Genomic DNA, 129,512 nt, shown 5'->3' with positions numbered 1-129,512 from the left:
AATGCAATAAAGACCAGTTTCTACCGATCTGAGACACACTAAATCTAGTGCCTCCTTAGCCATGAAAGCCAGCTGGGTGACTTTGGGTCAGTCACTCTCAGCCCAATTCGCCTCACGGGATTGTGGGGAAAATATAAGTAAGGTGTGTTGCCTACAGTAACAAATGCCTTGAGTCATTTGTAAAAACAAGGGTGGGATATAAAATAATTAGTTAAATAATCATTTCGATGCCTAAGGCGTAAATTCCGAATCCTCTCCTCCTCGGTGTAATAAAAAAATAATCAAAAAACAATTGACACAGTTTCGATTTGTCTAATGAAATAATTCCGGAAATATCTGTAATAATGAGGCTTCATTTTATGTGTGACATTTATAATGTTTCGTATTTAGGGGAAAGCACCTCCTTTTCAGAAACTTCAAACGAAAACGAAAACAGATGATAAAATGTGCTTTTCCAGCTTCCGTATCTTCTTTCCTGGGCCAACAGAGAGGAGCTCCAGGGAAAACGAGGGGGATTGGCAGAGGAACCGGTGCGTTTTCAGTTTCGTTTCTTCCTCTTTCAAGTTTTAGCTTTCAAGAGGAGGAGCTCTGAGTGGGCACTTACTTCCCCAGGCGAAGGGAAGCGGTCCCGCCGCCGCCTCCGTTTACAAGCAAGCGAGGGAAAGCGAAGCAGCTCCCGCGAAACGGATCACCATGCCCAAAATTACCTTTAATGAGAGAAGGGAGGTCGGAGAGCAATTTGTACGGTTCCTGCAGGATTCTGGCAACCAGCAAATGAACAGCAAAGTTGCCTTGAAAGCACTGTACAACCAGGAGTTCCGGAATCGGTAGGTGGTTGAATGCTTGAAAAATGGGTCTGCAGAGCACTGTGATGTGACCACTAGCTTTTTCGTAGGAGTGGGTCCCGTTTTCCTCTGAAGGGGAGTTTAAACTTATTTCTCCTTAACAGTAAGCTCGAAGGCATGAACTTCATGGGGCGCCGGCTCCGTTTTTTCGGCGTCGCTTAATTCCGGTGCTGCATCAGGTGGGCGCTCGGCGCCGTCTGGAAATGAGGTGATGAGGGGCGGAAGACCGCGATTGCTGTAGGAAGATAGGGAGCTAACAGCTTTCCATTCAGTATTAAATGCTAGCCCGGAAAACATTTTTGGTAGGCAGGAAACCTCTTGAGCAAAGTAATGAAGATCTGGGGAGGAAATAGTATGGAAGAAGAATTAAAGAAAGTGTTGTCTTTGCAGAAGATCTGGGTGGAATTAATCCAGACTGCGAAGCCCAACGGTGTTTGGTAGATTGTTTTAAACGAATAAACTGGTTTTCGAAAGTTTCTATTGGAACTAGCCATTAGATAAGCCATTTTGGGTATCCTTGGCTAGTAAACCTCTGCTTCTCGGTGACTTACAGCCATTTTGTCTGCTTTTTTTTGTTTTGTTTTTTAACAATCCAATACAACTTATCCTTAACTAACTTCCATTAAAGTAGATGGGTTTGATGATACAAAAAGACAGGTATAAGGTTCTGTGCACAGTAGATTATTAAATTTGGACAATTCCTTAGAAGGAACTTATTCCCAAAGAATTAGGCCTACTTTGAAATATGTCTCTTCCTGTTCTATATGTTCTGCTGTTGAGGGGAGACCATCCGCCTATTTTTATCTTCGTAAGATGTTAGTGAATAAACGACACGTAATTTCCATACCTTAAGTAACTTTCATGAGGAGGCTTAGTGAAGGCCTTGGTACTCTTTCAATTTGTTTGTTTGATGGGGGCTCTAATTAAAAGCATGCTCTCAATCTTTGTTTTCCCGTTCGAATTTCTATTGTAAGGAAAGAAATCTATGCGCCTTCCTTAAACCAGTTCAAAAATCATCTCTCCACAAAGAATGAAGATAGTAAAAACAATGGCAATCAAACAATCTGTGATTTGTAAAATTAGTTAACATATGAGAGACTGCAAATAGTTTTTCAAGAGCAATTATTTTAAGACTCTTGAAGAAGCTGAGGACTAAATTTTCCCTGCCATTCTGGAATGTAGAGAATTTTTTTTTTTTTTTTTTTTGAGAACTGGTAACAGGAAGAGATTCTGCCACTTACTTGTCCAGCCAGTCCCCAACTCTCCACTTATTTCATTACCATCACTTGGATTTCTACCTGTCTTTGCAACTTTCTGCACATTTTTTCCCAAAGGGAAAAAGCAAAGATTTGAAACTGAGTTTGATCTTAGTCACATCCAAAAAAATAAAGAAGGGTGCAGTCTCCATTTTGTTTATTTACTCCATTAATGAAGTAGGAACCTGTTTGCTGTAGGAGTTAAGGTGCTGATCAGAAATCAGAAGACTGTAAGTTGTAGGCTTCCTTTAGGCAGCTTGTGATGGCATTGCTGAGGTAAGCGCCCCTATTCTGTGGTATGCCTTTAATGTTTTGTATCTTGGGTCAGTCCTTTAGTTTCTCAATAACAAACTATTTCCAAAAATCTCACCAGAGAAGCTACTGCAAGCAGTCACAAGAAGCCAAGACTCATTGAAGATATGTGTGCCCAAGCCCATTCACAGAGACATATCTCAAACCTCCCCCAAGATTTATATTTATTAATTTTTTTCTGGATAATTTTAGCCTAAATGGTCTAGGCTAGGGGTACGCAACCTTGGCTCTTTTATGACTCATGGACTTTAACTCCCAGAATTCCTGAGCCAGCATAGCTGACTCAGGAATTCTGGGAGTTGAAGTCCATGAGTCATAAAAGAGCCAAGGTTGCCTACCCCGGTCTAGGCTGTCAAAATATTTTTCATCTTGATTTGGACTTGGTGTTAGATTTTTTTTACAGCTATGCAACAAGTGCACTCTCATCTACTGCTAAACAAAATAGGTTGTGTATGAAGCTCCTTAACTGCAGATCATAATCAAGGAAGCAAGATTCATAAGGCCTTTCATTAATGAAATTTAAAGTCAGGAATTAGTGGTCAGAATTCAAAATCTTAAAAATCAGTATAGGAATACAGTACTCTAGTCCTTTATTGCTGAATTTATTAAGAAGGTATTCTTGAAGCTTCTGAATTTCTTTTCCCCAGGTTGTGTTATATAATGGGCTAAGAATCTGTTTGATAAGCCAACAAGGATGTCTCTCATTTTCCAGTTGTTTGCGTCTAGCTAGCGATACTCTTAACCACAAAACAATCTCTTACAGTCTAAAACAGCAGTTGATTTAGAGCCATTAATGAATATTTACTGAGTTCGTTAATAGTAACATCATGGGCATTTTTTTTAAAAAAACATGATTTTAAAATCTTAAACCTTTTGTTACAAACAGGGCTTGATAATCATGAACACAACTTTAAATTTATTATATTTGCAATGTCAATAACAGGTCTAGTAACTTACCTCTCTGTAAACTATACAAACAGAGGTTAATAAATAGAAAACAAATACAGTACAGCCAATGAGTCATTTGCAGTATAAAATCCACTTCAGGAGAATAGAAAGCAAAATATGTATACCTAAGAAATTTGTGCATTTCTAAGATTGGAAAGCTAGGTTTATGATCCTGAAGTGGGAAAGTATTGAATTTTCTACACTGAACTTTATCAGTTCAAATATTTTTGGCTACTATAGAAGTTTGACATTTATGTAGCAAATTAAATTTTAATTGGATATGTGATTTTTTTTATAATAGGTCAAATAAAACACTGAAACTGAAATTTAAACTACAGTTAAATATGAGATACTGCAAAAAGAAAGTCAAATTGTAAACATATTCCTTTGGGTTTTGTAATTTAGTAATCCAGGTTTCTGTCTCATGTTAAATGCATTTATAAAAAAGAACATACCTGGGCGGTTGTTTTATTTTTGAAAAAATAAGGTGGGAGATTCTTATTGGAGCCACATTTGAAAGAAGGAGGCTAATACTTTCCTTCCTGTTAGAAAAATGTGCTTGCCCTTCCTCAGTTCTATAAACCCAGAACATAGCTTTTTGTTTGTGCCATGGCAGAAAGAATGGTTTGAAACTTAATTTTGCAAAATCCTGAGATTGCCAAGAATAATAACAAAACCCCTCTAAAAAAAAGGGAACTAGAACATATCCAAGAGAATTGAGCTGCTCAAAACTGTTTGTGTGCTTGTGCAGATATATACAGTCATTTTGCAATATTTATCACAGTGATGTATTCTTGTTATTACCAGGTATACTTCGAACCTTGGCCCTCTCCCTCTAAGCTGTTACTGCTGATCCTTGGATTTTATTTATTTATTTATGAGACTTATATACCGCTTTAAGTGCAAGCACTCTTCTAAGCGGTGTACACCAGTAAGCAATGTATATATATTTACATTGCCCCCAACAATCTGGGTCCTCATTTTACCTACCCTGGAAGGATGGAAGGCTGAGTCAACCTTGAGCCAGTGAGATTTGAACCGCTGACCTGCTGAACGCAGTCAGCTAAAGTGGCCTGCAGTACTGCACTCTAACTGCTGCGCCACCTCGGCTCAATGCTTATGAGTATGTGGAGTATTTGATATCCCAAAGACAATGACAGATTACAATATGTCAGGGAAATTGGCTTCACAATTAAATAGAAAATATTTGTTGCTAGAATTTAAGCATTCTAGTTGAATTTATATAGTTTTCCTTTTACAGTACTAATAAATATCAAGCAATATCAAGGTTACCTAAGCCTCTAGTATCCTTGGCTACATCCCTCTAAAAGTTTGCCATTGAATTGTGATGTTAAATGTAGTATAATACTAATAGCAGTTATTATTTGTTAAATTTCTATGCTGGCCATCTCCTTGACAAAGTGACTCAGTTATAACATAATTAAATTTAAGTGTTTTACTGCTTCCATTTACTTTTGAACTTGTCTATCCAAAGTTTGATTTTAGAAAAAAAATGGAAAAAGCTTTGCCTCCATTATTTATTCCAACCAATGTTTATTGAACAATATTCTTCATATTGATCCATATTCCTTATGTAAATCAGGATTAACTTTTTGTACCAGCTAATATTTGCAGTATCACATAATAAATTGAAGGGCTATATGAAATGCGTGTATATATCCTTTAAATTTGTTTGTATGTAACCAAAAAAGGGTCTGAAAACTAAAAGATATGAAGAATGGTTGCAGGAATTGGGTATGACTAGTCTAGAGAAAATAAGGATTAGGGGTGACATGACAGCAGTATTCCAGTATTTGAGGGGCTGCCACAAAGATGAGGGGAACAACTTATTTTCCAAAGCACCAAAAAGCAAGACAAGAAACAATGGATGGAAACTAATCAAGGAGAAAAGCAACCTGGAATTAAAGAGAAACTCTCTAACAGTGAGAATAATTAACCAGTGGAACAGCTTGCCTGCAGAAGATGTGGGTGCTTCCATCACTGGAGGTCTTTAAGAAAAGAGTGGACAGCCACTTGTCTGAAATGGTATAGGGCAGGGGTCTTCAAACTTGACCCTTTTATGACTTGTGGACTTCAACTCCCAGAATTCCTCAGCCTGGCTGAGGAATTCTGGGAGTTGAAGTCCACTAGTCATAAAAGGCCCACGTTTGAAGACCCCTGGTATAGGGTCTCCTACTTGAGCAGGGGGTTGGACTAGAAGACCTCCAATATCCCTTCCAACTTTATTCTGATTGATTGAACTACACACACATACGCACACATATAGATACACATGATAACTTTGGAAAAAAAACTATGTTGAGTTTTAACTTGCAATTCTGGGAGTTGAAGTCCACGAGTCATAAAAGAGCCAAGGTTACCTACCCCTGCACTAAGTCTTTGAGCCTCTTAAATTTATTTTATTTGTAGGCAGTGTGCTAGCCCTAAAGGAAATACAGCTTTATATTCTTTTATATTCTAAATGGCCTTCATCTCTCATTTATTTTTCTGATACTTTGTTCTGTGATTGGTTGGGTATATAGTTGGCAGGAGCAAAAAAATAGAATTGCCTGTTTGTTCAGTTATATTTCTGTATTGTATTTTTAGTATTGTGGACTGTTTCTTCTTCCTGTTGTGCCACATCCGTTATCAGACATTGGCGATCATGTTGGCCATCCTGTTTTTATCAGCAGCTGCATGAAAAAGTGCTGCTGAGTTTTGTCCAAACCAGTCCCTTAGATTTTGAAGCCACGATGTTCTTCTTCTGCCTGGACCTCGTTTGCCTTCAATCTTTCCCTGGAGGATTAAATGGAGTATGGCGTATTTTTCTGGGTGTCACATCACATGTCCGAAATGGACTCTTTAGCTTAAGAAATGGCTTCTGATCTTTCTCTTAGCAGTAAAGGATCCGAGATTGAGGAGTACCCAGAACACATAAGTGTGAGAAGGGATTTGTGTATGTGTGAGTAGTCAACTAATGCACAGGTTTAGTAGTTGAATAAAAGTTATATTCTATTGTCTGACAGAGATAATATAAAAAGACCCAACTTTTCCAGTGTGCTCTATGTGCTGAGGATGTCAAACCGTGCTTTTATCTATGGTGATTACGTGAATATTTTTCAGGTAAGAAGGTTCATTTGACTTTCTGCATCATTTTTTGATAGTTGATGTTGAACAACTGGGCTTAATGGATCCTTATGGATTCCAAGGCATTAAAATAAGGATCTTTAGATATAAGATCATCATGGAAAGAAACAAAACTAGCTTGTTGATTTATAGTCTTTTTGCAATTTATTTATACCGGTGGTAATTATAGGTAGTTACAACCACTCCTTCAGCGACTGTTCAAACTTGCAACAGCAGTGAATGAGGGGGACTTATGACCATCCTTCTAATTCTTGCTTGCAGCATCCTCATGGTTTCATGATTGTGATCCAGGTGCTCAGTTTAGGATCACAACACAGGGAGCCCTGGTCATTTGATCACAATTTCTGACATTTCCTGTGGGTCTACAACAATTCACGGTAGCCAACGTGTTATGGTCAACTCACCATGGCCAACCTTGTCACAGGACAAGAATTACATTAATATTGAAGAAATAGTGGAATTAGAATCATTAAAGAAAGGATACCAAAGGAAGGTCACAATTAAATGTGAATTTAAAAAAAGTTTTAATTATTTTAAATAATTGAATTGTTGAATTATCCTGAAGCGAGTTGTCCTGCAGCAAGTTGACATGTAGAGTTGACTGTGGCGAGTTGGCTGCCGTGACTTGTCCCATTCTGATTCCCTTCCAGCTTCCCATAAGCAAAGTCATTGGGGAAACTGATAAGAAGTCAGAGTCACTTATGGTCCTCATTTAACAACCTGCATGGTCTTCACTTAACAATGGCAATCATAACTGTTGTCACTAAGCAACACATTCATACGACAGCATGCTTTATGACCACATCATTTAGGGACTCACAATTATAATCCCAATTGCTATCATAATTTGAGGACTGCCTGTAGTATTAATCTCAGTACTACTGAAATAATGATTCTGGGATGTCAAAAAAAAAAAAGTGGTAGGATTCACCTGGTGGGGTTCATCTTGGACAATTTCATGGCATAGAGTCTGGACTAGCCCTGTTTTAGCAGTTTTAGAATTGATTTATTTGTTTTTAAACCAGAGACCATACCAAAACTATTAAAATTATTGTATAGATTAAGAACCAGTTTTTTATTGAAAATATTTCTAAATGGTAAAATTTACATAATAAACTTCCCTTTGAATTTGATGAGTGTTATTATTTGTTTCAGATTAGTAGTGAACTACTTTCTGTGTATATTTTTCCAATAAGCTACAATTTGCTGGAAACCATTTTTTTATTTCTTTTTTGCTTCTCTATAGGGGAAGAAGAAACGAAAGCTTATTGATCAGTATTGGAAACCAAAAGCTGATGCTGGAGCTGAAGACGACTCTACCCAAGATAAAAACACATGTAATAATCCACTTCCCCCTGGAGCACGTGTTAAACGCAGGTATGTAATGCAAAATTGGATGGTGTAACTATGGGAGCAAAACTTAAGGAGACTTAATTTTTTATGTATTCTCAGAATGTTTTGTCCTATGTTGTAAATGAAAAGTTTAAGCCTTGGTATTATTTTCAGAAGTTTTGAATTCTAAGATTTATTTAAGTAAAGAATGCTCCAACTCTTGTAAATGCCAGAAAAAAAAACCCTATTAAGCAGAGAAAATAACAGAATTTTATTTTGTCTGGATATTTTTCTTTACATTTTTAAAGGCCAAGATGCTAATTACATCCCAAATCGTACTGCTCATTAAATGCCCAATATTTTGAGCCTCACTGCACTTCTGCTTTGGGAGGAACATATATTCATGTATGTATCTTCCATATATTTTTTTAAAAAACTATTTTTAATTGGAGAGTTTGATTGGTCATCATGATCTTTGTACACCATACGTGTGAATTTTGCATCTATGTGATATCCTTTCTTGGAACCTGTACTAGATATTTATGGAAATCTACCCTGTATTCGTATAATCATAAGCAGGGTTCCCATTTTTTTTTCCAATTTGTTTCTGATGATAATGGATTTATTCAATTTTATCTAAAAGAATCATGGAAATTTTCACAATGAGCCATCAATTGTTCTGGTCCACCCTATCTTATACTTATAGATGTTTTATAGGGGACATGCAACTTAGTACAGAAAAGCAGATTCAACCTGTTTTGTGTGGATGCTATGAAGTTACAGAAGTAAGCATTCTTTGTTGATTTTTCTATCACAGAGAAAGTCTTTGTGTACAATTCGATTTGTCCTGAGATATCATATACCTGTGCTACAGCTGACATCCCTTTTACTCCGTGTGCCCTTCTGGTGCCAGGCCAGCCCCTGTGGCCCCGGAGCAGCCATGCTGGTCGGTGGCCAGGCCAAGCAAAGCAGCAGGTGGAGTGTTGGAGGCTCGGGGAGGGAGAGTGGTGAAGTTGGTGGGTGTCCTACCATCAGCAGCCATGCTGGCTGCCCCTTCCCCTTGGAGCTGGAGAACTTGCCACACCACCGCCCAGATGCCCTCGCTTCCCCCAGGAATTGCATTTCTTTCCTTACCTGACTTCCAGCCCCATCCTGTTTCTCCTTTGCGATCTGCCGCCTAGTGCAAGGAAACAAAAGAAGTTGCGGGGGGGGGGGGGAGGAAAGGTCAATCCATTCCAACTTCACAGAATTGGAAGTTGGAATTGATTGACTGTTTTTGTCCATTGCCAATAGATGTGTAAACAATTTTTGTAACTTCTTTCCTTATCTACGATGAGCTGTGTTTCCTGCTTATGTAACCAAGTGAAACTAAGAAACCTATATATACTTGCTTGAGTGTGTATTTGGAGTTCTTCCATCCTTATGGGAGTACCCACTTTTATCCAAACCTGAATAAACGAGTCCATTTATTCTTTCTAAGTCACATGTTTATATGTCCCTTTAAATCAGGCATGTCAAACTCGCAACGTCACGTGACGTCACACAACGTATCGGGCCGGTTTTGCCATTGCCGGCAATGGAGTGGGCGCGGCTTCCACGTGACGCGTCCAGCTCGCAGGCCGGCAGTTTGACACCCCTACTTTAAATTATAGCTTTCCCCATCTCCTAGTCTCAATTTGTTATATAACAGCTCCTATCACTGTCATCTTGCTGATACCATTCCACCTTGAAGATGATGACAGTTAGATTTTTTCCTTAAAAAAATAATCCTGAAATTTAATTTTCTTAATATTTTTATTTTCTGTTCTAGAGTAGCTATTTTGGTATTATTCATATCTTCTGAAAATGTAAAACCTTTACCATGGAGCAATTAAACAGAATCCTGAATGCGTGCACATGGTATTAGAAGTTGCAGGAAATCTGATTCCTCAGTCTCTTTATTGCAGATCAAAATTTGTGGCCAGTAAGAATGATGTGAAAATTATTTCAGAGTATGATGGACCATATGGTAAAATCCGAGTCAACATTTCTCCAGACCAGTGTGTGACTATTAAAATTGAGGTGAAGAACTATGGAAAAAATGAAATTATGCTGGAAAGCTACAAACTGAGGAAACGTTGTGAATTCACCTTTGTAGTATCTAAACAATCTTTGCCTGTGAAACTGCCACCAGGTAATACATGTTTACATTTGTTGAAACCTTGCTAGAGCCCTTAAAAGAGTTGGCATGGATCACCTATTGTAAAACCATTACAGAACAATTTAAGCATTTGCAAAAAATAAATACTGCCAGAAGTCTCCTTCTGCAGCATGAGCCTTTAAAACCTAACTCAAAATGCTTAGGAATACATGCGAAAGATGCTCAGATTTGTGCCTTGATAATTGTCCAAGGGTAAGGCCTACCATTAATGCAGGGCTAACCAACTAGTGTATATTTTTTCTCCAAATATTTTCCCATAAAAATTAACAGATCTGGTGCAAAACAAAACAAAACAAGATAGAAAGCATCCATACCCAAGTCTTTCTTAACTAGAAATTTATACTGATCTTGAGACATGAAGAAAATGTTGAATGTGTACACATGAATGGGTCCTAAATTGAAGTAATGTAGTATCAGACATTCATCTAAGATTGAAGGTGGATTTAAATGGATTTATCATTAATGTTTTTTCCAGAGGAAAGTCCCAGTTAATGGTAATCTAAATTGTTTCCAAGCATTGGCTATAGATAATATGTAAACGTGGAATCATTTTCTCTAACCAACTTGCATACACTTGAAGCTGTGGCTTACTTTCAGCAGTATATTAGATTTGGGTACCATTGATTAAAAAGCAAATTATATACAAATGCCTGGAAGGAAATGGTGTTTTACCTGGATTGAGAATAGTAAATAAAATCTCATATTTTAGCTTAATCTGAACCACACTACCCAGCAATATGTCTACTATTGTGTATGACATCGTGCATCTATAATTCATGAACCATCAGAAAGAAATCCATGAGGACTAGAGAACTAATGTAGAGATTAGTTACTATCATTACTATCTGTTGAAAGTAATGGGAGATTGAATTAGAGACATGCTAATAGCTGTGTAGCAGAACTGAATAATGTCATTGTAGACTTCTAAATAACTGCATATGAAATTTATCAAAGTTTCTACAGGTCAAGGTCCATAAGAATTAAGTACTTATTTTCCAATTTGTTAGGTTTTTGAAGCACATCTGGAAACTGGGATTTGCTTAATTTCTTATTCCCCCTGAAACTAAAAGCTTTTTTATTCTGGGATATAATGTAAGTTTGGGAAGATACAATACTAGAAAGAAAGCATCTTTATCATTAATGAGATAAATATAAAAAGATTTGCTGCAAACTTTAGAGAATATATATTGTATTTACTGGAAATTCCATGTTCTTAATTTCAAATCTATTGTTAGAAAAGAGCCCTCTTCGTTGATGTTTTGTAAATGAAAAGAGGTTTCCTTGTCTTTAGGATCAGTTCATGCAATCCCAATCATGTGTCTGGTACCGGACTATGGCTTCTTCGAAGTTACCATGGAGTTTGATTTCACCAGTGAACAGACTGGGAAATTCAGCATTGGACGTTTTGTGCAGGCTGTTGCCAATTCTAAGTTAGCACAACAACTTGGTCCCTCAGAACCTTATCAGCCTTACCAAGTCAAACTACACAAACCACAGTTCAGATCTATAGAAGATGGCTTTCGACCAAACAAGTACGTGAGGATTTTCTGTTAATTTTCTCCCTTTACTCTTCCTCTGTTTTTCCTGGACATATTGTCTCAGTATCATATTTTTTCTCCAACTCCTTTTTCTGAATTTTTTTCCCTCTTGCCATATAACTATGTTTTGCTCATCGATTTTCTAATCCTTTGTTTTGGGATTTTCTTTTTTCTGTGTCTTTTCCAATTGATGCAGTTGGCTACATGGACTACCAATAGCACTTAGACTTATATATTGATGCATAGTACTTTACAGCACTCTCTGAACAGTTTAAAGTATAAGCATATTGCCCCCAACAATATGGGTCCTCATTTTGCTGACCTTGGAAGAATGGAAGGCTGAGTCAACTTTGAGCCCCTTCAGGATCAAACTCCTGGCAGTGGGCAAAGTTAGCTGGCAATACTGCATTCTATCAACCATGGTTTCATTAGCCATACTAGGACTAGCCATACCATTTTAATTTTCTATATCATTTAGCACTCTATCAGTGCTAAATAAATTTTGAGATAAAGACTGGACCCGAAAGTCATGTCATAAAGAGTGGAGCTAAACGGGATGCAGCCAAAACTATTAATTACTGTTTGTTATATTTATGAAACTTTGAGAGTTTTAATTTTTTTCATTTTTATTCTTCTAAGCCTTACTTGAAATTGCTTATTGATATCCCAGCTACACAGGAACTGGCTAAGGATATCTAGTGTGTACTAACGTAACAGCAGGAAAATATTCTGCAGTGTATGAAAATATATCAAATGATTTTTTTTTTCAAAAGTTACGCATTGATTGCTTTTTTAGTCCTATCTTGCAGCCAAGGTTAATTTGTATGCAGTGTAAACTATTTAATTATATTAAATAGTTAATCAAAATTTTATAAATTAAAATAGCAAGGATACAATTATAATAATTTATTTTCACTTAAAGAGACCAATATTTTCCCATTTGTATTATGGTAATTCTTATATGTAACTCATATGTGCAAATTAATACTGGATATTGATGGAATTAATATCTGAAGTGGTGTCGTGGAAAAACCCAATGAAAAAAACAAGAAACAGCAACACAAAGCAATACTTCTTACTTTAAGATTCAGAGGTTTATTTCAGCAATAATTTGGAACACACACATAAACATCACTTATGTTAAAAACCCATTGCAATGAAGTCCAATGACATAGCAGTTCCAATAAGGGCAGCTATTGGCCAATGGCAAATCAATCAGGTCCAGTCCCAATTTTTTATACCCTTTTCCCGTCCTAGGACTGTAGACAGATGGTCAGCAATCTTACACTTTCTGCTGAACATCTTTCCACATACTCGTGTACATTGGAACCTGCATCCATCAGCTACTTTCAGTTCCCTATTTCTTATTTTTCCAGTCCTTGTTTTCTAAATATATTTAAAGCAAGAAGCTTAGCAAAATCATAAGTAAAATAAAGTACAATTTCAAACTGCAAAATTAAGCATAGCACAGACTTTGGTTCAATACTTTTCCCATGAGGCCTGATTTAGTTCACCTGGGCCTCAACCTTGCATAGAAGAACAATAGCCAATATTTTCATTTTCCACAGTGGGGATGTGACTATTTCTCACATTTTCTTTTTTTTTTGGTAAATATTTTATTAATTTTCTAGTTTTACAATCAAATACTTAATAAACAACGTGTTGTCTGGGTCCATTAGTAATTCAGTGGTATGTTTTAACTTCTGCAGTCTAGATCCAATATTACACCATCAAATGTTTCCTCTCTTCTTCCGGTAGTACCTGTTTTCCCTCACTAGGCAAATACAATTCTTATTGTTATTAGTAAATATACAACTAAATATAAACATCTTCGTTACATTTTTCTCATCAGTAATGTCAGTTTTAGATAACTTTTCTAACTAAAACATAGCTTAATTGCATTTGCACTTAATATCCATGTATTCAATCAGTATCCTGTTTTCGCTTTTTTTTTCCATCAGTATTCAAAATGTCTCTGTTGTTTATAATTTCCAAATGAGTAATATTTGGGTAACCAAAAGCTTCCCTTATTCAAACTTTATAACATTGTTATCCTGTTTCCCTTCTCATACCTAAGTCTAATATTTTAATTACAAATCTTATCTTTCTAGTTATAGTAATACTTCTATTTCTAGTAATTATATGTTCTCTACCATATTCAAACATCTAATTAATAATATAATATCCCTTCTAGTGGATCAAAACCTCTATTTTCTTCAGTCTTACTCTAGCTTTCTTCCTTGCCAACTAACTTTCCAAGTCAGTGCATTTAAATCATCAAGTAATTTTTCCTCTCTTTTGTGTATGTTGTTTGGAATAAGAAAGACCATTTGTTTACAATATTTTTGGAAGAACGAACCCATTGATATTCATTAAACCCCCTACCTCCTTCTCCAATTCCCCACAATTCTCCTAACAGCTTTATCTTCCATTCAGTCAGTTCTTCTTCCTTTTCCTCAAATGTATTCTGAATTCTTGATTGATAAAATGTCTTTTACATTTCTGATATTATCGCTCTATCCTCTAGTTCTTCAGTTGTCTGAATCTGTCAACTGGTTCCTTCCTTTAGGTCCTCCATCTTGGGATCTGGTTGCTCTAGTTTTCCTTCTATTTTCTGTGTTGCTAGTTCTTTCTTTATAGTCATATTCTGGGTTTGTAAGTTTAGATTAGAAAATTGTTCTTTTATCTCCTTTGTATTATTTCTAGTTTCATCATCGGCTAAAGCAATAGTCTCTTGTATTGATTTCAGTGTGACAAAAAACTTTTTCTGGTCTTCAGCCATATTTTCTTGGTGATACAACAAACTGAAGTCTTTGGGGACAGGTGTTAGAGATGGGTTTTTACCATTTAAAGCTGAATATGGGACATCCATTTCATTTTTTGTAGGTGGTCTTTATAATAACAATTGTTCTTTAATCAAAGATTTGTAATCCAAAATATTCCATCGTCTCAGGTAGTGATGTGTGTTTCTCTTGCAGGGAAATAGTTCCACAATATAGCTCTGAAAGTCAGTGAATATTTATATTCGTAGTTCAAGCAGGCTGATTTCAAAGTAGTTCAGTGTCTCTGCCACACCGATAAGCAGCTCAGATGTTTTCCTCTTTCCCAGCTGCAGTCTGAAAAGTGAAAGCTTCCAAGAACAGCAATAGCCTTATCTAAATCTGGGCCCCAAGCCAAGTTTCCTTTAGGCATAACAAATTATAGTGCCATAGTTCATCACTAGATGTCATTGGCGCCTTTTTCAGTTTTTTAAATCCAAACTTAGAGGCTTTTCAAATCTCTCTCTTTTTTTTAAAGAAGTCTCAAAAAGTACTTTTAGTCCCCACATTTCGATGCCATGTAAATATATTAGTTCCAAATTAATCGTGTAGTTTTCTCTTTTCCCCCCAAGTTTCTCTTTTCCTGAGGGAATGAGGAAAAAGTTCCCCTTCCCTCTCTCATCGGGATGGTGCTTTGGGTTAATTTTTTCAGGAAGATGTCTTAGAGTCATAAAGAGAGGATAAGGTCTCACCCAGTTTCATCCATGTTGCTGATAGTTTGCTCGTTGGTGCTTATTTGCTTTGGCTGTCAGCAGCTTCTGACCGGCTACATTAATGTAGCCAGTCTTTCCCCTGCTGGTTAGGAGGGCTTTCTCAGATCAAACAGAAGGGCTGCCATTGTCCTGCAATCAAACAAGAGTTCCCTCCTTGCTTGTTGTCTCTACGGGACGACTTTTGACCCTTTCCAGGGTCCCCAGCGGGGCAAAACCGAACGTGAAAGACAGGACTCCTTCTCCCTGCCACGACATCAAACCGGAAGTCACACATTTTCCTTCTAATGGTACATTCTGATAATCTGGGATGGCCCTTATTGAATTTTTAGGTAAGGATGAACAATGTTTGAAGAGGAAACCACTTTTAACTTTTATTTTTTTTTATCTCCAATGTCCAAAGACATGGGGGAATGGCAAAGATTCAGTAACATCAGCAGAGGGCACAAAGATTTCCCCCCTATTTGGGGGAGGTAGTTTGAAGATGAAGAAAAGGATAAAATATCCATGTTTTTTTCATATTTTTGTCATCAAAATTTAGGGACACAGTTTAGGACATGTTGTAAAAACTGAGCTGTAAAAACTTAGCTGTAAAAACATAGTCCATTGATATCCATTACTATAATAGAAAGAGGAACCCACGAGTCTATTGGAAAACAGCTGGAAATTGTTTTCCTTGTTATGAATATCTCTGATTAACATCTTAAACCATGCAACTTGGTGCTTGTCTTATGTTTTTAGCACTTTGTCCATTGAATTGGAGCAGAAACCTTTGGCTCAGTACCCATACCCAAGCAATCTGAAGGATTTGATTGTAAGCTTGAATGAAGGTGGCGATGGCACCAGTGACAAGATTGCCCATCTACAGTAAGTTCCTATTAAGTAAGAAATTGTCCTTCTCTTCACTTTCCACCCACCTCTTTGTCTAAAGGAAGAGAGATCTACCCATCATGTTACTACAGCATATTGATGCAATAATTAAAGTATGCAATTATAACTAGCAAATGCTAGACAGAAACCTTGTTTGACCATGAATTCGTGGTGAGTTTAGCCCAGTTGCTATAATTCAGACCTTGTTTTTCACAGGGTTGTTCATGTTTTGAGACTACAATAAGGGAAAATGTTTATACTTGTTGGCTTGAACTCCCAGAGGAAATATGGGGTATATAAATGTAAAAAAAAAAAAGTCATGAATTTTTCTCTTTCTGCTTAATGACCACCAAGATTAATTGTGATATATCAGCCCCGCTCCACCACCAATTCTGATTGCATATAATAGGATTGGTAAGAGAAGACTTGTGTTGGAATGAATGTGTGACTTCATAAACATTTGTTCTTAAATATCATTTTTTCTTGTGTTTCCTGGTTTAGACTGGCTTAGGGATAGCTAATATGGCACTCGAGAGCAACATGTGTCTGTGAAGACAGACACCTTTGTCTATGCTATGTGGTGTGATGATAAAATGAAAAAGTTATAGTTAGGCTTGAATATTGGGCTGAAACAGAAAAGTAAAATTTACCAGAGAGAAATTTAATTCCTGCTTCTGGTGGTAAAAAAAATGAAGAGTGGGAACAGTCTGGCTTTATGGTAGGAAGGTAAAAGGAATATGGATATGAATGTAGTTGAATGTAAGCCACCAGTGTGATGCAGCTGATAAAAAGGTTAATGCCGGAAATCTTCAGAGACTGGATAACCACCTGGCTGAAATGCTTTAGCAGAACCTGCGCAAACCTGCAGGGGTTTGGGCTACATTACCTCTGAAGTGCCTTCCAACTCTTATGGAAATGAAAAAGTCATCATACTGCAAATCAAGATATTTTTAGAAAATAAAAATGGGAGGAGCTGCAAATGATACTGTGCTTGGCAACAGGTCCTTCAGTTTTTTTTTAAAAAAAAAATGAAAATGAACTAGGTGAGAGAGAGGAGGTAATGTGCGGAGGAACAAACACATCCATTCATATTTGGATACATTAATCACAGCAGCTTTTTTGTGGACAAGGATGCCCCTCTTCTTTTCATGGGAAACACTAGAAATACAGCAACAGGTAGAATTTTTGAAACACACAATTTATAACACTTCACTGGAAGTGTTATAAACTCACAATGCTCCTGTTCTCAACCCTGTTTCTTATTCAAAGCACTTCCAGTAAGGTCAGAACAGCGGCTGTTCTGAGTTTAGATTGGGTTCACGATTCAATCTCAGAATGTTTTGCAGAGTTTGAACAGCCATATGGTGAAGCACCTAGAGCTTGCTTTAAAATTCCAAATGTGGAAGAAGATTTCTTATCCAAAAAATCCCTGTGTGTTTGTATACCACCTTGTAGAAGCAAGTCCTGTAATAGATATTCATCTCTTCATTTTGATTTTATTGTTGCTAATATTTGTATACACCTCTGGGTGTTTTAGATATTTCAAATGTTGAGAAGTTTAGAAGGATTAGCATTGCTCAACAAGAGATTTTAAATAACTTAGAAACTAGTAGCTGAGCAGCCTCAAAGATAGCTGTGTGTGTTCAGACTGACCCTCTTTGAATGGCAGTCCTTTTACTATCTCTTGGAATAGCAAGAAGCTATTGGGTAGTGGGGGTCCACTTTTGTTACTGCCCAGTTTATGTCATCTTTTATTCTTGTTCATTGTGTACTGTTTTATTGTTTTTGATGTTTACTTGTCAACTGCTCAGAATCATTGGAAGCTAGCTACCAGCTCTTTTTAAATACCAGCATTGGTTTGTCTTTTGCTAGTACCATATTTTATTTTTCTTCAAATATTATGAAGTTCAGATAGCTCACTTGTCTGCATTCATGTGCAGAAAGGAGCAGCAATTATCCAGGATCATCCAAATAAAATAGGGAATATTTTAAGGCAGATATATGTTGTGGTTTTCTCTCTCTCCCCCCCCCCCAAATATTATAATAAACCCTCCCATCTCTGATGAAAAGAAAAGTGATTCCGGTAGGGGTGCGCAGATTTAATTTGATAGAATGCTACCATATACTTCCAAATTTGATAGAATGCTACCATATACTTCCAAACAGGAGCAGTCTGGAAGCCCCCTTGCAATTTGACAATTATTCTGAGAAGTTTTGTCTGCTTCTTTACTTGGAAGAGATCCAAATGGAGGTGGACATCCATCGATATGATATGCAGAATGTTAGCATGGTTAGAGACAAATACAATAAGAAACTTCTTGTTCTGAAGGTGAGTGACTTATACCTTGAGTCTAGAAGAAATCCTTATTCTGTGAATGCAGTAGAGCATAGATCAGCGGTTCTCAACCTATGGGTCGCGACCCCATTTGAGATCGATTGACCATTTTTCGGGGGTCGCCAAAGAAGGCGATCCGCCATTTTCTCCCCTCAGGGGGCGCCGCCGCGCATGTGTGCCACGCATGGGGGCGGTGCCACGCATGCGCGCTGTGCATGCGCAGAACGTTTGTGTGACGGGGTCGCCGTCACACAAACGTTGAGAGCCACTGGCATAGATGCTCAACCTCAGTTCCTTTGCTTGCCATTCTTAGTTGCTCCTGATTTGCAGAAAGACATCATATGGTAGAAATAGAGTGGTTCAGGGCGAATGGATTATACTTATACAATTATGGGTGAGTTTAGGAAGAAAAGAATAGGAACATCAAAAACAATAAAAAATAGAGAAAATACAGGATCAGTCTCCCACAAAATAAAAATCAAAGCTGCTTGTTTCAAAAAGCCTCCCACAATTTCTCTCTCTCTCTCTCTCTCTCTCTCCCTCCCTCCCTCCCCCTCCTTGCCTTCTCCACATCCTACTGCTAGCACTTTTCAAACAATTTACATTCACCTTTTCATCCCCCAAGGATCGGTACATACAAGTTAAAGTATTTCATATGGATAAAAAGATTCTTCAATTGGAGCTCAAAGCAAACATCATGGAAATGTGAAATCTAAAGTGATCAAGGTCAAAAGCAAAGGACCTGAGACCAAACTGCTCTGTTAAAATAACAGTGCACTCATTCATCAGCTTCTTACTCTAAGAAACCAGTGATGTTCCATTACAGCATAAGGGCAAAAAAATTTAAGCCCAGGGCTTGAGTCTTAGAGTTGTTGTTTTTAGTTCAATAGTTGTTTTTCTTCAGTATTAAGGGCTTTTTAGTATCTGTGCTAAAAGTATCTTATTCAAGCTAGATCTTTAAAATGGCTGCAAGCATTATGAGTGAATTAGTCTGGGTGAAGCATGATAATTGCAATACTAAATTGTACAGATAACTTTAGCTGTACAATTGTACAGATAACTAATATCAGATTGCACATGGAGTATTGTTTGTACTTACTAGCTGTTGAAAATTAAGTTTAAGTCATGTAGATGAGAATAAGGAGAAAGGAAAGAATGAGAGAGGGAAGAGAATGCTGAAACTCTAGGAGAAAAAAAATACAGCAAAAAAAATAAGAAATCAAGGGGAAACACTAGGCATATTTAAACTGTCACTCGTAATATGTTATAACTTCTAAATTCAAAATTGTGCATGAATTGTGATGAAAGAGAAGGTTAGGAATATTCCCTGCCCAATGCACCCAAATGTCACAGTGAATAAAGAAAGCAAATACATATGATTTAAATTCATTTGCTCCAGCAAAAGCAATTGTCTGTCTGTAACAAGACATTTGATTTGTTATTCAAGAGCTTCCTTACTCAGGCAGGAGGATTAAAAAGTTTGTACTTCAAATTGGTCTGATTCTTTGTTCCAGGCACCTGGTGTGGCAGAGAACCGGCCTTCTGTGTTGAGAGGTGACCATCTGTTTGTGAACTTGGTTGAAGGGCAACCAAAATACCAAGGTCCATTCTATAAAGGTTATGTCCATGCTGTGGAGTGGGACCAAGTCAAGCTGGGGTTTTCTGAAAAGTGAGTACTTCAGCTTCAGCCTATGGTTAGATTTTTTTTTTATGAGAACTGAGGTAATTGGTTTCTAATCCAGCATGGATAGTTATGTAAGGCTTTCATTTTAACTGGGAAAGGTAGGAATAGCATTTAATAGGCATAATTTAATAGAGTATGATTTAAATTATGCATATTAAATTAAAAATATTCAAAAATGACAATTTTATATTATGGGAATCTTCATTGCCTTAAACGTATTGTCTGTTGTACAGTTTAGTTGCTTGACAATTTAATATTATTGAAAATCAAGTGTACAGGAAAGTGCAGCCTTCTTCAACTTGGTATTCTGTGTTGAAACTTGAATTTCAGAATTCCCACCAGAATTCCGTCTGGTAGCAAACTGGGGGAAGGCTATAACAAGGGATTACCAAATATTATTTACAGTACTTATGTATGGAATAGAGGGATCAGCAGTTTGAGAAGTTCAGCTGTGAAGCAAATTGACTTAGATCAAGATTATTTTGAAAGATGGGTGAGGCCAAGGAAAAATGAACAAGTATGATCATGTGGAAGAAAATCATGAGGCTCCTGATTTGGGAAAGGTGGCCATAAGCAGATTGAAGGCAAACGAGGTCCAGGCAGAAGAAGAACATCATGGCTTCAAAATCTAAGGGACTGGTTTGGACAAAACTCAGCAGCATTTTTTCGTGCGGCTGCTGATAAAAACATGATCGCCAACGTCCGATAATGGATATGGCACAAGAAGAAGAAGAAGAAGAAGTGCCATAAGCAGACCAGGAAAAAAAGCCCAACAAGTTGGGAATCAAAATGATGGTGCAGATTGAGTGTTGCATGTTTAGCCTTAGGCTAGCAATGCCATGTTCTTCAATCATCCATCAGCTTCCTTTTCTTTTCCTAGATTACTAAATAAGTTTGTTGATAACATGAAGTTTGATGTGGAATTTACTTTCAATCGTCTGCCCTTACGCCTTCAGCATCGGGCTGTTACTCTTGCCCAGAAGCAGCAACTGTCCCATCTGCTCTTTCCATGCTTCTCTTACAAGAAATCACTCTTGTCTACTAATGAGGAACTCCGGTGAGTAGGGACAAGAAGGGAGGGAGAGAATGTCAATAGACAAGGGGAACACAAGAACACTGCTGAATGAACTGGTCAAATAGTCCAGCTTTTTCTTGCCACAACGACTAGCTAAATTTCTGTGGTAAGCTGAGAAAAAGCTTTTACTTATGTTCCATAGCAGATGGTTCACCAATTACAAATAGCTGATTATCTTTTTGGTAGCCTTGTGAAATTCTTTTTAAAACTCTCAGATGTTGTGGTACATCGCTAAACTTATAGGAACAATGTTTTTAGCTGAATAATGTAATAAGCAGAAATATTTGCTTTTATCCATTCTAAATATCAGCTTCATTAGATAACTCTGGATTTTAATATTTTGAATGAGGGAGAATTTGCTTTTCCTACCTACATTATTCATAGTATGAGGGTATATATTTCTCTTCCCTCCAGGCCCCAGTAACTTCTGTCTTTTTCCAAATAAAAAATGACAGAGATTTTAGGGAAATTCTAGTCCATCCTAGTCCAGCAAGGCCAGGGCAAGGGATAGATGTCTTTTTCTGTTCTATAACATTTTTTGAAGCCTGATTATTGGACTGCTATATTGTACATGGTATTTCAGCTGTGATTACTTCATAGGTTTCTGCAAATGCATTGTGATGTTGGTTGTTCTCTGTTTCTTTGTCAATATGGAATCTACCTTTTACAAAGCAGTTAGATATTGGTCGTATTTTCCATGCCATTACAACCTAAGATATTCCTAGGTTATTCTTATCTAGTCCTAAAATACAACCTAAGATACCTTTAGGTTGTAAAGTTGCTACACTTCATCATTCACTACTAGCTCTGACCCCATCAGCTTTTATATAAAACAGGAATTTTTTTGCCCCGTTATGTACCACTTCATATGAAACTTAATTTGCCCGTTGGAAAGATACTTACAATTGTCACAATTGTAAAAAATAGATGCTGACTTGCAAAACAATACAGGTAGTCCTTGCTTAACAACCTTTTTATTCAACAGCTGTTAACAACACTGAATGAATGGTACTTATACTTGTTCTTTGAAGCTATGTCTGTTGCAATGTCCGCAAGCTCATGTGATAAAAATTTGGGCATTTGGCAGCTTGCTTGCATTTATGATGGCAGAAGAATTTAAATTACTCCATCCCCTCCCCCTCCCCCCCCATTCCTGCCATTTTGGCTACCCTACATTCCAACCATTCCTGCTGCACCCAGCTGACCTTCCTCAACTTCCTCCCATCTGCTGACAAGGCACAGCCAGCCTGGCTCCAACCCTTAATTAGCCAGCTGCCACATGAGGCCTTCTCCCTAAGTTCACACCTAGCCTGCTCAAAGTTGCATGAGGTCTTCTGAAGCTTCACAAGAAGGCTGGGCATGGCCTCCGGACTGAAAGCCAACAGCTACCCTACCCCCAGAAGGGTCAGGCTGGGCATGCCTTGTCAGCAGTGGGAGGAAGAGGATAGTGGGCAGGTGTGAGTGGCAGAATGCAAAACAACTTATGCACACTTCTGCCCCTGGCAGCAGCCATTTCTGGCTTGGCTGGCTAACATTGCACAGCAGCAGCCATTTCCTGCTGGCCAACCTGCCTGCTTGTAAGGTGCCTGGACCTGACAACTTGTACTGGCTTTCCTAATGATTTTGCTTGTTCAAAGCTGGCAGGAAGTTTTGAGGAGGTCCTTGCATAACAATCCTTGATTCTCACTTAACCACAGTGATGGAACTGCTATCACTAAGCAATGTAAGTCACATGACATTGCAATTTATAACTGCATTGGTTAGTGATGGAAATTCCATCCCAATTATCATAATTAACAGAGGCCTACCTGTAAATAAGATTAATCAGATGTAGTTTTGCTCTTTGGCCTAGGCTTTGTTTTATTTTCTTTCTTTTCTCTGTCTATACCCTCCAGCCTGTATAATTCTAACCTGAGCAAGAATGCGGAGCAAAAGGAAGCTGTCCGACAGGTGGTGGCAGGGACTTCCAGACCAGCCCCATATCTTATATTTGGGCCTCCAGGTACTGGCAAGACAGTCACTATGGTGGAGGCCATTAAGCAGGTGAATACACTTTTGTCACAGATCTAATTATAATAAAAGTGTGAAATGGACTGGGGAGAAGCAAAGAAGTCTTGCTTACAACCTTGATGAATATGTTCCTAAACCAAGAATCTTGTGGAGATGCAGTTCTATTTTGCACCATCCTTAAGGAGCTTCCTGCAAAGCTTGAAGTATAAATAAAAAGTATTCTTTTTTTTCTCAATTAAAAAGGCTCTTATTTGTGCTGTTGTCCTTCTCAGGTTCTGCAATGCATTGAAGGTGCCCATGTGCTTGCTTGTGCTCCTTCCAACAGTGCCTCAGATCTGCTCTGCCAGCACCTCATGAAACATTTGAATAGTAGGAACATCTACAGGATGAATGCTAGCAGTAGGGATTACCATACAATCCCTGAGGAGATCAAGGTGTTTTCTAATTCTCTCTCTCTGAGCGAAGCATTCTGTTCTGGCTAAGATCTGCTAGGCTAATAGCTGGTAACATTCCCATATGTCTACCATCTAAAATTTTGGGCTGATAAACTTAAAAAGAATAGATCTCCATTCTTGGGTGTTATTTAACGCCTGCTTTTGTTTTTAGCCTGTGTGTAACTGGGATAAGGTACAGAATTGCCCTATATTTCCAAGAAAGGAAAAACTGCAAAGCTACCAGGTCATTATCACCACGCTAGTGACAGCGGGAAGGTAAGCCATATGTAAATAACTACTGAAGATGGGGGAGGGAATAAATTATGAAATTATTATGGTGAGGCATAATGATTTGGAAAATGTTAGTCACTTGAAAAACATTGTCATTAGAAAATAAAATTTGATTTGTTTTTTTCAAAAATTGCATTCACTTTTGGGAGATGAAAAGTATAATTAGCTAAGAAGGGGGAAAATTAACTTTTTATAGCCACCAAGTCTTCTCAGCACATATTTTTAAAGAAATGATTCACTGATCTCTGAAATTTTCAAACACAAGAATTAAGTGATTAGCATGGGTAAATATTCACCAGATGTTGTACAGATTCCACCACCCCCAACAAGTATATTAGAAATTATAGTTTACCAATTCTGGAGAAAGACTGTTTTTAGGGCATTATTTCACATAGTTACAAATTTCTGCTGAAATACCAAAAAATGGGCAGATTTGTGACATTTTCTTGGTTGCTGTGTGACAGGCAACAGATCCAAAGGCAGACAGTTAAGAGCATTATGTTAGTATTCCCAATTCCAGGAAAGGGCATGAACCAAGATAATGGATCTATACTTGGTTTGCTTACTGGAATGTTAGGCAAAAAGTAAAGCATTAGCCATTCTGATACAAATAATAAGTTTCAAGGGTGTGACAGGCTAAAAACAGGCTAAATTAAAAATTTTGCTTAACTACAAGAGGTTAAGATCTTGGGTAGTAATGGTTAAGATGCTAGATTCATCCTAGAAAGACACAAGTTCGAGTTTATTCATGTCAGGAATTTCACTGGGGGTGACTTTTGATCCTATCATTGTCTCTTAGCTTAATGTTCTCTAGAGCAATGTTTCTCAACCTCAACTACTTTATGATGTATAGATTTCAACTCCCAGAATTCCCTGGTTGGCATGCTGACCAGGGAATTCTGTGAGTTGAAATCCACAGATCTTAAAGTTGCTAAGGTTGACAAACACGGGTTTCTTTTTGTGGAGAAAAATACTGGAGGAGTATTGCAACCAAGAAAATCTCACAAACCTTCCTGGAAGAGATGCAGTATATAAATTTAATAAAATAAGTAATATTAGACTACCCTTCCTCAGTGTGGTTGCTGCAAGAGGATCAAGGATCAGAGTTCTCTGAGTTCTTGGCCACATGACAGGTGGGAAAGAAATGAATATTTCCTTGAAGTCTTTAGGTAAAAGATGCCTAAATTAGCTTAAAGGGTAGATAAGGAGTTGGTGAGATTTTGTTTATTTTTATACAGAGAATTTTCATATCACTTAGGGGGAAAGGCCATTTGAACACATGGAAGAAGAGACATAGGGTAATAGTGTTTTCTTGGAAGCAGAATATTTCTGTATGTGTTCAGAGATTTTATGTACCTCTTAATTAGATTGGCTTCAGCTGAGTTCCCTCAGGGACATTTTTCTCATGTCTTTATTGATGAGAGCGGCCATGCTGTGGAACCAGAGAGCTTAATTGCCATTTCAGGTGAGGAATGATTTTTCTGTAGCTTTTTTCCCCTTTCTCTTCTACACAAGACTAGCATGTTGATTTCCAGTAGGACAGAATGGAAATGATCCATTTCTTTGCTCTGGTTCTTGTCAACTAACTCACACTTCCCCAGCCTGGCATTTGCCAGAGGGATTGGGCGTGTGGTTCCAGAACTTCCAGTAGTTTCAGTGTTTTGGGGGGAGATAGAGTCCTGGGGAAGTTTGAGGAAGCCCATTTCTAGATATTTTAATATTTTGCTGTTGAAGATACAGAATGTTTTGAATGGCAATTGTGTGTTTATATAAAGCCTTCCAGTAGCATTTAGCATCTTACTAACAACTAACAACTAGCAGTTGTGGAACTAATCAGTTCTAGGTTTAATACATTGCTGTGATATGGAAATAGGCATAATCTTTGCCTATTGTTGAACAATCCACAAGGGGAAATTTTGTGAAGCAGGCTTCTAGGACAGGCCCTTCCCACTTGTGCTAACAGAGGACGTTTGTTACAGATCCCATCCGTCAAGGAACTCTACTGGTGGGATTCAGGAAAAGAGCCTTTTCTGCTATGGCACCATCCCTTTGGAACATTCTTGCCCCCTGGAGTGAGGTCTGCCCCCACCCTCCTGTCCTTCTGTAAGAGCTTGAAGACCTGGCTCTGCTGGTTGGCCTGGAGAGCCAATAGGGCAGCATCACAGCGGAGGCAGCTATTAGACTAATAACAGATCCCACTCCCCCCCTCTATGCATCTTGTTTCCTCCCAGCCCATTTTTTAATTCATATTAATGTATTCTCATTATTTTTATAGTTTCTTTGTTTTCCTATCGTTATATTTACACTTTTAATAATTTTATGTTCTACCATTGTAAGCTGCCTAGAGTAGCCCCACAGCAAGATGGGCAGCAAATAAATTTAATAATAAAAAACCCCTAGGTATTCTTACTGTAGATATTTCTGCTGCATGTTGAAAGGCTATTTGTTTGCTTAGTTCTTTTAGTTATCCTCTTTCTAACTTTTTATAAGTGCTAATACTTAATACTTGTTTTCTCATTTTTAATGTTGCTTGATCTTATTCCATGCACATGTTTCAATAGAAATGGTTTTTATATTTAAGTGAGCAACAGAGAAAACTTTGTAGAAAAAATTAGAAGAAAACGCTAACAAAGCAAATAGGTGTCTATCTCTCTTTCAGAAATTCTTGCCATGATGGACCCAAAGACAAATGTCAGTGGAGGTCAGCTGGTTTTGGCAGGGGATCCTCAGCAACTGGGACCGATTTTGAGGTCTCCTCTGGCTATTGAACATGGCTTGGGCAAGTAAAAGGAAGTCATATTTTAATATTGTACCAATTTATATGGTGCAAAATACCTAAGGGTGCAGAAAAAAAATGTAAAGAAATGTAAAGCCATTGAACTCTTACGTGAGCATTATATAATCATAGTGCTGGTGATGTCTGTTTCAAAATAACTCTGGGTGACTCTTATCTTCCCTGAATCCCACTTCAGTTTGTCTTTAGACTTAGTTAATGATGTCTCTGAAGGGGTTGTTTCATTGAAAACGAGCAATGATGAAGTCTTCTTAAGAAATTCTACCTCTGTAGCTTGTTTCAAATATATCCACAAAATGCTCCAAGGATGTATGTTATATGTTGGTTGAAATAATAGGAGTATTCTATTGTATTGATTAGAGTACTGTTTAGAGAGGTAGTTATCTTCTTGTTTCTGTTTCTAGCGGTAACCAGCATATAGGATTTTTCTCTAGATTGGATTGTTGTACTTCTCCAAGAAAGGGAAGTTGTGGAGGGACAACTGTCTCAATTTGTCAACACCTATGAGGCATTTTTGCTTTTGTAGGGCTTTCTTTGCTGGAGCGGCTGATGCGGTACAATCCATTATACCAAAAGACAAATGAGAAATACAACCCACAATTTGTCACTATGCTGCTGCGCAATTACAGGTACATTCCATGCTCTAACTTCAGGTTAAAATCAAGAGTAGGTTTTGCTTTGCCACCAATCCCTCAGTGACATTGGCTGAATGAGTGGAATTTCTATTTGCGAAATTTCTCCAATGATAGTTTACAATAATAATTGCACCCGATGGGCTGAGAGTTTCTTTTTAAAGGAAAAACTACATGTAAAGAGAGGATTGTGCAAATGACACACTGATATATATATATATATACAGAAAGTTTTTCAGACAGACAGGTCTGATTGATTGCATCTTGGTATTTTGACTGCTATACTGCAGTTCTACTGCCTAACATGTAGACTGCCCAGGTTTGAATCCCATAAAGGGTGTGGCTAGCTGATGAGGATAAATGAATCCAAAATAGCTATACTAGTCTCCCACTTAAATCTTTAACTCTTGTCAGCAAAAAGAAATCTGAATTCGTAATGTATCACAGTTGCGACTTGAGCCTGCTTAACGCCCCTAGTTGGGGGACTGCAAAGCAAAAGAGATTATAAAAAGTAGAACTGCAGTATAGCATTCAAAATACCAAGGTGCAATCAATCAGACCTGTCTGTCTGAAAAACTTGCTGTATATACTCCCTGACAAAGAGGGGAGGAGAGCCTGTGACCTGGTGGTTAATATAACTGCCTAACATGTAGACTGCCCAGATTCGAATCCCATAAAGGGTGTGGCTAGCTGATGAAGATAAATGAATCCGAAATAGCTATACTAGTCTCCCACTTAAATCTTTAACTCTTGTCAGCAAAAAGAAATCTGTATGTGTGTGTGTGTGTGTGTATCTCTGGCTGGGAAGGTCACAAATGATAATCACATGACTCCGGGAATCTGCCACTATTGTAAATACATGCCAGTTGCCAAGTACCCAAATTGTGATCATGTGATTGTGGGGATGCTACAATGGTTCTAAATGTGAGGACTGTCATAAGTAACTTTTCTCAGTGTCATAATATTGAATGATCATTAAACAAAGGACTACTTGTAATAATATAAGTACATGGGAGACTAGTAGCAGCTTTTATAAAATTTCCTGTTCATCCTAAATCACAGAGCTTGATCTATCCTGTATGCCTAACTTAGCTACTGAATTCAGTTCAGATAGTACTGTGATATTAAATCAGAAATTAACCAGACTTGAGTTCAGGTATAACGAGGTAAATAAGATCAGCATATTGTGAAAATGGAACGGGTACAACTTCAGTTGATTTATTTATGTGTGTCGTCCAAACTCAGCGAGGCAGAAGTATAAGCGCCTTAGAAAGAGTGCAGCTTTTTAGAACATACGGAAAAGCCACTGTGCATTCCATGTACAAAGTTCTCTCCTGTACTTTGCTCAATCTTCTCCACAGATACGCTTATGAAGAAAGGCCTGCTTTTCCAGTTTTGTAAAGGGAGGTTATCTCTGATAGACTTGACCATGCTGTTTAGAAAGTCTGGAGTAGCACAAGAACAGGCAACTAGGGCCTTCAGGTTCTAATATGTGGTAGGAGATAAAGAAAACATCAAACTTTTTCTTGTAAGCTATTTCAAGTTTGCTTAGATGCTAAAAATTCAGTCTTCAATTCCAGGTCTCATGAAGCCATCCTCGAATTCTCCAATAAAAAATTCTATGATGGTAAGCTCCTGAAGTGTGGTGATCAACTAATTACTCATTCCTACTGTGATTGGACAGAACTGCCCAAGCCGGTGAGGACCTATATACATTGAGCAGGATCATATCTGCATAATCACATACATGTATTGTGAAATACTTACTTTTTTTTTCTACGTTTCTTGCAGAAATTTCCCATCATCTTCCATGGGGTCTGTGGTGAAGACCAGCGAGAAGCGAGGAGCCCTTCATTTTTTAATACTGCTGAGATTGCTGTGTTGATGTATTATCTCAGGAAACTTCTTCTGGAAAATCAGGGCAAAAAAGGACAAACTAAAATTCCTCCCAAAGAGATTGGTGTCATCTCCCCATACAGAAAGCAGGTGAGATCTTCCTCTAGTTTTAGGTAAGTAAACTAGACTCTTTTCTTTCAGTACTTGTAAACTCGTGGTTTCTTCACATGGTCAAAATGTCCTCTGTCTGATATAACTAGACATTTCCTCAACTGCTTCTATGCCTGTGATTTTTCAGGAGGATGCAATCTGTAACATAGGTGAACTACAGTTTACAGCATGGTATCAAAAATGCATCAGACAGTTATTCCAGACATGGGATTTGTTTTGACAATTTGCAACTATCCTACATTAGGCCGTATGTTCTCCATATGTATGCTTTGAATAATATTATAGTGCCATATAACAATATGCATTAGATATTTTTGTACTTTTGATACTATAGTTTTAAAGGAGTTATATTTCAGTATTGCAGGAAAAATGCTTAGATGTTTATGGACTGGAAGTTTTGTAGTTTGTTTTGTACTTCCTTTATTCCCAGCATATACTGTAACTCTGAAAAAGAAAGCATTGCCTAGACATGTATATACTTAAGATAAAGGGGAAAAGGTATGCGTTCCACATCTGCAATCTGCATTAAATTAAAAAATCAGCATTACAAAGATTTCATCTCTGCTGAAGACTAATAATCGAACTAAGGTCTTATGATACACTAATTTCTCTTTCTACTTAGGTAGAGAAGATAAGACAAGCCATAAATTTAGAATTAAAGTCCCTGATGAATATCAAGGATCTAAAGGTGAGACCTGGACCAAAGGAGCCTTGATTATTTACTCTTATGTCCTATAGCTCAAAGCTACATTGGTATGACCAGGTAGGACCTAATATGCTGCAATTGGATTTTTATCTTTAGAAAAAAAGAATCCCTCAGTTACTAAGAACCAACAATCATACCACTCTTTAGTGTAATTTTAATGTACATACTTGTGTTAAAATTTAGAAACCAAGATGAACAGATATGAACAATGAAAATATAGCAGAACTTTGGGAAAGGTGGATTTATTGTAACAGTGTACTAAAGGATTCTTCACATCTTCCCTGTCTGCATCTCCCCAGGGTAGTTCTCACTTAACTATAGTAATTAAGACGAAATTCAGTCACTAAGTGACAGAGTTCTTTAGTCTGATGCCATGTGACTGTGCTAACTTAACAATGGCAGTTGTGGCCATCCCAGTTTCTGTCATTAAGTGAATCCCACACAATCACAGCTTTCCATTGTCAGGTGATTGCCATTTGCAATCTCTTGCAAGCTTCTTGTTGGAAAATGGCAGTGAAAATCAAAAATGGTGATGACATAATTGCAGGATGCTGTGACATCTTAATTGCAAGCTAGTTGCCAGGTGCCCAAATTGTGATCATGTAACTGCAAGTTGGTTAGAACATCTAGAACCCATTATGTAGCCATCATGGTTAGAACATCTAGAACCCATTATAAGTCCCTCTCATTCATTACCATTAAGCGAGATGTAATTCAATAAAGACTACTTGTATGCTTTACAGTATGGGAAACCCTGATATAATGAAAGGAAAAAGCTCCCTGCTAAGCCTATTTATCACTTTGGAGTTCCGTAACTCCTGTATACTAGCTAGAATTCTTTTACATTTCTGCATCTCAGGTGGGCTCTGTGGAAGAATTCCAGGGTCAGGAGCGGCGTGTGGTGCTCATTTCAACAGTACGCAGCAGCAGCAATTACTTCGGAATAGATGAAGAGTTCAACCTTGGTTTCCTCAATAATCCCAAGGTATCACATCGATATGCGACATGCTGTAATTTTTAGTACATCCGGGGCTGATTGGCTTTTTTATGGGACCAAAACAAACCAGAAATATATCCTCCCAAATGGCTCTTCCTTTTTAGGGGCCATTAGAGAAGCTACTGTATAACAAAATGTAATTTATTTTGTGCTTTGTATGTCCCTTGACTTGTCTAGTAAATTTATTGTTTATAACTTAACATGTGTGAATCAAGCCATTTCTGATTATTTAAGAAACCTTGGATAAATAATCCATAAGTTAGTATATAATGTGTATATTTCACACATCTCTATATCATTTCTATAGCCCCCCTTTGGCCTGGAAATATAGGAAGAATTCCAGGAAAGGATTATTAACATTATGTTCCCTGTTCTGATGCTCCAAAGCCAGTTATAAGGCTGTAAAGACTTCTGTAAATCTAATAGCTCTTTTAGATCAAGACTCTATATGCTTTACATAGGAATTTCATCAGTTGAAATTTTTACAACTTTCTTTAAACACCTTTATTTTACAAGCAATATCTTATCAAAGCATTTTAGAACAAAAGCTAATATAGCCTGAAGCCTGCATTGCTCTGCAAAGTGGGAGCTTCTTAACTCTGCTGTACCACCAGGTGGTGATCCTTAGTTAAATTCTAGACTCCTTTTTGTTCTCTTTGTCTTGATTCACAGCAACTATATGGGTAAGTCCCTGCAATATTCTTATCAACAGTTTTAGAAGTTTTAGATAGACCTCAAATTACAAACATAATTGAGACCAGGATCTTTGGTAATTGAGCAAAGCAGTCATTAAGCGAGATATCATTTGACTGCTTCACTCAGTAACCACAATCTTGGCTCTCCCAGATGTGATCATTAAGAGGAGGGTGGCCCTGGGTGGCCTGGTATAAGCTGCAGGGCCCACTTGTGCCCGTGGATTGGAAGGCCTCGGCTGGCTACAGGCCCTCTGACATGTGGGTTCCTGCTGCAACCCTGGATGCCCTGGCCTGCTCCAAGCCTGGAAGAACTTGATTGATTTCAGAGTTCACCAGTGTGAGGAAACCAGCTGCAGACAAGGAGGCCCAGCCCTTCTCCACACCGCACCACACCTGGGGTGACTTTGACTGGTCACCAAGCCCAGCAGTGCATGTAAATTGCTCCACTTACCTTTGTGTTTTTCTGCAGCTGCTGACAGGCACTCTTTCTACAGTGGCCACCTTGCACCATTCTATAAGTGGGCACCATTCTTGTGATCGTTCAGAAGGCCCTTTTCCAAATTGTGCATGCTGAATGACATAAATGGCCCCTGCTTGCAGAATGGCATGAGGTGGCCTCTGTAGAAAAGCATGCTTCACATTGGTTAGGTGTGCCTGTAACCAGCTGCAGAAAAACACAAAGATAAGTGGAACAGTTTATATGCGCTGCTCAGCCCTGTGACAGGCCAAGACATCCCAGGCATGGTGACTTGGGGAGCAGGCTTAGGCTTCCAGGACTATGCCAGCTTTGCATATACTGGTGGGACAGGTAGGTGACAGAGATGGGGGAGGAAAGATAGGCAGGTGGGGGCAGTTGAAGTGCACCTATGGTTAGTAGTAAGAGCAAATGGACTGCCAAATGCCCAAATTTTCATCATGTGACCATAGGGGTACAATGGCCATAATGTACACAAGTCATAAGTCCCTTTGTTTGTTTTGTTCAGACTATTGTAACTTCATTGTTTGGTTGTTGAACAGTTGTTAAATGAGGACTGCCTGTGGTTTGCTTTTGCCAACTTCCCAGGGCTGAGAGCACAACTGGCCCAAAGTCACCCTGTTTGCTTTGTGCCAAATTTGGGACTAAAACTTTGTTTTCCCCATTCTTAGTCCAGTTTCTTAATCACTGAACCAAGGATATGCAAGCATCACCAATTAGGGACTGAAATCTCTGTTTGTAGTAGTGTTGTGCTAGATAAAGGTTATTTCTTAGAACATCTAGAAGATTCAGTTAGGAGATGGAAGTTAAGGAAGCTTTTTTAATGTCAATTATGAAATCTATATCTCATACTTGAATGTAGGGAGTATGTAGAATTCATTTCCGGTTATCTAAGTTATTAACATTTTCTCTATATTACTCCTCTTTTTCATTTTCAGCGTCTGAATGTGTCCCTTACAAGAGCTAAGGCACTCTTGATCATTGTAGGCAACCCAATTACACTAAGCAAGGATCCATACTGGAATGAGTAAGTGTTGGCCTTCTTAATCCTCATGTCTTTACCCAGCTAGCAAAATTATTTTTCCTCCTGCGGTGAAATCAGAGGCACAACTGAAGAAGTAGTGCTAGAGATTCTTTGAGATTTTCAGATAAAGAATTGCTAAGTTACAGTACCTGGTGCTACATGAAAACTTGTGACATGAAAGTGCTACATAGCTGTATTGAAAGGCTTATTCGCCATTTGCGATCTCATATAGTTGACTTGTGACTGCCTCAGTGACCCTGCCATTTCTGTAAGTGGTTCGCAAGAGTGTGAGTAGATACTCTGTCTAAGTGCAAATATATTCTGTTTTCCCATTCCAAATTCTGATCTGCCTTAATTCATTAATACTTCAACTATGTCCACAGGTTTCTTGAATACTGCAAAGCCAACAAAGCTTGGGCAGGATATAAACACAGTGGAGTCGAGGATGAGTTGCCAATAGAAGAGTTAAGTTCTCTCAACATAAATGATCAGGCAGCAGGTAAGGAAAGAGCTGCAGTGTTGAAAGCAACCATTAATTGTTAGTCATTCTTTGGATGTTTGGAAGAGAGCCAATTTAATACTTTTGCTCTCAGAGCAGTGGACTTGGGGGATGAGAAGGGAGAGTCAGTCTTCAAATTAAGGAAAAATGGGACTAAGCCTTACAACCTTAAGTTAAGGAAGCCAAAAGCAAGAATTAGGAAATATTCTCTTTCCCGTGAAATAAGCATTTAACAGTCCTCTTAAATGCAGAACAAATTGCAACAATGTTAGATCATGAGTCAATGTTCTAATTCCACAGTTGCTACTCAATTGTACAATAATTATAACCAAGCCCCTTTGAGGTGTCCAGTATGTGTGAAGCAAGAATTTTTGTGGTATTAACCTCGGGAAGAATGAACTCTGAAAAAAATCATACCAACTTTTTTGTTTGCAAAATGGGAGGGTGGGGACCGATTAGAGATTAGAGTTGGCAATTGCGCCCCTGCTGTGTGGTATAAGGGAGGGAATATTTTTGTTAGCCCTAGAGTTATCTTTGCTCGGAAGCCCAGAACACTGGCTGAATGATGATTTTTCAACTTCCCTGTTGGCTGGTGATAGCATTGATGGCTCATAGGTTGGCATGATTTGATTTGAATTGGCTGGTGATCTGCAGGCTGGAAGAGGAGGCTTTCATGACTTGCTTCAAGTGTTTTAGAGGAATGGGGAATTGGAATGTCATTGTTTAAGGGTTGAGGTTCTTTTATAAACATTCCATAAACTGAAAACTGATTTACAGTCAAAATCCACCTTACTTGCAGTCTTAACTGTTCTGCATAGCAGCTTTACGCATCTTGGAGAATAAGAGTGAAGTGGTGGGATTCAAATATGTGAACAACCGGTTATCTGTGTGGATGCCACTTCCGGAAGTCCTTTCTGGGCCTGGGCAACAAAAAATTAGCTACCGGTTCTGCTGAAGTGGTGGGAACCAGCTGAATCCCACCACTGAGCGCACCCCTTTAAATGTTCAGAAAAGCTGCTTGGTGAGCACAAGGATAGCTAGCAGATTGCCTTCTCGTTTCTGTGTGCCTCCTTGACTCTTCATCTCATTATCTTCTTTGCAGATAACTGCTTACAAGACAGTTACATCCAGCAGCAAGTGGAGCCACAATGGAGATACGAACATTGAGACAAGTGCTGTCTTAAACGTGATTGGGTGAACTCTTCATTCTTGAACATTTCTGCAGAACTGACAGTGTAGACAAGCAGCCATTTTTTATTTGATCTCCATACCTATTTCTCAGGAGTAAATATTGGACTTCCCAAAATTCTGTGTTTAAAAAATTAATAATGCAATAGAAAATCAATAGAAATTCATATGTGGTTACCAATAATGATTTAATTAAGCAGGCATTCATTTTTATTCTGTATTCTTCATGAGTGCCTGTACATTTGTAATGCTGAGAACAAGTGCATATGGGCACATGTAGGGTAGGGCTGAGGAACGGTAATTGAAAGATTTTTGATATTTCAAAGAATGATTAGATTTCAGTATCAAGAGTTAAGTAAAGATTATGAAAAACTTTGGGGAAGGGATAGGATGTGGAAATGAGAAACGTATCAAACCTTGTTGTTTTCATGACTATCAGATTTTATCATGTTTTGTACTAAATTTATTAAAATGTATAAGATTTAATTAAATGCATCATGATTCTGTATTAGTTATAAAATTCTCTTGCTTCATTTCTCCCCTGGGGGGGGAGAATAGCAAGGGACAGGAGGTTTTAAAAATATTTTTCTGCTTATGTCGTGTTGCAATATTGTATTGAGGGGAAAGAATTTCCCAGCCAGTATCATATGCAGCATGACAGATATTCAGCTCCTCTGAGGACCCAGCCTGAATTAGTCAGAACCACAATATGGGAGAAGGAGGACTTATTTTTCTCCCTTATTATCAGAGTGCTGAAATGGGATTTTTATCTACTTCTGGTTAGCCAAGTTATAATAATAGTAGTAAAGTTGGAAGGGACCTTGGAGATCACCTAGTCCACGGGTCGGCAACCCGCGGCTCCGGAGCCGCATGCGGCTCTTTGAGCCACCTCCTACGGCTCCGGAGCCTTCTCCGCCATTTTCATAGAGAGAGAGACAGACAGAGACAGAGAGGCACTTGTGCTTCCCTTCTCTCTATCTCTCTCTCTCTCACACACATGCAGATTTGCCCCTTGCTCCCGATTGGCCCTGCAGCTGGATGCCCTGCCCCCTGGTGGCCAGGAAGGGCCTTTCGGGGGCTGGCCCAGTCCGAGGTGCATGTGGCCAGAGAGCCGCGCGGGGAAGCCCCAGGATCGATGCTGGGAGCGGCCCAGCAGAGCCTCCGTTGAAAGGGCCAGCCCTCCCGCAAGCTGCGGCCCTAGTGGGCCAAGCAGGAGCAGACCCGGAGATGGAGGGTGAGTGGGGAGGAGGGAGGGGGCTTACCTGCACCAGGCGGAGGGGCAGCCGAGCCGGCCTCGTGTCTCCCTGGGCTGGGCAGCAGGCCTGGCGGGGCCAGCGGCCGGCAGGGGCATTGGTTCCTGCCCTTCCCCGGGCCAGGCGGTAGGCCCAGCGGGGGCAGCAGCCGGCGGGGGCATCGGTTCCTGCCCCTCCCCGGGCCGCTGAGCCAGCCTCGCGTCTTCCCGGGCTGGGCGGCAGTGGCGGCCGGCAGAGGCATTGGTTTTTGGCCGTCCCCGGGCCGCTGAGCTGACTTCGCATCTTCCCAAGCTGGGCGGCAGGGGCATTGGTTTGTAGCCGTCCCCGGGCCGCTGAGCCGGCCTCGTGTCTCCCCGGGCGGCAGATGGCGGGGATATTGGTTTCTGGCCGTTCCCGGGGCGCTGAGCCTGCCTCGCGCCTCCCCGGGCTGGGCGGCAGTGGCGGCCGGCAGGGGCATTGGTTTTTGGCCGTCCCCAGGGCGCTGAGCCAGCCTCGCATCTTCCCGGGCCGTGCGGCAGGCGGCGGGGGCATTGGTTTGTAGCCGTCCCCGGGGCGCTGAGCCGGCCTCGTGTCTCCCCGGGCGGCAGATGGCGGGGATATTGGTTTTTGGCCGTCCCCAGGGCGCTGAGCCAGCCTCGCATCTTCCCCGGCCGTGCGGCAGGCGGCGGGGGCATTGGTTTGTAGCCATCCCCAGGCCGCTGAGCAAGCCTCGCATCTTCCCGGGCTGGGCGGCAGTGGCGGCCGGCAGGGGCATTGGGTTTTGGCCGTCCCCGGGCCACTGAGCCAGCCTTGCATCTTCCCGGGCCGTGCGGCAGGCGGCGGGGGCATTGGTTTGTAGCCGTCCCCGGGCCGCTGAGCCAGCCTTGTTTTTTCCCGGGCCAGGCAGCAAGTGGCGGGGACATTTGTTTGTAGCCGTCCCCGGGGCGCTGAGCCTGCCTCGCGTCTCCCCGGGCTGGGCGGCAGTGGCGGCCGGCAGGGGCATTGGATTTTGGCCGTCCCCGGGGCGCTGAGCCTGCCTCGCGTCTCCCCGGGCTGGGCGGCAGTGGCGGCCGGCAGGGGCATTGGGTTTTGGCCGTCCCCGGGCCACTGAGCCAGCCTTGCATCTTCCCGGGCCGTGCGGCAGGCGGCAGGGGCATTGGTTTGTAGCCGTCCCCGGGCCGCTGAGCCAGCCTTGTTTTTTCCCGGGCCAGGCAGCAAGTGGCGGGGACATTTGTTTGTAGCCGTCCCCGGGGCGCTGAGCCTGCCTCGCGTCTCCCCGGGCTGGGCGGCAGTGGCGGCCGGCAGGGGCATTGGATTTTGGCCGTCCCCGGGGCGCTGAGCCTGCCTCGCGTCTCCCCGGGCTGGGCGGCAGTGGCGGCCGGACAGGGGCATTGGGTTTTGGCCGTCCCCGGGGCGCTGAGCCTGCCTTGTGTTTCCCCAGGCCAGGCAGCAAGCCCGGCGGGCAGTGGGGGCATCGGTTCCTGCTCGTCCCCGGGCCGCTGAGCCGGTCAAATCAACGGACGTGGAGGTACTGCAGCTGGCTTTTTGATTCGCCGCAGACCTCCATTGACTTCCATGGGGATTCTTGGCAATGAATGGGGCTGATTGAAATCGCTTCAAGAAGCAAGCTGCAGAGACACAGAGAGCTGCAAATGATCTCCACAGGAGATGCAGCAAGGGCAGGAGACGAGAAAGAGTCCGCTATGTCTGTGCACAAGCCCCGAAAGCTTTCTTCCTCTCCCTGCCTTTCTTGCTGGCCCTCTGATGTAAGCATCTGCTGGGTTTCCTCAACCTCCCCCCCCCCGTTTTATTTTAATCCCACCATCGCCTCCCTCTTTCGCAAAGTTGACATTCCTAGGACTCGTAGCTCGCTTCGCTCCTGGAGTCACTTGGCAAAGTTTGAAGGAGAGGCTGCCTGCTCCCACCTCCCACGGAGCAGAACTGCTGCTTCCTCACCTCCCAGCGAAAGAACCCCAGAGAGCTGGAAGGCGTCCTTTCTCCCACTTTCCGCTTCCCATCCTCCCTTTTCCAAGCACCCCTCCCAGAGCAAACCAGAAGCCTCAACTCCAGCCTCCTGCAGCAGGCTGAGATAGGCGAGCCCGAGCGACCGTCTTCTGCTGCCTCAGAACATTCACTGCAGCAGCTCTTTCTCCCCGTCGGCTTCCTCCTCCGCTCCCTGGGAACCTTCGCGCCAAAAGGCAGCAAGAAGAAAGTCCCAGAGAGGGAGAGCGCGGGGTGAGGGGAGAGCAGTCTTTTCCGAAGGGAAGAGAAGCCAGGACTGCAGAGCCGTTCATACCAGAGCTGGATGGGGGGCAGGGCAGGCGCACGTTTCGCCTTAAGCTCCTCTCTTCAATCAAGCCGTGTTTTGTGCGCGCGCACATTTTGCGGCTCCCAGGATTTTTTTTTTGTGAGGGAAATGGATCCAAGTGGCTCTTTCACTGTTGCAGGTTGCTGACCCCTGACCTAGTCCAACCCCCTGCTCAGGCAGGAAACCCTACACCATTTCGGACAAATGGCTGTCCAGTCTCTTCTTAAAAACTTCCAATGTTGGAGCATTTACTGCTTCTGGAGGCAGGCTGTTCCACTGATTAATTGTTCTCACTGTCACGAAGTTGAATATACAAGATTCAAAAAACGATATTCAAAGTTGAATATACAAGATTAAATGGGAGTGGAGGCTCATTTTCTGTTTCCTCCCCCTGCCTAGCATTACACAGATGTGTTGAATTTAGATTAACCTCCTCCAGATTTAGATTAACCTGGGATTGAGAAATAATCTGACCTCTTACATAGTGGTGGAATTTACTTTTCATTTGAAAGATGCCTTGACTTCTGACTCAATTTCTTTCATTCTAGTGTTATTCAGTGATGGGACCTTTTCAGCCTTGGAAACAGTACTAGGTAGATATTTATTTAAGCACAAGACTTGCTTTAATTGAGAAGCAAAGAATTTTTACCCCTAGATTAGCCAATAGAAAAGCACTAATTATCTGCAGTCATATTGTCTCAACGGAACAATAGGTCATTTGTTATTCCTGTATGTTAAAAGGGTAGTGGTTATTAAGTAGGTCCTCAGAGATCTGTATGATTAGGGAGCAGCTGGCACCATGCACCAACTGCAACAGTAGTGTTTGGCTCTTTGTCATCCTATGAAGTAAACAGAAAATGAAGAATGCTGGTGTCTTATCCTGTTCCTGGTGCAGCTGTGTTTACAAAGACATTGTAATATATTCACTACTTGGGCAGATCCTGTGGTGCTTAAGACTCACCAGTTCCTAAGAAAAACTATCTTTCTGACACACAAATCTGTTGCTCTAGCCCAGTGTTTCTCAACCTTGACAACTTTAAGGCATGTGGACTTCAACTCCCAGAATTCCACAGCCAGCAATGCTGGCTGTGGAATTCTGGGAGTTGAAGTCCACATGCCTTAAAGTTGTCAAGGTTGAGAAACACTGCCTAGCCATTGGCTGGTCAGATGCATTTCCTTCTCATGGAATTTCTGAGGTTTTGGAGTGATTATTAAAATTGACATTACATTTACCCAACGAAATACAAACACTCCATCATTTTCCTCATTCCACTTTGGAAAAATAATCTATGTTCAAAAAGGTCCAGAAGAATGTGTTTTCTATCCTTAAAACTTGATGCTGAATGTTTCATTCAGTTTAGGCTCACTTTGAAGTGCATTTGTCTTTCTGTTGGTCCATGGTATTTAAAAATCCCCCCAAAGCAATAAAAAGGAAATGCACATTTACCTAACTTTATTGTAAAATACAGTTCAGGTGATCACCAGATGAAAACACTATCTAGTCCGTTCAGTGCATTTCTTGAAAGTCCAAACACATTATTACAGGCTATTCCTCTCAATATTTAGAGTAACAATGACCTTTCCTTTCAACACTTGTTAGTCTATAATAGATGGCAAAGCCAACTCTGCCCAACCTTAATCTAGCTGGTAGGACTTCAAGGACAAAGAAAAAAGGCAAGTGATATAAAATCAAATTAATTTAATAAGGAACTGAGAATATAATATCAAAACACAAACATGCCCCTCAGACAGAAGTGCAACAGAGAACACTAATCACAATAGATGTCAATTCCACCCAGACATTCATATGAACATTTTGGCAGCCCCTTGCTTTTCCGGTTGTGGAGGGGGACTGGCAAACATTGGCATGTAGGCCAGCTTCATATGTTGCAGAATTCCAAAAATCTATCTTCTGTTATTTGTGAAAACATAAAGCTGTGAAAATCCATACAAGCACCAAATTATAGAATTAGTATAAAAGAGCAAGAAGTATAGAATTAAGTCATATAAACTGTTGGCCCTATATTCAAATCGTTACAAAAAGGTTTCAAATGATTTCTTGTGGCTTCCCAAGCATACAAAATTATGGTATAGACCAGGGGTAGGCAACCTTGGTTCGTTTATGACTCGTGGATTTCAACTCCCAGAATTTCTGAGCCAGCCATGCTGGCTTGGGAATTCTGGGAGTTGAAGTCCACGAGTCATAAAAGAGCCAAGGTTGCCTACCCCTGGTACAGACATACCGCCCAAGGAAAGACCGCTGTTGAGTACCCTGGGTGACCTTTTATGTGCAGAGGAATGGAGACTGAAGTCAGCCAGCTATCATATTAAATTTGTACTGTTCATATCTATCGAGACTCCATGCTTGCTTCCATGCAATCTGTGAAACAAGTGTACGCTTCAGACAGCACAGTCACAACTTTTGCCAACACTCTCCTAAAAAAGGGGGCAACCTTTGCGCCTTTTGTTCTTCCTGACTTGCAGGGCAGCCCGGGTGGCCATTTCAAACACTTCCCGCACTCCGTCCTTTGTCTTGGCCGAGCATTCAAGGTAGCCAAATGCATTGATCCTATTCGCCATGTCTCTGCCATCTTCCGGCTTCACAGGCTCCTTCACAAAAAACGATGACATGCAAAACAGTTTGATTATTAGAAGAATAGAAGAATCCAAGGTAACCCCAGTACGTACTTCCTCTTAATTGTTTTTCTCAGCCTCAGACAATATAACAAAGCATTTTTGATGACTACAGCAAGTGTGTGTGTGTGTGTGTGTGTGTGTGTGTGCATGCATGTACGTATGTATGATGCCCAAAGTTTGGGGGCTGCTCTTCTAAAGGTTGGGCACAATAACAGAAAATGGTCCTTTCCTGGGCCCTGCCAGGTGTCCCTTCTTTGTAGATGCAACCTGAAGCATACACATTACATAATTTAATACTTTATATTTTCAGAGTATCATTGTGCACCTTGCTGGTATGACAGAAGAAACAAACTCAGATGGCCCTGAGACCTCTGCTGTTTTTTAAAAAAAACAAGGGCATGGGGCTGTGCAACTTTGGGATTGAGGCCATTATTCTGACAAAGGCCCAACATGTTTACATTGATGTATAGGAAATACTGGCATAAATCCTTAATGCAGGACTAAAGTGGGTTCTTGTCTGCTGCACATTATTGGGATGAAGATGAACTGTAATTGCCAGTGTCTCCAGAATCAATTCCTATCCATGCTGGCTGGAAAAAACAATGTTGGACTTGAGAAAAGATACTGATGAAAAAGCCTGTAGATTTATTAATTTATACCCCATTTTTTCATGCTAATTGGATTGTCATGATGATCAAAAACAACCAATTAAAGCAAACTATAAAATGTAATTAAGAGACATATACAAATAATAAATATTTCTTAATTTTATTTTCAAGCTCTTTTTAAGATGCAGCTTCTTCCCTAAATGTCCTGAGAAAGTACAGAAAAGCAGAACTAAATTAAAAACTTCACTGGGATTGTCAAAGAGGAGCATCAATTCGTACTCAAATTTCACTCTTCAAAGGAAGCTCAACTGTTTAGAATTGGAAATGCAAAATCAACAGCTTCTTTAATCAGTCATAATCCCAAATGAGCATGGAATTGATGAGGTAGCATTAATTAGGTCAAGCTACAAATAGTAAATCTTCATGAAATATTTACCTCAGAATTTTCCACAGAGTAATGAGGGAACCTAGTTCTATAAGAAGTTACAATGAAAAAAATATGTTCACAAAGCCTATGTGAAAGGTAGAAAGCATGAAAACTCCATGTTTAAATTTAACGTTTAAATTTAATCTAGAATCCTCAAACATTGTTTGCAGGTAATGCAGAACAGAAATAAGTACACATAAACTGTTTCTCAAAAGTAAATGAGGTCACATGTATAGGTTTGTTTTTAAGTCCCAGAGTTCAGTGAGACTTGTCCAGTTCTAGGTAAGTAAATATATATTACACCTTAAGTTTTTTCATTTACTTGTATTCTAAGATTATACTCTAAACTATATTTTTAAGCTTGAATTTCATATATTCACAGCTTCCTATTCAAAGAAAATCAAGAAACACAAAAGTATTTGGTTTTAAGTCAAAAATTTGAGGGTCCTTATTTCTCAGAAAGTGATCTTGCACATTCAGAGGGACATTGAGAAACTTGCTATTAAAAAAGAACAGGAACTCTTGCAGGACTTCAGGTTTAGGAAGAAACTTTAAGAGCAGAGGCAAAAGGCCAGCCTGGATGTTTATCCAGAGATAGCTGTAAACTGCTTCAAGTTGATTATTTGTGAAAGTAATAAACCAATACCGGAACATACCACAATTACTCTGAGATGTAAAGATCCCATGTGATAATGACTGTTTTTTCCCTAGATGTAGAAAGCACGGAAAGCTTCAATAAATATATGAACAAGGCAATTTAAACCACAATTGCACAATATTTTATCTCCAATAGGAGAATGGCATTCAAAAAAGCAAACAAGTGTGGATGGATCCATACCTGTTTCATCTTTGTCAACTCTCTGCGTGTGTGTTCATCATTCCGCAAGTCCTTCTTGTTGCCTACAAGGATGATGGGCACATTTGGGCAAAAATGTTTCACCTCAGGTGTCCATTTTTCTGGTATGTTCTCTGGAAGAAGCAATGAGATGGGAGAACCCGCTCACTGAGCAAATCCCTAGCACAACACAGATAGATTCATAAGTGTAATCCCCACATCAATATAAGGGAAAAGATCTATTTCAGTGTGATTGAATACAATGAGAGTCTTATTTCCAGAATCTTGGCTGGTAAACAAATGTTAGTCTACTTCATCCACCTCACCCCACTACAAATGTAAGGGAACTTTGTACTCTTTAGACCAGTAAAATACGGGGAAGAAGTGACTGAGGAGTGTGTTGGAAGTTCCCCATCTAAACCCCAGAACCACAGTCAGAAATATCCCTGCAGACATGTACTAGTATAGAGCTACAGAAAGACTTAATGTCACAAAGGCTTTCTGTGCAGAAAAAAAAGTACATATTCCTTCATCCTTGAATTTTCCCTCTGTAATACTGCCAACACTCATTTCCCTCATCTTTCTCCTGAAAGCAGCTGTTGAGTCCTTTCTGTACTGAAAAGCTATTAATGGTGTCATAGTACAAACATATCCAAGGAACTATCCAAACTGGCTAATCTTGAATGGAGGAAGCTATTCATTCTCCATCTAGCAAAATAGATTCGATCCCTAAAAGATTCCTCTTTCTAGTACAGACTTTGAGGAGACATCCTGAACTTCTGCCAGAGTCTGCATTCTTTTAGGCAGCATCCATGTATATAGGCTATTACAGCAATCATAAAATTTGCCCCTAAAATTCAGATTTTTATCATGTTAAAGTACTATTGCGAGCCCATGGCCAAAAGATTGATAATCAAATACAGTTATGATTTTGTTTGTGATCTCTATGATGACAAATATTACAAAAGTAACCAAATATGGCTGAGAAAAATCTGATATGATTTCAGAACAGAGTGGTTTTTTTCTACAGTTGACGTATTTTTTCTAAAGCAATGAATTCATTCACCTGAAAAAGCAGGCCTATTCCACAAGCAGAAATGAACTGATGGATCACCAACAAGTTGTCTTAATGTCAACTCTTAGTGACCACATTCTCCATAAAGGTCTGTCTCTAACCTGGTCCTTCCTATAGTGCACTCAGTACCATTGCATCTCAGTCCACCTGCCTTGCTGGTTTGTCATCCTTTTTCTTTCTACCTTTCCCTGTATTAGAACTTTTTCCAGAGATTTAGGTTTTTGCATAATGTTTCTGAAGTAGGATAATTTGAGCCTGGTCATTTGTAAGAACTCTGGGTTGATACATTCATTGATCCATTTGTCCATGTATTGGTTGTCCACAGTCTTTTTTCAACCCCAAAGTCAAAAGCATTAATACTCTTCCTATCCCAATTTCAGAAGAAATTATTGAATTTCATATGCTTAGCAAGAACTTTGCAAAGCTTCATCACTTCCAATAGAAGATTATCATAACTTTTTAGCACTTTCCAAAGAAATATGTGTTTACAATCTTTTCTTATTTACATTTACAACTAAGTGACATTAATTACATGCTACACCCAATACTATTTCCAGGACACCATTTTGGCTTTGAAGAATACCGGACATTTGAAAAGTGTTAGTCACTCTAATGCAATATTGTTGACTGTGACAGTAACACTGTCCAGCAGAGAATTGTTTATCTCCTGCTTTATTGACCAAAGAAGCAGCTTCAGATGGCATGGTAACTACTCCCGACAGAATGGAGCTCTAGCAATACATGGGAAGACTTACAGTATGTTGACCTTTCCTGACCTATAATATGAGCTGTTATTTTATAGCCTTGCCTAAACTATCTGGACTGTCAATGGAGAAGCACATAAGGATGACATCTGTATCAGGATAAGAGAGAGGCCGCAACCTGTCATAATCCTCTTGCCCAGCTGTATCCCAGAGGGCCAGCTCCACCTATAAATGAAAAAAAAATCAGTTCCGTAATCAACATAATTGTGACTCTATAGTTAAATACAGATACTGAAGAAAAAAACATACAACTGTTTTGCTTCTCTCATTTCTCACTTGGCTCCCTGGCAATTTTAAGCAGCCTGGCAAAATATCTACCAGTATTAAGCAATTAAATATATTAAACCCTGTATTTAACAATGGCCATTATGCAGACTGCTTTTTTTCCCACCATTCTCAAGGGCATTCATAAACACTATCAAAATTAAATACAGGAATACCTATTCAGGGCAATCAATGGAATGTTAGAAGAAGCACCAGAAGAGTTTTACTGAAGTTTCTACTTTTCAGAAATTCAAAGTTTTTATACTAATTTTATGAGAAATTTGGTACATGAAATCATCTGACAAATGGCACCTGGACTCATAACAAACCAGGAATCAGGACAGCTATGTACATTTTAAATGTTTTATTTATCTGTAATGTAAGGATGAGGATTGACTCTTCACATAAATGGGGAGTGTTGGATAGAAATGGAAGATCAAACCCCTCCTAATTTACTTCTTTGCACTCTAGTCCTTAAAACAAATATGTGTTCATCAAATTGGCCTTCATCAGCTGGTGAATTGTGAAACTAGGCAAACATTGCTCAAAGCTACTCAGCAAAATAAACAGGGCATGACGGCATGGATCTTTGGCAAATGTACAGTTACTTAGTGTATCTTACCGATTTAATTATATTTCAAATGAATCCTTCTGGAATTTATTTTATCTTTTAATCAAACTTATACACATCTCATTATCTAAATGATGGTGAGCAGTTTACAATTAGGTTAGCATTTTTTTCCCCTGAAAGTGTTGGTGTCAGATGTTGGTGGTGAAGAAGCTTAGGGTATGTATGCAACTAGAGAGAAGACAGCACTATTCATGATGTTAAAATTCCATTTACATAAGGTCGTAAATAAGCTGATCAATATTTAACAAGAAAGAAGGAAGGTAGGCTTCTTTGATGCAGAATTACCATTTCAGTGTATTGGATAGGAGTCATTAAATCAAATTTAATGTTTCATTTAATCTACAAATATGGAGCCTAACATTTGGGGAAAAAAAGGCTTCCAGCCCATTGTTTTAAAAATTTTAGTCCTGATTAATGATTGTTCATGGCTGATCAATCAGATAGTGACATTTCTAAGGGGAATCAGTATCAGATACCAATGGATGCGCAGAAAAAACCTTTATCGCAATAGTAACTAGTACAGCAGTTCTCAACCTGTGGGTCGCGATCCCATTTGGGGTCGAACGACCATTTCACGGGGGTCGCCAAACAACGCAGTCCGCCATTTTTTTCCCCTTTTCCTAAGCTGTGCTACTCCTTTTTATTCTATTGGCTTTTGAAAGCCAATAGAATAGACTCTCTTGAATAGAGTCTAATTCTATTAGCTTTCAAAAGCCAATAGGAATTGTTCAGGCTGTCTCTGCCCTGCTGAGCCCGCCAAAAGTCCCATTCTGCAAACGGTGCTGCAAGTTGTTTGCAGCGAAGGCGAGCTGTCTGGAAGTTTCTACCCCTCCCTGCTGAGCAACTACTAAAAATGTAAGTAAAAGAGGTCCAGAGGTGGGAGGCCGGCGGGTGCAGGGAGGGTTGCTGGTGCGCGTGGGGCCCGGCGGGTGCCTTACCTCCCTTGGGCTGGGCCAGCTGGTGGCCCAGCCGGTGGTTGGCCTGCTCTGTCTCTGCTGCTTGCCAGCTACGCCTCGGCCGGCGCAGGGGGCAGCATCACACATGCGCGGCACTCCCGGGCATGGAAAGTCCTTGACTTACGACCAGTTGGGTAGTCCTCGATTTACGACTGGTGGGGTAGTCAACTTACGACTGGTTGGGGGTCGCGGCATTAAAAAGGTTGAGAACCACTGAACTAGTAGCATCCAGGGTGGAAAGCAAATATTACTTAGAAGCTGTTTCTACTATTAAAGATGATGAGTTACCTGTTTCCCATCTACTTCAATATCTGCAATGTAGTTTTCAAAGACTGTTGGTACATAGACCTCTGGGAACTGGTCCTTGCTAAAAACAATCAATAGGCATGTCTTGCCACAGGCACCATCTCCCACAATCACCAGCTTTTTCCTGATGGCTGCCATGGCTGTAGAGATAAAAAGAAAGCTAGGTCTTATTACAACAAATAAGTCTAACATTACAGCATATTACTCCTCCTTGTGAACAAAATATATTTTGGACCAGATAGGATAAGTTTGAATCAAAGAAGTGTAAATTATTTATTTGGAATGACTTACGGAGAAAGTGGTAATCAGAAATAGAATATTTAAAACAAGGGAATGGAAGCGATACTTCCAGTGTTAGGTTTTATATCTGTATACTGATTGAAAGATTAAAAAAATATACTCACTACCCAATAATGTACTGAAATAATACAATGTTTCCCTGCCAATATATCCTGCTGTGAGAATTTTTGGGCCTTGGTATGATATATCTCAGAAGAAAGCAGCAATGAGCTACAGCGTATGCATGGTGTACAACTGTCTGGTTGTCCTGAGGGACCCAAAATAATTGCAGTTAGGGAATCAGCTAGAAAATCTCCTCTACCACCTGCCATATGCCACCATCTGTTTCATTGGCAGGACAAAAGATTCATCAAATGTTCTATTCACCCTATTCCATGGTGGCAACTTGATTAAGATGCCATCACCTGGGATAATGACAGAATCTAAGACATGTTTTCTTAAATTGATGGCACTAGGATTGCCAAATCACTAACAATGATGAGAGGTATGCTCAGCTGAAGAGTAACAGATTGGCAGTTCTGGAAATAAAGAGACAGCAATAATATCAACAGAAGAGAAAAGGAAACAAAAAAGTTGTTCACCCACCATTTCTTTTCTATTTTAAAATTTCCACAGTATTTATATTTTTAAAAGACAACATAAAATACAATATGTTAATTTACTATGTGTTACATTCTTCTTGGAATCTATCTAGTTGTCACAAATACATATTCTGGTAACTATAAGAGGTTATTCAGAATCCTCTGTAAAAAATTAATAATTAGAAACTCATTTGTATGTCTCATGATGATGAAAATTTGGCTGAGAATTAGGATAAGTCTAGGAGATTTGTTTTACACAAATTATCATATCCCAGTGCTTTAGCCTGATAATGATTACTGTAAGCAACTGGGCTCCATTTTGAAACAGATGTATGAATCAACTACAAAACCACAGAAGCATTACAGCATCCAAGCTTTACACTGATTTCACTCCAGCAGAGTTTATTTTAGAAACTATGAAGTGAACCTGGAATACAGTGATGCAACAGAAGCAAAGCAATCATGAATAAGCATTTGTACTTGGAAAAAAAACCTAGAAAAATGAAAATTGCTATAAAATCTTTTAGGGACTTTACTTTTTTCTGTATTGCACATGCCAGGAGACATCTTCTTCTCCAGAATAAAATTTTACGCCAGCCTTTTAACGTACTTGAAAGGTTTTATTTTACACTTAAGATAAAATAACTTTCTACACTCAAATAAACATTTCTATCTCAACATTCTGGTGCTGCTGTGCAAATCGGTGATCCAAAAATAATTATGCACCAGAATGGCCCACTTAATAATAATAAAGTTGGACGGGACCTTTGAGATCATCTAGTCCAACTCCCTGTTCAGGCAGGAAACCCTATACCATTTCAGACAAATGGCTGTTCAGTCTTTTCTTAAAATCTTCCAGTGTTGGAGCATTCACAACTTCTGGAGGCAGGTTGTTCCACTGATTAATTGTTCTAACTGTAAGGAAATTTCTCCTTAGTTCTAGGTTGCTTTTCTCCTTGATTAGTTTCCATCCATTGCTTATTGTCCTGCCTTCAGATACTTTGGAGAATAGCTTGACTTCCTCTTCTTTGTGGCAACCCCTCAGATATTGGAACATTGCTATCATGTCACCCCCTTTTCTTCATTAGATTAGTGACATAACCAATTCCAGCAACTGTTCTTTATATGTTTTAGCCTCCAGTCCACTTGCAAGTCACAATATTTTTTAATCCATTTTCCAAGGGCCATGGTGGGAATAGTCTGTGACATAAGAGTGTCACCCAGTAAGCTCCTTAAATAATCTATTTTGCCTATTAAATTTCATTTTTATTTATAATATACAGAAATATTCTTAGTCCAGAGCCTCTCATATGCCAATGGTTTTCATGTAATCATTCAATAACTTAGAGCAGTACAATTCCTCTGAAGCATTCATACAGAATAGTTAATAGCTACTTACTGACTTTATTGAATTTATTGAACCAACCAATGTTCACAAACAAGAAGCAAACTGAGTCATCCAGAACTTTTATATGAATGCATAGTTTAGGGAGTGACAGAGTAATATTAAATTTTCAGGTGGGGGAAGATTTACAAAACTTCCAAGGCAGTCTCAGAACCAAAATATGTTTAAGGAAGAAATGAAACAGGTGTTTTGATAATCAACTAGAAATATCAGAAATGAAACAGGTTTTGTTTTGCCCCATTATTGATATTAAACTATGTGATTTGGTGACTACAATGACCAGCTGCCACATCTATCTTTTCAGCACCACCTTGATCAAGACCACTACTCACTGGAAATGAAATGCTGTCTTCTGTCCACTAGCTCTGTTTATATTCTGTGCTCTTCTAATATAACATTTAAGAAAGAAGAGAAAAATCATAAATAGGATTATGCATAATGCACAAGATGAAAAGCACAATCTTGGAAGCAGCATCCAAATCCAGAAATGCTGCATAGAGAGTGAAGTAGAGAAGATGACAACATGTAAGACATCTTAGCAGATCAAACTCCAGAGAAAACTATCCAAAAGCCTTTTTAGATTCAGTCAATAGATGGTGGAGTCAAACCCAACTCTGTGACCTAACACAATATTTCTCAACCTTGGCTGCTTGAAGATGTATGGATGTCAACTCCCAGAATTCCCCATCCAGCTTTGCTAGCACACACAACCAAAGCAAAACTCTGTAGTGTAGGACCAATTTTTTTAAAAAATCACAAAAATACACTTTCTGTTTACAGTGACATCTGTTAAGAAATCTGCTAAAATGTTGTATGAGTCTTCATGTATTAAAGTTGAGGGATTTTAGAAAACATTCTTGTATAAAAATCTTTAATGACTACATATTTGACAATTCAGATAAAGGTAACCAAACAGAAGATGACAGGAGAGTTGAACTTTCTGCTGAAATATTATTTCCTTTTGATTTAGTCTGAATCATTCAACTTGGGCAATAGAGACTTATCTTTTGTGTTCTCTGGAATATCTCTGCCATTTTGCAATTAACTGTGCTTTACTTGTTGTGTCGCTTGCTTTGCCAAAATCACATTACCTAGATCAGATGTCAGTAGAGATCAATACAAATGTAACTGGAAACAGAAACTTCAAGCAAAGATGTTATAGTGCAGGGGTTTTCAAATATTTTCTTTCTGCAGAACATGTTCATTTAAAAACAAAATATGCTAGAAATCCAGATGACACTGGGAAAAACTCTTGTCAAATCACAGAAGAATAGATATTAGACTTGGCTCCATCAAAAATAGTTTGGGGTTAATTAGGACATGCCTCTTATATTTTTAATCATATTCCATGTTGCCATTCAGTTGAGCACTCAAGATAGTTAACAAAATCTAAAAACAAAATATAAAATCTGCACTCTGCCCTTTGGACATGTGGGAGGTATCATTACCCTCTTCAAAACTGGTATGTGATAAAGGGTATTAGGAGAGAACTCAAAAGTCAATCTTCTCCCAGCAGATTAAAAATATATCATTCAATACCAATATTTTACTGGTGGTCTGGGTCAGCATCAGGAATTGCTGTCGTATAGCATTATGCTTAGTAGATCCCAAATCCTCCAAAGGGGCCTGTTTAGGCTCTGTCTCTTGAAAAAAAAAAAAAGAGCACATTTCATGTTATGCCTATTCTGCTCTGCTATTTTTCACTATGTTGACTTCAGTGCTGTTATGTCCCGAGCCTTTGCAAACGGCTCGGGCGTTTGCAGACAGTCCCGGGCAGGTGCAAAGCTGCCCGGGACCAGACAGGCTGTCGCCAGCGCCGTGCGCATGCGCGGGTGCTGGCGCGGGAAAAGTAACCCATTTACCCGGGAGTTGCCTATATAAGAGGCTGCGAGGCGTTTGGGCGAGGCTGAAGCCATCTTCCTGTAAGCTGAACGCTGAATAAAAGAAACTGAGAACTCCAGCTGCTTCTCGTGTCTGTTTTCCCGCCAAGGACGCAACACTGGCGACGAGGATGGGATGCCTTGCACTACCTGGAAAGGAAGAAGTGTAAGCTTACCCAAGGAGTCCTGAGCGGCGGAAGAGGAACGGCGTCGACTCGGCAGCTACCCGCCAATCCGGTGCGCATTCGGGGGTAGGCTGGCTGATAGACCCGTCTCCTGAAGATCCGAAGATGGCGAAAATCGGAAGGCTTTCGGAATTCGACGTCTCACATCCAGAGCGGTGGGAGTCCTACGTATCCAGAATGGAGAACTACTTCAAGGCAAACCAAGTGAGGGAAGATAGCTTGAAGGCCGCCACCCTGCTTTGCGTTTGCGGCCAAGACGCCTTCGAAATCGCAGAAAATCTTGTAGCACCTGTTCCAGTAGAGTCTGTAAGCTACGCAGACCTGAAGAAGCTGCTGAAAGAGCACTTCCACCCCAAGGTGTCCGTTATCTCATGGCGCCACACCTTCGAGCAGAGGGATCAACGGTCCGGTGAAACAGCCAAGGAATACATCGCCGCGCTACGGAAGGCCGCCAAGCCCTGCGAGTTCAAGGACCTCGAGGAACGACTGAGGGACCGATTCGTGTGCGGGCTAAGGCATCGAGAGCTACAACAGAGACTTTTTGCCAAGGAAGAATTATCCTTCCAAGACGCCTTAAGGGAAGTCACCGCAGAAGAAGCAGCAGGCGGCGCCATCAAAAACATGCGGCCGATCAGAAACAGTGCAGAGGGTGCGTCCGTGCACCAGGAAGACGTCCGACGAAACTCCGAGGAGGATCCGGACGAGGAAGTCGACCGTCTACACCCCGCGAAGGAAGAGAACCAGAAGGGAAGCTCTTCGGCTCTGCTCAAGTGCATCGGCTGTGGAGGTCGCCACAGGAGAACCGACTGCAAGTTCCGCTCCGCTACCTGCCGGGCATGCGGCAAACAAGGGCATATTGCAGCTGTGTGTCTGAGCCGACGAAAGGCACAACCCCAAGAAGAACGCCTGAAAGGTACCAGATTCCCCAGCCAGAATAGGGTAGGTTTTGCGCTTCGCGAAGAAGCATCTGTAGAACAGGCACACACAAGCCCATGAAGAAAAAGCTGTCACTCAACGTGAAGCTACAAGGGGTTCCATTATCTATGGAACTAGACACAGGGTCTGCCCTGTCCATCATTTCATTGCATACATTTAGGAAGATTTGTTCCAGTAGTGGGTCTAAGGCCAAGTTAAGGCCTTCTGATATTGTATTAACAGATTTTCAGAACTCAAGAGTGTGTGTTAAGGGGGAGGCCACCCTTAACGTGCAATACAAGAGCTTTGAAGGTCCACTAGACTTATTAGTAGTAGGGGGTGAACGAACGAGTCTCATAGGACTCGATTGGTTTGAGGCCCTGGGGATACACGTCACAGGACTCAACAGCTTACAAACACTCGACCTACAGGAAGTCTGCAAAGAATTTGCAGATGTTTTCAGCCCCCAGCTGGGCACATTCAAAGGACCACCTGTGTCCTTAAAGCTAGACCCCACTGTCACTCCCATTAGGATTAAAGCAAGAAGGGTCCCTTTTGCTTTAAAAAGTAAGATTGACACTGAATTAGACAAACTAATCCAACAGGGAATCCTAGAACCTGTTGATTCCAGCCCGTGGGAGACCCCCATTGTCACGCCTCTAAAGGCAAATGGGGACATTCGCATTTGTGCTGATTACAAATGCACACTCAATAAGGCATTGCAGCAACATGCCTATCCTGTTCCTGTGGTCAGTCACATCCTGGCCTCTCTCAAGGGGGGGCGTGTTTTTGCAAAGCTTGACCTAGCTCAAGCATATCAACAGCTGCCTGTTGATGATGATGCTGCCATAGCTCAGACCATTGTGACCCACAGGGGAGCCTTTAAAGTAAAAAGGCTACAGTTTGGAGTAAATGTCGCTCCTGGGATTTTCCAAAGCGTAATGGAAAACACACTACGAGGTATACCAGGGGTCTGCCCCTACTTTGACGATGTCTTGATTGCAGGAGACTCCACACACATTCTAGCTGAAAGACTTAGGGCTGTCCTGTTAAGATTCAGGGAATCAGGCCTCAAGCTCAGAAAAGACAAATGCAAGATCGGGGTGCCTTCTACTGAATTTCTGGGATTCAAAATTGATGCTGCTGGGATTCATCCTGCTGAATCCAAACTAACTGCTATTTTACAAGCACCCAGGCCAAAGTCTAAGGCCGAACTTCAGGCCTTCCTAGGCCTCCTGAATTTCTACAATTCTTTTCTTCCACATAAAGCTAGTGTAGCTGAGCCTCTTCACAGGCTACTAGACAAACAAGCTGTGTGGCTGTGGTCACAAGCACATGAGGCTTGCTTTCAAGAAGTCAAGGCCTTGCTCACTTCTAACAGTGTTCTTGCACATTTCAACGAGTCTCTTCCTGTGTGCATCGCTTGTGATGCATCCCCCTACGGGGTTGGAGCTGTCCTGAGTCACCTCAGGTCTGATGGAACTCAGGTTCCTATTGCATACTACTCCAGAACACTGTCTTCTGCCGAGCGCAACTACGCTCAGATAGACAGGGAGGCTCTGGCTGTTGTTGCTGGAATTAAAAAATTCCACGATTTTCTATATGGCAGGCATTTCACGGTCTTCACTGACCATAAGCCTCTGCTGGGACTGTTTACCACACGTAAGCAGACTCCCCACATCATTTCCCCTAGAATGCTTAGGTGGTCTATTTTCTTGTCTGCATATGATTTTTCATTACTCCACAAGCCTGGGAAAGAAATGGGCCATGCTGATGGCCTCAGTAGGTTGCCTCTGCCAGTAGTAGAAGCTGACCCCGCGCCAGCTGTCAACATTCTATCAATCCAAGCCTTGCCCGAGCTCCCTCTTAGTGCCAGGGATGTTACCGCTGAAACAGGTACAGATCACACACTTTCACGTGTCCGCTCCTGGGTCCTGTCCGGGTGGCCTGAGCACTGCCCTAGTCCTGAGTTTCAGAGTTTCTGGTCCAAAAGGAACGAACTGTCCCTTTCTCAGGGTTGTCTGCTTTGGGGAAACAGAGTTGTCATTCCCACATTGTTCGTATGAAGGCTCTTGCACGAAGCCACTTGTGGTGGCCTGGTTTAGATAAAGATATTGAAGCTAAGGTACACGCATGCCACCTGTGCCAACGATCTCGCCCAGAGATGCCCCAAGCTCCTGTGCATAGATGGGAGGAAACACAGTCCCCATGGTCTAGGGTGCACATTGACTACGCTGGGCCCTTTCAGGGCCAGTTCTTCTTGGTCCTTGTTGACAGCCATTCAAAATGGCTTGAGGTTGTGCCTGTCTCATCCACCACCACTGCAAAGACTATTCAGGTACTGAGGGGGATTTTTGCTGCACACGGGCTGCCAGATGTCATTGTGTCCGACAACGGCCCTCAATTCACCTCCTCCGAATTCCAAGCTTTCTTACAGGCAAACCTGATTCGTCATGCCACGTCTGCGCCTTTTCACCCGTCCACCAACGGTATGGCTGAACGCATGGTGCGCATCGCAAAGGACGCCTTGAAGAGACTCACCTACGGGGACTGGCATCACAGGTTGGCTGACTTTCTCCTTTCTTATCGCACCACACCGTCCACTTCTACAGGGAGAAGTCCAGCTGAACTTCATTGGGGGCGCCAACTTACTACTAGACTTGACCGGTTGCATCCGGACAGACTGCCTTCATCTACCTCACATCCTAGGGCACCTAGACAACTACTTGTGGGTGCCCCGGTTTGGGCTCGCAATTACGGGCCTGGTCATACATGGGTCCCCGCTTCTGTGTCCAGGATCACAGGTCCTCTCTCCTACGAGGTTGCCCTGGACAACGGTCGTGTCCTGCGTCGGCACATCGACCAACTTCGCTCTAGGCGAGACTTTTCTGCTGAGACTCCTGGATCTTTTCCAGGGGGGGAGGGGGACCCTTTGGAGCAAAGGGAAGGGCAAGAGCTACTGCCCACCTCCACTGAGGGAGCCACAAACGGCTCGTCCCAAGGTTCTGCAATTGCTCCGAAAAGAAAGTCATGGAGCTTACCCACACAACAGGCACTCACGCCTACTCCAGCCAGGGAGTCACCCCGGGGGCATACTCACTTTCCACACACATCACACAGCACTCCAGCAACGGAGGATACCCAGGGGCATCCCAACAAATCAGTCCCCGCAAGAGAACTGGCACACAATTCCCAAGGTTGGCCTGACCTTACCCCAAATCATACAGGGGGTCAAACATACACAGAGTTAGTCGAGGAACCAAGTCCCGACTACAACAACCCTAGCACAAATCAGGGAACACCTGAGTTTTGGGAAAGTACAGAAACCCACATGAGCCTGAACACAGAATGGGGTTCAGGGAATGGACAGCCTCCTGACAGGTCTTGGACTGACCTAGGAGGTTCTACAGAGACGCCCAGCAGCGGCTATCACTTCAAGGGGCCTGAGGGTCTACAGCTAGGTAGGTCAACCAGGTCACAAAGTAACAGAAGCCCTGGCCTGACGAGCCCGGTGGGCAAGCAAGCAGGCCATGCATCGGGGCACAGTCCTTGGAAGACACCAGGGCACAATAGAGAGAACAGGCTCACGCCTCCCTCCAGTCAGGGGACTTATGCCAGTAAACCAGAGCTAAGAAGGTCACAGAGAGCAAAGAAATCTCCCAAGTACCTAGAAGACTACATAACATTGCTGGCAAGGCAAAGGCCAGTAAACAGTGGGAGCACTGGGGAGCAAATGTCATATAAAATAAATGTTGTATGTTGGTAGTAGTTTTAGCCCGGGGGAAAGGGGTGTTATGTCCCGAGCCTTTGCAAACGGCTCGGGCGTTTGCAGGCAGTCCCGGGCAGGTGCAAAGCTGCCCGGGACCAGACAGGCTGTCGCCAGCGCCGTGCGCATGCGCGGGTGCTGGCGCGGGAAAAGTAACCCATTTACCCGGGAGTTGCCTATATAAGAGGCTGCGAGGCGTTTGGGCGAGGCTGAAGCCATCTTCCTGTAAGCTGAACGCTGAATAAAAGAAACTGAGAACTCCAGCTGCTTCTCGTGTCTGTTTCCCGCCAAGGACGCAACAAGTGCGACAGCTGGTTCTTTTGCAAAATTTGTCCTTTTTGCAAGCAGGAAAAAAAACTGGCACCTACTGACCTCATCTATATAACTGAGTGAAGTTACTGTGCCTATCACAAAATATATTTACTGATTTTTTCAGTTTGTTTGGGGGACAAATTAAATAAGACAGGAGTAACTCTGCCACTTTCTTTCACCCTAGAGATGCTATAGGTTTTACTGTATTACAAACCGGCTTCCGACTAACTGTGAAAATAATATACCTAGGAAAATAATATACCTAGGTGCACTTTGTAAACACTCACATTCTTCAGCATGCAACTAGGAGAAAGCCAATCAAGACGGGGTAAACAGGCAGGAAACAGCAGCAGTCCAAAATTTGAATCCATAAAAATCACAGTTTCGTGGCTACTGCGATGGATCAAAGTAGCCATGAAACATATCCAAAAAGATTTGAGATAAGCATCAAAAGGCCAAGGCAGCCAAGCCAGACTGTAGAGAACAGGAAACAATGTATAGAAAAATGATTGATGATCAAAATGATAAGATGCCTCCTGAATTTCCCTGTACTTGTCAAGCCAGCCTTCTGCCTTCAAAAGAGGTGAGGGATATGGTACATGGTACATTTGGCTTTTGCACATGGAAAAGGGTGACAGGATCCTGCTTTGTTTGTCTCAGTGTACTGACCAGAACAATAGGCTGTTAAGTGTCACAAGAAAACAAAGAACAACCCTGTGAGATGACTTAAACTAAACACCTCTTTTGAATAACAGCCAAGTCATAAAAATGTTGGCATATAAGCTCTTTTTTCTCCCCAGATTTATACTTTCATTCAATGTATTTCAACCTTAGGAACTTTAAGATATGTGGATTGCTTCCTGGGGAATTCTGGGAATTGAAGTCCACATATCTTAAAGTTGTTAAGGTTGAGAAATACTGTTGGATAATTTTCTTTTTTATTAGATAATATTCATTTCTTTTGGCAAAGCAATATATATGTTACAAATTGCTTTTACTTAAGCAGATCTGAATGTCAGAACTGCAGTTCTAAAATGGACTTATTCTAGGGAAAATGTTTCAGTTTTGAATAAATCTTTGAACGTTAAACTTTGTCAAGGTATTTTAATGTCAGTCAATGAAATCTGAGTTTTTAAGTCAAGTCAGCCTGTGATTATATAGTTGGCACCAGTAGTAGGCACATTTCGTTGAACCAGTTGGACGAAAAAATAGGAAAAAGTACTATGTAAGGTATAACAATAAATAGTGGTTTTGGAAGGGATTTTTATATATACTTCAGTTTTAAGGATTTTGCTAACACCCATAAAATTCAAATAAGCAAAAGTTGAAGCATCCAAAAAATCACGATCACCACAAAAAGGCACTTGTCTTATTGTATTTCTAACGACATTTGATTCCATCCAAAGATATATAAGCATCAAATTAACATAAATACTTAAGCCCAAGAAGAGAATTGGACTTCTTAGTTATGAGTCCTGGTGATGGTTAAAATGCAGTATTGCAGGCAAACTGCCCACAGTCTGGAGTTCGATCCTGTTTGGCTCAAGGTTGACTCCACTTTCCATCCTTCAGAGATCAGTAAAATGAGAACCCAGATGGTTTGGGGCAATATGCAAATAATGCTTCAACACTGAAACCGCCCAGAGAGTGCTGTAAAGAACTACGGTATGTGTTATATAACTTTAAATGCTACTACTATTGCTAATAGTAGGTTGTTTTTAAAACAAGACAAACATTGAAGCTTCTTCTAACAAGCACATTTCACTACTGTTAAAATTCTGTTCTACATTCTTAAACCATTGAAATATTTGTCACTGTCTCATATGGAACTCTTCTGGTTGTACCAAAGTCAAAGACAAAGATATGCAAATCTCCAAATGTCTTTTGACTGCTAAAAGTGAGAGCTGTTTAATATAAAATACTCATCTACCAACAGTCTATTTAATAGCATTTGTTTTGTTTATCTATTAACCAATAGATATGCTGAACTTCCACAATAGAAACAAACATCTGCCAGTCACAAATATTTTTCGTGAACCAGTATAAAAAAAGTGAATGTTTTTTTTTTTTTAAAGAGAAGCTAGATCACAATTTAGGGGGGGCCAGGCCTATACTGAAAAGACTTGGCAGCTCGATTCCAGGCCCAGAGAGAAAGAGAAAATGCAGTCATGAGTTTGGAATGCTTCCTTGTTCCTAAGTGATTAGCACAGCCTCTTCCCCTCCCCCTCCCCCCAGGACTGCCACTAGATGAGAGTGAGCTAAAGAAGCCAAAATAACTTTTTTTTTTTTTTTTACAAAAATGTCTCTAGAAGTCACTATCCATTGAACATAGCAAACCAGATTTTCAAGAATCCTGTTTCAAGGAAAACAAGAAATAGCTGGAAAAAGTAACTATCCTGCCACACAAAGTACTTCTGTCAGAGTTCCACATTTTTCTTACTCCAAGACAGCATATTTTTGCAACGCCTCCCCAAAGATTTATCACATCCCCATTTTTGTCCATAGAGGGAGAACCAGAGATTAAAAGATGAAAAGAATGTTTTCAACATGCTATTAGAAGTAGATATAAACTAAAGTCCTCTCTCTGAACATTTCCCACCCAGGTTGAGTTTACATAGGAGGTGGAGTAAGCATGCTACTCTCCCCTTCCCCCCACTATTCTTACCTATTCATATGGAACAAAAAACCATGGAGGACCTTCAATTTAAAGCCTAGGTCAGAGGTCTTCAAACTTGGCCCTTTTATGACTTGTGGACTTCAATTCCCAGAATTCCTCAGCCAGGCACGCTGACTGAGGAATTCTGGGAGTTGAAGTCCACAAGTCATAAAAGGGCCAAGTTTGAAGACCTTGGTCCATGGGGTCACAAAGAGTCCGACAATACTTAACCACTAAACAACAAATATATTCCAAGGACAATCCTCCATTTCACCAATTCAGATAAAGGTAGGGTCTACTTCTGAGAAAACAGAAAGAAGGGTTGGCATGGTAGCTTCACCTGCCTAGCCTCTGCTTATAGTGGATGACTTGTGCAGTGGACATCCTTTTCTGTCCATGAAGATTTGAAAGCCTCCCAGAATTCCTCAGTCTACAAGTCATAAAAGGGCCAAGTTTGAAGACCCCTGCCATGGATCATATCATGCTGACACACACAGACCCATCCTCCACTATCTCCCTCTTTGCTCAAACTCATGCCCACTGTGTCAATGGCACATTATTTAACCATCTCATTTTCTGTCATCCCCTTCTGCTTCTGCCTTCAATCTTTCCCACCATCAGAGCCTTTTCCAATGAGACCTCTCTTCTCATTTGGTGGCCAAAGTATTGGTACTCAGCCTCAAAAGGCAATATATATATAATTTAAAAAAGAGCTAGGCTTCAGCTGACTGTAGGTATTAATTAGAGACAAAGAAGGAAATGCCTTCAAGCATGTTACTCACAGATACCTGTATCTCCTGCCTCTTGCGTTAGGAATGGCTTTTCAGAGGTCAAGGAGAGGCATCTCTCAGCAAAGCCTGAGGAATAATACCAAGTAATAGTTTGTTCTAACTAAGCCTCTTTAAATAAGCTGCAGTGGTAGACTGTACATATGAGAAAAAGTCCTAAACCATGATATACAAACAATGGCAAGGTTATACAACATTCACCCCAAACCAAGTAAGCTTCATTATGGCTTAATGCAACACCTGTACTTTGCCAATCATCCTCTTTGAGAGAATCAAAGTAAAGCCTTTAAGGTCCTGGTGTACCTGTGTCAGTGTTGACTCCTAGTGATACCTGGACTTCTCTCTATAGCAGGGGTGTCAAGCTACCGGCCTGTGGGTCGGATGTGTCATGTGGAAGCCATGCCCACCCCAGCTCCAGCAAGGGGGGGGAAGTCACGACACATCACATGATGCAGCGAGTTTGATACCTCTACCCTGTTCTTGCCAAGGTTTTTTGTTAAGTGGTTTACCACTGCCTGCTTCCTTAGGATGAGACTGACTGACTCAAGGTCGCCCAGCTTGGAGGGTGGAACCAAAACTCACAGCCTTCCAGTTTTTAGTCTGATGTCTTTACTATTACACCAGTCTTTAGCAGCTTGCTTTTCTCAGAAGCCACTAAGGCAGGGGTCCTCAAGCTCGGCCACTTTAAGACTTGTGGACTTCAATTCCCAGAATTCCTCAGCCAGCAAAGCTGAGGAATTTTGAGGAATTGAAGTCCACAAGTCTTAAAGTGGCCAAGCTTGAGGACCCCTGCGCTAAGGTATAAGAAGTGATGGGAATCAGTACTTTATAACTTACCAGCTCCTCTCCCCAAGAAATGACAAACAGCCTACCAACAGGTTCAGTTCACACACACACACATCCCCACACCTTGTTCCAAACTTCATCTGGAAGTCAGAAGGAAATGTAAGAAATTTTCTTTTACAACCTCCAATCTCGCGTGATACCTATATCCAAAATATGCATTAACCTGAAATAACCAGATATTAGGAAATCCCGGTTCTATAAATTGCTCCAAAAGCAGAAATGGGCGAGAGTATAGTGTTCCTGCTCTTTGCCCAGTCTAACACAGATTGTTACAACACGGTTAAATACTTTGTAGAACGCGCCACCACTTAAAACGCAGTTCAGCCGGCGGGGGTCTCTCTGCGCTCTTTGATCTCCTCGCGTGGGCGTGGAACGCAGCCCAGCCAAAGCTAATGAGTAACAGTGTGGGATTCGACGCGAATCTCGGCCAAGTTTTGCTGCAGTCCAGAGCAACTACATAAGAGGGGTTTGCAAGTCATCGGGAGGGCTTCTGACACCCACGCCCCGTTTAAAAGCGACCTGACCACCTCGTTCCTCAGGACCGTCACGATAGTCCTGCCCAATTTCTCGTGTGCGCCCAGGCAATCCTCGACCTCAACATCACCCTCTTCCTCTTCCTCCTCCATCTCCTTCCTAGCCACCAAGCCAAGTTACTCGAGGGGCGCTCCTAGCTGCTCCAGCCCTAGTTGCATCTACCAGGTGCTCCTCTTACCCGGCCCAGGGCGGGAGGCTACTTTAGCACGAAGTCTCGTTCCGGCAGCCCGGATCTTCGCCTCCTCGGTACGGAGAAGAGAGAGCAGAAGTGGACTGGCTTCTCGGGATTGTCAGAGCCGCTCCGGCCGCCTCCTGCCCCGCCTGGGAGGAGGAGCTAGGATCGGGTCAGGCTCGGGGGCAAAAGGGGCGTGGGACCTGTCGCCGGATTAATTTGTGTCACGCTTCTCCAAGGCAGCGATGTATCTCACGCGGGGAACTCCTTAAGAGCATAGGGTGAGGGGCGTTTCCAGGCACCTCTGAGTAATACCGGCACCGCGATCAAAGCCTTTTGCAGACTTTCCTTCTTAAGCAGTTACTTTCAATTTGTTCTCATAGGCACTTTGCAGGTGAAGAAGAGGAAATGGCCGTGCCACGGTTATCCGGGAAGTTTGATGGAGACGAAAACGTCCCTAACTTTACTTAGATCCCTGACACAGACGGAGTTTGCTGCAGTTTTAGAGTTGGTAGCAAGCGAAAGTATTATTTTATCGCTTTGTGGACGTCCTCGGTTGGATAGCATGTGATACTCTAAAAGGGAAAGATAAGTCATTAGTTGTGTTTTGGGAGATTTCAGCAATTCTTGGAGAATAGAGTCAGGTTAAGGAGACGTAGCAACTCCTAGTACTAAGAACCAAATAAATTCACAAAATCTTTTTGCTGTGCCCCACTGCAGAACAGATAGGAATAATCCCGGGGTCCTTGATGCTCTCTGAGCTTGGTTATTTCCTTGCAAATGTTTCATTACCAAACTAGGTAACATCATCATTGCTAGAAGGGACTAGGGTTTGGTCTCATTTTTTATACTAGTGGCCTGCCCTGTCAGTGTTAGTGGGGATGGTCTTGGTAGTTCCTTAATTAGCTTGTTTGTAGTTCCTTGACTGGGTTGTTTACTTCTTGATTGTTGGTCAAATGTTAATCTTGGTGTTAATTGCTGCTCGTTTGAATGTTGATTGCTGGTGAGGTGTTTTGGTCTTTTTGTCTCCTTTTTGTCTTTTTGATTATCTCCTTTGAATGGTATGTAAATGTTGTTTATGTCTAGTGCCTGTTGATGGCACTGAGTGCCAGGCTTCCAGGAATTCTCTAGCATTTTTTTGGACTTGGTCTGGGATGTTCAGTTTCTCAGTTGAAACTATGGTTATATCTGTGTGCTGTGAAAGTTTTTATCAGATTTTCTGACTGCTACCAGTAGTAGATATTCTTGGATGCGCTCTGCTTGTCTTCTGCCTGTGGCAGTCCTTATGTTGTACTGTATGTTGTGGATGATTTCTATTTTTTTTTCTGGTGCTGTTTGGTTTTTTTGTTTACTTATGATGTTTTTGAAGACTTTAGTTGGTTTGTGTGCTATGATTGTAACAGTCTGTTGGTGATTTCTAAGATATTTTTGATTAAGTGGCATGGGTATCTGTTTTGGAAGACATTGTATAGACATTGTTTTTTTTTTCCTTAAAATGGGATTAAGCTTTTAGAAATGCACAAAAATTAACACTAAAGTACATCTGATTTTTCTTTCACAGATATTGCACATCTGTGAAAAACATGTAATGCTGACACTTTTAGTTATAGGAAAATATTTCAGCAGGGAATAGGATGAAGCATAAACATCAAACCCTCAAGCAAAAGTGATTATCTAGAACAGAGGTCCCCAACTTTTTGGGCACCAGGGTCTGGTTCTGTGGAAAAAGGGTTTCTGTGGACTGGAGGAGGTGTGGTTTTGTGGGCTGCCTGCATCCCATGGATAATAATAATAATAAAGTTGAAAGGGACCTTGGAGGTCATCTAGTCCAACCCCCCTGCTCAGGCAGGAAACCCTATACCATTTTGGACAAATGGCTGCCCAGTTTCTTCTTAAAAACTTCCAGTGTTGGGAGAATTTACCGGTTCTGGAGGCAGGTTGTTCCACTGGTTAATTGTTCTAACTGTCAGGAAGTTTCTCCTTAGTTCTAGGTTGCTTCTCTCTTTAGTTAGTTTCCACCCATTGCTTCTTGTCCTGCCTTCAGGCACTTTGAAAAATAGCTTGATTCCCTCTTCTTTGTGGCAGCCCCTGAGATATTGGAACACTGCTATCATGTCCCCTCTCATCCTTCTCTTCGTTAAACTAGACATACCCAATTCCAGCAACCGTTCCTTATATGTTTTAGCCTCCAGTCCCCTAATCATCTTTGTTGCTCTTCTTTGCTTGTTTGTGCAGACCGGTTGCTGGCGTGCCTCTGCCCAGTACCAGTCTACAGACTGGGGGCTTGGGACCCTGATCTAAAAAAATGTTTTTTCAACCTTGGCAACTTTTAAGATGCATAGACTTCATCTCCCAGAATCTCTCTGGCAGCAAGGTTGGGTGAGGAATTCTGGGAGTTGAAGTCCACACAACTTAAAGTGAAGAAATAATCCAATTCATAACAAAGACTGAAAGAAAAAATATTTCTACTTGCTTCTTTTCTTTTAGGGAATCTTTAGACATTAATGTGGATACCCCAATGAAAATAACAAAATTTAACCAGAAATTAATTGTGTTTTCATCTTTCCATATACCACTAAAATTGATTTCTGTAATCCTTAAATGCAAAATGGTGTACCATAGGGCAAAACATCTTTTTTGTTCAAATTTTATTTGTAATACAATTGTTGTTAATTGCGAAGTTGTGTCCGACCCGCCGCAACCCTATGGACAATGTTCCTCCAGGTCTTCCTGTCCTCTACCATCTTCTGGAGTCCATTTAAATTCACACCTACTGCTTCAGTGACTCCATCCAGCCATCTCATTCTCTGTCGTCCCCTTCTTCTATTGCCCTCAATCTTTCCCAGCATTAGGCTCTTCTCCAGTGAATCCTTCCTTCTCATTAGGTGGCCAAAGTACTTGAGTTTCAACTTCAGGATCTGGCCTTCTAAAGAGCAGTCGGGGTTGATCTCTTCTAGGACTGACCGGTTTGAACGCCTTGCAGTCCAAGGGACTCGCAGGAGTCTTCTCCAGCACCATAGTTCAAAGGCCTCAATTCTTTGGCGCTCAGCCTTTCTTATGGTCCAACTTTCACAGCCATACATTGCAACTGGGAAAACCATGGCCTGGACTATATGCACTTTTGTTGGCAGGGTGATGTCTCTGCTTTTTAGAATGCTGTTTAGATTTGCCATAGCTTTCCTCCCCAGGAGCAAGCGTCTTTTAATTTCTTGGCTGCAGTCCCCATCTGAGGTGATCTTTGAGCCCAGAAAAATAAAATCTGTCACTACACTGTAATACAATTAAAAACAAACAAACATTGGATTTGACGTGACATTCCAGTATATACATTCTTATCAGATTATTCCACTTTTTACAATCAATTCTTCATCTCTACATATACATCTAAGTTTTATATACAATACTTGTTCTAAAATAACATATATTTCTATCTTAATATTCGTCTTTAATCCCTACTGTCCTCTTCAATTCCTCCAGCTGTAAAATTTATCCCAGGTTTCATAATAAACTGATCCACATTTATCTTTTAATATCATTGTGAGCCTGTCCATTTCCGCACATGCTAATATTTTATGTATTAACTCTTCCTCTGTGGGAATTTCCTTGCTCTTCCATTTTTGCGCTAAAGCAAGCCTAGCTGCAGTCAGGATGTGTAGCAGCAGGTAGATTGTTCCCTTATCATATTTTTCTGTCATTATTCCCAACAAGAAGAGTTCAGGTTTTAACTCTAAGTCCAGTGTTAATATATCCCTCAACCAGTTCCATGTCCTGTTCCAATACTCACGGATTTTTGGGCATTCCCACCACATATGGTAGTATGAACCTAATGCTGTTTTACATTTCCAGCATAGGGGTGAAATGTTTGAACCCATTTTGGCTAACCTTATGGGTGGGAAATGCCATCTATAGAACATCTTGTAAAGATTTTCCTTATATGAGGTAGCTAAAGTGAGTTTCCTATTCCTTTCCCACAGTTCTTGCCAAATATGTAGGTCGATACTAAAACCAAAATCCCTACTCCAAATTAACATGGTCTCCTTAACCTGTTCTTCATACATTGTCTGATCTAAAAGAAAATGATATATATTTTTAATCATTTTATCCTTGGGACCTAATAAAATTTTATCTAGTTCTGTCGGTTCTATCTTTATACCCCACTCTTTTTTATCTTGCCTATATCTTGCTTGTAGTTGGAGGTATGCCACAATTCTAATTCTATCCCTGCATCTTGGAGATTCTTCCTCGATTTTAATTCTCCTCTCTTGTCTAGTATGTTTTTATAGGTTATTACTTTCCCCAACTGAATAAACCTTGGGTGTATGTACATTTCTAATGTTGAGATCCAATTAGTGACCTGCCTGTAGTTCTGTCGTCGAATTTTGATCCATACATCTATTAGTGCCTGTCTGATGTAGTGCCTCTGGAAGTACTGGTGAACTTTATGCTTCTCATCCCATAACATGGCATGCCATCCCGTCTGCATGTCATGACCTTCCAGTTTTAATAATCTCTGATTTTCCAGTCGAATCCAATCCCACACCCACAGTAAAACTGTAGATTGATAGTATTTTTCCAGATTGGGGAGGCCAAACCCCCCCCCTTTCCTTAACATCCTGTAATAATTTTAATTTAATCCTTGTTTTTTTTCCCTTGCCAAATGAATTTAAGTATGGTTTGGTTGAAATTTCGAAAGAATTCTTTTTCTAATCTAATTGGTATACATTGAAATAGAAATAATATTTTAGGTAATATGTTCATTTTAATTACGGCAATTCTACCCATGAAAGAAAGCTGGAGATTTGTCCAGGTGTCCAAGTCTGTTTTAATCTGATCCATTAATTTATCATAATTGTCTCTTTTAATTGTTACACACCTAGCTGTTAGATGTATCCCTCAGTATCTTATTTTTTTGTGATCTGAATACCTAATTTATCAGCTAGTTCAGTGGTTCTTAACCTGGGCGATATTGCCCCCTAGGGGGCGATTTCATTTTTCAAGGGGGCGATGGAACGAAAAGGAATGACGTGGGGGTGAAGGAACAAAAGGGGCGATATGGGGGCGATGGAGCGAGAAGTTTTGGGGACACTTTTGAGACTTTTTCGTACAGTGAATGGCTGCCTATCTGTCGTACAAAAACATCAGATCGCTCGCTATTAGTGGATTGAATTGTGTTTTCAAATGTTCCTCCAGCTAGCTTCAGTACAGAACGCCGTACATATGTAAATACACATTGCTTATCTTCATGCGTGTTGTGCAGCAGCCTCTACCTCTACAGTGGCGCGCCATTAGCCAGAATATGGGAGATATGGGGAAAAGACTGGAAATAAATTATTTGCATCGATATGTCCTGATAAACAATTTTAAAGAAAACAAAAAAAGTGTTTGCATAAATTGAAGAATTATTTCCCATGTTGTGATTGAGAGGTTATGTTGGGGGAGGGGGGGGCGATGACAACTTCCTCATTGGCTCAAGGGGACGATTCGTTCAAAAAGGTTAAGAACCACTGAGCTAGTTCGTTTTTCTGTGATCTAATAATATTTTTCACAAGTATTTTGGTTTTTTCCTTATTTATCTTTAGGCCTGCCATTTCACCATATTCACCCAGTACTTCCATTAGCCTTGTCCCTGATTGTAAAGGTCCTTCAAGTATGAAAACAAGATTGTCAGCAAAAGCTTGCCATTTAAAAATTTCTCTCTTAATCTTTAAACCAGCGGTTCTCAACCTGTGGGTCGCGACCCCATTTGGGGTCGAACGACCATTTCATGGGGGTCGCCAAACAACGCGATCCGCCATTTTTTCCACCATTTTTTCCCCTTTTCCTTAGCTGTGCTACTCCCTCTTATTCTATTTGCTTTCGAAAGCCAATAGAATAGACTCTCTTGAACAGAGTCTAATTCTATTGGCTTTCAAAATCCAATAGGAATTGTCCAGGGCTGTCTCTGCCCTGCTGAGCCCGCCAAAAGCCCCAGTCTGCAAACGGTGCTGCAAGGGGAACAGTCTGCAGAGCTTCCCTCCCTGTTGAGCAACTAAAAAGTAAGTAAAAGAGGGCCGGGGGTGGGAGGTGGGAGGCCGGTGGATGCAGGGAGGGTTGCTGGCACGCGTGGGGCCCAGCAGGTGCCTTACCTGCCTTGGCTGGGCCAGCTGGTGGCCCAGCCGGTGGTCGCCCTGCGCCGCCGCTGCTGCGGCCGCCCGGGAGCACCTGGGGCTGCCTGCCACCGCCCCGAATGGCCGGCGGCCAAGGTAAGCCTAGCGGGGCAGTGGCGGGTGCAGGGAGGGTTGCTGGCACACGTGGGGCCCAGTGGGTCCTTACCTACCTTGGGCTGAGCCAGCTGGTGGCCCAGCCGGTGGTCGCCCTGCCTGCCGCGGCCGCCCGGGAGCATCCGGGCCTGCCTGCCGCCGCCCTTGCCGGCTATGCCTCAGCCAGCGCAGGGGGCAGCACCGCGGTGCATGCTTATGACCGGGTCGCCGGTATAAAAAGGTTGAGAACCACTGCTCTAAACCTTTAATATACTCATCCTTCCGAATTATTCTATTTAGTACCTCCAGGGATAGTATAAACAGTAGGGAAGATAGCGGGCAACCTTGCCTTGTGCCTTTTTGGATTTGGAAGTTTTTTGTAGTTTCTCCATTAATTATCACTTTAGCTACCTGTTTGGAGTAAATCGCTTTGAACATGTTTATGAAATTCTCCCCAAAGTCCATGTATTCCGATTGATTTAACATAAAGTCCCATTTCACATTATCAAATGCCTTTTGTGTGTCAAGAAAGATTAGTCCCATTTGTTTTTCATTGTGGACTTCGTAATATTCCAATACGTCCAATATAATCCTAACATTGTTTCTTATATATCTTTTAGATAGAAAACCGTTTTGATCCGTATGCATGAATTTTACTAAGAATCTTTCAAGACGTTTAGCCATTATGGCCATGAAAATTTTATAGTCTGAATTTAATAATGAAATGGGCCTGTAATTTTTAATGAACACTAAATCTGAGTTGTCCTTGGGGATCAAAGTGATAGTTGCTTCTTCCCATGAGATTGGAGTCTTCGCATTCTTCAGAATCTCGTTAAATAGATCTATTAACACTGGACTTAAGAGATTCTTGCATTATTTTGTATATTTCTATTGGTAAACCATCCGGACCTGGGGCTTTATTATTTTTTTGTTTCTTGATTGCCTCAAATAGTTCCAAGGGTGTTATCTCTTTAACATATTTTTAGTCTCCGCTGGTAGATCAGCTAATTGTAAATATTTTAATATGTCATCCTTGTTTTTCCGTTCTACATCCTCATATAAATTCTTATAAAACTCATAGGCCACCGTTTTCTTCCTTTCATTCTGGTAAACCATCTCTCCTTTTTCATTGTAGTTTGTTAATCCTCTTTTTATCATTATGTTTCTTTATCCTGTAAGCCAACCATCTACCTGATTTATTCACATTTTCAAAGAAATTTTGTTTGGTACATTTTATTTGTTGCCCCAGTTCTTCCTTTTCAATAATATTTATCTTATGTTTAATTAAATCTATTTGTTGCTTCAGGTCATGCATTTGTAGTTCATTTTGTAGATTTTCCTCTACTCTACTAAATTCTTCTTCAAGATTTCTTTGTCGCTGTATTTTAGTTTTATTTTCCCTCGCCATGTAAGCAATTGTGACACCTCTCATGTAGGCTTTGGCTGTGTCCCATAAGTTTTGAGAATTTGTGTCTTCCTTTTTATTCATCTGGAAGAATAGGCCCATTTGCTCTTCTAATATCAATTTAAATTCGTTGTGGTTTAAAATTGCTCTTTTTAGAGTCCACCTCCTCATTTTCTTTAGGGCAAAACATCTTGAATGAATTACCTCAGATGGACTAACTTAAGAGAATGCATCCAAAATTTGGGGCCCTTGACTCTCAAACTTCGGCAAATTTTGTAAATCATTTTACGACATAAATATTAAAGCAGTTTATGACATAATACAAAATGTCATAAAACTTTTCTGTGCTGTTTGACTGCTATAACAGTTCAAGGAATCTTGTCATGAAATATATATGAAATTATGACCAAATGGAGACCCGTGGTCTAGTAATAAGCTTTTGACAAAGCTTTAGATAATTAACTGCATTTTCTCAGTTTATATAATATAGTGAACTATTAACTTCATTAATATAACCTAACAAATAAAAAGTAGTTGGCTAGTTTGTGATTCATTAACCTATGTATTAAGATTAATCACTTTTCCTTCTTATCAATTTCTCCTGTATAGAAAATGTACAGTATTCCTAACTTGTACAGGCTGGAAGAATGTTATGCAGCAACTAAAAAAAAAAGTGTTTTACAGCGATCCATGGTAAGTGTGTACCTGCCAAAGTCAATGCAACCAAGTAACACGGCTGCCCTCTATTGGCCATTCCTAATTTCCAGAATTTAACTTTTTATTTATTTGCATGTGATAAAAGGTCCCCTTGAGTTTGCTTGAATGCATGTAAATTCACCGCTGCAATAGACTTAGTACTCTGAGGATACAGCCAGCAAGCAGAGTGTGAATTCTGACATGGTCTTAGAATTAACACTTGAAGTCAACTATCAGTGTAAGGTATGTTTGGATGCAGCCTTTAGTATGCCGTAACTATGACTCAGTCACAGATATTTAACAGGATGATCTAATCTTCTGATTAGGCTTCTGTGGTTCCCAAGAGGTGCATTCACTTTATTTCATCTTTCACAAGTGACATGATACACATCAATCACCATAAAGTCACAGCAGGTCAAAAGAAGAAGAGAAATCAATACTGAAGTGCTTTCGAGTAAGATTATTTCTTGACTGGTTTTTCTTTATGCCAATGAGTACCCATAGCCTTCCAGTCTATGTTTTAATCTGTCATCAGACATTAAAACCTCACCTTGTTAACAAATAAATCAAAGCTTTCAAGCTCAGCCTTTACATAATGGGGAAGTATCAAAGTTTACTTAGAAGACCCAAATAATTCAATGGACCTTATTCCCTAACAAGACAAATTATGGTCTAAATTCTAAATGAAATATTTTAAAACAAAAATATAAATAAGATTAGAAATATTTTCTTTAACGCCTATAACTTATTTTTAAAGAAATAAGATAAAGGCTAAGGAAAAGAGAAGGAGATTTAAAAAAACCCATTCATTTCTGGAGAGATAGTCATGTTATTTTTTTTTTTGCAGTAAATGAAAAAAGGAGTTTTTTTAAAGATGCACAAGTTTGTCATTGTATATACTTTTCATGAATTAGAGGCAATCCATGAATGTTTTTAATAAATGTGAGAGTCTTCAATCCCCCCCTCCTTTGTTGTGTTTTATCATTCAGTTGCTCACACCTGTATTGTAAATTGCAGATTGTGAGTTGCTGGGTCCCCTTGAACTGAAATAGTTACCAAGTTATAAAGTGTAGCTACCATTGCCAGACAGACTTAAATCAGTACAGAATATGTTTTATTCATTAAGCTAAGAACTCAGAGCTGTAGAGGTAGAGCTGAGATGCAGAAATTTTTGAATGTTTCATAAAAAAACACAGATGACCTGAACTAGAAATAAAATCTCTTCTATAATGTTAACTATAGATGTAGTTGCTTTAGGTACATATTTGCAATGCCCTATCCTGCAGAAAATGTCTCTATATTGTTATTTAAGGCTCTGTTGATTTAGATCACCAGATGTTCCACCACTTTGTGGAGGAAGAAATACAAGGTAAGATCTTGTTCAACAATATTCTCTAGGGTAGAAATCAGTTGTACCCACCCACTGCCATTCAGAGGAGAGACTCCTATAAAATTAGCAAATTTTGTTAAATGATGTACAGTACTTAATATGATACAGAAAAATTCCTGCTAAATAAGAGATACTTTTAAAATGAGTTCTTACTTAGTATTCAACCTGAAATCCAACTTTTGGAGGGAAAAACCGCATATTCTGCCTGGGAGAAATCTGAGAAATAACTAGCAATCAGTCAACAACACTTATTTGATGTTATTTTTTAGCAATTCACATACAATTAATTGCCAAGTAAGACAGTATTTTCTAGACAAGTAGGCACAATTGCCATTGTGAATCAGAATGAGGTGGTCCTTGGCATTCTGAATTGTCCATTTATAGTCATGGGGCAAAATAAATATTTACAAGTGATTCAGTACTGTAAAGGATCAAGGATACTGCAGGACTAACAATCAGTATGAAGACCATTTCCATGCCAGTGGAACCCACAGTTTTCTTTCTCTGGCACCACACCCCAGATTTCACACAGCCCTGAGAATTAAAGATTTCCAGAGGATTTCAAGAATGTATGGTAGTAATTCTTGAAAAGCTTTGATTTCGGCTACGTGTCATTGCTCTCACTTGCTTGAAAAAGATGAAAACTGATGTAAACTGAAGTCTTTATGATTGGGTTTTATAATCCACTTCTGAAGACTTGTGAAACAAAAATATTTCAACAGCAAGGGAATCTACAATCTTCAGTTAAGTTGCATTTTTTACCATTTTAAATCAAGAACTCTGTATACTGGAGGCTCCGAGTTCAGGAATAGTTTCCTGGACCACCCAAGGGAATAACAAAGACAGAAATATCATCTCCAGAGCCCAGTTTGTCATTGGCCAGCCTCCAGCCACGATCCTTCAGAACCCCTCTGGATCTCGTTACCAACTCCTGGGCTGCCATGGTATACCTGTAAGAGAATTATTACTATCTATTCACATGAAAATGGCAAAAAATCTAATATATTATTATGAAGTAAGTATTCGTAGGTGGACTATAACCACCTCATCATTTTAATTGCTTGATTGTGAAGAGGAATGAAGAATGGCTTAAAGTTATCCTCTTGCGATTTTAATACAAGCTGGTAGTAGATTCAGCCAGAAAGCTGTTAAGAAATAACAGAAATAATCAGAAGCACTTACAGTAAAATGAATTGAACTATTTGGACTTCATTCAGGGGCCCCAGAGTCTATAATATCATGAAACAAAATACTTTATTCATTTCAGCAAAGGACATGGCAAGGTGGTAAAAGAGGGAATTCCATGTATAGCATAGACTTGGCAGAAATGTGAGCTATTAAAAGCAGCCATGGTTGGCATGCATACTTAATTTTTAATAAGAAAGTTGATCGGGCTTTTAAATCGCCCTTTTAAATCGAGTTTGGAAGAAGTATTATTATAGGTTAAATTATAAAATACCTATTTGGGGGATTCCTAGACATGCAATAGAGGGGATATTGAAGGGGATGAATTTTGGAAAAGTTTCGTATAAAGAATTACTTATATGGTCAGGTAATGACTGGCAATTAAAGTCTTTGGAGGTATTAAGACAAGAGAACATTTTACAGTCACGGTTTCAATATTTACAAATAGTGGACAAGTGGACTTTAGACAAGAAAGTGGGGATAACATTAGGAGATGAAAATCTGATAATACAGATTAAAGATCAGAACAAGGCTCATATAAAAAGAATTTATAATATCTTAATAGAATTGGATTCAGAAATGGAATTGGTTAAAGATTGTATGGTGAAATGGGCTCAGAATATTCAGGAACCAATCCCATTGGATTTATGGGAGACAATTTGGATTAGAAATGTTAAATTTACAGAGGCTCAAAATTTAAGAGAAAATTTTTATAAAATGTTTTATAGGTGGCATTTGGATCCTAAAAAGTTATCTTGTATGTATCTTAATTTACAGCCCAAATGTTGGAGATGTGGTAGTTCTGATGTAACTTATTTTCATATTTGGTGGACTTGTAAAAATATTAAGGCCTTTTGGATTATGATTTGGTGGAACATTCAAAATATTTTTAAAAGGAAGATAAAGTTTAGTCCTCAACTATTTTTATTAGGGATTTTTGAGGATTTTGATGTTAAAGAAACTATTTTAATGTTGAATTTAATTACAGCAGCAAGGTTATTGATAGGTCAATATTGGAAGAAAGATTTGTTGCCTACATTAGAAGAATGGAATTTAAGGTTTCCAATTTGGCAGAAATGGCTAAAATTTCTGCTTATTTAAAGGATCATAAACAAGAAAGATATATTATAGTATGGAGAAGATGAATAGATTATATTCAGATTAAATATGGAACTGAAAAGTTCCATTTATTTTATAATTAAAAAATAAGTATTATTAATAATAAGGTTTAAAGGGAGTTAAGGGTTAAGTATGATATTAATTGTTGTACAAATTGTTAAACTTGTTTAGCTTATGATTAATATATTTGTTAACTTAATTAGATTATGTTTCATGTGTTTGATATACCCTGTATTTGGTTCCGGGAAGTGGGGGGGTGGGGAGTGGGTTATTGGGTTTATTATGTAATTGTTAATAAAACTTTTTAAATAAAAAAAAGCAGCCATGAATTGGCTCTGTATTTTTACAAAAAGCAGAATCAAAGGCTTATAAGCAAACAAATAATTAAAAATAAACAGCAAGAAGCGTTTCCTTTCCTTAGCCCTATCCCATATTTGAAAGACTACCCATTTATTAATCTGTTTACACATGAAAAGCTGAGAAGAAACTTCAAGATGGAAAAAAAGGTATGGAAGGTTGCCCTCATGAATGGAAGATTGGGAGAAAAATCTGCCTATTTTTCTTCGCAAAAATGCATTCCCCAAAAATTGCAATTCTACCCATGAGATCCTAAACATGTGACTAACCTTGAAAATAGTACTGAACAGAATTCTGAATATAGGTAATCCTCAACTTATGAATGTAATTACTTCTAACTGTTGCTAAGTGACTGATCATAAGTCATGATTCTCTTGTGGAACATTGCGGACTCTAGAACATTGCATGCTCTATTTATATATAAAATGTAATTGCATCCAAGTTACATACAATTAATTCAACATGGTGGCCTGATAAGCAAAGCAAAGAATACAAACTAAGAATGACAGTAAGTGTTCAGAAAGGACCATTCTAGCCAGTGCACAGTGTCATCCCCAACACTTGAAAGAAAGGAAATACAACTCTACTTACCTGCAAGGATCATTGGGCTCATAGCCCATCAATACATCAATGACCACAGTGGCCACCTCTTGATCACTAGTGACATCCCAGAGGCCATCAGTGCCCAGCACCAGCACATCATCAGGGCAGTGCTCATACTGTGTGAGATCATAAATGTGCACCTGCAGATAAACACGAAGATACAACTTTGTTGCTATGAATTTGCATTGCGAAAAAAGGTACTTAAGGGATCACTATTATTATGAACCTGCCAATTAAAAATGGTAGGAATTCCCATACGGAATAATGGAAATAAACTAAACAAAATAAATTCCCAAACTAAAGACAATGCACATTTTTAAGGCAATAAGTAAAAAGATAGCGTTGTACAGCATACTTTACATGAGAAATAAACCTAAAATTTAATAAATACTTAGATTAAATAAAATAAAAACTTTACTTTACCTGTACTGATGAGAAAAACAGTGCAAAAATACACAAAACCATTACAGAAACTAAGATAAGACTGCAAGTGGATGTGCCCAGGGCAAAAAGCTATCATTGTGACCAACACATGTCCCTTTGTTTCGGCTAAAAGGGTAACTAGACACGAGGCAAGTGAAACCAACAAGTTCTAGCTTGCACATTGAGTACCAAACAAATGAGTAATGGGACAAAAATTTCTCATCAAAATACATTGCGTACCAAATTCAATGAGTTTCAAAGCAGTTGAGTATCGAGGTACTGCTGTATTTATTTTCAACATTTCTATACCGCTTCCCATTCAAAGAAATCCAGAAGTAATTAAAGAATGTACTTTGTAACAGAAAGAAAACACAAATATTCTGATATACTGTTCTTAAAACAAATAAAGGGAAAGCTTATCTTTAAGGCCAGGGAAGTTAGATCTGTCTCTCACACCAGGGATCTACAAGGGGGCATGTCATGGTATCACCAGACTTACTGGTGACCACAGTTTTCAACCAGATTATCTATTTATAGAGGACTTAATCTGGCTTCCTCATTAACTTGGCTTGTTAGGAGGTCATAAAAGGTGATCACATGACCTCAGGACACTGCAACCATCAAAAATATGAATCAGTTGCCAAGCGTTTGAATTTTGATCATGTGACCATGAGAATCCTACAATGGTCGTAAGTCTGAAAAATGGCCATAGTCACTTTTTTCAGTGTGGTTGTAACTTCAAATGGTCACTAAATGAACTGTTGTAAGGGCTGCCTGTATATCTCAAGGTCCAGAACATTAGTTTTGTTGTGCTCACCTCTGGAACGCAAGATAAGAAAGGTTTAATGTGGATGTTGGAATTGTAAACTTTGAGATCATGGTCTCCTAAGCCTCGAGTTACCCCAATGGTTGCCATCATTCGAGCCTAAGCAGAAAAACAAGTAGCTGATAAAGACTTGATGTAATACGAAGACATTTATTCAATTCTACATTATTAGAAACAAGATTTGTTAGTGCAAAACATTGGAAGACTAGATATCTTTCACTGAATTAGTAGTATTTAAAAGTCTGAAAAGTTGCTCTATCTAAAAAAAAAATCAAAGCATCAAAAAGCATTAAGAAACACAACAGAAGAAAAAATGTTTTTCAATTTGGTCACCATACATTTACTTTATCAAGAATGTTTTTCTTAAGTAACTACTTTCAGCTGTACAAAAGTCATTTTGAAAAGCAGTATTAGAAATGGATATTTAAAGTTTCATATTAATTTCTTAAAAACAGAACTGTATATGTCTTCATGTGTATACTTTCCTTTTAGTTTTCCCATTTATTTTTCGTCTTAATATTTTTTTAAGTTGCTAGTTTTCCCTTTTTCTTTCTTCAGTAAAAAATGCAAACAATCCAAATGCTAGATGCATCTATTTAGTATCAAAACATTAATCCCATTTTAAAAAAAACCTGTTGACTCTAACACTGTAACATAAACCTGGCTTTTATTTAAGTGATATAGATGTGCATAACCTGGTTTCAATTCCATTATCCTTCAACCAACCCTCCCCCCCCCACCCCATGCTCATTTAATCTAACATTTTCTCTGTTCACTGAAAACGAATAGTACAAAGACTCCCATATTAGTTTTAGCACTTACTTTTTTCCCTTCTCCATACACAAGTGGAAACTTCAGGTCATCTTCTTCTATCCTTTTATATGCCCTAATTAGAAAAGGAAACATACACAAAGTAAGGTCATGCAGAAGGTTATCGTCGCCTCAGATATGTTAGATTTATAAAACTATCAGTTGCTGAAGGAGAAAATGTCCTGGTAAATCTCTTCTACTCACAGCTAGAAAAAAAGGTTGAGGTCAGCAGTATTTCATTTATCTCCAATATATGCGGGTAAAACACACATGCAGGTAGTCCTTTGAACAACTGTTCAAAGTTATGACAGACTTCCCCAGAGCTACTTACAACCTTATTTCAAAGTTCCAGCAATCACACATAAGGCACCCCCACCTGTGATTACACGATTGCATTTTGGGCACATGGTAACTGGCTCACATTTATGACCTTTTGCAGCATCCATGGTCACACAACCATGATATTTTTGGGTGAGTTTTGCTAGTTACTGGCATTTACTTCCAGCCAAAACTGCCCACTGGGCATTATGGATTTGTTTAACAACTGCAGCGTTCACTTAACAACAGCACCAGTCACTGAACAACTGCTGCAAAAAAGGTTTTAAAATCAGGCATGGTCACATGGTGACCTGCTTAACGACTGCCATGACTTATGACCATAATTTCAGGCTCAATTATGGTTGTAAATCAAGGACTATCTGTATGCTGCTTTCCTCCCGCTGTTTTCTTAATGAAACTTTTTTTTTTAAATCATTGGCAATCTTCCTCAGTCCTCTCTTATATCTAATCTTAATTTCATGACAGAAATGAAGCAAGAGGGGGGCCTTGTAACATCTGAATGGCCTATGATGATAGAAACTAATTTATCTTCTTTTTTGATAATTGAGAATCAGCATGCTTTATTTCAAATGAAAAGAGAAGTTACCAGCCGTTCATGTTTTGGTCCCTATATAACATCTTCTTTCCCACTTCCTTCTGTTGGATCCTTCGAGGAAACTCAAGGTAAGTAAACTCATTTCCCAGTAATTCAGGCCTCAAATAGCCCTATGAGAGAAAAGAAAAAGCTCAGCTGACAGAATTTTTGGATCTTTTCCATCAAAATAACAGAAAGCCAAACTGCCCCATATTCCACAAGTCAGCACTAAATAATAGAATCCCAGAAGGGAACAAACATATATAAAGTAAAGCAGGGACCAATTCCTGAGATGTTAAAATTTACTTAAGGGCCTTTTTTCTCTATGTACTGAACTACTACATAGTGTACAAGTCTAACTGAAAATGGAAGGTCAAAGCATTCATTCTTCACCTAAATGCAAGCTAAAGCATGAGTAACTGAACCTGTCTCATGCTCAAATGAGTCATAAGGCTATTTCCAGACTAAAGGAGAAACAGAAGTTGCAACTAATAAGACACATTTTATAAGAAACAATGGCACAAATATTTGGCATTGGAGGCAACAAGATTTCAGTTCAGTAGTCCAGATCCTGTTCTCTGCTCAGACAGCTGTCATTTTAATGCGAATTCCAATTATGGGAATATCTCTATCATATGCATCTGCACATAGACATCTACCTACCTACTTGCTACCTGTATGAAGGGGAACCCTGCATTTCAAAGATAGTTGTTCTTGCTCTAGCTATCCTAGGTTGGTCTTATTCTTCAGAGCTGATTCCATCCTTTCCTGTCAATATCACCAAAGAGGCAATTATTTACCAGGCTAGCTATGGAAGGCCCAAAGGAAGTGATTAAATTCAATAGTCAGGCAAGAATGGAGCACAGAGCCAAAAAACAGAAAGATTAAGAAACATTGGCTCAATCAGATCCTAAACATATGACCTTTAAGGAGGCAAATTTTACCCCACCTCTCCTGTTAAGTCTGACCAAAAAAAGTGCAACGGAAGAGCTAGGCCACTTTAAAAACAATATTCCCTATACACCCTAAGAAGAGTAGCAATTGAGGAGTGAGGCATGGGGAAAAGAAATTCAGGAAAGAAATCGGCAGAACCGGCGTGGTTTTTATTTTGTGCTACAAAAAACACTGCTACTGAAAATTACAACAGGCTTTGCTCTTTCAAGAACTTGGATCACATTGATAAAGCATAATAGACTGTCAGCTAGGCACAACAAATGACTTAAGGTATAAATGGGTTTTGGCATAAAATGAACTGCTTCAGCCTGCGACAAAATACAAGATGGACTCCCTGTTGCTCAGTTTCTTTACATAGCCTACTAAAGAGGATCCCTTACCCAAAACTATTTTTTCTTTTCCAAGGCACTTGGAAGCCATTTCAATGGAATAGCAGATAAGATTCAGTCTGATGTTTTGCCAAAGAGGTAGAGTTGAAGGCTCAAAACATGAGCCAGCAACACCTTAGGCTGTTCATGCTTCATAGATTTTGTCTTAACTGTAAATTTGCCTTTCATCCCAGGAAGTAAATACTGTCTAATGTTTTGCATAAATGAATGCATCTCACTGAATTACAAGGCAAATTCCTGTTATATTCAAACAAGCACAAAAATTTAAAAACTGCTCCTTAGAGAGAAAATATATGTGTATGACTATGACAAGGGTGTTCTCTTACAATTAGTACTTCTGCCCTCTATCACTTCTCAGTTTCAGACTAGCCCCAAGCTGCTTTCTTTTGAAAATATGGTCACAAGATTTTAAAATGCATTGCATCATAATTCCATTTTTCACTGCTATTAAAAGTGAGACTGGGTAGTTGCAGTAGACAAGTTAGGGAAAACAGATACTTGAGGACCACTAGATTGTTCTTCAACCTTCATCTGGAGCCTACCCTTTCTCTTTGAATATTGTTAAATCTTTTTATTAATTTTATGTACACAAGCAAAGCATGGCATTATTTTTACTGAACAGAGTTTAAAGCAATTTGGAGATCACTATTCTATAAAGGCAAGAACTCACTCCACCAGGCACTCTGGCCAAAGGAGAAATTTGCAATTATATGAATTCCAAATTTAAGTCAGTGTTGACATCTTTGATTGCCTGGAGAAGTCAGGCAAGATTTTGGAAGTGGCTTACAACTGCCTCATTCACTGAGAGAGTGACCCAAGGTCATACAATTGGCTTTGTGATTAGAACTCAGAGCCTCCCTGTTTTTAACCTGATATCTTAAGCATTACAACAAACTGGCTACCTTTGTGAGTGCCATTAGGAATGTAAAAATTGAGAGGAGAATTTAACCTTTTTCCTTGTGTGATCTCAGCAATGGAATTTCCCGATGTATAGGGAAATAGGATTTCTTCCAGGGCAATATGTATATATTTGCAGGGAAAATGTCCATCACTCTATTCTGTATGAGAAATGCTGCTTGGACTTCTAGTTGTATTTTTTTTTTAAAAGTATTAATATTATAAAAAAGTTGTTTTGAGTTCATCTCTCTGTCATACCTTCATTAAGAGAGCTGGAAATGTGGAAATAAGATAGATAAGAGTATATGTGTATATGTTAACTGCAGTAGCAGGACAAATGGTACAATCTTCCGTTGATTGTAAAATCTCTAAAGTCTCTCAGATTGTCCTGGGGTATTACAATTTAGTAGAGAGGCTATTAAATGTTTTAAGTATTATTTTTGATATATTTATTTGTTCTCTAAGTGCTGTAACTCAACCGAATCGTCAACACAGGAGAAAAAAACAAGACTGATTAATGTTCCTTCTTTAATTAATTAATTTTTATAAAATTAATTTTAATACAATTAAATTAATTAATTAGATAATCAATGTTTTAGAAACAGTGTTTCTCAGCATTGGCAAATTTAAGATGTATGGATGTCAACTCCCAGAAGTTTCAGCTGACTGAGGAATTCTGAGAATTAATGTCCATACATCTTAAAAGTTGCCAGTGCCAAGACACACCACTTTATAATAATTACAATTCAGCTCCCACATCTCAACTATTTCTTTAGAGTATTCTGAGATTGGCAGAATTGTGAGTTTCTAGAACTCTATTTTAAAACTTAGCTTTTATTTTGCAATCAATTATTACAAAACAATATCTTATTATGGGCATCCATGGGGAAGGAAGGAGGAGCAAACAAAAAACATACACACATAACATTATCCCACAAATGTCACAACTTATGCACTTGAGTCATATGTCAAGACTCAAGTATCTAATTAAAGTATTTACATGATCAGATCACTGTGTATATATCATTGTTTTGGATTCACTGTGGTTTGCTGACGTTGCTGCTAATTCTTATACATTATACGTTACAGTCCTTATACATTATAAGGTTGTAAAAATATGCATCTGTTCAATAAGGAAAATAAATACTAGACACAAATTAATAGTACATTGAGAGTCTTTCTTTACTATTTACAATAAATTCACCCACATCATATTCCAAATGGAAATTGAAAATTCCCTAAGCTCCAAAGATGATTGGCCATGGTGCATGCTAGATAATGTTGCATAAAGCATAAGTGTAATAACCTTGAGCGAAAAAAGAGGTTTGCCTTTACTAGTTTTTCAATTTAGGTTTGCAAGGCAAACCTTATTTTAGTTAACCACTATGAACTCTGATGATCTTGTTTGTACAGAATTGATTTCTCAAGGATATACCTGCCAAGGTTGTTGTCAGTGGTGATAGATTAAAAGTATATCATATAGAAAGAAAGTTCTTCCTTACTAAAAACTGTAGCCTTTGCCTCTCTGTCTCTGGAGTAAACTCCCTGGACATTGGAATGATTTCCCCATTACGGATGACAATGGCCCTGCAATGAAACATGCAATGATGACATTAGAGAGAAAGCGAAGAGAGAGATGGCAAAGGAAGTGCAAGCAGCAGATACAAAAGAGGGCAAAGAGAGGCAGGGTTAGGTAAGTACCATCATTGCCATACAGAGAGAGAGCCTCTGGGAAGGATATGGCATCTGGGCAAATAATGGCCAGGGATCTATGTTTCCAGATACTCTTAAGGTTTCCTTGCCTGTTTCTTGTTGATGGAAGAGGATAATGTTATATTACGCCTGAAAGCCCAGAAACCTTCTGATGAGAGTTTCCTTCTTTCCCTTTTTCTGGATGAAATTGTTTGCTGTGGCTTCATTCTATTTTATTTCTAGAGTTTAAAGTTTCCCTACCATATTCTAAAGACCCAAAATAGATTAAAATATTTATTATTGTATGCCCCAAATGACTCTATTGTATAAGCAAGTTGAAGTGATTTGCTGATGTCCTGTCAATGAGACTCATGAATAAGAGGAGATATAAACATATCATTCCAGTAGTCGTGCACTTATGCAGGGAAAACGGGAACTGGGTGAACGGGACCCTCAGACATAGTTACTAAAGACTATTTTCCCCATGTAGCATGAAGACATATCTAATAATATAAGCTCTGGCTCATATTGGTATAATATGCTAGCTTAGAAACTATAAAGGTCAAGGAAATGCTAGGTAGCCTTTTTCTTTAACATTCCTATTGGGTTAACGCCAAATCCTAGGTGTGACTCAAGAACATCCAGAGAAAACACTGACATAGCATATTGAAAAGGAGCAGCCATAAAGACATATTTAGATGTCCTTATATTCTACAGTAACAGTTAAGCCAAATTACTAAGCAGTGTTAGTTACCTGCTCTGAGAGAAAAGATGTTCCTTGTTCAGACAGATAAGGAAGCAAAGAAGGAGAAAAATCAGTCTAAGAAACTAGGGTTCAGAAATGGTGCTGAAAGGATGGAGGAGGATTGTGAGAAGAAAAATATGGCTAGAATAATGGGTCACATCATCCAAACCCAAGTGCATGGATATTCTGATCAAAATATAATGTAAAATGTGGATTATCCATACACACATGCACACACGCACACAGGGATTTTATTTTCATCTTTTGGTAATGTTACATATGGAATCTAGCACCTAAAATGATTGCCAAGCCCTGTGCTTGGCTAATTATCTCTCAGATGTAATGACTAAGCAAAAACAATTAAACACAATTATGGCTTTACACAATATCTGTTACAGCATTTTACTGTGCTTCTTGGGTTGGAAGTCTTCATCTTAAACTACCAATATTTCCATATTTGATAATGATATTTAAGAGCCTGATTTTATTCAAAAATTAAAACAAATTCTAATTGATTTTTCTGACTTGATAAAAAAGTTGATCTCACTCTTGAAAAAATAACTTGTCAAAAGTATGTGTGTACTGTTTCCTATTAGTACAAGCTCTCATTTCAATGACCACAATGAGAAATAACAATAGTGTATTTTTCTCTGTCTTGTTATCCACTTGTGTAGCCTTCACCAAATGATACTTTACTTGTAACTCCCATCATCCCCAGATAGTAATGTACACAATACACCTAAAGGTTATCATTTTGGCACAGAGAAGAAGGTATTGTTATTTTCAATTCGGAATCCCAAAGAATTTGGATGCAGATAGAAGACTCAATGAGGAAACAGAGCATCTATTAATTAATTCCAAAAGTAATCCAGAATCCTTAATCTAATTAGCATCAATGCTTCATTTTGATTAATACTCCAGTAAAATTTATTTTACTGACTTAAGTTCTGAACATTTTAAATCAATAAAGGTTCTTTAACAAGCACTTAAATTATTATTTGATGAGTACCTAAATATGGTGATACTCTAGATTTAGGACTGAATCACTAAAAACAATTAAAACAACGGGCACTGAATCAATGCAGTATCTACAATAAAGACTAAAATAACTTTAATGGTTATTCTTTAATTATCCATAATTTTGAAGGTGTCTCAACAATAGAAGGAGAAATGACATGACTCTTCTAGCTCAGGTTATAACAAAGAAACTCCATAATTTGGAACTCCAAATGAATAATCGCAATTCAAAACTGAATTTCCCTCTTGTAGCATTCAGGATATGTTGCAAGAGCATATTTATATTCATCAATTTTTAATTTTTCCATCTTAACATTCAGATCACAAAAAAATATTCTCTGATTTGCTTGGGATCCATAATTATCTCATACCCAAATCTTAAGCGAGCTCCATCATTGGTACCACTACACTATCCTTTTGAGCACAAGTCAATTGACTCTTTGGTTGACAAAAAGTATAGTCCTTAATTCTGAGGAGTTCTGTCCAACTTTTATTACTATTGACAGTGACTGCCTTTATTCAGCACAAGTTTTATTAATTTATTATATCCATAGCCCATTTTTTGCTATAATATTCAAGACAACTATTGGACCCTTAATGGTTTCCTATCCACAATTGATCAGACTTAGCATTATAGTGTCAGATCATTTCCTGAAAGCAAAATTTGATCTCCTGATCATACACAGCATCACTAGAAACACAGCATCATATATCTGTTTATAGCTTATTGGATTAGTCCCTGCGGTTTTCTTGACAAAATTTTTGGAAGTGTCTTATTATTGTCTCCTTCCTAAGGCTGAGAGAAAGTGACTGGCCCAAAGTCACCCAGCTGGCTTCATGTCTGAAGCAGGATGAGAACTCAGTCTCTCAGTTTCTAGCCTGATGCCATAACTATTACACCAAACTGGCTCTCATTAGTTATATACTTATCATTAATACACACTCTCTTAAGGACTGGTGTGTGTGTGATATTAATGGTGCATGAACAGAAGAAAGACAAATATTTAAACTGTTGTTGAAATTTTGTATACATTATAGGTAAAATAACTGACCTTGACCAGAAGGACTCTTGATTAAATTCTACCAGGCAGTAAAGAAATGTCATTTTTGCAATGAATACATGTTTTGGACAGTTCTAATTTGTCAAGGAGCCAAAACATTCTCCAGCCCACTTACCTACTATCACCAGCGTTGGCCACATAAAACTTCCCCAGAAGATAAACCACAGCCAGGGCACAGCAGCCTCCAGTTGCTTGTCTGGTTACCCGTTCTTGCTCAATTTGATTGTCCTGAAAAGACAGAAAAGCAAAAGTACAGGTGGAACACGATCTATCATATCAGAAAAGAAGGCAGAACCGTACTATATGTAATCACAGATCTTCCCCACCTTCCTATATTAATAAACTAGAATGTTCTCAGGAAATAGATATATAAACAACAGTTGCAGAAACAAGGTAGTCAATTAGACATTACCTTCAAATTTAACAATTACAACTTTATGCATTGACAAATTCTTGTTTCATATATCAAAAGTCTATTTTAAATAGAGAAATGACATTGTATTCGCATTATGCTGTACTAGGATTTGATTTATCTTGAATCATTTACACCAAGCTTATGTTTTGTTAGAGCAGAGGCCCTTAATCACAATCAGTAGAAAAGTTTCAACTATGGCTTTATCTAATTTACAAAACTGTACAAATAATTAGTATAGTGGGCAATTAAGCAGTCATTAATTCTCCAGGAAAATAAGATGATATGCAAAAACAGTTATAAATAGGAACTATTCCTGCAGCAACATTTCCAACATTCCTTTTTTTTCCCATCCACACAAATGCACAATGACTTTTTTTTAAAGAAGAGTATACCTCATATTCTGGGTGGCTATGTTTTGCCATCATCTGTATTTTTCATACCTTTAGAATGGTGGTTAATCTGTGACTATCCCTGTTTGCCAAAGGTCTAAGTAATTGCTAACTTAATCTTTTGTCTATTAGGACTTATCAGTTATCCTGGTCTGAAATATGTGAAAGGGAGAGAATACTAATCAAAAGAAAGCTAATTAGCAAGCACAGTTCAAATATCTGAGGAAACAAACAAAAAAGAAAAAAACCCTCTCTTAGTAAATATCTCTATATAATTTTATGAAGAGGTGGGGAATCACCAATAACATTTCAGTACCTATACTAAATTATAGTTTACAAGATTCTCTAGGGAAGCCATGACAACTGAACTGATATATGAATGCTATATGTTGACAATGTGTCTTTTTCTGTGTATTTTATTCCCCTGAGCAGCATCGAAGACAAGATCTCAAGCTGTGCTACAGAAAAACAGAACAGGCTCTGCTCAGGATCTGCAGATAGATAAGCAAATATCTAGTCAGCCAAAAATAGTCATGGGTCACCATGTCAGTGCCTTAACTGCAAAAGGAAGTGAATGCATATTTTGGGTGGAAGACAGGCAAGCAGGATTGGAACACATCCCTGATCTCCAACTTACATGTCCTTCAGTGGCTAAGGGGCTGTGTGTGTTAATATAAAACTGTTAGTAATTGAGTTTATTTGATTCTGAATATCCTTCACCTATTTAAATCTATGAGACAGGCTACATCTTATATACCCAAGGCCCTTTGCCTGCTTGAAAGGTGAAGCAGATTTTGTTTGTTTATCCTGGCTCTCCTATCTTTGAATGCAACATATCCATTTCATTCCACTTCTGATACAGAATCAGGCATCAATTACAAGGAAGTTCTACCTCAGACTAAGATAACCACATGTCTAGTAGGCAGCTTACATGTATTCCAAAGTCTGTGCCAAGCCAGGAAATTGATTGTAATTCTCTATCTTGGGAGCAGCCTGCCTTCTCCAGCCCATCTTTGTTCTACATACTTACCATCTGTTTGAATGCATTTTCAATGGCTCCCACTACTAAACTTTCATGGAAAACCATCTTTTCCATATGGAAGCGTGGCAAGGCATTGTTTGGGACCTCTCTGTCTTCTTCTGCCAGACGAGCTTTGTTTGGTTCGGTGAGAACTGTCCTGGGTCTCTCTTGTAGGCAAATTGGTGGAGGAGAAGAATCTTGTAAGATATCCACCAAGTCTCGGAGCTGATCACGAATATGGAAATGAAGCAGTTTGGATGCCATAATTGCAGCTCCACTTCCAGCATGTCCATCAAACAAACTCCAGTAGTAAAAATACAGACCTTTGCTGCCCTGCAGAGAGATTGGAAAGAACTATTCTGAAGTAATGCCAAAAGAAAGGAAATTCAAGTTTAAAAAAGTAAAACTGATGAAGCAGCACTTTGGTGAAATTCTGCAAGCTTTGCAGTTTGTGACTGAAGCAACATTCAGCACCTTCTCAGCCAGCTATCAATTTAACCAAACTGCCACCAGTTCAAGGAGGTCCTAATTCCTGGAGTTTATTTTACTGCAAAGGAAGAAGAAAGGGCAGAAAAGGTGATGAAGTAGCAAGGTGATGAAATTTTTGCCTCTAAGCAATGCAATAGGTATCCTATTCATCCAGTGCTCACATAGTTCACAGGCATTATTTTAAATGCCAGCTGCAATAATTCCTGTGACTATAGTGGATGGGAAAGTTTGTGGAACTTTCCCACTGGTTCACAATTCCACTTCATCAAGTAAACAATGTTTGCCAATTCAGGTAAGATCTGTGAAGTAACAACTATTTTGTGTGACCATTACTATTAATCAGCAACTGCGAATCAAACAGTCCTACTCTAAGCTAGAATAAGTTCACATAATGTAGTAAACTATGATTTAGCCATGGTTGAAACTATTACCTGGATTAAATCATTATGAACCCATAAACAATGGCTTGTTTAACCACGATTTACTGAATAATCCATAATAAACTACATTCTAACTGCAAAGCCAAAAACTGTGAGTTATAAGTCACAACAATTGGATTCATGCAACACAGTAAACCAAAAGCAAATAAACTACATTAAAGCTGTGGAAGAAGCTCTGGTCATCCAGTTGCTCACCACTCACTTCTGATTCTCCAGAAATTCCCTTGGGGCCTGGGTTATTTCTCAGGCTGTTTCTTTTTTCCACAAAGACGGCTTCACAACAAGCTTGATCCTCATTATGCTGGCTTTTACCAGCATTTATCACTCTGTTCAGGAAAGAGAGAAACAAACCATCATAGTGTGGACTTAATGATATGAATTTGATTTGATTGACCAACTTCCCTTGTTCTCAGATTCACCTTGCACAAAGATTGACCCCAAATGGGGACAAATGATTCCATTGCTGCTGTTTTTAGTAAACAGAAGCAATTTGAGAGAGGACCTGGCATAGCCATCATGTCTGGGGTTTTTTTTAAACCTAAAAACGGGCCCTGTGGAGTTAGGTGGGTTAATTTTACCTCTAGTCAATGAATGGCTCCTGATGTCTGATTGACCAGCATAGGACCTCTACACCATGAAAAGTGACACCTCTAAACTTATTTCATCAAGCTTATTAATCTCATACTGCCTTCTTTGCTATCCAAACAAAACTCGTGGTTTCAAGCTTTGCTCAAGCCCTTGGGGGCAACCATTGTTTCTGATGAAAAAACCTGATAGAGGACCTCAAAGCCAGCAAATCATGGCTGGCATAAAACTGCCAAACAAAATGAACTTAAACTTTTTATCTTTGTTTTTTTTCAGCTTTGCTACTTCACATCATTGCAAAACATAGCTTGGCAGCAGGAAGTTGTAGAAAAATAAAACAGGAAACATTATCCGGGCAGGAATTTGTAACAGTACAGTTTGCAAAACACAAATAGTATATGATGTTGAGGATGCAAGTTAGTATAGAACTCAGGAGAGTTTCAAAATAACCTTGACAGGCACTTCCCCTCCCCTCTCCACCCCCATGGGATGACAGGAAAACCTTCAATATGTTTCCAACAAATTTTTAAAAAGCATTAAGAAACTAAGAACTATTATAAGTTACAGTCCGTTGCAGGGGCATCAGCTACAATTGTGCAAAGCCTCATTCCTTTTATGCCTGTTATGCATATTAAAAGGAGGCGAAACTTTGCATGTAAAAGTCATTACCTCCCCCCATCCCTACTCTACATATACATTTAGACAAATTCATATCTGCACAAACATATTTCTTTTCACGTGTTTCAAACCAATTAAATGTGTATAAAGAGCATTTAGGCCAGCTTAGCTTCAGCAGACATGCTACATCATGTGCTTTCTAACATCTGATTTCAGTGTTTGATTGGAGCTCATCTTTTTATGTCAAATATGCAACTACAAGGTGTCCATTTTTCAGCCAGTTACTACAACTATATCAAAACTCCATGACAGTTTTGATCTGCAGTAATTAAAAGGCAAAAATAGCCCTCTTCAGGTAGTCTTTCTCTCTTTCACATGCATATATGAAAAGTAAACAGCATGGGAGAGAATTTTATATTGTATAAGAATAATCACAATATTGAATCCATGTTCGGTTTATTACTAGTTTTTCCTGTTTTGTTGCAGCAGAAAATTTATACCTTTTCTGATCTAAAGTTCTGCATGTGTATATTTATATTAAGAAAGAAAAAGAAGGAAGGAAGAAAAGAGAGAGAGAGCGCGCGCGAGAGAGAGAGAGAGAGAGAGAAAGAAAGAGAAAGAAAGAAAGAAAGAAAGAAAGAAAGAAAGATTTCAGTAGTGGAAAAACAATTGCAAAGTTGCTTGGGACAAGGTGGGATCAACAGAAACTGTGTATTACGACTTTTTGCACTGCAAATATGTGGAGACTTATTATCCTAAGTTTGTCCACAGTCCAACTTTCTTGTCTTTCTTTTCTTTTAAAAGCTATTATTTTGTCTTTAAGTAGCCATATTTAAATTGTCTAATCCTGCAAGTTTACAATAGCTATTTTTGCTATTTAGTGCTGATGGTCAAACCTAAATACATTCAGTTGGAAGCAGAGTTTAGTCTAATTCCAAATTGTAATACCAGGACGATTGCAATATAGAAGTGTACCAGGTCAAGTGTTTTGGATTGCCTTGTTTAATACACAAAACTAGTTGAAATGCAAATATGGATATTTATTGATTATAAAAAGGCATTTGATCAAGGGAAGCATGGGAATTATTAGGTATATTGAAAACAATAAGACTGGATAACTGAGCTGTATGCATTATGATGAATTTATATTGGAAGCAAACTGTATATGTTAAGTAGAAGGAAAAGCAAAATAATTTCAACTATTGTGTGGAATTCAACGAGAGTGTTCATTGTCACCCTTGCACTTTAATGTGCATTCAGAAGCTATAGCCAATGAATATTTATAAGAACAGTAAGAAAGTGTAAACTTTAATATCCCAATTATGTTTTATTCAGATTATTTTTCCATCTAGTAAATAGAGAACAATGTTTACAAAGTTTAGTCAAGTGTATCAGTCAAGTAAATCTTGCAGGCTAAATATAAAACAGAACAAAACAAAACAAAATGTTATCAGTAAAAAGAAGGTCCCTCAACAAGCTATAATACAAACAGGACAACTTGAGGGGGTGAGATATTATAAATACTCAAATACTCAGTATTCTGACTGACAGATGGGATCGTAGCATGGAAATAAAGAGCAAGACTGAACAGGTGAGAGTAGCTTGTTGAAAAATAAGTAACTAGCTTGCTGCTGGAATTTAAGATTGGAACTTTGTTGGCAGATTGTATTCTCTAATGTCTTGCCAGGTCTTTTGTAGGAGCCAAATCACAAACAGGGTAGGAGAAGCCTTTGAAATGTGGATTTATAGATTATAGAATTAGTGTGTAACCTAATGAGGCAGGCTGTCTCCAAAGCATAGGCAAAGACAGGGAAAGTGTGAATACCAACAAGAAAAGAAAATGTTCTACTGAGATCGGATGATACATAATGAGAAATATCAGTTCAATGAATTACGCAAGGAAAGCTGCAAAGGAAATGTAGTATTATATGATGAGCCATATCCTGGTTGAAATATCTCTGCATATGGGTTGGCCCAAGTAAATATATCCTTGTTTCAGATGGTAAAACTGAAGCTACAAATAGCATTGATAGTCTGCAGTAGGAAGTGGCACTATAGGAAGAACTAGAAGTACTTTTTAACTCAGTGACTGGATTGGAAATCAAAGTCTTATAGAGTTGGAAGTGACCATTTAGGTCAATGGTTATCAATCTCAACAACTTTAAGATACCTTAAAGTTGCTGAAATTGCGATACACTGATTTAGGTAATCCAGTCCAACTACCTCTTCTCTAGAGGAATCCAGACACATCCAAAGAAAGACCTTCATCTCTCTAGGCACATGTTTCCACAGTCCAACTATTCCTAGTGATAGAAAGCTTTTTCTAAGATTCAATCAGAATTTGCCTTTGCACTTTAAACCCATTACAGTATTCCACAGTATGGAAACTGGTCCTGAACATCTTCTATGTAGCATTCTTTGCCAAAATTCAAACAAAGCATACTATGCCTTGTTGCATGAATCTGGCTGATGGCAGTTTTTTCTGTATAAATTATTTCATTAAACTGTGTAGAAAAATTTTCTGCAATTTTAACAATAACACCAATTTATGTTAATAAATTCTTCAAGAGGAAAGAGACATCAGTTTGTTGTTATTCATTATTCAGTTAAAAACAAGGAATGATACAACCTGCTCACCACAAAAAAGAAAAAAAGCTTGCAGGAGTAGCAAAAGAAACAGATAAGAGGATATTCTCCTACCTAGGTCAAGGAAATTATATTTAGAACTGATATTATTATCTCCGGACTGGGTCCTAGTAACCTTAAAACTAAGACAGCCTATCCTGCTAAACAAAAGCAAGCTGAAGTCAGGGCACACAGCATGAAGCCATAAGAAAAGTGAGATATTAAATCAACTGGAAAGTAAAATACTAAGTACCATTTACAAGTAAAATAAATGGAGAAAGAGGCAAAAAGAGAAAAACATCTGTTTATGGCCATTTCAATATTTCTAAAAGAACACAACATGAATTTAGCAGTCTTGATTAAAATGCACATGTTCACCATTTTTCTGGCAAGACTTTTGCCTCTTTACCAGCCAGATAACAGCTTTTCAAATTTCCCTGCCAAGAAAAGAAGCATTTGTTGAACATCTACCCACAAATTAGTTGATAAAAAATAGGGATCTTTCTCACAATAAAACATTTCATTTTCAGACACCCACACGAGGCACACAATTGCCTTGGGTGTCTATTTTAAAAAAAAGTAATTTGCTATTTTTGGATCCTCTGCACGTTTGTAGTTCAGCTCCCAATTGCAAGCCCTGAGAACCACCAGAACAGAAGGAAGGCCACATTAAAGATTAGGGGTGTCTGAAGGCATAGATAAAAAAGTTAAGATGGTAGGTGCAACTGGAAGATAGAAAGTCCATCTATTTTTGCATGTCGTGACTGCCAATGTGACTTTTTTTTTTACCATCTCCACAGACAACTATGATAGAGGTGAATGAAGACAAATGCCTTCTTTTTTTTAAAAAAAAAAAAATCAACAATAGCCATAGGGGATGCATAAAATTTGTTCACATACATTAACATAGGAAGGGCAGAGATTGGGGAGTGTTGCAAGAAAATACTTTTTTTTGTCTTAACATATTTCATGAGAATTCTGAAATAAAAATTTATGTAAAAGAAAACCTTAGCTATATAAACATAACACATTAAGCCTCTGTTCTGCATAATCATGCAACTAAATCCAATTAGCCAGGTTTATTTATAAAAGTAAATTTATTATTTATATCTCACCAGAATCAATTTGAATCAGAAAATTCAGCTGTGTTGGTCTCACCCATCTACTCGAGTAATCTAACTTCACATTTTGGCTGTCTCAGTGCTTTATAAGAAATGCTTAAAAGTCGGACTTTTGGTAAACAATTAAGTCTAAGGGTTGTTGTTTTTTTAAGAAAAACACCCAATAGCTGAAGCTTTCTGGGTGGTTTACAATATTAATTTTCTATTTATACTTGAAAGATAACTCTTAAAAACTGCAGGAATATCTTAAAGTTGTAAAGGTCATTAACACCATAAGGGTCATTATCTGATAAATTCTAGTTGGCTGCAAAAAGTTAGCCTGGATTTTTTGTAGTCTAGATTTCACAAGCCAGCTTTTTTCCTAGAATGTGGATTAAGGCTCAATAGCTGTGTTGGAATACTTTCAAGCACAACTACGTTTTTTCAGTATATTGTACAATCCTTCCTTTATAGTTACACACACACACACACACACAGAGCCGATGAATCTGAAAATTGGGCAACACTCGGCTAACTTAACATGTATATATTATACAACAGAGACAGCATGCAGATGTAATTGCCGCTTCTTCTTTAATGAGCAGTGGAAAGAAACCAACGATTTGGTCTCTCCATCTTTCTTTCCCATATAAATTCCCTCGCATTATCTTCAGGCTGCTTAAGGTGAGGGAAGGACTGAGGAGATTCAATTGGTTATCCTAGGAGTTCATCCACCTAACGGCGCGGTTTAACACCCGCCCTTGCCCTTGGAGACTAACGATTTACTAGCCGTTTAAAAGAGAAATCTCGTAGGAGCGGTCCCCATGAATGAATCGGGCCCCAGCTGGCCAAAGCAGCGGCTGGAAACCGAGCGCGTCACCACACAACTACTTTGCTTTTCCCAGCCCTATTTAAAGAGGGAAGCGAAATCTTCCATCTTTAAAGAGGGGGGGCTACAGGCTTAACTCTCCCTCGATGTCGGTGGTAAAATTAAAACCTCCGTCGAGTCCCCTAAAGGATTCGGCCATTCAGTCCGGGCATGACGAAGGGCAAACAAATATCTTCATATCAACAGCACTACGACTGTCGCATAAAAGCGGGCAAACCGGAGCAGGTCGATTTAACTAATCGATCATCTCTCGTACCCACCCCGAATTTCCTTAGCTCTAATTCGGACAACATAAGGACGGGCTCGCTGCTAAAGTGAGTACACTCTGTGCATGCTCGGAGGCGCCGTTTTGTCACATGCCTTCAAGATAGTCCTTGCAGATTCACTCGGCCCAAGCCCTCCAGCCCTGCCTCCACTCTGGAAAGTAAGTGTCCTTCCTCCCCACCCAAAAGCGCCAACAGAGCTCCCTCCCTCCGCCGCCACTGGCCGCTTTTTCTCGCCTACTCGGCGTAGCCGGTGCTCCAGGGCAGGCGACGGCGACTCTCGCGGGAGCTCTGGATGGCTCTGCTCGTGTGGTCATCGGCCAGCAGAAGTTCTTCTGGCGTGAGCTGCAGAAAAGCCGGTCTCGAGAAGCTGCCGCCGGGCGCCTCACAGCAGGAGCTGCTCGTGGTGGTAACTGAGGTGGTGGGGGCGGCAGCGGGGGCGGCAACGCTGGGCCCGATAGCCTCGGACCGAACAGGCGGGGACGCCGCGGTTGAGGCGCCGGCGGCGGGCGAGGCGTACTGCGTACTGCGGGGGCTTCCTCCGCCTCCGAGACCCCCGACTAGTTGCGCCATCGCTGAGCGAACTCTGCCCAACATGCTGCCGCTGTTGCTGCTGCAGCCGCCGCCGCCGCCGCCGGGCGCTGCGAGCTCGGGGCGGCCAAAGAGGAAGGCACGCTGGCGGGCTCTGCTCCCGCCTTCTCCTCTTCCTCCTCTCCTCCTCCTCCTGGGCTCGAGCTGAACTCAGACACGTCAGGGAATCTCCGAGAGCCTCCTCCCAACCGCGTCCTCGTTGACGCACCGCGAGTTTTAGGCGGCTTCGGAACCTCCTCCTGGCCGCCTCGGAGCTTTCTCTTCCCACCGAAGCGCTTTAGGAACCGCGGAGACGCTCCTTTCCTTGGGGAGCCGCTGGCTGTGCCTCGGGGGGACCTTGCCTGCCGTTGCAGAGAAGTGTCTTTTAAGGCTCCCCGTAGGCCTTGTGGTCAGGTTGTCTTTCAATATGCCGGGTTCCCGGGGAGTTAATGAACAAGCCCCTGCTGTGCTTGGCAACCGCAGCAATGATTTACTTGTTTTGTTGTTTTACTTCCCAGTGACAACTCTGATTTCTTGATGGTCTCCCATCCTACCGATAGTAGCAGCCAGTCTGATCTTGCTTAATTATTTGATGCCAACCAAATTCAGCTAATATGTCAGTGATGGTGAACCTTTTAGAGATAGAGTGCCCAAACTGCAACCCAAAACCCACTTATTTATCGCAAAGTGCCAGGGCTGCATCAGCATTGTGGTGCCCTCAGAGGGTGTGTGGGGGCCTGGCCCACTGGGTAGTGTGGCTACAGTGGTCATGGCAGACTTGGTGGGTGTGGCTGGGGCCAGGGCAGCGAGGACCAGTCCCTCGCCATCTCCGGGGCATCCCCGTGGGGCCAACGCCGCTTGCTCGCTTGCTTCCTGCCCTGTCACTTCCAAACGCCACATGCTCATATTCTGGCGGACTCTGCTGGGACAACAGCATGCGTGCCCACAGAGAGGGACAACAGCATGCGTGCCATAGGTTTGCCACCACTGTACTATGTACTGGATGACTTTGTGATCCTCCCCCCACTAAATATACTGGGTTTAAGGTACTTACAGCTCTAAGCCAGTGCCTCAACCTCAACCACTTTAAACTGGCTGGGGATTTCTGAGAGTTAAAGTCCACACAGCTTAAAGTGTCTGAGGATGAATGGTATGCAATGGAATGCAATGCAGTGCAATTCAATACAGTTGGAAGGGACCTTGGAGGTCTTCTAGTCCAGCCCCCTGCCCTGCTCAAGAAGGAGAACCATACCATCTCAGAAAAGTGACTGTCTAGCCCAGTGGTTCTCAACCTTTATAATGCCGCGACCCCATAATACAGTTCCCCATGTTGTGGTGACTCCCAACCACTTATACATCACCGGGTGCCAGGGGCGTGGCCAAAGAAAAGGGGAAAAAATGGCGGACAGCCTTGTTTGGCGACCCCTGTGAAATGATCGTTCGACCCCAAATGGGGTCCCGACCCACAGGTTGAGAACCACTGGTCTAGCCTCTTCTTAAAAATCTCCAGTGATGGAGTGCCCATGATTTCTGGAGGCAAGCTGTTCCACTGTCAGGAAGTTTCTCCTTAATTCTCCTTAATTCTAGGTTGCTTCTCTCTTTGTTCAGTTTCCAACCACTTTTTCTTGTCCTGCCCTCTGGTGCTTTGGAGAATAATGTGACCCCCCTCTTCTTTGTGGAAACTTTGCTCTTCGGAAGCACCTGCACCTTAGGATTTTCACCATACTGTATCTACAGCTCTGGCTTTGTAACATATCTTGTTCACCTTAGAAAGGTATGCAGCTTTAGAAATAAACTGTCACTCCTAATCTATTGTTTTCTGAATATATTTCTGTTATCTTAATGCTGTTACTGTTCCAGAAAAAAAAATCTGGTAAGAAAAAAACCACTACTACCATCACCTGATCAACCACTACTTTTTAAATCTGTTCTTCATATACAAATCTTAAGTTAGCAAGCAGGTTAGGACCATTCAAGAGAATATTTAATGAAGTTATATGGTTTATTGATAGATTTATCCCCCAAACAGGTGGCATTCTAGATTTCAGAAAATTGGGACAAGACCCAGATTACTGTGTGCTCTTTTCAGAGACCTATGTGTGTCCTGTGGTGAAAGAAAGAGTAGATAAACAATTTGCCTAAAGAGCTGCATGATCCTGGGAAGATGTATGAGTGTTAAGAATGCAGGCCAGACCCAGCTGTTCAGTTTGGCATGTCCTGTGGACGTTCTCATGTATTGTGTTTAGATCTCAAGCCAGATCCTCAAACAAATGGCTCCATTTCCCCAAATGCTTCCATTCAGTATTTCATAGCCAGAGCTTCCTTTAACATCTCAACTTTCCTGATAGATCTTCAGTTCAGAGGCATTTTTGCCAATAAAAAAGATGCCTGATGTTATTTATTTCGCAGTCTGCCATATCGATGATTTTTATATTCAAACAAAATCAATGTGGATAGGAAGCTTGGCAACCAACCAAGTGCTCTTAACAACCATATTGCCTGCTCCAGACCTAAATACATTACTCCACTAAAGTCTTATGTTTGGTTTGTATAGGTAGTTCTCGACTTACAATCACAATTGATCTCAAAATTTCTGTTGCTAAGCAAGACAATTGTTAAGTGAGTTTTGCCCCATTTTACAATCTTTCTTGCCACAGTTGTTAAGTGAATCACTGCAGTTGTTAAGTTAGTAACATGGTTGTAAAGCGAATCTGGCTTCCCCATTGACTTGGCTTGTCAGAAGGTCACAAAAGGTGATCACATAAGCCCTGGTGGCTCAGTGGTTAGAATGCAGACTGCCAGCAGTTTGGCAGTTCGAGTCTCACCAGCTCAAGGTTGACTCAGTCCTCCATTCTTCTGAGGACCCAGATTGTTGGGGGCCATATGCTGACTCTGTAACTGCTTAGAGAGGGCTGTAAAGCACTGTGAAGCAGTTTATAAGTCTAATTGCCCCCAACTGAACCATTCCTAACAGTATCAGTCCCCTTCTTGGCCCTACAATATTTCCCACATCTTATCCCCAATCCAGGAGTGAGAGATGTTTAAACATCTGTACCTATGTAGATGGATTATTTCTCTTCTTATCCCAATATGACCCAACAGTAGTTTCACAGTGTGTATAATCTGCTGTGCTTTGCTTTGTGTGACCCAAGGTGTATAATGGGCGTGCTGGGAGGTGTAGGCATTTTCCTTATTCTCTGGTCACAAGCCAGACTTAACTGCAGCCTTGTTTCTGCCAACATCTGCTCTTTCAGCACAATAGAAGAAGGGAGAGCAGATCTCCCCAATTTCACCTGGGAAAGCAGTAGGAACGTATTTGGGCTAATCTACTTTATCTGAAGTGTGTCTCTATCTTGAGATGCAGAAGCCTTACTTTTCCTTCTTGTATTATTGGGAAAACAGCGAGGGTGTTGAAATAGGCTTAGTTTCTGTGTCTTAGTTTCAATCATTTCTTTTCTCTCCTAGATCAAGTATCTATTCAGTTTCACTTCAGGGCCTAGCTACTGTAATTGCATAATCATGGGATCATCTGTCTCTTCTCTGTCTGGGGCCATTTTTTTGTCTTGGTATCTTTCCATATGCTTTTTTTGTTTCAAATGGCAGAAAAAAATTGATTCAAATGTTAAATTGTCAAATTCAAATGTTGGTTAAATTTAAATTTATATAATTTCCATATTTTATATAATTTATGCAGTGACATAATTTACTTCAGTTTGCATCAATTGCATAAAGTAAATTGCTATTTGTATCAACTGTACTTACTTCATCATGGAAAGGACACAAATTCATGCGAATAACATCAGTTATCCAGACAGACTTTGGAAACAACGGATTTGACATTTTGCAGTTGAGGAGTGAGTATAAAGTTGTTACATTGCTTCTGAAATCCATTAAATCCTCAACATTACAAACAGTCACTAAGTGGATGTTTGCTAAATTGAGATTTTTCTGGTTTTTAACTTGGATGATGGGGTGGGTGAGAAGGGCAGGAATTCACTTAGGGAAGTCCAGCAAAGTCCTGAAGTTGGGCCCCTCCCATTTTGCCATGAATGTTTTCCCTGCTGGTTGGTATCATGCTGAAAGAAGATGCAGCACAGACAATGCAGAAGGCCCATCATCTTGCATATAATTACTTGCATAGTGACAAATCAAGAGGACCAAGTTCACAGCAGAATCATAAAAAGAGAGGGAAAAGGTCATTAATGGGGAGAAGAAAGTAATTTTTATGCAGTTCTGGTCTTCTGCTAACTCAAGGATGGCTGAGTCACGTTTTATCTTAACAGTGGAATAGACCAGAGGCTGGATAATCATCAGAAACACTTTAGTGCAGTGGTTCTCAACCTTTTTAATGCTGCGACCCCCAACCGGTCGTAAGTCGAGGACTACTCAACCGGTCGTAAGTCAAGGACTACTCAACTGGTGCAGCACCGTTTGCAGAATGGGACTTTTGGCGGGCTCAGCAGGGCAGAGACAGCCTGAACAATTCCTATTGGCTTCTGAAAGCCAATAGGATTAGACTCTATTCAAGAGTCTATTCTATTGGCTTTCAAAAGCCAATAGAATAAAAGGGAGTAGCACAGCTAAGGAAAAGGGGAAAAAAATGGCGGACTGTGTTGTTTGGTGACCCCCGTGAAATGGTCGTTCGACCCCAAATGGGGTCCCGACCCACAGGTTGAGAACCACTGCTTTAGTGGATCCTGCACTGAACAGAAGGTTGGATTAGATCAGGGCTTTTTTTGTCACAGAACGCCCAGAACGGAGTTCCGGCACCTTTTTTGGATGGAACCCACCTTGTAGGGTAGGCAAGGTGGGTTGTATGACATGTGAGTTCTGGCACCTTTTGTTTTTACAAAAAAAGCACTGGACTAGATGATCTCTAAGATATCTTCCCACTCACTTGATTCACAGAGGACCATTCTCAACTAAGTAAAGAAAAGAGTCCAAGTAAGCTGCCACAGTCAATTGCTGTGGGGGTTTTTTAACCCACCCATAGTTTTGCAACCATGAATTTCTCCCAGATCTGCTGACACCTTTGTCTTCTCTGTGTGTGGTACATTTTAGCTGGCGTAAGCAATAGTAGTATTAGAGCTTGAACATCAGATGGAGGGAATGATTCACAGTCACAGAGATGGGATCTGAAGGAGTAAGGCTATAAGGGTTTCAGAGATGGAGGCAGCTGGGCTTGAGCCAAACAAATTTTTGCTCAGGGGCACAAAGAGGCTCCCAGTTGCAAAAGAAGCACTGATGCCAAGCAAAGGCCACTGCCTGCTTGAGGGACACCCCATGCAGTGGGAACTTCTTGCTGCATGATAGAGCAAAATAGCCTAAGAAGGGGGTAAAAATGAAGCAGTATGCAAATCGATCTTTTTTTTTTAATTGCAGGTTTTATTTATAGAAATAACTCCATGTCAAGGGCATCTGCAGAGTGTGGTTAAAATACTTGAAGTGTTGGCCACAGCAGTGCAAAGGTTTGATTGCATCATTATAGCTACCTTGTTGGATTTTTTCAACCATGCCCTGCAGACACCCCTGGTCCAGGAAAACAGGAGGAGGATGTGCTTCTAATGGAGACTATTAACTTAATGGCTAATAAATAACCTCAATCTTCTTGGGCTGTTTAGGACTTACCTTCTTGTGGTTTCCTGAAGCTTCCTCCACTGCAGCTCACAGAACTGACAATCCGTAGGCTAATAGGCAAACAGCCGGGGAATTATGGAAATTGTGGTTGTTCAACATATTTGGAATGCATAACATTAAAAGAGGCAATTGTAAGTTTTTGTTAAATTTGTTTTGCTTATATTTTTCTTTATCGACACCCACACGCACTGTATATATGTATATATAAAATAATTATGCAATAGAAATTTTAATACTAATCAATCAGCTCAAGATCAAAACATTGTGCAATAAATGCTTTGATTTTTTTTTAAAAAAACTACTTAACATTTCTTCAATAGAATGCCTTGAGGATAAAATATCATCCTTAGAGGATGAGGGTAAATATATGTATTATTGTCAAAGCACATGGAATAACATTTTTAAATATAATAACACTGAGTTTGTTATTCAGCCAGAAAGTCTGCCAGAATGCTTTATAAATGGAACAGTCTCTGCCTTCAGACCCCAAACCTGGAAAGTAGAACGTAAAAGAGAAAGAGGAAAAGGCCATTCATGAGTGTCCAGCTGTTCTGAAAAGGAGCTGCTCTACTGAGGCCAGATGGCCCAGTCCCCAAGCAGTTGTTTCTGCTGTTCTTCCTCACAGGACATTTGGGCCTTGGGAGAAACAAGGATCCTTGGCCAGCTGGAATAACAGTAGAATTCAGAATGGCAAATTCCTATAGTTTCCTTAGCATTTGACCTGCTTTAGTTTGCTTACCGACCAAATCGATCTATGGAGGATGCTATTTCTTCTGTTCTCCATCTGAGTTTAAAGCACTTAGAGGAAAGAAATGCTCATGTGCATTTGTTGTTTGTAGACTTCTGTTTGGCATTTAACAATCATTCCCCAGCATATAGTAGACAAACTGGGTCTTTTAGCCTTAAACACTTCTTTGTGCAACTGGATTTTGCAACTGGCCCAATATGTGCGAGTTGGAACAAATACTTGAAACACCATTTTCTTGAGCACAGGTTCTCCTCAGGGCTGCATCCTAGGTCCGCTGCTGTTCACCCTGTTGACCCATGACTGTTGTGCTAGGTTTGCCACCAACCATATTGTGAAGTTTGCAGATGATACAATAGTAATGGGCCTTACTCATGATGACAGTGAGGGTGCTTACCACAAGGAGGTTGAGGGGTTGGTGAACTGGTGTAAGGAGAACAGTCTAGTTTTAAATATCAGAAAAACCAAAGAGATCATTGTCAATTTCAGAAAAGGCAGGCACAGCCACACTTCTGTCTACATTAATGATTCACCTGTGGAAATGGTTACCAGCATCAAATTCCTGGGTGTGCAGTTAACAATAGGCTGGCTTGGTCGCTCATCAGCGAGACACTGGTGAAGCAGGAACAGCAGCGCCTGCATTTTCTGGGTCGCATGAGAAAAGCACATCTTCCTTCCCCTGATCTTACCACTTTCTAAAGGAGGACAATCGAGAACATCCTGTCATACAGCATCACAGTCTGGTTTGGAAGCATCATTGCTTCAGACAGGAAGGCGGTGCAGAAAGTGGTGAGGATGGCTGAAAAGATCATTGGCAGTTCCCTCCCTCCCATGCAGGGACATAGCATATAAGCATTGCTTGAGCAGGGTCCGTAAGATTGTCTGGGACACTACCCATCCTCTTCACAACCTGTTTTCCTTGTTACCTTCTGGGAGGAGGCTCCATGGTATCTGAAGCAGAACATCCAGATTCAGCCACAGTTTCTTTCAGTACAGTATAAACCTTGTGAACTCTCAAGCTTCCTCCTTCCGTTATATATTCAAGATGGACAGTGTTTAATATTCATATGTATATGTAGGGGTATAGAATCCATACTATGTTGTATATAGTATGTATATGTTGTATATAGTATGTTTAGGTGTGTGTCATATATGTGTTCACTTTGAGAGCGGGCAACTAAATTTCATTTTATTCGTTGTGCCCACAATAAAAAAATGACAATAAAAGTTATCTCTTGTCAGTTAGCTAACATGAGGATTTCCTTAGCAATTCAGTTAACTGACATGAGAATTCCTACCAATTTTGGAAAATTCTATCCTGGGCAATTAAGAAGCCTTAATTCCAAATGTTTAAGAGATCAAGCTGTTCCCTACTGTGACTTTCAAAAAATCAAGCCTCTGTGTGTGCTTTGTGCTGATGTCAGATCTTAGCACAGCCCCAGCTCTGAGGAAGAGGGTAGAGAAAGATATGCATCACATTAATCTTTCTAATTGTTGAAGCAAGGAAGGGAGACATACAAATGTATGAGTATAAAATGATGCAAAAAACCCCCAAAACCAAAACAAAACACTCCGTTGACTCTATAGAAAACACACACACACACACACACACACTTGTATATTCATTTATTTCTTGCATTTTTCATTGGAAGACTTTAAAGTACAGTTTCTGTCAAAGGTAAAGGATAAAACATTGTACCTCCTAGTCCAGTGGTTTTCAACCTTGGCAACTTTAAAATGTGTAGACATCCACACCCAGATTTCCCCAGCCAGCATTAATTCTAGGTGTTGGAATCAACATATCTTCAAACTGCCAATAATGAAAAACACTCCCCTGGACTCTGTACAAAACCTTAGAATAATAGCAACTATTTTTTCTTCAACCAATTATATTGTCTTAAAGGGAGGAGAGGAAGATGTATGGCATGCAAAAGGCCCCCAATGAAGACTTGGGTGAAGAACCGACAGCCCCATCTGCAACATTTCAGCATCAGAATCCATGCAGAGTCGGAGCATAGTCTTATTTTCATGGCTCATTCTCACTGCTTTCCCTCCACTGTCCTCCAGCAATCTCCATCCACTCTCTAAAACAATATTCTGTCATTGCGGGTGGATGGCTAAATGGAAGGAAGGAGATAATCATTACAGAAGCCATCTCAAATAGAGACTTTCTCACTTCTTTTTTTTTAAAATATATTTTATTTTATAGTTTTAACAAAAAGTGTTTGAGACACACTGTGGTGTTTGGGTAAAAACAAATTCCAACATAAAACCACACAATAACAGCTCAATACATTCACTATAATCTCTCTATTTCCCTCAAGTAACATAATAAATTTAATATATTTCATTTTTAGCCTACATTTCTATTACTACTAAACCTGTTTATTAAAACTTTATCAATTTCAATTACCATAATCAAATAATGTTTTACATCAACATATTACCCATTCAAATATCTCTTGCAAATATGTTCAAGTTCTTAATCTCTCTCATCCCTTTTTTATCACCAATCTTATTTATTTCTTCTTCCAATAATAACTAATTTAGTTTTTAAAAAGGCAATGTTATCATATCATATCAAATCGTATTATTATACACAAATATCTCTTAATTAATTAAACATTAAGTAAGAAATCTATAACTATACTCGTGTGTTTAATTTAGTTTGATGATTTTTTTGCTTTATGGAAGTTTGTTTGGTATGGGAATATGAAAGTTAAATGTGGAATGAAAAAAGAAACTTGGCTTTACAGAGACTAAGAATGTATTTCTTGGAGTAAAAGATTGATTTAGACTGGAATTTTGAAATGTTTAATTAATTAGGAGATTTTTGTGTATAATAATATGTTTCGATATGGTAATTAATTGGATGGAATTTGGTTTGTTTAATGAATGGAAATGAAATAAGTCAAATGATCTAGATTTAGAAGTAAGAAAATTATAACTATATATGTGTAATGTTTAATTAATTAAGAGATATTTGTGTATAATAATATGATTTGATAAGATATGATAATGTCTCTTTTTTAAACTAAATTAGCTATTATTGGAAGAAGAAATGAATAAGATTGGTGATAAAAAAGGGATGAGAGATTAAGAACTTGAATTTATTTGCAAGAGATATTTGATAAAGTTTTAATAAACAGGTTTATTAGTAGTAATTGAAATTTAGGATAGAAATGAAATATATTAAATTTATTATGTTACTTGAGGGAAATAGAGAGATGATAGCGAATGTATTAAGTTGAGCTGTTATTCTGTAATTTTATGTTGGGAATCTTTGTTTACCCAAACACCATGGTGTGTCTCAAACACTTTTTGTTAAAACTATAAAACCAATAATATATATATATATTTTAAAAAAATCAGTTGTAACCTGGACATCAGTTTGGGCAAATATAGTAGAGTCTCTGGATCTTAATTCTGAGGTACAGTTTTTAAATGTAGCACAAATTTCTGCAGTGGCCTCATAAATCTTTTCCAATATAAGTGCACAATTCAGTTGTATCTGAGGTTTCTCCATTTTAATATTAATGCTTAAAAGGAGATCTCTTTTTCTTTTTTGTAGAGGCTTTGTTTAATGTAGAAACATCTACCCCCACAGGTGCACAGTTTATCTTTAGTGTTTTAAAGTTCATAAGAAGAAATAAGCAGGGTTGCAGTATTAAATATTTGCCACTAGATGTCCTCAGTAAGTTAAGAAAGTCCTTTCCAAGAATCAGTTCTTTTTTTTTCCTGTCTTTTAAGTAAATTTCTTAAAAAGAAAGGAGAAGCCTTTTCCTTTTTTTTCCTTTTTAGTGTCCCAATAAAAATAAATTATAGCCTTTCAATGTTTGTGAAATGCCTTTTTTCCCATAAAAAAGCAGAAGCCGCCTTTCCAAGCCAGGGAAATAATTTCAAAAGCTCTTTACAGGCACACAATCGAAAAAATAAACGGAAAAGAGAGAAAAATAAGAAAAAATTCTCACCTGGATTCACCACAGGGGCACTAAAAGCTTAGATGTTGTTCAATTTATGGTCTGAAGCGGCAGGGTGATCGGCCATTTTCTGGCCAATCTTCGTCGGTCCTCAAGAGTTTCGTCCAGACAGCTGGAGGAGCCGCCGCTCCTCCGCAGTTGGACCGCAGCCTCCTCGACAGAAGTTGCACCCTCCAGGGCGACTTTGGACCCGTATAAGGGTCCACCGACGGAGGGAAACCTAGTCGACGAGGAGAGAAGTCTCCCTGTGTGTCTAGTGATGTTGCGAACTGGAACCGGAAGTCGAGACTTTTTCACTTCTGACCCTCTCCAATAGCAGATTGTTGGCCACCTGGGGTGAATCTCAGGAGCGGTCAGGGGTGTCTATTGGGTATAGTCTAAAAGTTACTGCACATAAAAAAATATGGGGAGCTTTGATCACACCATCTTGGCAACTCCCTTGACATTTCTGACATGCCCTGAAAACAGTCCTGTGAAAGGGGAACAGGCAGGCCAGTATAGATCATACCTGAAGCCTAATTGGCTGGACCCTTCCCTCCTGCTCAGAGCTGATACACCAGATTCCTAGAGCATAGAACCTAAAAACTTGTTTTCCAAAAACTTATACAGTTATTTACTTTGTGTCTAAGCCACTTGGGGAGAATGTTTATTCTGAAAGGTCAGTTCAAAAATATTTATTTTTATGATATTCATTTAGTTGATTCAGTTCAAAATTATTGTAATAAATAAGAGTACTCTTATTTATTTATAATGACATCTTCATTATGATCACAATTTATCACAATAAGGAATGGATGGGAAATATAATAATGAGAGTGTCATTTTCTTTTTCAAGATTGCCAACTAGTCTGAGTTATTGCCCAGTCATACTGGCCGATGTATTGTTCAATCAATCCGGAATACAAAGGTTGTATAGATCATATTAGACAGTTTATTGGCAATGCAGGCAAGGAAGATGATACGTATTTTTTGTTTCCAAGGAAGCTGTGACACTTCAGCATTTTACACTGCTCATATCCTTGCTGTACTTTCCCAGAACGGAATGAGCTGAGCTGACATCTTTCTTGGCATGAAAAACTGCAAAATGTCCAAAGGAAGATGGCTAGTCAGGGTAATAGGAGAAGACTGCTGGTGTGTTTTGCAGCCAGATGAATTCCATGCTAGGAATCTTTAAGGAAGATTTTAAAAATAAAAATGTCTATATAGTAATAACATAGGGAGAGCATACTTGAAAAGTTTTATACACCTGAGGTCAAAAAGTTGCAGAGACGATCAACCAAAATTATTATAGGGCTGCAGCATGTGGGGTTTTCTCTCTTAAAAAGAAGGCAGAAATATACAAAGAGGATATGATCAGCCATACTGTAACTAACTGCTGGAGCTACCTTTCTTGGTTTTATTTCACTGCTGAGATTTCCCATTAAGGGTTCAGCTTTCTCATAGCAAGCTTCTTCTTAATCTTTGCATATTTCAATGATATCATTGTCAGTTTCCACTAAATTTTTATTCAGAAAATTTTAAAACAAATGAAATAATTTGAAGCTCATTATATGACACAGATGGGAAAAAGTGTGGCTTTAAAGATACCTGCTTTGACACAATTAAGTATTATAGCATGTGCAGTGTGTAATGGCGCCCTGCAGCTTGGAAACAGATATAGATTTCTTGTGCATGACCTTTGAGATGTGCCAAAAAAATGTGTGAAGCCAGAATGAACACTAAATTTGATTTCTTTAAATACAATTGATTATTATTGCCATTTAATGTAATATTTTTAAGGTCAGCAAAAACACTTAGAAGTATACATGGAGATGCATCAAAGATTGGGGATAATGTGCAATTTTGCAATGCAAGCAACTATGCATATAAATAATTATATAGAAAGTCAGGCTACCAGATTTAGATTGCAAAAACTACTAGATAGCATTAGAAAATACTACCTTTCACATTTCAGGGTTCTATGTGCAAATGAAAAAAATGGGTTGTTACAGTTTTTCATCCAGTATCTCTTTCAAATAAATGTTTCATTTATTTCAGCAACACCAAATACCTGTTTGATATACATTTTACAGATCAAAAATATCTTTATGCTCAATGTGCACTCTATGATATACTTTCTGATGGGAAAAATCACTTTTTTCAACTACTGCCAAAAGGAATAATAATTCTATAGCAATTATTTCAACAACTTGTCCAGATATTTGCAGTCCAGATCTGGTAGCCCTGACAGAAAAATTGTGCACTTAAAATTGTTTTCATCCAATGTAAGCCAGCTTATGTAAGTGTATTTCTCTGCGCAGGTGGGATTTCTAGTTAAACTCATATTGTCCATATTTTATAAAGGCAGAAAAATTCTTATATAAAGAATTGTACCTTTAATTCATACACAAAATGGGCTATCTGTTTCATTGTATCTTTTTGAATACAAGATTCACAAAGAAATCTGAGTTAATCTTCAAGGAAATGCAAGATTAATTCATATAATGCTAAATGTAATGTATTATGATTAGTTGACAATTTAGTGTGTTGTATGAACCAAACTAAGGGTGATTTATCTATTATACCTTGAATAAGCAAATCTTGGCTTTATATGTTGTTGTAAGAAAAATCAGGTCCAGTTCTAAGCCGGGAGTAAGTCACTGGAAATAAAATGATGGCTAAAATGCTGAAAATAAAATGGAGGCTGCTTAGGAAAGAAGGTTTTTGTTTATTGATTAGCAAAACCAGCAACAGCATGCAGTTTTGGCACAGTTGACCAAATGGAGTTGAGAATAGGTGGATCTTTATAGGGTTCTGATTGAGATGCTCCAGGGGGTTGTGCAATGTAGTGAACTATTCTAATGGTGGTGGGTAAATCCTATTATGTCCTAAAGGTCATGTGCTGTCCTTAGAAATTGGGTTGGGGGGGATGTAAATTCTTAATCCCATCAATTCCCTCTTTCTGTGGCTGGAGGCATTTTGTTCATGAATAGATTGGCCAAGTCTTTTTGAATGGATTAGAAAATCTGCATTCCTAAAGGCCAGCCTCTTCAGTTTTCTTAGTTTGAAGCTGTTTTCCTGGGGCTACTTTCTACCTTTGTTAAGATTTTTTTCTTCTTCAGGGGAAATATTCCATCCTGCCTTTTTTAATATTAAGAATAAAGAGTATTTATTCTGGAGAGGGGGTTCCTACAATGTAGAAAAAGGTCCGTTTGGGTAAAATTTGTTCCTTTTCCCTGACCTCATTTTAAAATATCAAGAGTTGGTTTGTGCCAACATCCTTAGTAAAGTAGAATTCCTAGTGATCAACACTCTCTTCTAGTCATTTATCAAAACATTATTTTTTAAACAACTTTGTATCTGAGACTTGTGGGAAGCTTTAGGTTTCCGTGATAATGCTGAGGGCAGCAGAGTTATCTGATGCATTAGCATATTTAAAGGTATGGTTTGTGGTGAAGAGTCAATGCTGGATTTTATTGGTATAGTTTTTCATCTTATAACTCTTTTAAATAAATGTTTTATTGCAGTACCAAAATGCCTGGTTGGTATACATTTTACAGGTCCAGAATATCTTCCTGCTCTTCTATGATCTGCTTCTTGATGGGAAAAATAACTTTTTCACTACCACTAATTCCACAGCAATTATTTCTAAGTAGTGAAGGCACTATTTTTCTTCAGTGCTGTTCATTGCTGCAGCTGCTTTAGGGAGTCAAACCATTACTGTGATTCTTAAAAAAGCTACATCTTTTGTCAGGCTTAGGTGGAAGCCTGAAAAAGAGACTGCTGTGATGAATAACAAAGTGGTGCTCTGCTTGCAGAAGGCCAGAAACATTTCTTCTGCATTGTTTTCAAAGGATGAAATTATTCTAAATCATTTTCAAATAAAGTGGGACAGCTGCATAATGCTTGTTCAGTGGAGATAGACCCGCCCATCAAAAGCCCTACATATTCCAGATGCTCCGAAAGACAGTGATGTAGGTGATAAATGCATTTTCTTCCTGCCGGAATGACTGAAACACAGGAAGGTGGTGGTGGGGATCAGGTTTGTAAAGGATAGCAAAGAAACTGGTTTGGGAAGGCTTTGTTGCACATTATTGCTGCTTTGCTATTGGTTGGTAGATAGATAGATAGATAGATAGATAGATAGATAGATAGATAGATAGATAGTCATTTTTTACTGTGGACGCACTGGCACACATTAAAAATGAAATGTTGCTCTCAATAGTGTACACATAACACAATTTGAACATGCTATACTATATACAACATCTATCTATCTATCTATCTATCTATCTATCTATCTATCTATCTATCTATCTATCTATCTATCTATCTATCTATCTATCTACATCCTTACTTATATTAATCACTGTCCATCTTAAATACATAGTGGAAAGAAGAAGTGTTAAGAGTTCACAAGGTTAATACTGTATGGAACAAAAATCTGACTGAATCTGGTGTTCTGCTTTGGATACCAGGAAATATTGTGTAAGGGTTGAGGATATACATTGAGCATGTGGCTGAATAGGAGCTATATAAGATGGCATGATCTGAATGTGGCATTTACTCTTTGGTAAGTAACTCCGTTCTTTTCCATATTACTATGTTAATGTGCCACCCACTTTGAGTTGACAGAAAATTCATGCCAAAATAAAATAAACTGTCCCCATTGCAGATCCTTGTGCTATATCTATTGCCTCTGTTGGGGCTTGCTGCTGATTGATGGTGTCCTGGTTTCACACATACTGAGCATGTTCAGCAAAATGTCTTGGATTTGTGGCCTTCTTACTATCTGAATATCACCAGCTGGCAGGAAATTATCTACCAATCAGGAGACTGATGTGTCAACAGGACTGGGAAGGTGACATGTTTTGACAGCTGGTCAAACCCCCTCTTCTTTTACTGTACATTTTAAGGCAGGAATGTGTCAGGTAAACCTCAAACCCATGTTGAAAACTGGCACGGTCTCCCCCCATCCCACCAAGCAGCTGTTTAGTGGGTGCTAGGAAGTTCCTGTACAAGGTAGCCATTAGCACATCTGCCCAGCAAAAATGGTGGCATAAGAGAGTGCCTGGGATCTAAAGAGGAGGGGCATGCACCAGTCTGAAATGGCTAATGCATGCCATCCTCTGTGGATAACTTGAACTGTGCTACAGACAGAATACTTAGCCAAGGATGTCACATTTTACATTTTTTAATTTAATTATTTTTTAATCTTGCCTTTATTATTTTTATAAACCACTCAAGCAGGTTGCTACAAGCTTCAGGGGGAACATCCCAATAGCTAGGGATAACTTAACAGTTCAGACACTCTTGGAATGGGGCCAGTAGTGGGATTCAAATATGTGAACAACTGGTTCTCTGTATGGATGCCGCTTCCGGAGGTCCATTCTGGACCTGGGCAACAAAAAATTAGCTACCAGTTTTGCCGAAGTGGTGCAAACTGGCTGAATCCCACCACTGAATAGGGCTGAGCTGAGGATATGATGGAAACAACGTTATGCAGACATGGTGGAAAAAAAGAGATTATTAGGGATGGTCTTCTAATAGTCCCATGCAAGCTAGGATACAATCACTCTGTTAATTAGATTTTTACACCATTTAAAGAGCTCTGGCAGGAAGTTTCTTCAACCACTTAAAATAGTTTCCTCAAATACTTAAAAACCCCTTGCTAAAAGTCCCTGTGCATCTTTCTTTTGTTACTGATTCAGGTGAGTGTAGAAAGGGATGAGGAGAGAGAAGGAAAAAAACTGCAGTAAGAATGACTGTTCATTCATATTTGATGTGGCTGAGACTACTTTTTCTTTAGGAGCTAAAGGAGTTAAATAGTTGGAACAGTTCCTAACAGGTCCTTTCTCTCATCTCCAAGTGAATGGCATAATGCGCATACTTTCTGGTTCTTGGAAAAACTAGTAGAGTCAAAATGAAAGCTATCCTATTTCCTTGCACTTAAAACTACTGAGGTAAAAAGTTCAAAAGTTAGCAATCTTGTTGCTATCATTTTACCACTTCCCTCTAAAACAGAAGATACTTCTACTTGAAGACTCCCATTACTACTAGATAGCCATTCTACCCTTAATATATTTTTCTCCTGGAAAGAAAAATGGAGCAATTTACAAGTGGAAGGTGAGGATATCTGACCCTCTTGTAAAAGTATCTGAAAAAAAACCAGAGCACTTTCAAAACAAATGCCTCATCTGGAAGGACATAGTAGCCGAATGCACATTATGCAATAAACCTTTTATTCAAATAAATAAAATATAGTTTCTGTATTCATAACATGCTACATTCAAACCAATCAAGCACATTATGGCTTAATGTGACAGCCTGTCTTACATAATCTAAGAAATGGCTGGGTTCCAACAACACACTGGGTAGGAAATAACCAATTGCTTTTTAGCCTAGATTAGCATAGTGTGCAAAATACAGCCAGTTCGGCAGATACCACAATTAACCTTTTTCTGCGAAGACAGCTTTTACTTCCAGTCTTGCTATATGCTACCACCTAGTGGCCAGAGGTGTGACTGTCACTGCTTTTTCAATATCTGATTTTATTTTCTTGCTTAAATGCAGATTATGGAGAAGAGAGTCTAATGTAAGGTAATTTCACATGTAAAGAAGACTTAGCTGTTTTCTTTTAAAATTATTGCCTCCATTCAAACCTTTACAGGTTACTTTTTAAAAAATATTTCAGAAGATCTGTGATAATCCCATCACAATTCTCCCATATTATGTCCCACTTGACCCTAATTAGATCTAATAAATTGTGGATTTATATGCAAGCTTTACAAGTTTTATCATAGAAATAAGCAGATTTTTGGTACTGTTATAATAAAGGATGAACCCAATGGGATTATTACTATCCTTATTTTAAGCAAGCAAAATCATGTCATTACAAAGCTTAGGATGCAAATAGAACCAATTATTCAGGGATGTCAAACTGCCAGCCCATGGGCTGGTTGCATCATACAGAGGCTGTGTCCAACCCAGCTGTAGCAATGCAAAAAAAGTTTGACACCCGTAAATTATTGGCTAAAAAATTTGAAATGTTTGACAAGGGCATTAATGGTATATGCATTAAAAGACTCAGTTATTAAGGTGCCTTGAAATGTTTTTTTCTGAAACATTGTAGGAGGGGAGTCATAATAGCCAAAATTAGGAGCAGTCTGATTAGTGCCTGTTCAAACTTAACCTGCTTTGTTAAAAGGCATATCTTTTCCCAAGCTGTAGTTAGCTTTATCAGAGTATGAGCCTTTTAATAAGGTGTATTAGTCTGACAAAAATCCAGATTAGACTCCAGATTTTTTCCAAAGAGCGTGTGGATATCACCAAAAACTGGCTTATCCAGTTTGCTTAGGAAAATTGATCAGATAATAAATGACAGGAAAAACTGAAATATATCTATTTGAGAGTTTTGCCCGTATGTTAGTTTGACTTTCCCAGATGATTAATAATTTCTCTCTTGGAGCTGAGCAGCCCAGCATCCACCCATTTCTAATATTTCATATTGATCTTTCCTACTGGGTAGAGCGGGTCTCTGGATCCTCAATTCATCACAGATAATATAGGCAGCTCTTCCAAGCTGCATTTAGTCTGCCCTGAGGTATGCAAAATGGTGTATGCCAATCCATAAAAAGTAAGAACCATCAGCTTCTAATTACCAAAATATTATCTGGATAAACCCTGAAATAAGTATTTAATAGGTCCATTTCTAAATCTCTTACAAACCTTTCAAGCTTTCTGAGAGCAGTAAGTTAAAGATCCATTATGTCCAATTTTTCTTTTTTAATGTTCTCTTTCTGTAGATAGTTAGATAGTTATCATGTTATTTTGGTCAATGGCAGAACATTCTGTAGATCTCTATTTCCCCTGCATTTAATAGCTGTTTTAGCAGTTTTCTGTCACCCACTATAAGTGACTAAAGAGGAAAAATTCTTATCAAAGAAGGTGATTCATGGTCCCTGAAGGTATGAAAGGATGAATAAAAGAAAAAAGATCTCCTTCTAGATAGGAGAATGGTGGTGTTATAAGAAGATAAGCCCCTACTATCATTCATCATTCCTGCAATCTTAGCTTAAATTAGACAGAACAGAGTATTCTGTTGGAACTCAGCACCACAAAAGTTTGATGGAGGCTGGGTTCACACATGATATTATTATCTGTAATGATTTGTTGGTGTTATTAATATTAGTTATTGCTCATATTAATAAATGTATACATACAGTATTTTTGATTTGTTATCACAATGACTTGGAACTTCAATCATATTAAGACAAAGCTGAGCAAACTGAGCTTAATTTAGTGTTTTTCAAACTTGGCAAATTTAAGATGTGTTGACTTGAATTCCCAGAATTCCCCAGACAGCAAGTATTTTTATCACAAACTTTTTGTCTCTCTCTTTTCTCTCCCTGCTCTCAGGCTATAAATAGGTCGGTGCCACATATTTGTGCCTGAGACAGAGAAAGAGAATAGTTTTGTACCTACAGCTACTCTGTATGCAAACTGTACTATTTTTTAAAATAGACTGCCACTTATTTTTAAAAAAGCTAAATATTAGAAAAACTTTTCCATAGAGAAAAGCATTTGTTGTGTGTGGATGCCCTCAAATATAATTTTTATCATGCAAATAGTTCTTTTCTATTCATGAGGGAAAAGGTTCATCCAGATATCATGTATCTTATTTGTAATTCACCTGATTTTTTTGTCACTTCTTGCAATGTTTTAGAGGAAAAAGACAGCATAGCTGCAAAGAGTCTTCTGTTCAGATAGAAATTAGCATATTCTCCGGTAGTATCCTGGACATGAAATGTTCATTGCAGTGAAGTGCATACATCTTACATAAATTAAGCTAGGTAGGTATCCTTAGCACTAGTTTTCCAGAGACAATCTGAATATATTTTAGATCAAGAGGCCACGGATCATATTCAGCCTAACATAACTTCTGATGACCACAGGGCCATGTTTTGGTGATGTATTTTTTTTTAAAAAAAAAGGAGTAGGAGGTGAACTACACATTTCCATTTTTAATGATCCTCTTCTCAAAAGAGTCAAAGTCATATCCTCAAAAACCCTTTTCTGACTAATTTTGAGTTTTTGAGTCGGATGTGGAGATTTTTAAGGGGAAAAAAGGAGTAGTTTTTCCTCTCCCATTCCCAGCTTTAAAACATTAACATGGACCAAAACCACTGGGCTCTTCTTGTGATATTACCACTTTTCTGTTGATATCACCTGCAGGACTCCAGCTGGTTGTAGGTAATTGACTGAAGGATAGGAAACCAAACTAGGGATAAATAAGCATGAAGATATTACTTCTAGAAGTAGAGATGCTCACATAGTGGTGGATCTTTTTATTGAAAGTCAGAGATGATTGACTGGGTTGCCAAGAATTGCAGTTGAAAGTGGTAATGCTCTCTTACAAGTGACAGCAATGTTTTCAAGTCAAAAACAAGGAAAATAGCACTTCAAACATAAAACAGGATTGTCTCTCACTGCCAAGAAAAAAATAAACATAGGTGTGGTATTCAATATATTTCTTCTAGATATATTTTCATTTTAATTTAGGTTCTATTGGTATTTTATTTTAAATATTCAAGTACCCATATACAATATTAATTCAGGTCCATGTGTATGTAGGGCTTCCAAAACTAATATGCCACTGTGCCCCCCATTCCTTAAACTTTGGAAGCACACTTTAAAGATTTGTAGAGTTGTACTCTGAAATCAAAGCTAGATCCTCTGTCCGCAGTTCAATCTTCCCAGTTTACTGCTTTCCAGATAAGTTGGACTTCAACTTCCAAACTTTCCAAACCAAATGCTGAATATAAATAGTGGATCTTAAAATCTTGCATTTCCAGAGGGCTCAGGGTTGAGGAAGGCTGAATTACAAAATAGATGAGTTGATTTCCTGCTGTGGTTATTCAGAGATGCTAGTGACTGCAATAGTTACCACCTGCATTTTTCAGCTTGCTGCTCTACTAGTCTCAAGTGACAATTTGCACAAAAGATGAATGGTAGCAAAACAATGCCTACATTAAAAAACTAATGGCCATTTGGTCTCTTCCCAATATGTCATAAAACATTGAGTTAAATATACTTTGTGTAGCCTTGGGGCATTTGGTTGACTTATTTTGCTGCTTATATCACTTCTGCTTCTATAGACCAGAATGCTATTTTGGCGAAGGTGGATATCTCAACTGAGTGATGACAGATATTTGTATTGTTTAGCTTTACTCTGCTTTGCAATTTACTTGGATGATCCCCTGCAGACAGAACTGGAGTCCCAGAGCAAAAGAGGGCAGGATGGTTTAGATTACAGCTGTCAGAAACAGTTATTTGGAAATAGGATTGGGCAGCCAAAGACATCTGCAGGGAATGGAAGGAGAGGCTATTTATTTCAAAATACCTTACCTATTTGGGATTTGGGAATTGTTTGATAGAGATGAAGCAATATTATACTATTAGAGGAACAGCCTTGAGAATATTTGCATTTGTGAATTTCTGTGTGCACATACAGAGAAAATCCATCCATAGCTTATTTCTGTAGAACAATTTAAACAGCAAATATAATGGCATAGCTCTCTCTAAAGACTTGTAGGAAGGGAGGGAAACAGTCTTAAGTAAAGTAAGCAAAGAGTAAAAGGAGAAGAAACAACAAGGACAACAGCATCAACCTGGACTGTGAAGTGGACAGAAATTACATTGAAGAACACCTTTCTGAATGCCATCACAAAATCACTCTACCGAGGCCCCCCAAAGGTATGAGTGCCACTATTAATGTGTTTCTCCTTTGTAGAATGAGAAATTGATCAAATATCACACTATAAAATAAAGCTAAAAAGTAACAGATGACTTTGCCCTGAGGGAGAAGGAAAATAAATGTTCAGGGTCTTTGTTTGGCAGCCATACATTTGATGCAAGAGGTTCTATTCCCACATAGCTCCTATGCAAGAGGTTCTATTCCCACATAGCTCACATGGCCAGATAAATATATGAAAGGGGGAGGGGGATTAAGTAGGTGTCACTTTTATTTGACTCTTACCTTGAATGAGAATATTGTTTTCCAATTGCTGAGGAATGGATAATACAGCATGCAGCCCATAATGCTCTTTTTGCAACCCTAGGAGGAACAGTCTCTGATTCCTATTGTCAAAATTCAGTGAAAAGGGGTCTTACCATTGTGAAGTATGCAAGAACTCTAATGGAAGCCTCACTAGAGGTTTGATACAGTGTTTATTTTCATTTTTTTTTTAAAAAAACTATCCTCTCCAAATCCTGGAAAAACCCTAATTATGCCTGCTTTGAATACGTGCCTACACACACTTCTTAGATTTCCCAAAGGATCTGAAGTGAGGGTATTATATCTACCTGGCCTGCAGACCACATCACCTGTGGTCACAGAGGTCTTATACCGTATGTAACTGAAGTCTGATGGGCTGGTTGCTTCAATGAAGCTTAAGTATCCATCTATTTATATTTCCAATGCTTGATAAGACTCTGTGCTTTGATTTCCACTTAAGACCAAACTAGGTTTGAATGGTAACATTCATGCTCATACATAAGGTGACCAACTGTCCTCCTTTTGTGAGTTCTGCCCTCCCTAGAAAAGTGTCCTCCTACATGTCCTCCTTTTTGATATTTGAAGGTTAATCTGCAGGGCTTTTTTTTTCCCTCAGAGAATGCTCAGAACGGCGTTCCAGCACCTTTTTTTGTTGTTTTTTTTTTTCAACTTTTGCATGAGCTGTGCTACTCCCCCTATTGGCTTTCAAAAGCCAATAGGAATTGCTGCTGAGCATGCCAAAACACCCGGCTGGCAAACTTTGCACATGTAAGTTGTCTGCAGTGAAGGCGAATTGGCAGGAACTTTGCACCCCTTGCTGCTACCCAATTACACCATCTACTAGTTAGTCCTGAAGATACCCTGAGGAGACTGGAGCGGCGATGCCACTGTAACTTTCTCTTGATCTTCGGCCCTGCTAGGGCAATAATGGCTGCGGGCGCCAGAGGCAGGGTTGGCGGGGCTGCTGCGGGCAGGGGTGTGAGGGGCGGTATTGGCCGGCTGCCCCCCCGTGCTGTGGGACCCACGGAGCCTGCTCTACATGGGGCTGTGCAGGGTGGGTGGTGGTGCTGGCGGGGCGGCTGCAGGCGGGGTGTGTCGATGAAGGGCTGGTGCTTTGGGAGCTGTGGGGCCCGCTCTACACGGGGCAGCAGTGCTGGCAGGGCGGCTGCAGGCAAGGGCGTGGCATGTAAGCATAATTACAATATAAAATGTTATTTTTACAAATGTTTTTATTATGCATTTATCATATTATAGTGTTTTCTGTATTATTGTTGTAATGAATAAACTATTTCTTTTATTTACGATATTTTTTCTTCAATTTATTTGTGTCCTCCTTTTCATTGTAAAAAAGTTGGTCACCTTATCATACACCATTTCTTAGTCAAGGGTCAGGCTTATGTTGCATAAGTGCTTGTGAATTCCACAGTGCTGCTAATTAACATGCCTATGTGCAAATGTAAGCAAGCAGCCAGGATGGCTGCTGGGCTTCAAAAGACGTTTTAATGAGACAACAAGGAGCTAAAATTGTGCTGAGTTTCCTGAATAGCAATCAGTATTCTAGTGCCTGCAGTGCTGGGCCTTGTCTTGATCTCCATTTGTATGCCCTCCTTACTGCCTGCTTTACTCATTTGCAGAGGTTGTACTGTAAAGATAGCACAGCATGGAAAGTTTTAACATTGGCCTATCTTGGAAAGTGCATTGTCAGATGAAGTGAGGCTGCTTTAGCCAAAGCAGAGATGGATTGATTCAGTGTTCCTCAAACCTGGCCATATGAAGTCCACATATCTTAGTTGCCAAGTCTGAGAAACACATCCTGTCTAACTAAATTGGTTGGTGTGTGTGTGTCTTCATAATTATTCAGCTCTATCACGGAACAATTTGTAGTATTTTTGCTACCTGTCACTTGTCACCATAATATATTGCACGCACTGGTTCTTGCCCCCTCATCAAAAGCCGGACTTTCTTTTGCTCCTTTTTTTGGTGGAAGATGGAATACTTGAATCAGTTTGTTCTTTTTGCTGTTTGTGATCTTTTTTCTTCTCACTAGTATAACACTACCTGCCATGGCCATCCCCGCACCATTCCAACCTGACTTTTGTTCACTCTGCCCAGAGAGAAATCCTACATGGTTTCTTAGCTCACTTGCAAGACTGACACCATAGTGCAAAGTTTCTTCACATATTTCACAAGTTTTGCTGAACTGGTTTTATTGTGAAAGAAAGGCACCTGAGATTTCTCTGCAAATTTTCAGATTTTCCCCTTGCATTTATATCCTCATTTGTAACGATCAAGAGGAAGGTATATGTTCCTTTTTAAAAATTTCTTCTTTGTAAAGGAAAGAGGAAGTCTATATCTTGTGTCACAGGATGCTGAAAGCTTATGAACTCAGAGGTGGCTAACTTTGAAGTATAGTAGAGGCGGAGAATGCTTTAATAAATATCAGAAACATCCATTCTGGAAAATTGCTACTAGTATACCATTCTCCAGCATCTGCCTGCCTGACCTGATGGATACTGTCACTGGACCAGTGATGGAGGCCCTGAAGCTATTGGTGCTTGGGATTTTAATCTCCTGTCTAGTGACTTTTAGTCTTAGGCAGCTCAGGAGTTTGAGGTCTCAAGACAAGCATGGGCCTGTCCGAAGCCATCAGTGGCCTGACTCATATGGGCAGCCACACACTGGATCTGGTTTTTGTCTTGGGGTGATTGCAACGTAATATGTTAACGAAGGATATTAGCATCAATCTATTACTGTAGACATATCATACCTGATTGCCTTCCAACTCACTGGTATCACCCTTCTCTTCTGGGATACAGATGATTAATGTGATTTGCCTTAAGGATTTGGTGGGTGGTTTAGCTAATCCAGGGATGCTCACTGATTTCTCAATCCTTTTCACAGCTTGTGTTAGTTGTGCTGTAGTGGGTTGAGTTTATCACATTTTGATAAAGTTGTGTGGGTATCCATTTTGTTGGAAGATACTGCATACACTAATCAGACAAGTACAAATGCACTGCAGCGACCCAGAACACCAGACAATGGAAATGGACTGCCTACACAACATCTAACATGTATGGTGGTGCTGTGAAAAGGATAATACTACCATACATCAAAAACATCTCAGAAATAACTATATACTATTTAAACACACAATATCACCATCATACACAAACCAACTAAGGTCCTCCAAAACATTTAAGAAAACCAAAAGTCCCAGTAACCTAAGAGGTAAAAACAGGAGTCATCTGTAACAGGATTTCTCAACTTTGGCAACTTTAAAATGTGTGGACTTCAACTCCCAGAATTCCCTGTGAATTCTGGGAATTGAAGTTCACACATCTTAAAGTTGCCAAAGTTGAGACAAGTATACTGTATATACTTGTCTGACAAGTATATTCGGTATCTTCCAACAAAATGGATACACATACAACTTTAATATATAACATATAGTGTAAGAACTGTAACAGCCACTTTATTGGACAGACAGAAGACTAGTAGAGCATATCCATGAATACCAACTAGCAGTCAGAATACACAATGAAAACAACACACGGGCAAACTCATACTTTCAACTGGAAACTGTGAGCATCCTAGACCAAACTAAATTCAAGATTTCTAGGAAATTCCTGGAAACTTGGCATTCAGACAAATCAGCCACCAGGCTCATAGAAATAAACCACATTTACACACTATTCAAAAGAGACAAATAAAAAAAAAACTAAGAAGGAAACTGCCTGAGGTATTCTAGGAGTTGAAGTCCGCATATCTTTAAGCTGCCAAGATTGAGGAACACTGTACTAGATATCAATGAATTTTTACAGTCATATTCAGTAGATGGTATCACTGACCTAACACAGTCTGAAGTAATTAACTACATTGAGAAGCAGATTCTTAATTCATTGCTGTTGTTGTTCAGTCTCCAAGTAATGTCTGACTCTTTGCAAGCCCAGGGACCATAGCACAGTAGGATGCTCTGTCCTCAAATCACCCTGAGTTGCCCAAACTCATGCCCACTGCATCAATGACACTATCTAACCATCTCATCCTCTGCTGCCCCCTTCTCTTTTTGCCTTCAATCTTCCCCAACATCAGGGAAATAAATCCAATAAATCCTCTCTTCTCATTTAGTGGCCAAAATATTTGCACTTCAGTATCTATCATTCCAAAGCACAGTTTGGGTTGATTTCCCTTAGGACTGACTAATTTGATTTCCTTGTAGTTCAAAGGACTGTCAAGAGTCTTCTCCAGAACCACAATTCAAAAGCATCAATTCTTAGGTAAACAACCTTCCTTATGGCCCAAGTCTCACAGCTATACATTACCACTGGGGAAACCATAGCTTTGACTATACAGACCTTTGTCAGCAAGGAGATTTCTCTGCTTTTTAATAAGCTGTCTAGGTTTGTCATAGCTTTCCTCCAAGGAGCGAGCATCTTTAAGCATCCTTAATTCATACTAATAACTATATATAATAACATACTTAGCACAAAGACTGGGTTTTTCATGGCATTTAAATTAGGGCTCACTGTTAACTCTACTGATAAATTACAAACTCTGTGGCATTCCATTTACTCTTTCTGTAATACAGCAGGGTCAAAATGTTAGTAGGAGGAGGCACAGATAATTTGGGGGTATTGTATGTTCCTAGAGTGCCATAATGAAATACTAAGAAGTTGCAACCACTGGAAAGAAGCAAGGGACAGTATTAACAAATCACCTCTACCAAACAACAAAGAATCATCTGTTTTGTTTATTTTGTCAAGGATGATTTAATCTGCTCTTAAAAGATACCAGTTAGATGTCATGAACAGATATGGTTTTCTTGGCATGACATATGTTTCATGTAGCTATAACTTGTTGTAACATAGACCTTCTTAAAATGAAATTTAAGAGAAGGACATCTGGATTTGAGAATTTTAGGCTACAAAAAAGAACTTTTCTTCTAACTCTTGTCTTTAAGAATACTCACTATACTGTATTTACTTGATGTTTACCTGATAAGGTTTTCATCCATTTTTTAAGGGAGGGCTGTTTTGCTAAACAGTATGGTAATAGAGTGATTAGATTTTTTTTTTTTTGGGTCCATTCCTTTTTGACACAGGAGCATGGTGTTACATTCAGAGGCATCCTATCTTGAATAAAATCTATGCTTGTATGCAGAATGAGAACAGATGGCTCTTTCTACTACTTTCTCCATATGGCAAGCTCACAAATATTGTAGTTATCTTTTCTATTTCATGCTTCATCTCTGCACAATGTATTCCTTAAATTTAGGCTAATTAAAAAAAAAAGAGAGAGAAAGATGAGAACACAGTCTTTTTTTTCTCATTTGAGATATACCAACATTCCTACTGTGCTGGACTAATTGAATTTTCTGCTCATACTACTGAGCCCAATGATAAGGCCAAGCACATTATTTTTGCTTTATTTTGCTTGGTGCATTAACTTTATGTAAAGCAAACAGTGCTGCTGGTTAGTGATAACCTTTGTTTGAATTCTGTATGAATGCAAAACTGTGTGTGTGTGTGTAGTTATAGTTGTTATAGTTACAGTTGTTACAGTTATAGCTGTTAGTTATAGTTATAGTTGTTATAGATATATATATACATACACACATGTGTGTTTTGGTGGAATCAGGAAAAAGAAAAAGCAGTATTCATTTTCTATGGACCAGAAGATTTGAAATACAGAATAACAGATGAAATAAAAAATAGCAACTTTCTAAGAATATTGCTGATTTTTTGTTCACACCAACCATTTGAAATCAAAGCATACAGCTGTCTAATCTTTTTGGATTGTTTCTCTTTCTGTTTTGGTTTTACCATCATTTCAGTAGAAACTTAAGCTGTGATTATAAAAATATATAAAAGTGCACCACAACTAAATGGCAGGCAAGATAAAGATACAAAATCCTTCTCTTTTAAATTGTTTTCTTAAAAAACAATAATGTCATAGATTTTTTTAATGTTTGTATGAACAATTTCACTGCCATGATGTTTCCACAGACATATGAACAAGGTATAGGAAAATTTTATACTGTTTATCATGGTAATGAAGATTAATTTCAGGTACTTGGTATTTTATGGAAACTTTATATCTGAAGAGACCTTTTTTAAAAGCTTTAGTTTCCTTTGCTGACTTATGTGCAAATCTAAATATTGTGCTACTTCTAAGGGCTTGTCATATTTTGGTTGACTTCTGGCACAATCTGAAGCCTTCTGGAAGGAATCTATTCAGATTTCTGATAAAAATGATGTCCTGGTTTTGTAGCAACCCATTTGGTAAAGTGGATGAGAGACAGAAGGAGAGGAAGAGAGGAAGGGAGTAAAATCTTGGTTCCAACCATTATGGTTTTACTTACTCTTGACCACTTACACTGGTGTGTAAGTCTCTGAAAGAATGCAAACTTTGAATTGCTCTAGTCTGCTATCTGCTGGCAACATCCAGCAGTTGTCATGCCAACTAAAGATGCTCCTAAATGAGCATCTTTAGTGGCCAAAAGCATCTCTTCAAGTCTTAATAGCAGAAACACAGCAATCTGTTTTATATTTCTTTGGAAGGGATCATTCCTTTCCTTACAGCAATAAACATCCCTGTAATTTCTCAGCAGTTAGAGAATTGATTTTTGTTTTTGTTTTTTTGCTTGCCAGTTTACTGTTGAGTATTCATGTTTATAGTGAAAAGATCTATGTGTGTTTGTATGCACAGGACAACTTTGCCTTTATGCAAGCTCTGTTTCTCTCCTAGTTTAGCATCTCTCCCTCCCCACCCAAAACCTCATACATAACCATTTTGTTTGTGTGAAATAATCAATCACTAACAGCCAATCTGTCTTGAGACCTTCTCCTGTAGGTTTGGAAAGAGGGCAGCCGTAAAAGCCTGCTGAGTGGATAGGGCCGTGCCAGTTTGTGAACTGGAACGGCTGCTCGTAATGGGAACTAATTAATTAGGGAATCAGTAGGTTATATTCTCAATGTGACTGGTAGTCGGACCTGGAAGGAGGCAAACCAGGCATCAAAGAAGTGTTGTAGGTTTGTGGAATCAGACTGCTGTTTATTGCAGAGCACTTGGCTTTTCAAACATATAATTCACAGCAACATAGATGCCCAATGTCATTGCAAAAAGAATGGCTATTTTTAATTATTTCAAGCATGCAAAAATGCACTTGCCTCTTGTCATGTCTTATCTCCCATTATCTCTTGGACACATTGCATATGAAGTAGTGACTATAGAGATGAAAAACCCATTTAGCCCTCCTTGTCTCTAAGTCAAGAGGCACTGCAGAGCCCTGTAAGACAGAGAGACTGACAGAGAGACAGTCATTAATTCATACACAGATAGACAGACACACTTTATTTGTTCGTTTAATTGAATGTCCTTTTATTGGTCAAAGGTCTGTCTGTCGGAGCCCAGTAAAACAATTCAATAATTCAATTCACATATTATACTAGCCTTACAATAAAATGGAGAAATTAGAAACCTGGTTATGTAAGTGCTATCCCTGTGTAGCAGATAGTCCTAAAGTGAAGCGGCACTGCATCCCCATGCTATACTCATTTTGACACAATACACAAAGGAGGAGCAAGGCAGCATTTGAGCGTGAGAGGAAGCAAAGCTATAAAGGAGCAAATATTCTATCTGGAGGATCTGAGCTAATTTAGAATAAAGGAAGGCAGCACAAAAGATTTGATATTAGCAGAAGTTAGTAAATGATGAATTCACTCTACGAACAAATTATTGAAGAAAAAAAAATTAAGGATATTTGCAGTGTGGAGGTAGGTAAAAGACAGGAATATTTAGGATGAATAGTGAAAATTTGGGATACTACTTTGTGTTTTAAAGCCCATCTTTTGCGATTACTAAATATATGATTTAAAATGCACACAAATATCCCAACTTTGGGAATAAACTTATGCCAGTTCTTCTACTGCAAAACATCCCCACAGATGGCAGTGCTTGTGATTCCCTTTGGCTTCTTGATTTCAGCAGAGATTTCTGTTTCAGCCCAATGGCTTCAATCCATGTTTGAAATGCAACTTCTTTAGTACAGAAATGGGTTCCATGCAGATCTCCTGCAACCCATGTTAGCACCATTTTCTTTCTGTACTGGCACACTGTTGTTTGGGGGAATTCAATTTATTCAAGAGGCTGGGCTTATTTTCATGCATCTTGGCTGAGGATAAATGTATCCAAGCATTCTCAAAGGGACTCACATTCTCTATTCATGGTTAAATAGCCATTTAAGAGGAACTGAGAATGCAGATTCTTATTTTCCCTTATTTACAGCCTACACATAAATAAAAAGGAGTGGTTGCAGATGGAGGTGGAGCTGCCAAAGAGTGATGCCTCTGACATTATAAAGTGACAAGCAACAATGTACAGCATCAAAGGAGGACCTATGCGTGTTAGGTATGCAACATAACTATTTGGTTGTGGTCCATAATAATTAGCAAGCACAATGTTCTCATTCAGTTCCCTAATAGGTCTCTAAAGAAAGTGCTAAACAACAGACAACTGAACTCAGTCTTTTTCCTTTTTACAAGGCACCGGCTGAGTCACACACTTGGCTAAGCCACATTTGGCTATTGACTAAACCAAGATTTGTTCACTATATTAAATCACAAACCATATATTAGATTTGCATAGTATAGAAACTGGCAAATCTCATTATAACTTCCAAAATGTATGACTCAGGATACTTGCTGAATGGGATGAGAAACATAGGAAGAGAAGAATGGCCTTCCTTTTGAGGATCTGTTCCCCCCACCTCTTTTTCTCTAATTATTAATAGTACAACCTGAGAAGCAACTTACTTGCTCTTCACTATTAGTTGTCTATTGTTGACTGAAAACCAACACCTCTTTAGTTCCATGTATCCATTGGAACTGTTTGTCATCAGTCTGTTATTTATTACTGACAGAAGTTTAACATCCCTTAGCATAAATAAGTTTTTGCTTTCTTATTTAATCTAATACCCATACTTAAAGGACTGCAAAATAAAAAAAGCAGGATCTGCAATTCCCTGAGCAAACAGAGGTGCAGTGAAAGGCACAGAACTTTTCTTTCTGCCACTGCCTGGTATAATTTGTTAATTGATTTACATCCTAGGGTCATGCAGAGAAGACTGCAAGAGATTTTTATCATTATTTATTTATTCTGACATTTGCTCAAACCTTTAATCAAGAAGCACTTGCCTTTCAAGAAAAAGAAAAATAATCCTCCAAAACTATATGAAAGCTTTCAAGTGGATGGGGGTGGGGGGTGGCACTACTGCTAGCTTGACATATTTCTCATTCTCATAGCTTTTTTGAAAACACTATTCCCAAATATAATAGTTTGGTGAGATTTGCTGAATCTGACATTTTGATTCTTGGATGCAGATATTAATGTTTGTGTTAGGAAATACATGAACGCTGTAGTGCAAAGGAAAGACACTTTATTTGTTGTTCTTCATCTAAAGGTCTTCATGCACAATGACACCATGTTTTGTCCTGAATGTTTTTTGATGCTAGGTGATGATTCTGCCTTCTCTTACCTGAAGGCATTCCCTGCAGGACCAGAGATAAAGCCATCATAAAGCTGGAAAGGGGCATTTAATCCATGTTTGAGTCAAACTTAACTTAGGTGATTTCACAGATATATCCAGGCAGACTTTTTTTTTTTTTGGTAAAGAAATGACAATGGTTTGCAATTGCCTTCTTATGATATGTTTTTAGTCTAGCTTATTGCCTTAACACTTCTGGCAGTCAACCAGACCCAATATTAACTTTTCAAGTTCAACCACATTTTAATAGGCACTGCTTACACTGTCTGTCTGTCTGTCTGTCTGTCTGTCTGTCTGTCTGTCTGTCTGTCTGTCTGTCTATCTATCTATCTATCTATCTATCTATCTAATTTGTTTGCCATCTCACTGTGAGGTGACTCTGGAAAATACATACACACACAATAATATGGAATCTAACTTAATCACCTAAATATGAGCCAGCAGTGTGCTGCAGCTGCCAAAAAGGCCAACACAGTGCTAGGCTGCATTAACAGAGGGATAGACTCAAGATCTCGTGAAGTGTTAATACCACTTTACAATGCCTTGGTAAGGCCACACTTGGAATACTGCATCCAGTTTTGGTCACCATGACGTAAAAAAGATGTTGAGACTCTAGGAAGAGTACAGAGAAGAGCAACAAAGATGATTAGGGGATTGGAGGCTAAAGCATATAAGGAACGGTTGCTGGAATTGAGTATGTCTAGTTTAACGAAGAGAAGGATGAGGGGGGACATGATAGCAGTGTTCCAATATCTCAGGGGCTGCCACAAAGAAGAGGGATTCAAGCTATTTTCCAAAGCGCCTGAAGGCAGGACAAGAAGCAACGAGTGGAAACTAATCAAGGAGAGAAGCAACCTAGAACTAAGGAGAAACTTCCTGACAGTTAGAACAATTAACCAGTGGAACAACCTGCCTCCAGAACCGGTAAATGCTCCCAACACTGGAAGTTTTTAAGAAGAAACTGGACAGCCATTTGTCCAAAATGGTATAGGGTTTCCTGCCTGAGCAGGGGGTTGGACTAGATGACCTCCAAGGTTCCTTCCAACTACTACTACTACTACTACTACTACTACTACTACTACTACTACTACATACTATTATTATGATCATCGCACAGTCAGCCAGATGTTCAGACTGGATTTGGCATTTTGTCTACCTATTGAGTCCTTACCCAGGACCTGGGATAGGCAGATGTGGATGTTTGATGGTATTACAGATATCGTCGCAGGATGGAAGCAGTTCCTAGCAATTGCCGCCTTTTGCAATTGACGAATAGCGAATTTGTCAATGCCATGGTGTTCAAGTGGTGCTCCAGTTGTTTTGGGATTGCACCCAAGGAGCCTATCACTATTGGTACTACCTTTGCTTGCTTTTGCCACAGTCTTTCTATTTCTATTTGTAGGTCTTTGTATTTTGTTATCTTCTCCAGCTCTTTCTCTTCTATTCTGCTGTCTCCAGGCACTGCCACATCCACTATCCAGACTTTCTTATCAACAATTATTAAGTCTGGGGTGTTATGTTGCAGGTGCTTGTCTGTTTGAATTCTGAAGTCCCAGAGCAGTTTAATTTTATCATTTTCTATGTCTTTCTCTATTTTATGATCCCACCAGTTTTTGCTTACAGGCAAATTATATTTTTTGCAGATCTTCCAATGCACCATTGTTGCTACTTTGTCATGCCGCTGCTTGTAATCAGTCTGTGCAATCTTCTTGCAACAGCTTACCAGGTGGTCCACTGTTTCTTCAGCTTATTATTATCCCCAGCAAAGATGACTTTACTTTTATTTGAACACATTCAATGTGCCCTATTGGTATTTAATTTCAAGCTTTTCATACTGTTGAGAAGCTTTTTTGTAACCTTTAAGCAGAATCTACCAGTGTTTCTATCTTCTGTATTCTGGAATAATAAAGAATAGATACTAACCTTTTTCTTATGAAATCAGATACTTGAAATCTGCTATCCTTTTCCTCTTCAGTAATCTCTTCTTGATTTTAAACATACCCAGTTCCCTTATCTTACTTCCTAAAACTTGCTTACTGATTCTTTCATTATGTGTCTTATTGTTTGCATTCATTCCAGTTTCTATCTTAATTTTTTTCTTAAAATGCAATGCTCCAAATAGACATAGTACTGAAGTATGATATTACTAATGTAAAATATTCTGGAACTATAATTCTTTTTGCATATTTTCCTGAATGCATGCAGAGTTCAAAGTGGGGAGAGAAGATGGACACATGCACAAAACTTCTCTGCCTCCATCTAATGTTCAGGCAAGAGGTCTGAAGTGGAGCTATAACTCTTTGCCTGAACATAAAGCAGGTTATTTTAGTTGTTTGTTGGATCTTGCTGTGTTAAGCCAGGATCAATATATCTTCTCTTTGAATGCATCCCATCTGAATGCATGGAGATTAGAAATCAGCAGGCAGAGATATATGCATCATCCTCTTTTTTCTCTATTCTTTTGCAGACTCAGATCAGTGCCAGTAAAGAGCTTACTGTTTTCTGTGATTTGGAAACTTTTGCAACCTAAAGTTCTACCTGCCTTTTAAACACCCATGTCACACTGCTGAATCACATTTCAAATCATTGCTGAATCACATCTTGTGATCAACTATAGCTTCCAGATCTTCTTTCCATATAGTTACGAAGCCAGGAATCTCTCATTTTGTACCTGTGCATTTAATTTCTTTTTTCCTAAGTAAAATAACTTTTTCCTATGTAGCCCAAGTCAGTTACAAATCTATTTAACATATATGCCAGCCAGTTCATATTTAAGAAACTTGTTAGTGAAAATGCCATAGGGATTGTTGGTTCAGTAAGTGTGATTAAAAAAAAAAAACTCCTTCTGTGCATCCTGACATATGTGTAGTTCTTGACAAAATAAAGTTTCTATATTCAGACTGAACCATATTTATCTTCAGCACGTAGGATTTCTTTCCTAGGATATCATTATATTTGGAGACAACCTTTTCACATGTCACTAAAATGAACATATGATGGAAGAATATTTTTGCCAAGTTAGATTTGCCTCTAAGCTTCCCAGCAAATATATATGTTATTCCAAGGCATTGTATCAATAGGTGGTTTCTGGAAGACAAGGAATTATCACAAGTATTAGCAACTTGAAGCCACTCTGTCAATTTATCTGTGGGAAAGAAATAGTTGCTTCTCAATTTGTCTGTCTGTCCTAGGGATGAGATAAGTCTGTTTAGTATAATATGGGTGTGTTATGATTTATATATTGATTTATTGTACAGTGGCAAATTGACATTTTTTATTCATTTTAGGAGACTGTAAGACTCTTAGAGTTGTTGCGATTGAAATGGCAAAGGTCAAATATGTATTTATGTATATATTAATACTTAAATAATTCCTGTATTCCAATGGTTCCCAAATGCCATCTTAATACTTGTTTCTGGGAAAATTCTGTGCATATTCGCCACTTCCCTAAGTAGTGAAAATGTTCTAGGACAATGTTCCTGAAACTAATTCCTTTTGGGTAAAAGAAATCTGAAGAATGGTGGTATTTTTATGGCTGCCAAATATACAAAAGCTCAAAGAGACTAGGTTCCTATAGATTAGCCTACTAGTTATGCTGGGATATGTAGGAGGCGACCAGGCTAAGGGGTCATCAGACATGAGTCCCTTCTCGCCCACAAGAGATTTAAATCCAGCCCACCTTGAATTCCTTCTACCTTGTCACCAATTTCCTTTGACCGTTAGTAGTTCATATTCTTGTAGAGAGCTTAAACTTTCAATAAAACTTTATACCCATTTGAACTGCCTGGATCTCCTGATTTCCTTGGCATTTGACAGGATAGTTAACATTGGGATCTTGCACATTCAAGTTGAATGATTAATGTGTAACACTGAGGAGGCACTTACAAAGTCCCCTATATACCTGAAGGGCCCCAGGTTGGGAAAAGCTGAAAGAAAGCATTAATGGATATTTCCACTAGGTACTGGCCTCATTTTGTTATGTTATGTAGGAAAATTCTGAAGTAGTACATCTTGATCTGCATGAGTAAAGTTCCTTCCAACATTCTAAAATTAGACTAAGGATAATTTATTCCAGATTAAATTTTACCTGGCAACCGATAACAGGCACATTCTTTCATTAGATGTGTAACTATCATGAGTGGCTTCTAATGTTTGCTTTAAATATAGTTTATATCAACCTGGAATAAGGAATGTTTAAGGACACTTGTTTTCAAAAGATTTCTTTTACAGTGCAGTATACTGCCAAAGCTTCAGAAAAAAATTAGTTTGCTTATAGAAAGTTACTTTTGGAAGAAAAATGTACTCTCTAGCAACAGAACCATTTTGTGGAGTAAAATAAGGACCAGTCCTTTAGTAGCCTTTAAACAAATGCATAAATAAATAAAACCTTTAGATCATTGAAACATCAGAGGACACTTTGAAATAGCCTCCACAGTGCAGTGCATTAGGTGAACTACCTAACTTCAGTGTGTAATGAATATATTCATTTATATTTTGCGTAGTACATTACAGCTCAGCAAATATAGCTCAATGCTGCCTGGATAATTCATCAGGAGAAAGAAGAGCACTTAAGGAGTTCAAAGGTTTGTCTGTCCTCTGCAACTGGAAAAGGTAGGATTTATTGCGATTCTGTTTATGGGGCAATTGGATTATAATCACAGATCTTCATCTTATATCTCTCCCTGCTGCTCCAGTCCTGCTCAGAGGATGCTGCTTCAAACCTGAACGACTCCAATGCATCTTGAATTATCTCATTTGCAGGTTTTTTTTTTAACAGATTGTTGGTTTACTTGGCCTTTGACTTCAATAACTTCCTCTGGCATTAGCCTGCTCAGCTAAGCTAACTAATCAAAGAGAGAAGCAACCTAGAACTAAGGAGAAATTTCCTGACACTCAGAACAATTAATCAGTGGAACAACCTGCCTCCAGAAGTTGTGAATGCTCCAACACTGGAAGTTTTTAAGAAGAGACTGGACAGCCATTTGTCTGAAATGGTATAGGGTTTCCTGCCTGAGCAGGGGGTTGGACTAGATGACCTCCAAGGTCCCTTCCATCATCATCATCATCACTATTATATAGCTTCAAAATCTTTAAGAGTTCATTAGAGTTGGATGCTTTCTTTCGTTTTTTTAAAGTATAGTTTCTCTCCATTCAAGCAATTCTGTTTTGTAGAATTTAAGAGTCTTCTAAAGATGTAGTGGCTCTGTAATTTTACTTTCACTATAACTGTTGAAATAACA

General features: G+C 39.3%; 3 protein-coding genes across 5 annotated transcripts; 1 reads left to right on the top strand and 2 right to left on the bottom strand.

Annotated features, from left to right (window-relative positions):
* Positions 1–564: 564 nt before the first annotated feature.
* MOV10 (Mov10 RISC complex RNA helicase) lies at positions 565–35,318 on the top strand. Its single transcript, XM_039337386.1, has 22 exons — positions 565–827; positions 6,388–6,484; positions 7,755–7,885; positions 9,787–10,013; positions 11,332–11,572; positions 15,849–15,974; positions 18,144–18,306; positions 19,827–19,981; positions 20,877–21,053; positions 22,967–23,114; positions 23,354–23,515; positions 23,688–23,791; positions 25,174–25,271; positions 26,466–26,585; positions 27,127–27,229; positions 28,813–28,930; positions 29,024–29,218; positions 29,862–29,927; positions 30,805–30,930; positions 33,051–33,139; positions 33,520–33,635; positions 34,738–35,318. The coding sequence occupies exons 1-22, from the start codon at positions 694–696 to the stop codon at positions 34,800–34,802; spliced, it is 2,961 nt and encodes a 986-aa protein (XP_039193320.1). The 5' UTR covers positions 565–693; the 3' UTR covers positions 34,803–35,318.
* Positions 35,319–40,047: 4,729 nt separating this feature from the next.
* On the bottom strand, positions 40,048–61,371 carry RHOC (ras homolog family member C). Its single transcript, XM_039337385.1, has 5 exons — positions 61,213–61,371; positions 46,849–47,006; positions 44,754–44,874; positions 42,874–43,004; positions 40,048–40,973 (listed from the first exon to the last, which is right to left on the bottom strand). The coding sequence occupies exons 2-5, from the start codon at positions 47,002–47,004 to the stop codon at positions 40,800–40,802; spliced, it is 582 nt and encodes a 193-aa protein (XP_039193319.1). The 5' UTR covers positions 47,005–47,006; positions 61,213–61,371; the 3' UTR covers positions 40,048–40,799.
* Positions 61,372–69,879: 8,508 nt separating this feature from the next.
* On the bottom strand, positions 69,880–94,511 carry PPM1J (protein phosphatase, Mg2+/Mn2+ dependent 1J). 3 transcript variants are annotated; one of them, XM_039337382.1, is made up of 10 exons: positions 93,003–93,358; positions 86,884–87,007; positions 85,762–86,085; positions 84,043–84,155; positions 80,915–80,999; positions 77,185–77,303; positions 76,272–76,335; positions 75,441–75,548; positions 74,189–74,340; positions 69,880–71,886 (listed from the first exon to the last, which is right to left on the bottom strand). In XM_039337382.1, exons 1-10 carry the CDS (start codon positions 93,356–93,358, stop codon positions 71,739–71,741), a joined length of 1,593 nt encoding a protein of 530 aa, XP_039193316.1. In that variant the 3' UTR covers positions 69,880–71,738. The 3 variants fall into 3 exon arrangements, with proteins under 3 accessions (XP_039193316.1, XP_039193318.1, XP_039193317.1); XM_039337384.1 differs by having other exon boundaries at positions 71,739–71,886; positions 92,999–93,214; XM_039337383.1 differs by lacking the exon at positions 69,880–71,886 and adding an exon at positions 71,893–72,165 and having other exon boundaries at positions 93,003–94,511.
* Between the last annotated feature and the right edge of the window lie 35,001 nt (positions 94,512–129,512).

This window comes from Crotalus tigris, unplaced genomic scaffold (genome assembly GCF_016545835.1).
Source record: "Crotalus tigris isolate CLP2741 ecotype Arizona unplaced genomic scaffold, ASM1654583v1 scf7180000017677.1119895, whole genome shotgun sequence".
NCBI lineage: Eukaryota > Metazoa > Chordata > Lepidosauria > Squamata > Viperidae > Crotalus > Crotalus tigris.
Note: the sequence above shows the minus strand (reverse complement) of the source record. Positions and strands in the feature narration are given on the sequence as shown.

Excerpts from the sequence above, each read along its gene's own strand:
- MOV10 (XM_039337386.1), top strand. The coding sequence starts at position 694 with ATGCCCAAAATTACCTTTAATGAGAGAAGGGAGGTCGGAGAGCAATTT. Across the intron at positions 11,573-15,848 it reads GATGGCTTTCGACCAAACAA|CACTTTGTCCATTGAATTGG; the intron begins GTACGTGAGGAT and ends TTATGTTTTTAG. Across the intron at positions 27,230-28,812 it reads ATGCTGCTGCGCAATTACAG|GTCTCATGAAGCCATCCTCG; the intron begins GTACATTCCATG and ends CTTCAATTCCAG.
- RHOC (XM_039337385.1), bottom strand. The coding sequence starts at position 47,004 with ATGGCAGCCATCAGGAAAAAGCTGGTGATTGTGGGAGATGGTGCCTGT. Across the intron at positions 43,005-44,753 it reads TGACAGTCCAGATAGTTTAG|AGAACATACCAGAAAAATGG; the intron begins GCAAGGCTATAA and ends TGCTTCTTCCAG. Across the intron at positions 40,974-42,873 it reads AGTTGACAAAGATGAAACAG|GAGCCTGTGAAGCCGGAAGA; the intron begins GTATGGATCCAT and ends TTTTTTGTGAAG.
- PPM1J (XM_039337382.1), bottom strand. The coding sequence starts at position 93,358 with ATGTTGGGCAGAGTTCGCTCAGCGATGGCGCAACTAGTCGGGGGTCTC. Across the intron at positions 81,000-84,042 it reads GCCAACGCTGGTGATAGTAG|GGCCATTGTCATCCGTAATG; the intron begins GTAAGTGGGCTG and ends GTTTCATTGCAG. Across the intron at positions 77,304-80,914 it reads GGCAAAGGCTACAGTTTTTA|GGCTATTTGAGGCCTGAATT; the intron begins GTAAGGAAGAAC and ends TTTCTCTCATAG.